Here is a 129,310-nt window from a genome sequence, read left to right as displayed (position 1 = left end):
CTGTAATGGAGGGTTCATTTACTTCAAAGTGACCTCAGCCGCTGTAAAAATATGATGTATTTTCCTGTCAGAGGTTGAGACTTTGGCACTGAGTTTAGTCTGTACTGTTCAAGAGAACGGTTTTTAAATTTCACAGCAGCCAAACTGATATTCATGCACAGAGACAAATACACGATGGGTGAAGATTCTGGGACAGAGGAAGTCTATGCCTTTGTGGGGGGTTGAGTGTGGACAGTCTTGTCTAAACCTCCAGACACTCCCTGTGCCATCAGTGGCACACAAACCACAACAGCTCTCCCTGACGGCATCATCCGCTCTCCCTCCCTTAAATGGCAAGCTTTTCCTGCCTGTCATGCAAACAGTATGGATGCAGTCTAGACGTTCTCTAGTTAGGGCATGTGTCAAATAAGGAAGCCTACGCCTGAGCTAAAATGAGGAGGACATTACTGAATTCTGCTCAAATGGAAGAAAAAGGAGAAACTCTCAGCCAGATGTTATGAAAAGTGCTTTGTGAGAGATGTGAATATGAAGGCTAACAACACACCGGTTTGAAGTCAAAGTCAGTGGAGGCTGTGTAATCTGTAAACTGTGATGAGACAGTGTGGGTGGGCTCTTCATGACTTATTCAAAGCTGTTTGATGTTAAGAACATTATCATAATTCAAACTTGAGGAGGTCTATAATACCTGGAGAGAGCAATAGCAATGACAGGCAAATGGTGCTAATTTCTGGGCATAATCACCTATAATAAAATATTTGCAATTTGTGCATTGCTTGCAATTTTTGTTATTGAATGACTGACTGACTGATTGATTGATTGATTGATTGATTGATATGCATTTACTTTTAAATAGCCATCAAAAGTGAAACTTTTTTGCATAATTGCCAAAAATATATATAAATGAATTTAAAAAGTAATAAAATAATTATAATTTTTTATTTAGTTAATATATAAATAATTATGCATAATAACTAAATAATAATTACAAAAACACAATACATTTAGTAAATAATTGTAAACTATACCATTCAAAAGTTTTTTTTAAAGACAATAATACTTTTATTCAGCAATGATGCATTTAGACTGCAAAGCCATTAAAGGGTTAGTTCCCCCGAAAATGAAAAATAGCCCATATTTTACTCACCCTTAAAGCATCCTAGGTGTATATGACTTTCTTCTTTCAGACGAATCCTTTTAGAGTTATATTAAAAATGATCCTTGCTCTTGCAAGCGTTGCTCCCGCCTGCTCCCATTCTAACGCTTGGAAGTGCAAGGATTATTTTTAAGAAAGAAGAAAGTCATATACACCTAGGAAGCTTTGAGGGTGAGTAAAACATGGGCTAATTTTCATTTTTGGGTGAACTAACCCTTTAAAGACATGAATAATGTTCTTTAAACTTTCTATTTATCATAGAACCCTGAAAAATGTATCAGAAAAAAATATAATAATGGTTTCCAAAAAAGTTTAAGCAGCACAATTGTTTTCAGCATTGATAACAATAATTTCTGAAGGCTCATGTGACACTGAAAACTGGAGTAACGGCTGCTGAAAATTCAGCTTTGCCATTACAAAAATAAATTACCTGTAAAATTACATAAAAAAGTAATCTTAAATTATTATATTCACAGTATTACTGTTTTTCTTTTTTAAATGCAAACTTTAAATGATCATTAGAGACTTTCAAAAACTTTACAGGTCCATGCTAACCAGCGAAGCCTTGACCGCCAGGCACTTACAGTCTTTGGAACTTCCAATGCTGTCCTCTTATGTCATATTCTCTTAAGACCATCCTGTCCATCCCACTGTATTTAGACATTCAGGAAACGTCTGTCCAAAGACCATGGCATTTCAAGTACATCATTTTATCAGACTGGTCTATTTCTAACTGCAAACTCTGCCCACATCATCAGATTCTGTCTCTCTCACACAGTTGCCTAGAAGTTATTTTTATGTATATTTTGACTGCTAGAATATACCCTTCCATCAGTGAGGCACTCAGCTGTGTAAAGTTACATGCTATTTTGTCCATGTGGTTCCTGGAATGTATTTCCATGTCTGCTCACTCAGTTACATGTCCACTTCAGTCCAGCTCAAGCTTTACTGCACAAACCACATGGAAACATTCTTCTAAACAAATTTAAAAAATGGCAGGAATGACATGAGGGGCCTCGTTTGTAAAAAACGTGTGTAGGCCTACGCACAGATTTGATCTTAGAGTGTGTGTTCGCTAAAATCCATGTCAGCTTCAAATGTATAAAAATGGTCTATGATGTGGAAAAGTATTTAGCGCCACGTCAGGGTCTAGGCAGACGTACAGTAAGCACTTTTTGATGTCGGAGTACTGCAGGTATTTAGATTATTTGGAAATCTTAGAAATTCTTGCCACTCGTCATTCTTAAATAAAGGATTTGGATGTTGAGTGGTTTTGTTAAATGTAGACTCTGTTAAATGTTAATGACATTAATTAGGTGACATTTACAAGTGGAGATCTGAAACCATTCAACTGCGCACAATTTCAAGATAAAATTACAATTTATACATTCACATCTGAAAGAGAGGCGTATGCAATTTTTACATTTTGTTCTCCGAATCACACATATGCACATTTGAGAAAAGATTGTAAGATCAAATGTTGGACAGTTTCTATGTAACATTTTATAAAAGTGGCTCCACATTTCTCAAGTGTGCAGTTTTAATATCAGCACTAATTCAATGCACTTATTCCTTTTGATCTTTGTAAAATGTTCCTAGACAGTTCCTCTTTGAGGCTTCAAAGAAAGCCTTTAAGGACAAAAGAAAAAAAGAAAGAGAGAGAGAGAAAAAAAGAGAAATTTTTGTCATGGTCCACATTTCCGTTTAACTTCTTGTCTAGATTGTCACATTTGCTAAAAATATAATTTCTACTTTTTTAAAAATGTATTAAATAAAACACCAAAAATGTATTTGTAGAAACAATTTTCACTCAGAAATTTCTAGTAAATTTAACAAATAAATACAGGGAATCTGCAAGCAAAATTAAATTAATTGTGATATTTTGAAGTATACAAACTGAAACAGTCAAACAGTAACCTAAATGCAAAATAGAAGAATTTTAACTAATCTCATTTTTGTACCCATTGTAGGTATTGGGTAAAACTGTGACAGTTGTTGGCTTAAATAGAGGACCTCTGTGTCAGCTTAAATGCTCTAATGGGAAGGTGAGAAGCAAAAGGATATTGTGATGAAAACTAAACATTTCAAAGGATGTAAAAAGCCAGTTAATTAGCCTTGACTGTCCTCTAGACTCCGCGAGGCGTTGAGGAGTGTGTGAGCAAGGACTTCGAGGGTGTAAGGGGACAAACGAGCCACTAAATGAGAACTGATGAAAGCAGTGTGAATTATTCAACATATTATGGGACAAAGTGCGAAATGATTGGCTCCAGTCTCTTCACACTCACGGCCAGCTGCTCACGCTGCACATCTACTCTTCAAACACATGGGCTCAAACTTCAGACTAAACTAAACAGAACACATGCAAACATAAACTTATGTAATAGTTCTCTCTCATTTGCATCTGTGTGATATCCAACTCGATGAAACAGGAGCTACAAGAATCTGTCTGTGAATCTGTTTTCTTTGGCAGACTAAAATAAGTGGAAGAAAGGAATATTTCAGTTTTAATGCAAGTTAAGCTCAATCGACAGCATTTGTAGCATAATGCTGATTAACGAAAAAATATTGATTTATTTTGACTTGCTCTTGTTTTCAAGGTTAAAATTAAAATAAAAAATTGAAAAAAAGCACTTCCAGATTTTTTTCTGTCAAAAACTTTCATATTATTTGATTTGCAATGCACAAAATGTATTAAATGTTTATTGTATTTAATATTTATTTATTTAGACTTCCATGGGAAGGGCCTTACTGTAACCTTGAAAATATAAAAATATTCTCTGAAAAACATAGCCACAATATGTAAACAAAAAATGTGTTAGCATTATTTTAGTGTGAAAATATTGGTTTAACCTTTTCTGTAATGATATACCTGGTAGCCATGAGAACTAAAATGACTGTAAAAATAATTTAATAATCAAATAATACATATTTTTACAGAAAAATAATACTTTATAATTTTTTTTACACAAATAAGCTTCACATTTCTGCTTTTAAATGCTCAAAATATACTCTATTGTACCATTGTATTAAGTGCCTCCCTTTAACCTCGAAAACAAGTTAAAATAATTATTTTTTGTAGTAACCAACGTTACATCTTCCAAACAAATGCCAAAAAAGCTACTGACTGAGCATAACAGCAATTTGGGATACAGAACCTAGGATATTCCTTTAAGTCAGGGTCAAACCTAGAGAGAAAAACAGCCGGGGTTATTAATTTCACATGTACCAGGAGATCACGTCATAACAGGGTCAACAGGTTTGGAAAATGTAATGTAGATGGGCAGTCTGGCCTTTCTGCGATGGTAATGAGAATTGTTATGTAATCCAGGAATGTACCAAACTCAAATAGTATATCATGTGATATGTAATCATGTGATTTGCATTAGTTTGTGCTGTTTACTGGTGTGCATATTATAAACAGAGATAACCAAGTCTACTTTTACAAAGCTTAAAGAATCAGCATAATGCACCACCAGTGCAAAAGGGTAAATAAGTGCACAATCTTGCTGCTTTTATTCCGCTGTTCTCTTTCTAAACTGTCATCAGCTCTAGTCATCAGACCCGTGTTGACAGGCGCTGCTCGTGAGTCTGCGTTCTGACCCTGGGAACTGTTTTCACAGTTGGGGAGTTTGGAGAACAGCACCGCTTTACAAGAGCTGGAAGAAGGACTGGGTCTCCTCCAAACTCTGATTCATGGCCAACCTCATACCTTACCAGCTGTGTCTGGCATCAGTCCACATCATCAACCCACCTCTGACCCAGTAAACAGATACTGGACCTATTGGAACAAGCACTCAATCATTGTAGATATTGTATATCAAAGCAAAAGTATCCTGTGATGCAATGTTGTAGAATATTGTTATTTTAGTATATATGGTATACTAAAGAGTCTTTGTTAATATTTTGAGCAGCTTTTTATATTTTCAGTTTTTATTTATTTATTTATATTTTTATAAAGCTATTATATAATTTTAGTATTTCTACTTGTTTCAGTTAGTTTCTGTGCACATTTCTAATTTTTATTTAAGCATGTTTTTATCTAATATGTAGCTGTATTTTATTTCACTTTTATTTCAGTTACCAAGAATTAATGTTAATCATTTGAGTTTTAACAATAACAATACAGGCAGAGGTTAAAATATGAGAAAAGTGTTCCATAATCTCTGTCTGACAACATTTTAGTGTGCATAGCAGTTATGCTCAATACAATGTTGTCAGATAGAGATTCTGGAACGCTTTTCTCATATTTTAACCTCTGTCCACATATTGTGGTTGAAATTGATTAAAGGGTACTTTTGAGAAATGTCTTTAATATGTTTTTGCTATTGTATCATGTCTAGACTTGGACAATTGAATTGAACATCTATTGTGATTTGTCTGTCATCTGAAGAATTTGTAAAACATTTGGTTTTAACATCCATTATGAATTACTTCATGTTTTCAGCAGCTGCATCTGAAAGAATTTAAAGTACCCCATTATGGATTTTTGAAAATTACCTTTCATGCAGTGTGTAACACAGCTCTAAGTGAACGAAAACATCCTGGAAACTTTTAAATCTGAAAGTGCACCGTGTATAAAGTTATTGTCTCTCAAAAGAAAGAGTCGACTCTGAATCATTGAAACGAGTAATTTTTAAAACAAATCCCAAGCCATTTCATGTTGAGGTCAAAGTGAAACCATAGCATATTGCTCGCACACTTGTTGCGTGCACAGGAAAACTTGAATTTCGCGTTGGTCTGAATGAAAATGCTAATTCATTCTTTGCCACTAGGTGCCACTTTTGGAGCGGTAAAAATAGAGGTTTCCCCGTAACGCTGTACACAAAGCAGCACTGCACTCACAAACACTGCTTTTTCAGGCATGATGTAATGAAAATGAAATCGACCAATCGGACCAATCAAAGCAGATTAGCATCATGCAAAGGAGGGGTTTGGAAAAATGAATCGTTAAGTGAATCGTTTGGGAGTCGTTGAACAAATAAGGTAAAAATAAATGCAAGACAATGAAAGTGTTTTTTGACCTTGCATGCATGTCAATCTGTTGTTGGGTACTGCCAAAACCAAAATATGAACATTTCATAACCCATAATAGGGGCACTTTAATTACTGAAATGAGGTTTTGAATTATGTAAGCTATATGTTGCCCTCTGCTGGTGTGGTGTGGAGAATCTACTTGCAAGTTAATTGATGAAACACATCAAGCTTTGTAAAAAAAAAAGTGAAAGTGACATACAGCCAAGTATGGTGACCCATACTCAGAATTCGTGCTCTGCATTTAACCCATCCAAAGTGCAAACACAAAGCAGTGAACACACACACACACCTGGAGCAGTGGGCAGCCATTTATGCTGTGGCACCCGGGGAGCAGTTGGGGGTTCGGTGCCTTGCTCAATGGTACCTCAGTCATGGTATTGCCGGCCCAAGACTCAAACCCACAACCTTAGGGTTAGGAGTCAAACTCTCTAACCATTAGGCTAGACTTCCCCATGGTTGTCATAACCACATACAGCCAGTTGACCACACAAAGCTCAATGGCATTGATGTATATCTCAACTCATTTAGCAATTTAAATAGAAAAGTAGACAGTCAGACAAACATGTTCAATGAAACATCACACTCAAGTTTATTCTCTTCAGATTTTCTGGGCAGTATGTACAAAACAACAGTATTTACAATGATGATTGCACAGGAAAAGGTCACAGAAGCAGCAGCTAAAATAAAAGCATAACAATGTCTAAAAATTCATACCCTGTCATCAGCATGGATTTTGCGCTGCATGTTTTATTCTCCAGACAAATTCGACTTCTAAACAGGAACAGCAATTACAGTTATGTACATGGACACTGCAAATAAATGGTGCTAGAATCATGATTCACCACAAGGGGGCACAAAATCCCTGCGCAGCGCAAAACAAAAGCAGACTAAAAATAATATTTCCTACATATTTGAGCATTTTTATTGGTACACAACTGATACCAGGACCTCTAGAGGTTGTAGTTATGGTGTTAGTAATTCTCTCTAGTTGTGATGATGTACAGCCTTGTACTCTGGTATAAAAAAAAAAAAAAAGCATTATATATATATATATATAGTTGGCTTTTTTAATGCAACATCTCACAATGGCTGTGTCCAAAACCTCAAGCAGCTGCCTAATCAGTCTAAAAATTCACACAGGCATAAAAAAAAAACAGACAGACACGATTATTTAATGTTTTTCAAATAAGTCTCTTAAGCTCCCCAAGGCTACATTTATTTGAAAACAATACAGCAAAAACAGTAATATTGTGAAAAATTATTGCAATTTTAAAGAACTGTTTTCTATTTTAATATTTTTTAAAACATAATTTATTACTGTGATGGCAAAGTTGAATTTTCAGCAGCCATTAGCTATTCCAGTCTACTGTACAGTGTCACATGATCCTGCAAAACATTTTTTTTTTAGGTTTCGGACACAGCCAGTGTCTGAGTGTGTAATCAGGACGGCTTCATTTATGGGAAATATATCAAGCAAACATGGATCATCTATGATAACTACATTACATTTTAATGGTGTAGGACAAGATGGTATAAAGGCAGTTTAATGGAAGCCAGTAAGGCCAATCATTTATCATAAATACATTGCAAAAAATTCTGCTAAGCTTTCCCCTTCATATATTTTGACACTTAAGAGTAAGGCAACCCAAACCACTCTGCCATATTTAAGCTCCATTCAATGCTTTTTGCCTTTAACAGAAAGAGCAAACATCACATTGACTGATTTTTGGCATTAATGATTGGTTTATAGATTAGCAACAGTACATTTGTTTTAACTCAAAAGTCCTGTCTAGACTGAGTGTTTTAAAGAGGACTGTAACGATCTGTATTTTCAAACACAATTTGAATTGTCAGCATCAAACACAAGCAAAGAAGAGCCAGTTTGAATTGTCAGCATAAGGAAAATATCTCCACTAGGGATTTTTATACAGTTTCCTTTATGAAAAACAAAGAGAAGTGTCATCATAAGGAATGAAACTCAAGATCCAAGACATTTATCAGGGGCTGCTTATGTGGCAAATAATCAACATGTCCAATTGGTGAAACAAAGCTGAGCATAAACCATGACTTGCAGTTAGTCCTGCTTGGTTAGCTGGTCAGGAAACTAAGCTGAATTAGTATGTTAACTCACTATTGTTGTAACACTGACATGGATGCACATATCATCTGTTTGAGGGTAAGGTAAGGCATCTGCAATCTCTAATCTAATATATTCAGAGGGCATCTGTCACACTTCATGAAACTGTCATGTTTCGATGCTAATCAAATATGAATATTTTCTTTGAGCTGCACTTATTAAAATGCCACATTTCTCCATGAACTAGTGATAATGGCAGATAAATACATTATTTAAGAGTAACGGCACCCTCTAGTTTCTGACAAATTCTCACCGATAAATATGAGCTACACTATTAGGGGTGTAAATGTACACGTATTTGTACCAAAAATTTTCAGTACGGGTGTTTCAGTTCGGTACACATACTGAACAAATACAGCATTGTTTTAACCACTGCACAAGTTGAATTTCATTGGGAAATTCCAGTTTTATATAATAAAGTCTCATCTTTTCAAGCAAACATTTTTTTACAAAAGCAACATTTTGACGCTCTTTGATGTGGCCTGATAGATCGCTGTATAAATGTTTCAGTTCAAACGGAGCACAAGTGAGCACGATCATCTCTTACTCTTTACTAATAGTTTTAACGTGAAATAAACATGAACGAACATCTAATGCAATCGCTCAATCGCACAAATTGTATAATTTAGAAGTTAATTTAAAAACTGCATTATGTGCAGTTTACATGCTTGCATGCAACTGCATACAAAGTTAAGTGCTGATTATATTTTAAAATAAATAGTAATTAAATTTAAGTTTGGGCTCTGTAGTTAATTGTAACCTTATAGTAATGCAAAAGTAGTTTAGAGCATAAGCTGAGGTAGATTTTTATTCCTATAAATTTTAGGGGTGCACGATAAATATCGGCCGATAATTAATGTGCATCTCCTCAGTAAAGCTGGTTCTCTAATCAGCTGTAAATTCCATCAGGTGCATGATTTCACATGATTTTCTCCCTGATAATGAACGTGGATTTGCACAGCTTGTCAGTTAAGAACGGCTCTGTGTAGTAACAGCTGCTCTATGTGAAATCATGCACCTGATGGAATTTACCGCTGATTAGAGAAACAGCTGACGAGAAGCGCATTGATTATCGGCCGATATTTAGCGTATAAAGAACAATTTGTTCAGTAAACCAATTTTATGTTTAGTTTATTCCTCCTGCTGTACCAAAACCATACTGAAATATGAAGTCAAAAACAAGGTACATACCGAACCATCATGTTTGTGTACCAGTACACCCCTAATATACACACTGTAGATAAAAAGAAGCTAGGGATGCACAGTATACAGTATCAATACCACATCAGTTATTGGCTGATATTAAAAATGTCTTAATGCATCAGTACTGGCTATTTTACTCTATTCATTAATTTAATTTAATTTCCTTTTGTCATCATCTAATGCTCAAAAACTTAAAAAAACACAAAAAATGTAACTCTTAAATGTAATATTTAACAAATTTCAAAATAAATATCCATTCTCATACTGTATTTTATAATGCTGTGATACCTTAATCTGTGGTGACTGTGTAAAAAAGTTCATTTATGTTTGTTATTTCTTTATAAAATAGTATTGAATGTTAATATTGGCCATATCACAAAATTATTAGCAGCTTATCGGTAATGCTATTTTTTTTTTAACTCTTGGAGTGATGTTACTTTTAAAAATATCTGTCGTTGATAAACAAGATCTTTTTTTTACTTTGAACTCTTGGAGTGATGTTACTTTTAAATAATGTATTGCACAGCTACAATGAACATCAGATCAAGGGTTTTCACACCTGAATTCTGAACGACAGACATGACATGGTTTGGTCTCTATGGCCCTGTCCTAAATAGCGGATTGGATGTGTAATATATTTGCAGTGAAGTCCTTGAGACCGTAGCGCCTCCCATTTGTCATTTTAGGTTTCAGAAGAATGCACTATCCCTGTTGCAGAGTCCACCATTTGGGACAGGGCTAAAAAGTTTTCGTCACACAAGCAGATAAAATGTTCTTTAGGAGACAAACTTCACAGAATTGAATTTCAGCACAGTGTTGGGACCTCAAATAACCTGCTAGTTTAGCCACTCACCAGCACAGTGGCGTGTCAGTAGATGCTGCTACAGAGGAGGTTCTCATTCATTTACTGATGTACTCACAAGGGGACAGAGCCAATGCACAGTCTCTGGCTGCCTATAACCAACTCCTTCCTGTTTCTGGTCAAGTCTGCAAGGGAAGTGAGTGTCCTGATGGAGGTATGGTCACATGATTGTGGTTCTGGGGCATGTACATGTTGTCACTTCTGCAGCCAACTGTGGTCGTCATCCTCTTCTTCATCAAGTAACTGCATAAACTCCAGTTCGCCTTTTCTCTCTATGGTGTTTCTAACAGAAATGCTGTTTGGAAAATAAGGTTTGGAACAATAATCAGGTCACTGACACTGCATTAGCATGAAAAACAAATTAAAAATCTACAAGAGTTGTCACATACACTGTATTAACTAATTACATACATTATCAATGAAAATTAGCATTTTTGCTCATTTGTATGTATTTGATGCTCACCAAGGCTGCATTTATTTGGTCAAAATACTGTAATATTGTGAAATATTATTAGAATAAAAACAGTTTCTATTTGAATATATTTAAAAATGTAATTTAATCCTGTGCTGGCAAACTCCAGTCTTCAACTTCACACAATCTGTCAGAACTCCTTTTAATATGCTGATTGGGTGCTCAAGAAACGCTATCAATGTTGAATAATAATACTGCTTAATATTTTTGTGGAGAAGTTCAAATTGATAAATTTTTAATAGAACATCTAAGCATTAATTTTAAATAGAAATCTTTTGGAACACTATGAATGTCTTCACTATCACTTTTGATCAATTTACTGCATCATTGCTGAAAAAAAGTATTAATTTCTTAAAAAAAAAAAAAATCTGACTTACAAAAACATGGGCTGCCAAGCAAAACAAAATACATTTGAAATGTTCATATACTGAGACAAAGGTTGCATTTACCAAAAATGATTCCTTATTTCTGCCAAATTATGAAAACACTAACAATATCTCAAAATGCTTTCCATCACTTAAGCAAAATAAATAAATAAATAATAATATTTGGTCTATCTTTGTAAGTTTTCCTAAATGTATTCTTTCATTCAGCCTTAAAAATAGCATGCTTCATATAAAATTGATCTAAAATATGTACCACTTTAAAGTTTAATGCAGTGGTCATATACTTGTACAACTTTAAAAGAGTGTCTTAATATTTAATATAGGGCTATACAAAAGACTAGATTATGAGTTTACATCTTCAGTTGATGAAAGGAAATGAATTCAGTCATGATACAGTATATCTAACCTGTTGATGGACGTCCATGAGGCATTCAATCAGGAGGGGCTAGCAGTTCTGCACAGATGCACACACAGTTACAGAGTTACAACAGACATAAATAAAGGCCGGCAGAGTGCACACACACACACCAAATAACTGACTAATGAAGCTGACATCCTTTATGTGCAAACTGTAAAGGATGCTGTTCAAAAGTCTGGAATCGATAAGATTTTTTTCTATAAAAAAAAAGAGGCTATTAACAGTTGCTGTATCTTTACACTAAAGCAAATACTATTACATTCACTATGTTTAGACTAGGCTAGTAAGACTCACAGATGTGGACTTGTGGTCATGCGGTCGCTCAAGTTTGATGCGGATGTCTGCACGGTTCTGCTCCTGGTTCTTTCCACTATCTGTTTTCCCAGCTGGAAACATAAGAACATTTATTTAATAGATAAACACACAAACATAAGCTACACTACTACACAAAGATTCACCAAAGATGTTTAATTTTTTATAAATATGTTAAGGGTGTGTGAGTGAAACTATTTTGCACAGCTTGTTTCTCTCACCAGGAGAGCTCCCCCTGCTGGTTGTACTGGCAGTGCTCATGTTGTCCTCCAGCCATGTGCTGTACGTGAACGAGTCTCGTTTATGAGGAGTATCTGCTGACGACAGACTCTCCTGAATGGGACAAATACAACAAATTGTTCTAGCAGACATACTAACAAAATATATGAAGTCTGTATAAGAATTCTTTCTAAATGTTATTCTCTGCTGTAAACATTATTCTCCCAAATAAACATGCATTTTCCAAACACATGTTTGTGCCAAAGACAGTTTGCATGCAATGACTGTGTAGTTTCTAGAGATGTCAATACTTGAATGTGTTGATGATAAATGTGCTTTTCTCACCATGCCGGTGTCATAGTCCTCTGTGGCCTCGGTTTCATTGTCCTCTACCACACTAGCAAAGCTGCTGGCGTTAGAGGAGGAGCGGGACAGGTCATGAGCCTCAGGAATGGAGGGAGCCTGGCAGTACATGCTTGAGCTACACACATACAAAAACATGTTACATATAAAAACTCTCGTAGTTCTTGTTGTCAGATTGCTTGCATCCACCAAAACACACAGCCAGGGTTCAGTAGCAAACCCTATTAATCACCAAATATGAGCAAAAACTGACATTGTTCAGCAGTTTTTTTTTTTTTTCAGCAAATTTCATTTTCATTTTCACCACATCTCAAATTAAGGAAGTGATGGTAATTACATTTGTAGCAATTTTCTCCATGTTTTGTATAATTAAAAAACAGCCTTTTTGGACACAGCACACCATAAAAAATTCTACCTTTTTATTTAGCATCTCAAACTTGCTCTTCATTAACACAGGTGTCTCTTTAATAAGCAAGTAAGGAATTTTTAGATTATCTATTGAGATTTCACACACACACACACACACACACACACACACACACACTGCTTTGCATGATCACTCACTAAATGATAGATTTTTGGAACATATCCAGTCCATCAGTACTGGCAATTTCAATTTTCAAAAATAAATGACTATGTTTACATCATTTTCACACAACATTTGAAGTATTAAAATTACATAGAAAATGTTTATTAAAATGAAAGATGTTAATTTAACTGTTTAAATATATCAATATTATAATAATTTAAATTTTATCATGTTTTTTCGTAGATTAAGATAGAATATCTAGGTTAGGGACAAAAGAAAAACAATACAATCTAAACATTAAAATTACATTTGAAAATAAGTAAAAATAAATAAAGGCATAGTAGAAAGTTTCAAAAACTATTTAAACAAATTTTAACAAAACATTGAAATCAACCCTTGAGACATAAAAGCACAAGGTCTAAGGCTCACTAAAATATCGAATCAATCGTCACTCGGTTATGCTTTTCACTTTACCTGTTCTTGGTGATGAGGATCTCAGGAGAGCTCTGATTGGAGGAGTTTTCAGACTTGGGGTCCTGGGAGGCGTGGCCACTGTCAGGAGTCTTCTGTGTGCTGGGGGAGCACTCTCTACTGCCACACACACACACACACTTTCACCATCAGAGGGCAGCATAAGCATTGTGTTTGAAACTCTACACGTCAAAGGTGAGGTGAGGTGACAGAGTCCAAGCTCAACAGCAGTCTACTCAGAGTTAGGTTAGGTTAGATACAACAGTGCATGCCGATTCACATCACTATACTGAAACTGAATTCGGAGCAACACCATTCAAAGGGCCTGTAAGTACTACAGCACATATGACAAAGGTCAGCTTATGCAAAATCAGTAAAACAGACATTGATTGGCTGAAAAATTAGCAGACCACCAATCAGTTAGCATGCTGATTTTGCATGTGTGACCAGTTTAATAATGTGCCAAATGCCATAATTCATAGCATTTCAGATGCATTGCTATGGCCAGGTAAGGAAAGCAGCTACTCTGTGGTTATAGAGGTGTCATTCTAAGGTGCCGTTTATACTTGGAGGAATCCACGATGAGCCTCCCATTCTTGAGAGTGACGCTGGGTAGAGAGAGACAGAGCACTGTCCTGTCCTCTGACAACAGAGCGGCAATCTTCACCAAACACATAAACACACAAAAGGAGTGTAAAGTTCAGTGTAATATTACACTTTATGTTCTGCGTATAACTCATTTTTGCATGTACAGTGCATGATCAATAAATGTAAGATTTTTGGGATATAACCATTCCCTCAGAACTAACACTGTCAATAATCTCTCTCAAACTGGCTTTGTTGATTGCTATTGTTGAGCCCTGCTCTTTCTCAAACACGCTCGCACACTCAAAAGTTTGGATTTATTTTTATTTTATTTTAAATGTTTTTAATGATTCATATACTCACTAAGACTGCATTTATTTGATAAAACAGTGATAAAAAACAGTGATATATTCAAACTTAACTTTTATATAGAAATATTACTATACAAAAACAACAAAAAAAAGATTATTGTAAAATATTATTACAATTCAAAATAACTCTATTTTAATATATTTTGAAATATAAATTATTTCTGTGACGGCAAAGATGTATTTGAGCAGCCATCACTCCAGGCTTATGATTTGATTTGCTACTCAAGAAACATTTCTTATTATCAATGTTGAAAAGCAGTTGAGCTGTTTAATATTTTTTAACTGTGATAATAAAATAACTAAATAAAATAATAAAAAATTATAATAAATAATAATAGATGATAATAAAAAAAAAATGAAATAAATAAATTAAAGAAAAAAATTCCAAGCCAAACTTCTGAATTGTAGTGCATTCTGAAAGCAGGTTTGAGCACAAGAGTGCCTGAATCTGATACATTGAAAATGTCATGCTTCACAATTGCAGTTTCTGAAGTTTCCTCCTCCTCTTACCTCTTCTCCCGGACCTCCTGGATGTTCTCAATGCCAATAGCACTGCTACGTCGAGAGCTGAAAGGTCCTGACTTTTTCCTAGTTGGGCTTTTTCCAGGAATGATCAAAGACTGTAGGAGAGAACAAGAAGATCAGTGAGCCAAGGATTCATAAAGAAACACCTTCACACTGTGATGGACACCATGTGAAAACTTCTCAAAGGAAACTTTAAGGATAATACATCCTCTATTGGTCAGGTTTATGTTATACCCTTGCAATTGTAGTCTATTATTTCGAATATCTGTGGCGTGCTCCAGTCTTTTTGAGAAAAAAAGACACTGTTTCGTAGCTTGACTGGCAGGGTGGATGTGAAGTGTGTGCTTGAGGGTTTCGGCCTGAACTGAGAGATGAAAGATGGGAGCAGGATCTCCTGAGCTTCACTGGGCGGCTGTGCTCTCGCTGGGGACACTTTGTTCTCTTCAAGCCTGAGCGCTGGGATTTTACAGCTACTGCTTTATGACTTCAAATGAAAGGCCTTCAGAAAGGCTTTTATCTAAAATGGCTTCAAAGGCTTTGGAAAGACTCTCTGTTGCCTTTGTCCTTTGTGTTTCTATGCTATTAGCTCGCAAAGAGTGTACAATTATCAGACGAGGGGATAGAAATGCACCGAATAGTACATACTCCACAACAAGAAATGACGTTGGACATTAAAAATGTAGCAGACCTATGCATTACATGCAGGAAGTGATGTTGGAAGGGGAGCTATGATGAAATCTGTGACTTTTCACCATGAACATTAAACACAGAAACAATGCTGCTGAACGTAGATGAATCCACATAGATGTACATGGGTCATTTAAAAGAACTGTGGCAGAGGATATAAAAGTGTGCAATATGACTCTAACTGAACAATGATTACTGTCAAAGTGGCTTATATTCAAAAAGAATATGGCCTGTTTAGTAAAACTGGATAGTATGGCATGAATAAAATGATGGATGCACAATATATATGTTTCATATCAGTTATCGGCCAATATTAAAGATATTTTATTGTTATTGACTGATATTGGTTATTTAATTGTGCATGCCTATTTCCTTTGCTTTTACAGTTGAACTTCACCATCATGTAAAGCTCATTTAAAGTACATCTTTGCAAAATACTAATAATTTATGAATTAATGAAAACTTAACACTTTAAATGTAATACTTGGCTAAATGAATCTCAAAATGAATTTCCATTTTTCATACAGAACATTATAATGTGGTGCCTAAATTCACTTATAGCTTTTAAAATTATTGATTTTAGTTTAGTTTTATTTTTATTAGTTGTATTTATTTAGGCAAAATAATTTATTGGTTATCGGCCACACTTGCATTATTGCAAAAAAAAGAAAAAAAAAAAAAAAAAAAAAAAAAAAGGAAAAAAAAATTAAATACAGTGTAAAAATTCAAATAAAAACAGAAATTGGGATGTTAGATGTAGTCTTGTAGATGTATCCAGGGTAAAATGCCATATTTAATTGAAAACAATTAAAAACATTGCTGTGAAGAACAGACCAATGCTAATTTTATTTTTGTTTTTATATTTCATGTTTTAGTAACTTTATTGTTTTGGCTTTTTTATTAGCTTTTGTTTTAAATGTGTATATAGTTTTAATTAATTTTTAGTTTAGTTTTAGTTATTTTAGTATATCAGTTGTTAATTGAAATTTGAAACTAAATGATTTTTTTTTTTTTTTTTTTTAATGAATGAAAGCCATTTTATGCATTTAGTTGTAGTTAACCATAATAACCCTGGAATAAACATAGTTTGTTAAGTGGGTGTATTATTATACACTGGTGGCAATCATTCTGTTAACAAAACATTAAAAATATGTGTATTTCCAAACAATTTCCAGTGGACAAACCACATTTCTAAAAAAATTTAGCAAAACTTAAAGAAAGTCAAAAAAATTAAACTGGATGCACATCCATTTCTTAGCCTCGTTTTTATTTGTGTAAAATAAAATATGGCATCAACCCTTACTATGAATTTCAATAATCTAATATTATATTATGATCAGTGCATTGAAAAAAGTACTATAGTTGACTGTAACTGCAGCTGTATGTTGTAAAAGTCATGCGATGAGAACAAATGATGCATATGAGAGAGGAGTGAGAGTTATACATGAACCTCTTCTATGGTTCCTATTCCTATGGCACTGCCACGCCGTCCATATTTACTGGGACTTTTGCCTGGGACAAGCAATGACTGCACAGATCCCACAGGAGAAAGAGAGAGAGAACGAGAGAAATCATGAGTCCATGCAGCAGGTTATGTGTTATACAAACAAAATAGCCTACAAACATCTGCTGGAGAGACAGTTATCAAAGCATAAACAGCAAGAAAAAAGCTGTCATGAACACAACAGAGTAGCCACACAAGGAAAGGGCCAGAGGAAGCTCAGCAGGTACGGGGACCTGTGAAGGACAAGAAAGCTGAAGTAGGAGCACATAGCACACAAGTGGTGACATTGGGACAGTTGACATTTGAACACAGTTTAACATTTAGTCAGGTTAGTCATACAAGGAAGTTCATATATATCATGCCTTTAAATAAACATTTATGCATTATTTTGGAAAATGGGCTCCGTTTAATTGTGCCAGGTGTTATGTTAAACTTGCAAAAATGCAAACTATGCATACTCATAGTTATAACATAGATCAGTGGCTCACAACTGGTGGGTTGTTATTCAAAAAAGGATCTGACATAGAAGAAAAATGCTCACATAATAAAATAAATTAAAAAAACTTAAAATTTTACTATCCAGTTAAAAAAAAAAAAAAAAAAAAAAAAAAAAAAAACTTAAAATTTTACTATCTAGTAAGTTTTTTTGCATATTGTTGGTCCTAAGCACTTAACAGTTTTAATCTGACTTTATGGATGTTTTTATTTACATTAAAATAAAATTGTACAAAAAAACTAAAACTAAAATAAAATACAACAAAAATGTAAATATTAAAAAACTGAATTTACAAAACTGTTAATTTTACAATCTAGTTTATTTTACTAATTTTGTATATTGCTGGACCTATGCAAGGTTCAGTTTGATTTTAAAGAATTTTTTATTTACTTATGATAAATAATTTTGGTAAGTGTTGAGTTGTCACTTGACATGCAATGTACTGGGTCCTGCAGCAAAACCAGTTGATAACCACTATCACAAAGGACCTTAGTGTTGACCCCCCCTATCACTGTCAATGGCCCTTGTTGTTCTGACTTAATCACCATAAGGGGATGAATCAATACACCGTTTCTAATTCTCGCCAGTAACCTTTGGGATTAAATTCCAAATACCAATATATTAGTTGTACTAAAATTTAGGTCTTTATTCTCCATTGCATAACCTGTGTGAAGGCCATCTGACTGACATGGCATATGATAGCACTATAAATAACAGAAACATTAACTGTGACAGAGGCATGGCTCAGTAACTCTGAAGTCTGTTCCAGTGCGAGTCCCTGTGGGGAAAGTGGGATTTCACTCGACTCATATGAGCTGTGCTCACGAGGGGCGCTGGCATGACTTAGCATGGCTCTCAGTGTGTGACGGTCCCCAGGGCAAGAAGCAGCACCACAAGAGCCGCTGCGCTTGATGGAGCAAGAGCTAGCTGGCCAGAGGATGCTGTCTCTGCACTTAAGCTGTGCAAGCATTATACTTACCAACAGGACACCTGCATATTAAAATCCATTCAACATGCACACACATAAATATGGAATTCTCCCAGCAGGTTCTTATGCAGTGCTGATGCATGTCTGATCCTGTGGGGGATGTGGTAAGGTCAAAACATTCACAACCCTCTTTATACGAACACTGCTGCAGGTTGCCTTATCCTACTTCAAAATCAGATAGTATTCATTCCTGAGAGACACCGCAAGGAAAATAACAAAATAATGTCTCACATGACGCCTTGTAGATCTGACAGCATTTCATTCCCTCATGAGCAACATGCAACACATTCCAGAATACTTTTTGTCATGCACCCCTCAGAGGACCTCATCTTTACCATAACCAAGACACGCAGTTCCTGTGATTATAACGGGGGTTAAAGGAACAGTCTTCTCTGGGGAAAGCGTAAATTCATATAACATGCATTTGGGTCAATGACATATTTATACACTAAAATTGTCTGCAAAAAAGAAAAAGAAAACCGTTAAAAAAAAATCAAGTTCAAAACATACATGTCAAGTTCTGATGGGTGGAAAGTTTAATATTATTTTCAAAATAAAATTGCCTGAAAAAATATATTTTTCAAGGTAGTACTACTTTTAAAAGAATATTACAAATTATATAATCAAATGTGTGTGTGTGTGTGTGTGTGTTATATATATATATATATATATATATAGATATATATAGATGTCTCAGTACATCAAACTGTAAAAAGAAAACCTATATTAAAATATATTATATACGCATGCCAAATTACCTAAGGTTTTCCCTTAATTTCTATTTTTTAATTCTAAACAATATCAAAATATATTTTAATACAGAAATTATAAACAGGCTTATCATAGAAGAGATGTATTGAAGTCAATGAATCTATTAATCACATTTCTAACATACTTTAGAATAAATGAATAGATAGGAACTTCATGTCATTGACCCTTTTAACTCAAGAAATCCTGACTGTAGAGCAGCAAACAGGAGTGCATGACCAGTGCATTTAAGTGACCCTTTCAAGAAACGTTCCTGAGGTAAACTGTAAAAGTTCCATTGAATAAGATCAGTGGCTGCAGAGATGACACACAAAAAGCATGATGAGAATGAGGGAAAAGGGACTGGTGCATGAGGGAAATTATTAATTAAATCGAAGTTGGTTGAATAATCATGAATTATTTAATCTTCGTTGTGTTGTTTTGTTCTCAGTTTGGCAACTCAGAGGATCTGTGCGTGTGCTTAGATTTCAGTGTAGTCAGGAATTAGTGAAGTATGTGTAACCAGGACTGGCTTTTTGCCTCATAGTGGAGTGAATTGAGGGGACTAGCATTGTTTGGCCCATTGGAAAGCCAATAGGGCAGGGGGTTACTTACTATCCCATGGGGTTTAGGGGTCTCTGGTGAGTGGTGGTTGTTGTTGTTGTGGGTGATACTGCCACTGTGACTATTGGAGACTGTGTACTTCCTGATATTGAGGCCCATGGTGTCCAGAGACTGGCTCCTGCTGCGGATCACCCGCTATAGCACAGGGAGAGATGAGGAGGAGACACGGTGAGCAGCGGCAGGTCAGCGAGGGCCAGTGGAGTGGGTCTGAAGCCAATGAATCAAGTAGCTAAAACAACCCTAGCAACACCTGAGCGAAGAGTGCAGCTTTGTTCGTAAAAGAAAAAAGCAAGTGGGCAGAGGGAGGACAGATGAAGCTAGCAGAGAGCTTGGCTGCTCATGATTGAAGCATGCAACCAATAGAGGGCAGAACTGCCTGAGAGTGTTAATGGATATTGATTAAACATCACCCACTAAAGTGCTGCCCGATTTCATGGGAAAATCCCAGAATGCCACAATCCCAGATGAGCTGTGTCTATGCTAATGAGTTCGGCTATTGACAGCTGCTGCTGAAAACTGTGTGAATAAGTGGTTGCGGAAGCAAATATATTAGGTTAAAAGACAGATAATGAAAATGATTTATGAGAAGTCTGATTGATTTTTCATGTTTGGATGACCACAATCAATGCGTGAACACCACTGAACACCTTCAATTATGCACATATAAACGTTCCCTGTCTGTAGTAAATTATTGCTATGGAAAATTCAGTCTACTTGAAAAATAACCTCTATATACTCATCAGGCATAATGCTGCACATTACAGAGAAATATTTGTGTCGTGTATGATTAATCATGTACTACTGATTAATTTGCAAAGTATTTCAGGAAGCAAAACACTGTAGAGCATAAGATAAATCTCATGAGTGGATCTATGCTCGACAATGTGCTAATAGGATTTAATTAGCTTTAATTATGGTAATAAGTAATTAAATTTCGGTAGCATTGGTTAGATCACTTGGCAGCTGGAGTCATAAAGACACTGCTATCTAAATCCCAAGAGAGAAAAATATGCTAGTTATTATCACTAACGAAAACCATAAAACTGTTAACTAACATGAAGTACAAAAAAACTTATTTTACTTCAGCTAGTTTATAAAGGCTGAATTTAGTTTTTGTTTAAGCTGAAGTACTAAAACAACTAAACTTAAACTAAATAAAAACTATTGAATAACTAATACTTAATAGACATATTAAAAACGGAAATTAATAAAAAAGACAAACACATCAACAGAATTACTAAAACTTTAACTAAAATGAAAACATAAAACATAAATTATAATCAAAAAATATTCTATTATTATACAAAAATGATAGTATATAAAGACAGTAAAATAACACTGCTCTGAATGAATGACTCATCTCATGTCAGGAAAAGATTTATGACCACAAACCAAATCCACCCCGTCCAGCATTCACACACAAGCCACAGCAATGCTTCACAAACATCCCCATCCCCCTCTATTCTGGATGTAAGTGCCCTCACAGAGACCCCAGAGCTCTGGGTCCTTGTGGATTACCTTGAAAGACTCAAAGAAGCCCCCTCCCCCTCCTCCTCCATTCTCCAGTTTGTCCTCCTCTCCTCCCAGCCCCATCATAGCCTGACTGTTGATGTGCAGCTCCTCATACAGCGTCTCCAGCAGAGCAGACCGGGTACGCTCCTGGTAATATAGCGCACTTGTACTTAGACATAGAATACATTTGAATATAATAAATTAATGCTAGATGAGGCTTGTGACATTTACATTACATGTATGCATTTGTTAGTCACATATATCATAAAATACATTTTATTAATACATTGCATTTAAAACCATAACCTTGGTATTGCATATGAGCACTGATTTCTGAAAACTGAATGACACTCACCTCTAATTTGGCAAATTTTTCAGCTTTGTAACAAGCATATTCAGCATTGATCAGCTTGGTAAGCAAAAATTCATGAAACTCTGGGCCCTGAGAGAGGGAAGAAGTGCAAAAGGAGAACAAATGAAAGAGATATACAGTAGATAGATGGAGAGATTTTTTTTACTTTACATATACTACCATTTAAAAGATTAAAAAAAATGAATAATTTTATTTAGCAGGGATCCATTAAATGCATAGGAGAATTTTAAAAATGTTTTAATAAAATCTTACTTACCCAAAACCTTTGAAATGAAAATAATTGTATTAAGCAGATGCTTTTTTCCCCCTGAAATGCCACTTAAAGAGCATTTACTGTATATCTTTCATCAGTGCATTCCTTAGGACCTGAACCCATGATGACCCTGATGTTGCTAGTGCAATGCATTTAGATTCATCAACTCACTTTCTTAAAAATGGCTGGGTTTGGGAGGGGTGGTCCGAAGAAGGGGACGTCATCTCTCGCTGTTACTGAAACCTGGACAATGACAAATGCATGTATCACTTACTGACTCACAGAGAGGTGGTACAGAAGCGCTAGATTGCAGTAATACTGTGATGATGTACCTTGTACAGGGCGTTGTCAGAACAGGCATTTTCAACTTGCACCACTACATAGGCATGCAGGAAGTTGGAGGCAATCATGTCTGGCACAAATGGAGTGTTCTCGTCTTGAAACACGATGGCCACAATGTCATTTCCTATATGCCTCTTCCTTTGTAGCTGTGATAACAAAACAAGAGAGTTCACTTTGATAATTCCTCATTTAAATGTAACAGTTGCACTTTCATCAAACTTAAATACCATAAAGCTGTTAAAGTGAGATTTCTTTGACATAATTTAAAATGTATTAGTAGCTTTCAAGCCAAAGAATAATAAAAAAAAGTGGGTCCTGGATGCTAATTGGTCAAAACAGTGTTGCAGTCTATTAAAATAGAAACTATAGTAATGTATGACGCAAACACTTGTTCACCATAGTTTCATACAAAGCTAACTATTAATATTTAATTAACCTACATACAGTAAAAATGTTTGGGGGCTATAAGGATATTTAAATGTTTTTGAAACAATTCTCTTATGACCAAAGCTGCATTTATTTGATCAAAAATATTTAATATTTTAATATATTATTAATATATATATAATTCATATTTTTTCAGGATCCTTTAATAAATAGAGAGTTAAAAATAACAGTGTTGATTTGAAATATAAATCTGTGCAACATTATAAATGTCGTTACTGTCAGTTTTGGTCAATTTAACTTTTGAACAGCAGTGTATACTGCTAAAGAATAACAGGACATAATACATTAGCTTTAAAAAATGCTGTTTTAATGAAAATTCACATCTTTAATATTTCTATCATGCCATTATATAAAATCACTAGAATATGTGCTATATTCTGAATATCCATTGCATATTATGCCTTTTATACATGGATATAAACAAATCATAGCACAACATCTTGCACTTTATTGCTTAGGAATGAAATGAGCCAGTCCAAACATATTTGGTGAAATATACAACCCCACAGTTGCGATGAGTGTCGTTAAACACTCTTCTGGCAGACATCTGATGATAAATTCCATATACTTTTGAGGTTTAATTTATGTGTCAATGATGCCGTGTGTTGAAGTTGTTTTTCACAACATGTCTCAACAGGTGGCTGGCAAGGGCAAACACAGAGGTTGCAGCCGCTCATTTAAACATGGACATCAGTTCACCAACTCGATCTGCTGTCAGCCTCCAATCACTGCAGAGTGTGAGTGTACGCACATGACAGTGAGAGAGAGAGGAGCGCGCTTCATGTGTTCTAAATGTAGAAGATTCCCTGAGGAGTGAGCTCTAAAAACACTCTTCCTCAGAGGACACAGCGCTGCCAGTGAAGGTGAAGAATAAAGATCACTTTGTGAGTCAACAATCATCTGCCAGCACATCAGCAGTGTGTGGCTGCAGAAAACAGCATTTGCCCCTGTGCTAAAGAATGGATTTCTCCCCTCCTGTCAATCCAGATGGCTCATACCTATGTGGCTTGTTATATTATTTTGCATCTGAACAGTATTTACAAACACGGATAATCAGGGACAACTTACCACAGTTGAATTGATTATAAGATCTAGAAGTAGGGAAAACACATGTGCTGTGAGTGACCCTCTCACTGTCTGAACCCCCAGCATTGTGAGTACCTGCTGTGTATCGCCCTCTGTGTAAGGCAGCTTAGTTGACACGTGGAACATGATCTCCTTGTTGTGGAAATTGTGGTACACAGATTCAGAGCCTGTCTGTCCATGGGTCACGTCCAATCCTCCACGAAACCTAGTAGAAGAAAGCATATTCAAGTCAAACATAAAGGATATCATTAGCATTAACCTTCACAAAGATAATGAATGTTAGTTTTGTAGCAAAACTTTATCATATGGATATCTTTGTAAAGGTTACATAAAAAATTGCTAAATGGTTTGCAGTGGTATTTCTGCACAAAACGTGTGTTCTGTTATTCAGTAATCACTCACAATCTATGGAGGACTAGGAGAGCCACATAATAATAAAAAGTAATGAATAAATTATTGATTTAATTAAAAAAAGGCAAAAAGGATAAGAAATTCTATTGTTTTTAAACATGTCTACAGTATTTATCTGTCAATTTAAAAGAGAATTTATTATTTATTGTTAGATTTCACTATATAAACATTAATTACACATATATTTATTTTAGGACCATTTAAAAGTGATTCATTTACATCTTTATTTTTAATTATTTTGTAAAGAATTATTAATAAATTAATTAAATGAATAACAAATTAAATTAAATTCCTTTATTTTTTAAGTGGCTTACCTTGTTCTGTGCTGTTTTATTTTATGATGTATTTATTAATTTTTATATGATTAGTATATAATATTAGTATTTTACTAATTATTTTTTTGTTTTCATTTTAATTGTATAAGTTTTAGTAATTTTGTTAAATGCTTTTGTCATTTTTATTAATTTTTGTTTTTTCATTAAATATGTCTATTTAGCATTAATTACCTTCTTTAACATTTACTTTATACTTGAACTTAAACATTTTATTTGAGTTTATTTTAGTAATATTTATAATATTTATTAATATATTAATATTAATAATAGTAACATTTATATTTTTTCCATCTTATTTCAAATAACAAAATAATTTGTAATAGTTTTAATAATTATAACACTGGCTTGATAATAATAACATTTTAATAATAACACTTCTTGCGTGATTTGGAGGAGCTATAACAGAGCTATAAGAAAGTGCAGTTCATTCCTAGTGAAATCTCTCCTCAGAAGTGCAAAAATACAAAGACCACCACCCAAAGCTTCTATTTTAATTAATTCATGCTTTTAAACATTTCATCTAGCATGTCTACATCTCACTTGTGCCGTACTGAGAGAGAGTAAGAGAGAGAGTGTTACCCTCTGAAGTCATAAAGCTCGATTTTCTGTCCCAGAAACTCTAAAAACTCCACCAAAGCAGGACTCTCCTCGTTATTCCCAAACAACTCCTCCTCTGAGGTCTACACAGATAAAAACACATAAAATGCTTAAAAGTAAAAAAAAAAAAAAAAAAAAAAAAAAACTTTTGTATTGTCCCCTTGGCAGCAGACACAGTAACCCTTCAGGTATAACAGAAGGTCAACACAACACAGAAGCTTCATGCATTATCATTACTTCAATTACTGAACAAAATAACAAAGTAGTTCAGTCATTCATACATCACAAGAAAACATAATGACAATGCTTTATGTTATAGCACAAAGCCCGACATTCAACAAACCCCATATGAAACGAACCCACACACAAAAACAAGAATATCTTGATGAGAACAAAAGCAAACTCTAAAATTAGCAAACCTAAATGGCTCATCACGAGTCAATTAGCTTGATGAAAATGCAAATTGTTCCTCTGAATAAACATTGTCTCCGATTTAGAGTCAAGGAGGGCAAGCGGAAGTTTTAAGGGCTGATCCATAAGGTGCGTTTTTTAGACATGAGAACATCCCATTAAGGGCCTCTGTGTTCTTGCTAACCACATTGGAAAGGTTGAGTGTGTAAACACACCGATCCGTGAGATGAGAGGCTGTTCAAGCGCATCTCGCAGCCTCCGCTGTCATGCTAATATGCTAAGGGCGTTGCTGGCAAGCATCCTCGAAGAACCTCTCAGGCACCTCTCAATCTCTGCAGCCTTAAAGGTCAAGGATCTGCCTTAATGCAATCAAAGCTCTCCTCTGGGAACAATAGCCTCATGATTTTAATAAAAGACAAATGAAGACAACGGCTTGATTGTTGTCTAAGCAGAAGAGCCATTGTAGGGTTGAGAGAAGGAAGGACTACTTTGTTCAAAAGAATGGTGTTGTTCTAAATAAAGATGAATTATGATGGTGAGTTACAGCACCAATTCATCTCTGTGCATCGGCTAAATGAGAGGAAATCGGTTGTGAAGAAGCTAACGGAGATAAGGCTTCCCATGTGACTCACCTGTCCAAACTTCTGATAAATGACTCCAAACTTGAAGTTGTTGCTTATGACGTGTTCGTCGAAAGTGACGATGAGCCTGGAGGCCTGCGGCAGAGTAGACGTTTTCAATAGCATGATGAATGTCCTTTAGGTACTGCTTTGTCAACATTGCAAACCCAAAGAGACGACGAGCAATACTTTTGCAGAAACTAGCATATTTCCCAGTGCCACACTTTAATTAACCAGGACAAATGATTTAGGATTACGTGTTAGTGAGTTAAGGGTATCACTTTGGTGCAGGTGGGTCATACAAAAAGATTGAATGTAATTGTTGTGTACCTTTGGGTAAAGCACCGGGAAAAATCGGTCCACGTTCACCTCTTCACAGACGAGCTGATGATAATGAAAAAAGAAAACACATATTGATTCGTTCCTCATTCTCATCTGATCTTGCAAAAGTGATGCAACTCTACGGTCATCTGTCCAGGCAGGACAGAACAGGCTCATGGGAGAGTGAGACAATCAGTCATGTCACTCGGAGAGAAGTGTGATGAATTGGAGGGCCTGAAAACAATAGTGCTGACCCCTTCACCCCTCCGCACTTGATTCACTCTCACCTTGGCCATCTGGACAATGTTGGGGAATTCGGTCAGACAAGATATTGGAATCACGTCATGATATGTTTTCATTTTTGTTCTGTAAAAAAAAGGAAAGACATTTGTAGAAATACAATGATTTTATATATAAATTTTATGTTGTATTGTTGGCTATATGTCGCGTTGATTTCATGCCGCATTTTTATTGGCTGGTCAGTAAACGTGAATCGTACCACCAAACACACTGTGTGATGATCATGCTGTATTGTTGGCTATATTTGTTAGCAAGACTGTGACAATGGCCATCTTTTGAGCCTCTCTCACTATACGACACAGAGCCACGATATAGGAAAATGCCACGATTGTTTCACGATGCCAATTTTTCGAAAATCGTGCAGTGTGTCTCGGGCTTTACCCCACGCAGAAGCGTGACATATATATGTATGTAATATAAAATAAATTTTGTCCTTAGGGTAGGAAAAATGTATGCATATAGATTTCCTACCCCAGTGATAAAATGTATTTTATATTACAAAAATAGCTAACATACATTTCAATATTGGATATACATACATGATATATATATAATATATATTATATGTAATATATAATATACTGTATATGCAATACATGTAAATATGAGCAAAGGTGGCTGTAAAAATAAATCTGCATAGTTTATCTTTTATGATCTTTCATTCAAAAGTTCACAAAATTCGAACCTTTCCCTGAAGTAAAAAAAAAAAAGGAAAGTCGGGGGGATCATCATTATGAAATAAATGTTTTCTCTAGTTCACGTTCCCCACGATTATTGGCACCCAAACATTGCAATGTCATTTTCCCAAGATAACATCTGAGTTTTCTCCTATAATGCCTTTCTATTTTGTGAAGCTCAACAATCTTTTTCTACACATCAGAACTATATTCTTTGGTTTTACACTGGGAACTAAGGGAATGACTAAGGGAACTTGGCCTTTGTGTTCCTCATATTTCTAATCCCAAGAAAAATTAAAAAAATGAATGGGGAGTATCCTTCTGAGATATTCCACTTATGATAACTTTCTTTAAAAATATGAATGGCAATATACTTCAGAGATATGTTACTCATAAGAATTTATAGGGGTGCCAATAATTGTGGCCAACATGCATTGGAAAAAACGAAAACAAAATTATATATATATATATATATATATATATATATATATATATATAGAGAGAGAGAGAGAGAGAGAGAGAGAGAGAGAGAGAGATAGTTTAAACTTAGTTTCACATATATTCTCTGAAAACAAGATTTATTATCGTTCTCAGTTTTGCTTCGCTTCAGTAATGCATTAAAATACACATATATCCTCATCCCTGGCAGCTCAAAAACAACAACAAAAAGTTTCTAGTGGAATTAAAGCACAACATGGCCCAGACCTACAACAGTAACACTTCAGTTCAGTGTCATTGTGGCATCATTAAATGTGTCACATGGATTTGATAACAGGAACATCCTGCTGTCTTTCCTCCACCCACACACATTGCCCTATATTGTCCATCTGGTGCCTAATGCGGAAACGATGGTGGCATGTACACTTGGCCTGTTTCATGTGAGAAAAGGGGTTTTATTGTGGGTCCCAGGAAACATTCACAGTTGTCAAGTAACATATATCAGTGTGCTCTGTTTAATGCCCACAATAAAAGCCAAATCTCAAAACAAAGTAATGAAACTGTGCCAGACACTAAGCCCTTCATTAGCCGCCCTCATCTAGAGACGCTTGGCAAGACATAAGGCCAGGAAACAAGTAAGGTATTTGAGAAAAGTAAATAAAACATGACAGCGGGGGAAGCAATCTAGAATGGATGGAGAATAAAAAACAGTATTAGAAGAGAGAAGGTCACACCTGAGCATGAGACGAAGATGCTCTTGGTCCCCGATAACATCATATTTCATGGAGAACACCAGGTGGCCCAGGGCACTGTCCACTGTATAGTAATTAAAGTGTTCCTAATGAAGGAGCAGAAGGCGAAGCTGTGAGTGCACATTCATCTTCACACTTTCAGGTTTTCAGTACCAACACTCCCCCACAGATCTAAGGGCTAACCGACCGCTTCTTTATGCACATTAGTCTAATTTATAATGGATATTAGATGTGAATACATTAAGCCCATTGAAGCTAAAGCCTAATAAATCTTCATTATGTCTGCCTGCTGCAGTGTCACATTGGCCTTTGTAATTATGTTACATTTGTTAACAATTACATTTTTGAAACTTATTCAAATGGATGGGCTGAAGGTGATTTCAATCTGAATGTTCAGCTTTTCTATGCATTTTCAACTTGTGGGGGCTCATGTTATATTTTTTAAGTCTTCCGCAGAAATATTGTTCACTGATAATCTTTACCTCCAGTGGACTGTTGTGCTACAAACCAACTACTTCAATCCAACAAAAAAAAATACCTAAAAACTGATAGTAACTTAAATATAACATTGTTAACATATCAAACCTAATGAATCAAAAGAATAGCTTAACCGCAATGACGTACCAAGGAGCAGCTTTGCAGTTAATAATGACTTGAATTTTGGACTGTTCATCTCACAAAGCTATTATATGACTTTAAAATTCAATTAGGGCTTTTTAGACTCCTGTCGGTTATTGCCGTTCTAAACCCTGCTGTTAAATGTGAAGCAAGATAATCCCGGATTCCTTTTACCCAGGGCTTAGAGTGACCCAGGGTTCACTATTTCAAGTGTGAAAAGCCCTTAATAATGCTTGACTTCAGTGCACAAAACATATAGTGCATAGAGCAATATAGTGCATGAGCTGAATTGACCACTTTTATAACAATTTTACTTTGATTTTATTTCTTCAAGAAATTCACATTTTGTGTTTCACAGAACAAAGTCAGTCATACAGGTTCGGTATGAAATGACGGTGAGAAAATAATGACACAATCATTTTTGGTGAACTATTACTTTAAAGCAAATCCTTACTTTGCCCAGATAATGCTTCCTGTAGATCTTAGCGGTGGTGTTGCACTCCAGTTTGAAGCGTGAGTTGGGAGACAGGAGCTGGTCCAGGTCGATCCCATTGCTCAGCTCGTGATTGGTCCCTTCAATCCAATAACCCCCGAACTGGGGCAGCAGAATCAAGGGAAATGGACTCTTTCTGCCGAGAACCTGACAGAGACGGTGAATAAAAACATTTACTGTGACGTTCAGTTGTGCAAGCACACAATAAATTCCCCTGAGATGTTGACAGCAAAATGTTTTCTGTCAGCTCTTTTTTCTGAACTGGTTTACCTCGTGGACGCTGGGGTAAGGGATGTAGTCTTCCTCGGTCTGTAAGGAGATGACATTCAAAACATTAATAATGCAGTAGATTTATTTGGCTGCAACAGATCCTTTTTAAACTCCAATGACCCAAGAAGCAAAAAACTCACCATCTGTACTGCGATCAGTTTGATTCTATACAGGAGAGAAGGACAGCAGTTTGTAAGTGTTTTTGCCTCGTTTTCTCATTAGAGTACTGCGTGATTATCGTTGCTAGGGAAACTTTGCTTTAATCACTGTGTGTCTTACCCTGGTAAATACGTGTGAATTGTGGCGTTTGGTTTTGCGTTTGCCTATCGCGGGACTGGACAGTTTCGGTCTGTTAAATAGAGAGGCGTGACAATAGCCAGTAAGCCGGTAAAAAGTACTTAAAGAGCTGTTTTGTAAGCGCCTGTCAGAAGAAACAGTCGAGCGACAGAGAAGGACAGCAGTTTGTAAGTGTTTTTGCCTCGTTTTCTCATTAGAGTACTGCGTGATCATCGTTGCTAGGGAAACTTTGCTTTAATTACTGTGTGTCTTACCCTGGTAAATACGTGTGAATTGTGGCGTTTGGTTTTGCGTTTGCCTATCGCGGGACTGGACAGTTTCGGTCTGATAAATAGAGAGGCGTGATTAGCTGACTTCAATCACAGTTAATCAGGCAAATATATAAGTGGTAGGTGACACCGCGGCAGCGGTCGCGGCAGCCCTCGTGTGAAGCCTCCTCGTGGGAAGACCGACGAGTGTAAAGACCATCGACTCTACCTGTGCGACTCCACCCGAGCAAGGACACCGACAGGGCGCTTGAGTATTGCTTTTCTCCCCTTCAATTTTTCTACAGCTCATCCTCAAATACTTATTTTGGTCACTTGTAGTCATTATGTGCTTTCAGATCTCTACTATCACTACTAACACTCGGAGAGCACGCTATGTACGTCGAAGGAAGGCCTGCCTGACAAATCTAAGGCCTGTCCCTCTGACCTCTACTCCAACGCTCTCTATTCCACTTGGTCTCTGGAACTGCCAGTCTGCTGTTAACAAAGCAGACTTCATTTCTTCTACTGCTACTCATTCTGGTCTCAACCTCATGGCACTGACTGAGACCTGGATCAAACCTGAGGACACTGCCACTCCCGCAGCCCTCTCCACTCATTTCACTTGTTCCCACACCCCTCGTACGACTGGGAGGGGTGGAGGTACTGGTCTCCTTATATCGAAAGATTGGAAATTTGATCTTCAACCACCACCTACAGGTCACGGTTCATTTGAATCACATGCTGTTACTGTAACCCACCCTGTTCAAATCCACTTTGTGGTCATTTATCGTCCCCCAGGTCAATTGGGAAACTTCTTGGAGGAGTTGGACTGTGCTGCTATCAAATTATCCTGAAGATGGTACTCCTCTGGTACTGCTTGGTGACTTCAACAGCCACCTAGATAAACCCCAGGCTGCTGACTTCAACACTCTGCTCGCCTCATTTGATCTCAAGCGAGTCTCTACTACAGCGACTCACAAAATCGGGCAACCAACTGGACCTCATCTACACGCGCTGTTGCTCAGTGGACAACACTTTAGTTACTCCACTGCACACCTCAGACCACTTCCTCATTACTGCTAATCTAGCACTTACTCCTGAAACGGCACACGCTCCAACGCGGGTCACCTTTCGACGGAACCTACGCTCACTCTCTCCATCTCGCCTATCCTCTGTGGTTACATCCTCGCTTCCTTCACTCTCGCAGTTTTCAGCTCTGGACACGAACAGTGCTACGGACACTTTTTGTTCCACTCTGACCTCTTGCTTGGACAACTTTTGCCCACTGTCGTCTAGACCAGCACGCACCACCCCATCTGCCCCCTGGCTGTCCGATGTACTCCGTGAACATCGCTCTAAACTCAGGGCTGCAGAGAGGAAATGGCTTAAATCAAGAAACTCTACCGACCTCAGTGTGTATCAGTCTCTCCTCTCCTCCTTCTCTGCAAACGTCTTCACTGCTAAAACATCATATTACCACGACAAGATTAACAACTGTTGTGACGCTCGGACACTCTTCAAAACCTTCTCTTCTCTTCTTAATCCGCCTCCACCTCCTCCTCAATCGACTCTTACAACTGATGACTTTGCAGTTTTCTTCACAAATAAGACAAGAACCATCAGTGACCAATTCTCCACACCGCACACTGAGGATAACTTCACAACGACTAATGCTCACTCGTTCTCCTCCTTCTCTCCACTCTCAGAGACGGACGTTTCCAAACTTATCCTGTCCAGTCATCCTACTACTTGCCTACTGGATCCGATCCCCACTCACCTCCTTCAAGCGATTTCTTCTTCAGTCATACCTTCACTTACTCACATTATCAACTCCTCTCTTCACTCTGGAACATTTCCCTCAGCATTTAAGCAGGCTCGGGTAAGCCCACTGCTGAAGAAACCATCTCTAAATCCAGCACTTCTAGAAAACTACAGACCGGTATCCCTTCTTCCATTCATTGCAAAGACACTCGAACGAGCTGTGTTCAACCAGCTCTCTATGTTTCTTGTACAGAACAACCTCCTGGACAGCAATCAATCTGGCTTCAAAATTGGCCACTCAACTTAGACTGCCCTGCTCTCGGTTACTGAAGCCCTGCGACTGGCAAGAGCAGCTTCAAAATCCTCAGTACTCATTTTGCTCGACCTGTCTGCTGCTTTTGACACTGTTAATCACCAGATTCTCCTATCCACCCTCAGAAAGATGGGCATCTCTGGAACCGCACTCCAGTGGCTTAACTCCTACCTGTCTGATAGATCCTTCATGGTGTCTTGGAGGGGTGAAGTTTCTAAGTCACAACAACTTGCTACTGGGGTTCCTCAAGGCTCAGTACTTGGACCGCTTCTCTTCTCCATCTACATGACGTCATTAGGATCTGTCATTCAGAAGCATGGCTTTTCCTATCACTGCTACGCTGATGACACTCAACTCTACTTCTCATTCCAACCAGATGACCCGACGGTAGTTGCTCGCATTTCAGCCTGTCTGAGGGACATTTCTAGCTGGATGAATGACCATCACCTTCAGCTCAACCTTACTAAGACTGAACTGCTGGTGGTTCCAGCTAACCCATCGTTTCATCACAACTTCTCTATACAGCTGGGTTCGTCAACCATAACTCCTTCCAGGACAGCCAGAAACCTAGGAGTTGTGATGGATCATCAGTTAAACTTCACAGACCATATTGCTACAACGACCCGCTCCTGTAGATTTGCCTTATTCAACATTAGGAAGATTAGACCCTTCCTGTCAGAGCAAGCCACCCAACTTCTTGTCCAAGCTCTTGTTCTCTCCAGACTGGACTATTGCAACGCTCTCCTGGCGGGCCTTCCTGCATGTACTATCAAGCCTCTACAACTGATCCAGAATGCAGCAGCGAGGGTTGTCTTCAATGAGCCGAAAAACAGCCCATGTTACTCCTCTCCTCATCAGGTTACACTGGCTACCAGTAGCCGCTCGCATCAAATTCAAGGTACTGATGCTTGCCTACAAAACGACCACTGGCACGGCGCCAACTTACCTAAACTCACTAGTTCAATCTTATGCACCCTCCAGAAGTTTGCGCTCTGCAAGTGAACGACGCCTTGTGTTGCCATCCCAAAGAGGTTCAAAATCACTCTCACGGACTTTTTCCTGGACTGCCCCCAGCTGGTGGAATGACCTCCCGATCTCAATTCGAACAGCTGAGTCTTTACTCATTTTCAAAAAAACATCTAAAGACTCATCTTTTTCGCCTGCACTTAACCAACTAATACTAGTACTTACCTTTTTTCTTTTCTATCATATTCCCAAAAAAAAAAAAAAAAAAATAAAAAAAAAAAAACCCTGGCTACGTGTTCTGTACTAGACTAACTGAGACTTGTCATATAACTTTTAAAACCTTATTCATCCCTTTAAACCTATAAAACCTAATTACCTCAATTAAAAGTATATTAGGATAAACAGTTTTAGTCAATAAATAAATGATAAGTTCAGGGAGAACTAACTCACCATCTGTACTGCGATCAGTTTGATTCTATACAGGCAGTATGGCTTTAGGCCAGAGAATATTGCTCAGCACCAGCTAATCTTATTTGATTGCAGTTCCATTAGTGCAAGGGAAAGTGTGCTTTGAAAACTAGATGCACCAGCATGACTGATAACTAGCCCTTCTATTTGAAGCAACACAATACGTGTTTTGTATTTTTGTGAAGGTTCGTGTGTACAGGGACAAAAGGGAGCTGGTGAGGTGAACGTACTTTGAGAGGAGGAGGAAAAGTGCATCGTTGCTCGTCCATTCTGTTGCTCTGAAAGATAAAAAGAGTGAATCTGTCAGCCCTACAGCAGCCCTGTTAGCCACCCACTTAGGTTAGAGAGGAAGAGGAATCTACTGTAATTATATTTTCACACGTTTAAAAATGAATAGTATGTGAAACGCATATGCAAGAAAATCTCAAGTTATAAACTATAGGAATTCTGGAAATTTCTCTAAAATTACATATCTTGAGGGAGACACATGATGGATAATATTAGAAATATAATTTACGCATCTTAATTCAGGGGCTACCGTAAATGTTCAAAAACAATGCTGGACAGTGTTTAAATGAATACAATAATTATGATTTATTTCTATAAAAATGAAGATTGTATTGCCCACAGTGAGCAAAACAACTCAATCTTAACAAATATAAAAATATACTAATTAATGTAATTCATTTGTTTTTAAAGATGGTGTATTCTAAAAAAAAGCAATGCATTTTAACAAATTATTTCAGTAGAATTTACAACAAAATATTATGTAATTCATAAAAAAGGTCAGTGCAAGGAAAACAGAGAATAGCCAGGGGGGAAAAGTTAAACAGCATAATGGGACATTCATAAAATGATTATGAAAGACCATAACATCTTATTAAAGAAAGTTCACATGCATTTAAACAATATTAGAAAAGAGCATATTTTTTTACGAAGACAAGCTGAGAGACAGAAAAAGCCTTTAGATTAGTCTTAGACAATGAATTTTTTTTTATTCTCTTTAATCAGGTTTTAAGAATATGGCAGACAGTGGAACACAAGATCAAAGTGTGATTTTGAGCATGCAGGAAGAATTGAGCATCTCAGTGACTCAAAAGAGTGAAGCCCTATACAGTTCAGTACAGCTGAATATGAAAATATTGTATGAGCTAGTCTCATCAGATTCTACTGATAGCAGCTGTAGATTTGAAATGCTGCACTGAGATGCAGTGGGGATTGAATGTCTGATCTATCTGATGACGCATTCCATCAAGGGATCTTTATGGCAGACCAACTGTGATATACATACCAACACGTTTGTTATTTAAAACATTCTGTACATCTAGCTAAGCTTCTCATTTACTGTACAATGTCCCCCAGCTGCAACCCAACAATAAATCAGATCCAATTTCAATGTCATGCTGTTCTCTGAAGCATTATGGTGCATTTAGTGCACTTATTATAGTTTCTGCATAGACATCTGTCCATTCTAAGTTACAGATAACAGCAGTAATATCAACTGACTGAGATCAATACGTCTCTGTGTACCCAACAACAGGAACATCTTGTATTTCAGCACCAGAGATAACAGAGAATTTGTTCTCTTTATAGTTCAATCATGTACTCATTATAGATTTGGTAATTGCAGAACTATGATAATCAGGGCACAAGAATAAATATGTAAATTTTTTGCTATAACTGTAATAACATAATTACATTATAAGACTATAAAAAATTAAGTTTAATTTGCAATAACTTCTACAGAAATGCAACTATTAAAAATATTTTTCATATTCATATAAACAATTAATTCAATAAACTGTTTGCAACTAAATTCTACATCACAAAAAAAAAAAAATACGTTTTTACATGTACATTAAAGTAAAATACAGTATAGTGTGCAGCAGTGGTTGGGTAAGTGACTGACCTTGGGGTCATTTTTGTGGTTTCTAATGAATAAATGTCCTCATTATTTACAGTGATGATCTTCAACAAAAAACATGCAAAGGCAACTATGTAGCCAGTTAGGACAGCTGATTCAGAGTTAATGCTACTTCAAAGATGAAAGGCAGAGGGAAGGAAAAAGAGAAAAGTAAAAGAAACACATTACCTGCATTTTCTCAATCATTTCAAATAAATCAGTAGTCTGGAAGAAAGGAGAGGAGATGAGATGGAATGAGATGAGATGAGTTTAGAGTTGACCCCTGATTACATTCCCATGATATGAGAGGGGTGTGGCCAACAATACAGGCGACACGCTGCAGTGCAGGATACATCTGACTGCAGCTGCATACTGAAAATATCACATGTATCACTCAGACTTCATCAGGAATTAGACCACATTCACAGACTGCTTCTTTAATGCTGCTCAGGAGTGGCACAAGTGCATTTACACAGCAATTATACCTTAATACTAGGGCCTGGGAAATTTTTGACTAGCTTTTATGCAGCATTGAGTCTTTACACAGAATTTTAAGCAGGCATAGAGCAGCCTTAACTCGGGTAACACTTTACAATAATGTTCCATTTGTTAACATTGTCAAATTTACAGTGCAAATGTGACAGTGTGTCCACAGATTGTTTAATGTGGCTCAGAGGTGGCATAACTGCATTTACACAGCAATTACAACTGTTTATCTTCATACTAGGCGCTGAGGTGAGACAAAGCAGGCATAATTTACCTTGGCTTTTATCCAGCATTGCATCTTCACACTGATTTTTAAACAGGCATAGACCAGCCTTAAGTTTAAAGACACCTCAACTAGTTAACTTGAACTTACAATGAAAAATATTTCTAAAGCATTTATTAATCTTAAGGTGTCAAGTTAAAGCTGTTCTGTGCCTGCTTAAAATCCAGTGTAAAGACACGTACATGCTATTCAGAAGTGCTTCTATGCCACCTTTGGAGTGTAAATTTCAACATTTATAGTACTAATACATTATTAAAATTAAACGTATAGTATCTGTTAATATTAGCTATTTTATGGACCTGAACAAACATGAACTACTGTAACACTGATCAGTTGTATTTTTATTGAATGAATGAATGAATGATGCATTTATATTGCCATCAAATATATTTAGATTATATTTATATCTCCTCATTTATAAGCATTTATTATTAACTAACATTAAAAAAGATTAATAAATATTGTAACAAATTGCTTATTTTTAGTTATTGTTGGTTAATGCATTACCTAACATTCGCTAAAATGGCCTTACTGTTACAAGTTTTCCCACATAAAATTGATTTTAACATCAACACAACTTTAGGGGCATGATAGTGTTTTTGGATCCAGCCATGAGTTAATAATGCCAAGTACACTCAATATTGGCTGATGGCAAAGTTAGTTTTGGCCCAACGTGCAGGATACGGTGGAACTGGCATTTCCTCTCTAGTCCGATGGCAGCATCTCATTTTTAGATGATGCAGAAAAAGTACAGAGATAACTTAATCAACGGCATTCATATTTGAATAAAATGCTTGTAGCTGACTGTCTTTGTAGCCATGAAGTTGGTTACAATCGGCTAAAATTATAATTGGATATAATTGTTATAATTGGCTACTGAAGTACTTTGCAATCAATGTCAATTAGCAATATGACACAGCCTTCACAACACGAGGCAAATCTTTTGATCGAGTGTAATATTTAACTTCTACTTCCTAAATACATTTGTTTTGTTTCTTAAATCTTTTGATTATTATTCACTTGATTTATTCCCACACACATTACCATATTCTTATCTAGTGACAGATTATGTGATTCCAGTTTACTATAGTGAGCTTATTCTAGTCTGGAGAACCTCCAAGACACAGACAGCCTTTGGGATGGACCCAAAGACAACGTGAACGAGAGTGGAAACAATTATGGGACGGACCCAACGACAACGTGAACCAGACTGGAAACAATTATCTTCGATGTGTGGAGAATGAAGACTGGATGAATTTCTCACAGACTTGAACAAAAACTGTAGCACATTGTTTAAACGCATTGTGCGAGTCCTCCACCATCGGCAAACATAACTTACACTGCTGCCTGGAAAACAAACTTCAAGGAAACTGAATCACCTCAGATAAAAAACACTGACACAAGGTCAGACAAGTTAGACTGATAGTCCTCTTAGACAAAAACACATTATCAAAAACCTATTCATGCCAAATGAATTACCAAAACAACAGATCATAAAATAATTTAATAATACTACTAAACTCCAAACCAAATGCACTTTATGGTTCAAAGCAACCAGTATCCTCCCTAAACAAACATGCACAGATGAACACCTATTGAAATACAGAAATATTTTACAGTAACCTGTACTGCAAAAAAAATAAAAAATAAATAAATAAAAAAATTCTTTTGATTTGTATGAGCTTCCTTTATTTGCCTCTCAAATAGCGGATGTATGGATGTAAGAACCATTTTGAAGGCAAGATCCATTTGATCTTGAGATAAAACTAAAGATAATTGAACATGACGGACTGTGATTAGCTTGAAAAGATGAATCTGCAGCAAAATTATAGTGCATGTCAGTCTGTACTGACAGCAGCTCTGTCAGTGATGGGAGAAAATCCATATTCTCTTTTCTTGCTTGCATTAAAAATTGCTGTGCAAGGAAAAGGAAAGCCTTTGATATTTTGCTGTAAGAACATGACAATGTATCAGGTAAGCATGAAATACATTCTTTGATGCCAGAACTTGCTAAAATCAAATTTATCCTGCTCTCTTCAAACCCATGATAATCTTTTATTATAAGTAGATTTGCTTTTTTTATATAAATATAAATTCATTGCTGTTGGTTTAAGCATGTTTTGCAACACAGAATTAACTATTAAAAAATCTATTTTTACATGTACTCAACTTAAATACTGCTACAAAATCAGATATTTACCTCCCAGAATTTATCCAATATTAAGACTGCAGATTTGACATACTTACTGTATCAGGTCTTTTCCAGTGAGCAACTGTCACTTGCTGCGGGCTGAGCTGTGCATACAGACTTTTAGCCATTTTTTCAAAAAGTAAAACCAAACCTTCAAAAGTCAAAAAGCCAAATATTGTCTGAAGGCTGCAAATCTACAAAGTCCTCTGTCCTCAGAAGTGAGAGGAAACATCTAGACCGGAGTGCTGCAGCAGGTTCCATGTCAGTAAAGTGAGAAACTCCAGCAGGGCAGCACTAGACTGCTGTGTGTACTCTGGGAGGTGCGTGCATGTCTGTAACCTGAAGTCTAATTGTGTATTTAAGCATTAAGATCCTTAAACTCCATGTGCTCTGGAGTCTTTCCTCTCTCGGGGAACAGAGTGAATTGTGGAAGAGATGTTGCATTCCTACAGAATTAACTTTCTCTCCGTCTTGCACTTTTTCTTTCTCTCCCTGGCAGAAGTTCAGGATAAAACGGAGCTGATCTAAGTCTGGATCTGCTCTCTTTCAGTCAGACAAGCCTGAGCAGAGTCTTTCTTACTTGTCAACTCTGTTTCAAAAGTTAGTGCAACATCACAATCAGGGTTTGAAATTAACATCCGACAACCTGCCAAATGTGGATGAAAATTAAATGTTAACCCCGCTGACAATTTGGCAAGTTATGATTCATAAATTGGTGTCCTACGTGTGAGCAGAGCATTGTTATAATCAATTATCAACAATTGATAATGCAATACTGTTTATATGTAGAACATAACAGAGCCAGAACGGAGTCTGGGATTGTTTTGCACACAATTTTAAATGTTCAGGAACTTCGCCAAACACACATCTTAACCACACCATTTGGGTAAAACTACACCCAATTTAATTAATTATTTAATAATTAATTAAATAATAATAATTTATTTGATAAAAAAATAATTAATCAACTAAACAATTACACTTTCAACAATTACATTTGCAGAATACATACCCTGTGCTCAAAATGAGCCTGAAATGTTAAATAATTAGCCTAATTAAGGAATGTAAAGATACGTTTCCAAAAGCACAAACATAAAATAACATTTTAATTGTTAAAAAGTTAAAATTATTATTATTATACAGTACATTCACAGAAAAATATTAAATACAATTAAAAAAATAAAAATATTTCTTAAATATTTATTAAAATATAATATAAAATATAATATCTATTTTAATTTTAGTAGAATGGTTTTGTAAAGTCAAATTTGTTTGCTTTTTGCAATGTTTACTATTTGTTTATTTACTATTTTTCATACTGTGATTTTTGGTGAATAAATTGTGTTTGTAAGCATTTTTTGGTACTGAATGAAATATCAGTTATTTTTTATGTATATTTATTACATATGTATTAGCCATTTATACAGTTGTCTTGGCTAGTCCACATTTTGAATTTTCATTGAACTTATTGGAGTGCATTTTGGGATTGTGTTCTTTGTAAAGCATACAGTACATGTTGCCTTCGGATCTGGCCAAAATTAGCATCTTGGAAACACAATTTGAGTTCAGAGTGCACCTATGATGCCTTACAATGCTGCTTATGTTGGCAGCTTATTAGGCTTGAAAAAAATAGCATCTCTTTGTGCACACTATTGTGCCACTTTAACCTAACAAATAATTCAGAATAGTGCATATACAGTTGAGGTCAGGTGAGACATGACTTTAGCCAAAGTGAAGTAACACCTACTGTAGGTGATTAGCATGCAGAGGCCATTCTTTAGTTTGATTCCTGAGTCTAAATCTTAATTAAACATGCTGTCACATACATGTGCGATCAATACTGTCAGAAATGCATGGGTGATAGACAGATTTGTGGTGCAAGACAGACTTCTTATTATGTCAGCTTAAACAGATCTGTTGTTAGTTTGACTGGCGTTATTATTAGAGTGATACGTCCAGTTTAAACCAGCCGTGTCAACTCGGCCTTCAACACTTCAACTGTATTTAGAGATTCAAGCAGAGCCTGCTCAGCCTCCCCACTGATCTTTCATTACTTCCTTCTGAGAAGCAATTCACACTTCACACAAATTACAGGAATCACTGATACAAATACACACTAAAATATCTATTTAAATTGTAGCAACCTTGTTTGATCAGTCATCTGACTGCCTTATGTACTTTGGAACAACGTTCTAAAAAAAGACTAAGCTCATGAATATTAATTAGTTCACATTGACAGTGTAAGCTAATCTTCCTAAACCATCCAGTCAACTCTACTTACTCTAATAGCCTTCTAATAGTCATTGACACATACAGTAATCAATGCCAAATCTGCAATCAAATGTCAATAAATAAATAAATAGCTTAGCCTCACTGTATAATAGGTGAACAAGCAACAGAAATTATCTTTTTCTGCATATAAAATTGACTGAAATGAATAACTTAAATATACCTAGAAATAAATCAATAGCAAAAGTTTAGAGCTATGCACACAGATGAAACAGCAGATTTGGGCTCGAACGTGACTGTGCTTAGAGAGCCTTGAGAAAAGTGAATAGAAGAATATTATATATATATATATATATATATATATATATATATATATATATATATATAGTTATCTCTGATTCATGCCAACCTGCCAGACGGACAGGCAGTCTATTCTATATTAGCTTTAAGCCAGCGACCGGATTTGGAAATGGAAATGTCTCCAGGGCTCAGCAGAAATGAGCAAATCTATTTAACTGGTCTAAAAAGACATTGTGAATACATTTTATAAGAAATGATAAAGAGCTTGTATGGTTATCTCTGTTTCAGCCTTAACCAAACAACAACAAAAAAATATCTTTTTTTTTTCTTAATATAACGACAAATAATCAGACAAAAGTGTCCCAATTTGGATACTTCATACACAAACTGTATATGTTTAAGCAAATATCACTGCAAGTACTGTATAACAAAATATCAAAACAATGGCATTAATTCTTAGAAAATGACAGCACAAACAAACTTCAGGCAAAACAGGTTTTAGGTCACATTTCAAAAGAAAAAAATAATAGGAGGTTAAGTATTGAAAATGAAGATGAAAAATCACTGGAAACTTTCTAGTTATAAAACACTGTTCACTTGAGGGGAAATGACTTCATACATCCACTAACAATCATACTGGGACCATTTAGTAAAAAAAACAATGGCAAAAATGGCTCAGAAAAGTAAAGTTAGCTTGCAAGTAATGACATTTAGGCATTTTTAAAAGTGCCTAAAGTGTAGTAGTGTGTAATCAAAATGGACATCATAAAAACTTTGTTAGAAAAAGGTGGAGAAAAATTGCCTGTTTTTTAATGAAGCTCAGAGAAAGAAAGAAAAACTAATGGGCTTACTGGACTGATACACAGATAGTCAGAGGCATTATCTCCACTGTGAAATCAGGCCAATCCTTAATTAATGATCCCCTTCATGTGATTCTCTAGTCACTCTCTCTCTGTCCTATCCATGATCACCCTCAGCTCAGCACAAATTAAATCAAATCTAACTTTAGAAGATGCTGCTATTAGAGTAGCAAAAGGCAGTACATCTCTCTTCTCATGGACACGAGGCCCAGAGCAAAAACAAAGCTTCACTGGTGTCACAGGTCAGTATGAATAGGAATCATGTTTCATACAGTATATATATTTTGTGGCTTTTCAACATTTTTATGAGATCAGATAGAGGACAGCAACAGGAAATTATTGGGGAGAGCGAGGGAATTGTGACACAGCCCAGAGCCTCACGAGCACTGGAACACTTACATATCATGAGTTTGTAACAATGCATTTTTTATATTATTAATTCAGATCTTTGCAGATGCTGCTCATCCTCTCAGTTATAAGTTGCTAGTGCGCATTCTCTCCAGATGAGTGTCATGTGGAGGCAAGCAGCAACATATGCTCATGTTTTACAGTTGATCTAACACATGCTAACACTGCAGGCAATTGTTGCTACTGTGCGTAACTTTGGATATTTTTTTTGTGCTTTCGAAACAATGAAAAAAGAATGGTGAGACATTCCCATTAGCCTTGTTACAACAGCAGCTCACAGAAGGGCGTCTCAGGCCTGCAGCATGTACGTCAGAGGGGAAAAAATACTTGCATCTCACACAGAATTAGACAGCGTGTAAAACTAAAATCCTCTTTGACTTGGCAGCCTCTAATGTAAATGACATCAAACTGCTCAAAGCACAATCCAGCAGAGAACTGCTCTGGCAATGCAACTATAAAATTGAACAGACAGGTCTGTTGGTGGATATATGTTTAGCTTGTACAGCAAAATTATCGACATATTATTTATGCGTAGAGTCACTTTTTTAGGGTTACTTTTTAAAAACTAATTGTGAAAAATGAACAGAATAAGTACAAACAACAAGTGACAAATAATGTCATACGAAACCCATAGAGTGACAAACCATCACAAATGAAACCCATAACCAACAGAATAAGGAAAAATTAGATCTCTGTATAATTTCAAATCTTCTCCTAGAAAGCAATGAAATACAATGGAGTGCAATTGAGAAAATAGATTTTTGCGTAAATCTCCTGAGAAAAGACTAAGAAAGGATTTTGCAGAAGATACAAAAGTCTACAATTTTCAGAGCCAAATATGCAATTATCTGACCATCACCCACATAATAATTGTTTTTTTTTAAACCTTCACTCTGTCAACAGCTGTACTGTATCTAATTTAATTTCTCAAATTTCAGGAGAAACATCAGGCAAAGTTGATACTTAAAGAGACAGTTCACCCAAAAATGAAAATTCACACACCTTCATGTTGGTCCAAACTATTTTGAAGAATGTTGGTAACCAAACATTTCTGGTTACGGACACAAAAAAGGCATTCCTCAAAGTACCTTCCTTTTATGTTTCACAGAGGAAAGTCATAAAAGTTTAGATCAACAGAATGTGTAAATGATGAAAGAAGTGTCATTTTTGGGTGAAGTAGTCATTTAATTAAACATAAACAAGAACCAAGCAATAACTGTCTATGGGAATACATTAAATATACACTGAAGGATGCTTCCTTTCCAAAAACCCTTCCTTTTACCATAGGATAGACTCAAAATTAATGTCATGACCTCCAAAGACATCTTCTCTTTTCTTTTTCCATTAATTTTCTTTCTCCCATTTCATACATGTGAGATTACCCTCCATTATGCTGTAGATAAGCTACGCTGCAGACTTGTGGATGCCATTAAAGCTCTCTGACATCACCCAAACTTTATCCTCTTAATCGCAGGCTCAGCGCACCGAGTTTAAAAGCACTAAAATCTCCTACACACACAGAGAGATCACTCAAACTACTTACACACACTACACACAATACACAAAGGATCTTATTCTTTAGCCCTGCGCTTTGAGAACCTGACCCTCAAATCTAACTTTGTCAGACACAATCGGCAAGATCGCCAAACAATTCCAAACAAAATATGGCTAAACAATGAAACTAATAACATTTGACTTTAAGTGGGGTTTATTCACTCTCTTAGGACTGTTGAGATTGTTAGATATAGCAAATATTAAAATGCAATAAATTGGATTTGTGCAGCTCAGTATGAGAAGAAAAAAAAAACTAAAAAGAGATTTTAGCTTTCCATCAGCCAAAGTTCAACCATGCAGTTAAAATTCATGCATGAGTTTGGCTACATAATTCATCAGCACAAGCACTGATGCTTCAACACTCGAAGGTGCATTTTAGAAGCTGATTACAAGCTCTGTCTGTGTAATAAAAGAAGTTGGGTGTGATGCATCTCAGGAAAGGCATTTGGATATTAAAGTTACTCAAAAATTCACTCAAAAATGAAAATAATGTAATTATTTACTGGTCCTTATGTCGTTCCAAACCTTTATGAATTTCTTTAAACAAAGGTGAATTTTTGTTAAATACACTTTTTTTTGTTTTTCATTACAAAATTACAAATTTTTAAAGACAATGATATAAATATATATATATATATATATATATAACAAAACAAGTCCAAATGATTCAAACTCACAAAACTCCAATAGCTTAACACACCACTTACAACACTAAATCCCATCCTATCAAAACTTGGACTACTGCTTTATGGACCACTTTGTAATACTTTTATAGTGTTTTGCATTTTTTTCAAGACTGAAAGCCCCCCAATCATTGTAACTGCATGAAAAATAGTACATTCTTTAAAATCTCTCCTTTGTGTTCAATGACATTCAGGTTGGAAACAACATAAGGGTGAGTAAAAAATTTCATTTTGTTAGAACTTGTTAGCACTGTTCCTTTAAGGGTCACAAGAGCAGTTTGCTAAATCCCCGGAGCAATAAGCCACTGTCAGTGGATAATTGACCTTTCCTAATCAATGCTATTTTGACAGTCATTAGTTTGTCTCATGGAATAAGGGGTGTGACTGAGAAACCGGCCTGACATTTGTTAATTAATAGCATCTGGCATTTAATTACATCACTCTCATTTAACTGCATGGCATGTCAATCATTTGTATTAATAATAAACAGAAAAGTCCTTGATCATCATGTCTCCAAACAATGGCCTCATGCAAATCAGTATTAGTTCTATACAGGCTCACAGTAATGGAGCAGATGGGTCAGAAGAGGTGAGACAGACTCAGCAAGCAGAAGTCAAGCACTGGCAGGATGGAAGGATGCTCAGCATGCAGGCACGCAGGAGTTTTGTGATACTGTACCTTGAGGAACACAGGGCCGGTGTGAGGCAGTGAAGGCCGGAACAGTGAAGGATCTAGTGTGTTAGAGATACAGGGCTCTCCCCCATCCTGTTTCCTGAAATGAGAGACAAACTTTAGTCTAGCAGTACATGTGCACATACATAAATTCACACCCGTCATTTTTCTAAATAGGGTCACAGCAGGGAAAACAGCGCAAAATGCTAATTCTTTGAGGCCTGTCAGTCAGTGACTAATTCTCTTTATTTTTACCTTGGTAGCTATAATTAAATCACATTAAATTAAAGTTACTTATTCAGGCCTAAAGAACAACAACAACAAAAAAAAAAAACAGGCTTATTAACTTTTTACAGGGAGGAAGATGCTTCCTGTATAGCCAAATGTAATATAATGTAATGTAATATAGGGAAGAAAATGCTTTATATTTTTTCTATGATCAAATTAATAATAAAAAAAAAAAAAAAAAAAAAAAAAAAAAAAAAAAAGAATATAACAAAATAAAATATAATATAACAAAAAATAGAATAATATACATGTAATAATATACAATATACATGTAATAATGTATTTTTGAGTTTAAGGACATTTTGTTACTACTTGATGTATAATGTGTCCAGAAGTAGTTGACAACCACTGCTCTAAATGGTCAAAGGCCATGGGGTCACAGCAGGGGAAGCTTTAGCATTGTGATAGCATGAGTAATGACAATTGTATCACCCCCCCCACAAGGCTGTACGGCAGCACCTCCGAGTAGGCTTTGCATTTAGATTAGCAGGTTTCTCGGTCTGTGCAAAGCTCCATGGAGTTAAAGAGGTGATGTGCAATACGCAGGGGCTGGTATAATAAAAAAAAATTTAAGACTCCTTTTGTTTTGACATGAGGCCATGATTAGATTTCCCATTATACTTTAGCTGAGGAGAAACCGATTGTATTACATTGCAGGCTAAATATGGTTCAGGGCAATGTAAGTGAGCTAAAGAATGACCCTGGATGCTCCATAATCAGACAACTGGTGAATTTGTTCTTCCTAAATGTTTTCGTAAAAATGTATCCTGTCAGTAACTCCTACAAGATAATGGTGATTGCTGCGACACAAATCCTCCATGGTAATTTAGGAAATGGATATGGATATAAAATAATGAATACAATTAAAGGAAACTGTATGCTAACACACTAACAAAACAGATGCTACACTTGCACCAAAAAATTACTTAAAAGATTAAAGGGGGATTTGAATAAGAATAAGGGTACCTAGAGCACCACTAAGGGATTTTATGCAAATCAGGTAATAGAGCAAATGTGCACATAAAATTAGCGCTGAATTCAATTTGCACAGTGCAATTCACAATCTTTGTGGTCAATAAAATGTGTTAAAATAAAATTACAATTAAAAACTAAATAAAAAAATACAATTAAATGTAACAAGCAAATAGTTTTTCTATTTTAACACAGTGCAGCAGTGTTTCATTGCATTTAGTATCTGGTAAAAAGGTGGTGTAACTTTTGACTGAATTTGCCCTTCAGGACCTGTTAGGTGCTTGTATTGCTTTTGGCTAAAAGACTTGTCTGAAGATCCATATCTGGGAAAATCCTTCTTTCTGACACCAAGGAGGGGTTATTAATGTTGAGAACTATTACAAATGTGCACTGCTGAAATCTCTGTAGTTTGTAAGAGAAGGTCAAAAGGAGACCTGTGATGAATCTCTCAAACAAAGAGGCAACTTTCCAGTTTGTACATAATAGTTCTCATGTCAGTTTCATTGATGCCTATTACAGGTTGTTGTGGGAAATAAACCCAGAGTTTGAGCTTTACAGCAGCTGCCCCTTTGCTTGCATATTCTAACACCATCCATCAAATCTAGACAGCTACTTTAAAGGCAAATGAGATTTTGAAGACATGGCCATTTGGCTTTTAGCGTTCACATTAATGCATTACCGCAAACCATCTTTTAAAGCTTGTTTTAAATTAACCTCCAGATTGCCCTATAACCCATATGTGGGTGTTCATGTGAACTTTTGCCTATAACTGATCAAGAGATGTCTTGTGGTGTAGATTTCTGCTGTGGATAATGGATGTGATGTAATGCGGGAGTGTTCAGCAGTGCTGGAACACAGACCTTATATGAACCGCAGCTCAGCTCCAAAACAAATTATAACAGAAAAGCTTTATAAACAACGAACATCCTCAAAAAGCTCTACTGGGCTGATATCCTTAATTAAACCATCCTCCATTAATTGAGCATCCTTTAAATTAACTTCAATGAAAGGATCTTGGAAGTGCATATCCCACTTTAGCTATAAAAATTGAATATTGTAGGCTCAGCATTTGGTCGTGAATTACTGCAATGTAGTGGTAACTTAATCTACCGTTAAACTGACACATAGATCTGGTTGGTTTATTACAGTGTGATTAGAATTCCTATGTACTAATTCTCTTCCCACACAGGCAAGAAATTCCCACCGGACTGCTGAGGGAATCATTATTTCACTCCCTACAGCTGAGCAGCCCAGAAACCAATTCCATGCACAAAACAGACAAAATTAATTAATGCACACCCTGTTTTGAAATTCAAAAGTCTTGATAAACATAACATCACGGAGAAATGGTTCCTATTATATTAGTGCCAAAGATTAAATTTCTTATTGATGCAGTTCAGTGTAAGAATGTTTACTTGGTTATTGACAAACAGAAGAAGTGTTTATAAGTGTTATAATATATATATATATATATATAATCAATTATATATAATAATTAAAACACACCTTTTCCATTAATAACACTCACTTAAAATTAATCTTTTAAAACAATAATCATTTTAAAATGTTAAATATATTTTTTGCCAATTTTAAAATAAATATCCATTTTATACTATACATAATTGATGCGTAAATTTTTTTATTTAAAATGAAGTTTTTAGAATTTTTTGTTGTTCTATTTAGACAAAACAGTATCACATTTAAATACAGACCATGAAAATGACATCAATTTTTAATAATTATTTTAATTAAGAATCATAATTGTATATAATTATGTTTAATGGTATGACCACAGATTTTAATAGTGGTGCATCAGTCTTAGACAAAAGCATCAAGTTAAGTTAACATTAATGAAAAAAAAAAAAAAACCTCCAGGCAGATGAATTAATAATACACATCAATCTATAATTTGTATCTTATTAAACATCTGAATTATTAAACATCTGAATTGTCGATTGAAGACATGAAATCATTTTCCTTTCGGCTGCTAATATCTAAAGACTCAAATGAAACCCCAGCCTCTCCTCTGATTTCCTCTTGAGCCAAGTTCGATTGAGAGTAAATCAGATATTTAAAGTCTGTGATTGAGAGGAGTGCAGTTCCATGTGAATTTACGTAAACCATTCACTCCTGGGGTTCTGCCACGCAGCAATGTTTCATTAGCATCCCACCTCTGTCTTCAGCGAGTTTGAGTAACCACAGCAGATGCAGGATGAAATGCACAAACAAGGAGGAGAGACTAATGAAATATGAACTACAGTCTCAAATGTGGTGCTGGGGAAAAGTACAATGCACTAAAAGCTCACAAGTCAATTCCAGAGCGCTGAAGCTCGGAGCACGACTAAAGAGGTTGGTAGGTCATCCGTTAAGAAGTTAATTGTAAACGATGAGCCGTGAACAAACATCACTTATGCTCGCAAACACACTCATTGCTGTCTTTCCCAGCATCCCTCTAAATGTGTTAATGAAGACTCTGCCAATCTGCTCATCTCTAAAAGCATATTCTACATGTCACCGTTCATGCGCCACACACCTGCCAGATGCTCTGGCCATCTCACCAAATCTCACGCCGTATGCCAGACACACCAAACCCCGTACAACTGTGACACTTCATATTCCTGTACACATATACAGTGCTTTTACTCACTGCGTGTGGAAGGATGTAGGATCTCCTCTATCGTCTTGCAGCGGTGAGCCTCTCAAGTCAGTCGCACACCTGCTAGAAGCATTGATCCTCCCACTATCACTTCATTTGTTGCCTGGCTGTATCGCTCGCTTGCTCTTACTCTACTGCTCTTTTCCCCTCTCTTCTTTCTACGTGTCTCTTACCCTCCCCGTTTGCGCTCTTACGCACCCGTCCCGTCCCCTCCCCCGCTCGCTCAAACACTGAGGGCTGTCCATCTGAGCTGTCTGATGGGGCTGTAATTTGCATTCATCGTGCTTTCCCTTAATTAAAAGCACACCTCTCCATCACAGACTGTTGCTCAGGCCAACAATTCACTAACAAATGATGTCCTATGTCCCATTTAAAAACTGTAATCCTATACCTTTACATGCTTTTTTAAACAAATTTCTCTTTGTCTGTTCCTGACATCCGCTCTTGAGCCTCCAGGGGGTTTATTCAAGAGCTTGTTTCTCTTAAGTTAAGGATCTATTAAAAGCACTTAATGTATAGGAAGTGGATTAGATGAATGAATGGGAAACCACGGAAACAGTGGTAGTTTACTTATAAATACAATATGGAAGTTAAATACAGGAAGTTTCTTGACAGAGCATTCCGGCTTGTCACATCAGAGGGTGACGGCACACATGGTCCACAGATAGAACAATTAAAGGGAAATTCTTAATCATTTATTAATTTCAATCCTATATGACGTCCTTTCTTCCATGCAACACACTAAAAAAGATAATGCACATATGTGTAATGTAATGTGTGAACCTAAAATAGGCTATGAAATCATTGATATTTTAATTTATATTTTTTAAAGAAGACTCTTATGCTCACCAAGGCTGCTTTTGAAAAATACAATAAAAACATCAATCTAAAGAACTGTTTCCTATTTTAATATATTTAAAAATGTAATTTGCTCCTATGATGGCTAAGCTGAATTTTAGTCCTGAGTGTCACATGATCCTTCAGATATCAGTTGAATATCCTAATTTGGTAGCCTACTCAGCAAATTATAGGCCTGCATAAATTTTGAATTAGACTGATATAATAAATTATAAATAATGCCATAGGTGTATATCATAGAAATTGTCCGATAATGTGCTATATTCCAATTATGAGCTAGATGAGCTGATCCATTGAAAAGATCTAGTCATACAGGCTTAGAACAACATAAGGCTGAACTGAATACCCATTTTTAGTGAACTGTTTCTTTAAGATGCTCCTACAAAATATCAGATATGCTCAGCTAAACACACAGATAGCAACTCACTGCATCAGACGTCTGCAAACACAACACATGTGTACCATATGACAGCAAAATACTGCTGTCCACAGCATAATTCAAAGAGATAATGCAGGATTAGAAGGAAATCTTCTACCCCTCTGAGAGACATGTTTTGTAGTAATCAGTGAGCATAATCTGCTGGCCTCGGAAAGCTGAAAACACACAGCTCATGTACAACTTCCCATTCAGAGAATAAAGAAGATCACGTTAAACTGGAAGAGATGTTATTAGAATATGAATAAGATGTTGAAGATAGCAGATAAAAAGACAACATATAAATCAAAAACAGTCTTTCTATCAATTTTTTTTACATGATTATTCAAGTTATTTTATTGTAAGTCATCTAATATCAAAGATATATTTAATTAATATTTTTACTAAAAAATTAAAAACGAAAGCATGTAAATGATATTCCTTACCTAATGTAATTTTCTGTCAGAGTATTGCTCTTTGGGACATTCCACATCCTATATAACGTCCAGTGCTTTTTATTGAAGGGCATCTTACTTTACGAGACCTAATCTGACTGCTCTGTGTATTTCTCAAAGAATTTCAAAAAAAAAAAAAAAAAAAAGTCTAAATCTATTGCATTTTTTCCTCCTAATCCACACCCAGGTTAAATGTGTCATCCCACACTTGGTGTTGCCTTTCAAACTGCCCAGAAGCTGTCATGCTCATATCTGATCTCTAACTCTCCCTGATAACTTAAACCTCTTCTAATGATGGCCGTTGAGCCTCGCAGGTGTTCTGCATCTCCATCTGCCCTCAGAGAGGTGGAGAACAGCACAAAAAATTATCTTAAAACAGAGGTCAGTTAGAAAGTCTAGACAACAGCCTCAGAGAAAAAGTTGTTTTTCTGCTATAAAATAGATCCTGTTCCTGTCTCAGTATCTGTCTTTAGGGAAACAAAGACAAAACCACAAAAGCAGAGTGACTCAGACTAAAGACATATTTGGCACATTAAAATTGTCAACTGAATCACATACACCACAAGATCTCAAAACGATACTTGGTTTGGTGTGTAGGTGAGCTTTTAGGTGCATCTGAATGTGGCTAACACTTACATGCACAGCACATTACTAATACATTGTGCTGTTCTGACTTATAAAGGCATACTAAAAACTCTTCCTCCTGAAATGCATGCCTGAATACTCCAAGAATATTAATCTATTCAAATGATAATCCAAAATGACTTAGACTATATGAATAATAATGTGACAACCCTAACTTAAGCACAGGGAAGGAGGAAAATCTTGAAGGAATTCATTCTGTTCCTCTCTTTCTCTCATTTGAAATAATAAAAAAAAAAGTTTCAGGAAAGTAATTTTGGCTTTAATGTCACTACATTGTACAATGTACATCAATGATTACAGTCTAGATTTCTATGCTTTGCAAACGTTGTTTTAAATTTTGCCGATACAATACCAACAGAATGTTACTCATGTTCCTGACATAGATTTTGTCATAGTTTTGTCCAAACTTCACAAACTACTTGTGATCTTTGAAGCATCAGTTAGACAAAACCAAACTAAACTAAACTAAACTAAACTAAACTAAACTTATAACAACAAAATAAAGCTCTGAACAACTAAACTTTGTCAAAATTACAAGAACTACTTGTAATAATCTTAAGTATCAGATATAATGGATTGAACATTAAAAGCGAATCAGTTTTGCACTGTCTTTATTTATAAGCCGATGCCTGTTTATACTGAACTGTTTTATCTGAACTGTCATAGGCTTAAAGCTTAAATTAATAAAACAGAAATGAAACTAAAGCTTTGAACAAAACAAACCATCCTGAACTACAAAGCAAAAGCAAAAGGGAAACAAAACAATATTCAAAAAATTAAAAATTAAGCTCTGAACAACTGAATTTTGTCGAAATTGCAAAGAACTACCAATCTCAGATATGAACATTTAAAAACAAATCAGTTTTGCACATCGTGTCCTTATTTTCAAGCCAATGTCTGTTTATACTGAACTGTTTTAGCTGTTCAGTATAAACTAAACTAAATGCCCTGAACAAAACTAAAGCCCCGAACAAAACAAAACAAAACAAAACAAAACAAAACAAAACAAAACAAAACAAAACAAAACAAAACAAAACAAAACAAAACAAAACCCTGAGCTACAAAACAAAAGCAAACAAAACAATAAACAAAACAAAAATAAAGCCCAGAACAAATATCACATCACCTTTGCCACAAAACTCATCTGCATATATTTTAGGACAAATTCATGCAGCATAACCTCAGTAGACCCCCTGCTCTCTATCCCTTCCCCCTCCCCAGTTCCCATATGCATTTGTGAAGAAAACATTACTCAGATTAGCACTAGCTCCACCGAAGCCAAACTGAGTCATGTTCAAAACATTTACACAACAGGATCACAACTGCTGCCACTGACCTCATCTCTTGTGTGGGTGGTTAGCTTTAAAAAAAAAACATTCCCATTCCCCACAGAGGCAACACATCTCACCTCTAAACAATTTGCATGATCTGGCTGTTGGATAAGTCAGATGATGGCTTTTCATTTTTAGCCATAATATAAACTGTGGTCTAGTAATGTGTGGTCGTAGAGGGGCCGGATGACAAGTGCATCACATGATGCAGTGACATGTTTTCATCCTCTCAGGGGCAGAATGATGTAACTCATGAAGGCCTGGTGCTGTGTGACCAGGAAACAAATTCTAGAAACACACAGGATTTAAAGATCCCATTGACATGGAAACACCCTTTGGGAAGACGACACCTATTTATGTTGGACTCCACCCACCAAATTAGCAGGTGCAGCCAGCCCTTGCACTTCATTATCTATAAACATTGATTTTCCTTTAACAAAGTGGCTAGTATATATAAGCCTACTGTATGTTCTTAATCCCCCCAAAGCAACATGGAGACATCAATCACATTTATTCACTTCCAATCCACTGAGGAACCTCCACAGCAAGACATGCTTAGGATTTACGATAAAAGAATACAAAGGCAGTATGTCCTTCACCTATTCTATTTGATCTCCTGTACTAACACAGCATAATTTATACAAATTAAGTTAAATGATTTTCAAGACCATGAAATTATATGGACAGCAAGTGGAAAACACAGCAATATTATTACAATTTAAAATTACTGCTTTCTATTTTAATATATTTAATTATTTTAAATAAATAAGTTTATATACAGTTTATATGTATACACACACATTTTTAAATTACATACATATGTTCTGTTTTTAAATGTCTGCTGAATTGCAAGTTTCATGATTCCCCAATAATTCACAGAACAAAACAAACCATCTACATGTTCATCCTTGCTGCATGTGATTTAAATGTAGTCTGACTTATAATTTCTTTGTGTAGTTCGGTTTATGGTTTTTGAGGATGAGGGCATTTCATACAATCTATACATGGCATCTATCTAATTAATCTAGGTCCATCATGTGACACATGAACTCGCTCTAAAATACTGATAAAGTTTTGCAAATATCCTAACTGTGCATAATTATATTGCATTTTCTGGTTTATATTCATCGTTTTCCCTGATGAACCACCAGTTGAGAGCCACTGGGTTAAACCATTCACATAATTACTAAACAGACCACTGTCACTACTGAGCAGTTATTAATATCTTTGTTTTTGCAAAAAGAGAATGTGAATTCCAGAGCATGTACCATGACTCAGAGCTTCTCTCAGCTGGGGAGAGAGAGAGAGCGAATGAGGTGTCTGATGAACCCATGAACCCAAAACACCATTTACAGCAATTAAAGTCTCCCCTTCTCTCCCTGGCTCAGTGTATGAAAACCCTAATGACCCACCCCAGGAGGACACAGATGGAGAACAGCTATATATCACCTGCCCCCAGCTGGCCCTGCTAAAATCTCAAGCAGCAGCATCTGAGATTTCCTCCTACTTCCTTCATGTTGACAACAACTATTTAAAATATTGTTATGAAACTTATTCAGAGATTTAAATTCTGAATTCTGCAAACATCTCTTTTGATGCAAACTGTCTGGAGTAAATCTACTCTAAGAGGGCCTATTCAAAAGAAAACTAGAAAAAGTACAAACCTATCAGGTTACTGCAGACGGTTCCTGTAACAGCAGAAAATTTAAGAAAGACCCCAGAGGATGACAGTAAGAAGGGTGTCTGAGGCGAGCACAGGTTGCTGCTCTGATATTAAGCTGGCTACTATTGACACTGACATTCCTCAACCTACCAAGGCCAGAAGCAGCAACAGCATCCTGAGGATCTGAGCAGTTTTGTGGGATCTTTATCCATGTCCCACAAATATCATATATATATATATATATATATATATATATATATATATATATATATATATATATAGTAGAAAATTGTTTATATTTTTCTGCATAATTGTTATACATTTAAATATTTTTTATCATTATTTTATTATATATATTTCTGCATAATTGTTATATATATATATATATATATATATATATATATATATATATATATATAAAATATATATTAATTATAACCAATGTTATTAAATTCTTTTAAGAAACCCCAGAACTCACTATAGAATATTTTTTTTACAAAAAAATAGAAAAATAGACTTGTATTTCAGAAAAATATAATCATAATGCTATATATATATATATATATATATATATATATATATATATATATATATATATATATATATATAAATAAATCATACATTCTTTTAAGAAATTCCAGCACTCACTATAATATAATCTTTTACTTCTTTTTTGCATTTACAAACAATTAACTATGACTTTTGCATTTATATTTCATTTATATTTTTATAATAAAAAAATATTTAAAATGTTATATGCGAGTGACTGTGTGTAAAAGTATATACATTACATGTATTTAAAATAAATAAATAAATAAATAATGCTTTATATATTACCATAAGTTATTTTAAGAAACCCCAGTACTCATTATAGCATATTTACATAAAAAAAATCAGAAATTCAAATTATTATTTTTATATAAAATTTAATTCAATTTTTTTTCTCATCTTAGTGTTCCAAACGTGACCACCACAACTGTCTTTTTCTGTGGGTACAGCTAATGCCCTCCACTAGCTGCCTGCCTACTGAGTCTGTAATGGGTCAGATGAGTGTCTGCCTGCCAGAACCTCCAGAAGTGAGCTTGGACTGAGCTTTGATGCATGGCACATCAATCTGACATGCCTCTCATCTCCCCATGTCTCTGCCATCAGAACACCCCATGGTGCCTCTGGCCCTGAAGGTATTTTGATGGAATAAACCCAAATGGGCAGCTTCAGTTTGAGGAGGAGGAACTTGTACATCACAGCATGCTCGGGTCTAATATTTTTATGAGTGCTGATATCCACACTGATAAACTAGCTGCTTTCCCCGAGGCCCAGGCCATCATCATTTCACTTTAACTATCCCTCTATAGAGATCTCAGCGTGAGCTGAAAAAGCAAAAAAGAGTGGTGTGGATATATCTCTGTCTTTTCTAGAATTTTAGCAAATTTGCTGAATCTTTTTACAAAACAGCTTCTGGGAAAATATGATACCTTATCCAATGGAAATAGAGCAAAAGGCTTAAATGGGTATTAGAGTTATTGCCTGTACAAATGTTGAAGAAGCTTGGAGAAATGCTGACTAGGTCTGCTCATAAATTTAAATGCCATTCCTTTTTAAAAACAAAATACTTGTGACTCAAAACTCTGTGTCAATGAATCTTCTGCCTTAAACTGTGACAATATTGCATAATCACAATTTTATGACCCATGGGAGCGTATTCATGCATCCCTTGACTATTGCTGCTCTCCATTAACCATACAAATGCACAAGCTTCAGTTAATGCTACTATGCTTTAAAAAGGGCACTCATCCTTCACACTGAAGTTCATGCTGTTTCCTATACTCTGTTACTACAGTATATAGCGACTGTATAGAAAACTGTCACTATGCCACAAAAGTCATGTGTGTGTATGAACAATGATGACCTATCTTCTCATTGTTAAAGGCTTTCTCTGACAATCTGATAACAGTCATTATACCCAGATTATTATTGTGACAGAGATATGGATTAAACATGCAGACAAGCATCTTTACAAAACAAATTAATCACCCAACGGTGATGTTGTATGTGATTAATAGAAACAGTAAGACTTCACCAAAGTGTTTTCATCATAAAAGAGCTTTTTCATACACCATAAGGGTTTCTAAATATGCATATTTCTGCAAATGCTGTTTTTAATACGCATTTCGTGTGCCGTTTGATTTTGATGGGTTTCCATTTATAAATGTTGTCTTAGAGAATCAGTGACTAGCTTGTCACATTGCTGCTATATTTAGTCAGGCAGTTGCATGTAAGAGACATACAGAGACACTTTGGGCTGATTGAGTTTGACAGCTCTCTCCTCCCTTCTCCTTGAAACTCTAGCCGATAGGTTCCCATAAACACACACAGATACAGTAGTGTGAAAGATCAAGCAAACTCACCTGTATGGAGTTCTTGTGCATGCATACTGTGAAAAACTAAACAAATATAGCCCTAAACTAGAACGGAGCCTAATTCTTTGCTCTACAACTTTGAACTGTGGTGGAGCACAGAGTCTGGCAGAAAGCAGATCACTCAGGAAGTTCTCAAACATCTCAGGAGCATCATTATGCAGACAAAAGAGAGGACTGAAGAACATTCTGCTTCTCTGAGACTCATTTAGAGGAAGTGAAGCTATAGTTCTGAAAGTTTTGTCTACTCACACTTATGTCACTGCAAACTTGTATGATTTTGGTTCTATGGACACAAAAGGAGATTTATAAGAATGTTCAAGCAGCTCTATTCCATAAATGAATGTATACAGGAACTTAACTTGTTGAATATAAAAAAAATGTACTGCTATTTTCAGTAGGTACTAAGTAACAACTTTGACATGAGTAATATTAAGATTAGAAGATACACAAATCTTGGAGAAATCTATACCACCAACAATGGGCAGATTACAATCGCACCCTAATTTTAAATTATAAATCAATAACATCAGTACTGATGCCTTTATTAAATATAAAGTGCAAATGTTTTGTGATTTTTTTTATTTTATTTTTAGATAAAATGGGTAATTTGAAATATTAATATTAAATACACACCAACTGGAGTCAGAAGTAGCAGCCATTGTTCCTGTCTTACACAACCAATAGTGCATTCATGTCCAAATTATCGTATTTATGAGTAGAACACACATGAACACAAATTTGTAATTAAGACTGGGAAACTTAATGTTTCTGATTTGGGGAGGCGTCAGTGAAAATACATGGGGGACGCAATAGTTGTAGAGGATATATTCAGTTTACAGCACCTGCACTTTTCATCATTCTAGGAGTAAAAAAAAAAATTTTTTTTAGTAGAAAAGGTATATCGGCATCTTCTGCAAGTGATTTAAATGCACCTGATGACATGCAGGGATTCTGATGACACAAACTTGTAAATACAAACATCTCAGGGGGACTTGAATATACCATAATTGCCAAAACAGGGCTTAAAAAAAAAAACAACAGCCTATGGTAAAAACAATCCACCAATGTCTATGTATGACTGTGTGCGGGTGCTTGCACCGGTGGACATCGCTCTGCTCTATCGATCTCATCAGATACAACCTGTTTCCCAGCAGGCTGTCTGGGACAGAAGGACATTGTGTGCTCTTAATGGCTCATTGTATTATTTTAAACCAGCCTCCGTATATCTCTGTCTCATTTAATAACACCAGACAGAACTCGGCTCAACATCGGTTAGACAAACGTGCTCAATTATATAAAGCAAAATAGGACACTATGGCAGCATACTCCCAGAAGAAAAGATGGACTTTGACTTAAAAGCAGAAAGTCTGAGGAAACCATGTCTTTCCTCACTGTGACACCTGCACTTTGTGATGAAAGAAGAGTAAAATGAACTGTTGTCACTCCGTACTGACATGACATATTTCTGCACTTTTTTCAGAGATACTTTATCAAAGCCAGGGATGTCTCTTTGATGTTAGGGAAGTAAAAAGGGCAACAGGAAAGACACTTGATTGCTTTCAAACCTCTCCTCAGAATGTCAGCAGCCTTCTCATAGCCGCAGGTCATTCGGAGATTAATGAAAGCAAGTAGCTAAAGTCCACTGAGTTAATGGGAAAAATATACAGCATGTGTATTATTTCCACTACAGGAAGAGAGGTGAGTCTCTCTGGACCTTGAATGGGTTTAGCTGACCTGAGATGGGGTTAGATATAGTGTGGGACCAGCAGCCTGTAATCTGAGTGGCGTATTGTGCGTTAAGTGCTTCTGGATTTAGCGCTGGCCTGGTATTAGGGATGCTGTCGTGTAGAGGAGGACTATATGCATCAGAGCTGCAAAACATGCAGCTGGCACATTCATTTACCTGAGGGAGAAAGAGAAGGTTTGGAGTTTGATATTGCATCAAACCAAAAGGGAAAGTTCACCCAAAAAAATGAAATCAAATGATCGATCTATCTATCTATCTATCTATCTATCTATCTATCTATCTATCTATCTATCTATCTATCTATCTATCTATTCTCTTAAAAATAAAAGGTTCTTTACTGGCATCAGTAGCTCTGTGAAGAACCTTCCATGGAACCTTTCAAATGCAGAAAAGGTTCTTTATAGTCGAAAAAGGATCTTTAGATTTTTAATTTTTTCTTCATAATGGTTCTTTTAGGAACTGTTCACTGAAAGGTTCTTTTGGGAACCAAAAATGGTTCTTCCAGGGCATCACTGCAAAAACACCCTTTAGGAACCTTTATTTTTGGACCATCTACTAAAAAAAAGCAAAGTTCATGGCTCAAATACATCAACACAGGAACAAAAACTATGCTAGTCAGGCAATTTCATGCCATCTTTATCCCAAGACCTAAACCTGATGCTGCTATATGCACATACTGTATTAGGGCCTTTTGCACCGCAGGAACCTTTTCATAGTACCAGAACTAATTGTGGAACTACTCACTTTTGGGCATTTTCGCACCGCAGGAACTGGGTGCGATTTTAGTACAGGACTGCCTTTTTCGAGAACCAAATTAACCAAATTAGTACCAGCAAAAGTGGTACTACCCGTGACGTACTGTAAGTAGACATTGATTGGTCAGACGTGTACGAAAACACCCTCACCCGCCATGATTTAAAACGCTGTGTAACATACTGTAAACATTGTGTCAACTTATTTCGCAAGTATGACGAACAACAATAAATATACGGACGCTGAAGTGCAGGCACTTGTAGCAATTGTAGCACTGCCAGTTGTCGTTGGAGATTCTTAGTCCTCCTTTCCATACTTTCAATCACTTTATGTATACGTACATAACACACTCTCTGTGCAAATGTAACCCTTTAAATGGTACTGGGAAACAGTTCGTGCAAAATCGTCCCAATACTTTAATACTGTACATTTAGTTCTGGAACTAAAGTGGTGCGAAAGGCCCTAATGACAGAGACCTAGACTGCCCATATGTACCAAAGAAAGAGAAATAGTCTGAATAAAAGAGATAGAGAAAGTGTGAGTGAAAGAGACAGGGAGATAAAGATTCCTTATCAACAGATAAAAGTGTCTTGATTCACACTCAGTAAGCAGTTCCATTCCTCTAATGCAGCATCATTGCTGAATATGGAAGCATTCCTGCTTGATCTGTGCATAGATTGCTTTGTGACGCTAAGCAAGGTGCCTTCATTAAGCAAACCAATCTAAATCCATTCATGCTAATGTATGCCACGTCCAAGACTACAGTCCGCATATAATGACCACTAAACAAACACTCGCTGCGCCGCTTGCAAAATATTTACATTGTTTTCTTTTCATATTCAGATCTGCCACTGAAAGACCTTCCTGAATGCAAACTCACCAGAACTTCTTCGGCCTCCTGATTCGAAAGGGAGAGCAAGGCATTGTGGATGTGCCAGGCTAATTGAGATCTGTCTTCCTTCCTGAAGGTCTCAGGCCTACAGATGGGATTATGGCCTAATTCTGGATCACAGTAGTCAAATCCTGTCTCGCTCTGACAAGCTAATGAATCCTCTTCCTCTCAGTCTCTTTCAAAGACTCAAAATAAGTCTCATACATAAATTTGCATGTCTTTTTGATGAATTATCACCACTATATATACACTATTAGAATTAAAAAAAGATACATTTTCATTACAAGTTCCAAAATATATAAACAAACTGCAACTCCAGCAAATGGACTACCTGACAAAGTCCCATCACAAAGCCACTGAAGCGTGATGTTAAAGGCTGCGATTGCCGTAAATATGAAGAAATCCTCAAGTTGTCCTCTACTGCTCTGTGCCTTCAGAAGAATACAGTGAGGAAGGATAGACGTGGTAGGGCTCTTGTCCTGCAGGCTGTTTTCTACAGAGGCGGAGACTGATGCAGGCCGGGTCCTGAGGTTACACGTAGAGGGACGGATGCCGGAGTCGGGAATCTGGTTTATCCCGTAGGTTCGTTAGGACCGACCTTCAGCCTGCTGTCCATCTGCGCCTGGCATCCTGATCAGGCCTGTACACACAGCCTGCCAGCACACATACACTCTCACTCACACAGACAGGGGTGTGAGAGTGTCGCATGTGTGCCTCAGCCAGTTTGTCCTGCCAACACTGCAGTGCTGTCTCCCGTCGCTGTGGCAACAAGGCAGCAGGGCTGCAGTGTGTCCTCTGCACTCCGGACCATTCTCATCCAGAAACCACTGCCTGAATCGAAAACATTTAATTTGTCTGTCCTCGCTCTGTATGGCTTTGTGACACTCTCTGAGCAGAGTCAAACAATCCCACATGTCTTGACTCTTGACATTTTAGATACAGAGTTAAAACTAACAGTATACAACTTAGAATTTAAAAATTATCTGCCTAACTTATTTTCCTATCAACTATCTGTCTATACACCTGTCTATTGGTCTATCTGTCTGTCTATCCATCATCCATTTGTCTATCTATCTTAGTTAAAATATATACTAAAATATATTTGAAATACCCTGCAATTGTTCTTATTTATTTTGTGCTAGGTGCGCTACAAAATTCATTCACATATGTATGTGCTTAATAAAAAACCCCTGCAATTGTTCTTTGGTATAACACAAAATAAACATACAAAAAACAAATCAAATTACATTCAGGCCATACAATATAAATTTTTTTTTTTTTTTTTTTACCAGTATGTGTGTTCCTTGGGAATTGAACCCACAACCTTTTGCACTGCTAATGCAATGCTCTACTACTGAGCCACAGGAAAATACTTAAAGTTTGCTAAATTGGAACAACTAATTTTGTGTTTAATGCACTTTAATTTTGTGGAAGTAGTGCTGAGGTCCAACTAAAGATAATTGTGCTAATGTGGAATTATTGCAAGCATACCTCCGGTACACATTAAATCTCTTACATTTAAAGACTGATATTATATGGAGATCATACAATCTTTATTAATAGTGATATTAAAACACATTTTAGGTATAATGTTAAGAAATGTGCTTTGTGTAATAAAGACTCAAAATAAAGTTTAATTATAATTTTATATCAGTAAGTCTTAAGTGATATGTCAATAATAGATTTGAAGTATACTTAGTATACTTATAAAATTACGGCATTTTTTTAAACTAGGGTACCTATCTACCCACCCACCCACTCAACCATAAATCTTCAAAATTCAGTGTGTAAATTGTCAAACTTTCAAAGACAATACTGTATCAATTCTGTATCCTCTTTGATTTCTTTAATTTAATTCAAACTAAATTAAAATTTCAATCTAAATGTAATTCTCAATGGTGCACATTAGGTTTTTTAAACCAGCATCCGTATATTGGCAATAAGCTAAATATGAAATCTAAATGGTATTACGAAGGGAAAAGCAGCTGCAACACCAAAGGGCCTTTGAATGGTTTCCTTCCAAGTCACTTAAAGCAGAGAGAAAATTGTCTTTCCTCTGTAACTGTGTCCAGGCTGATACCCTTGAGCAAAACAGCATAAAAGCTTGTGGTTTCTGGAATGGCTGTTTCAGGCTATGACATTGCTAAATGAAAAAGACTGTACTTACCACAAACTCCTGGCTCTGGAAAATGTCTTGTCAACTCTGAAATGACAAAAAAAAAAAAAAAAAAAAAAACACATTTTAGTTAAAGGCAATTCCTTGCACCTGTTTTCTCTCTAAATAAAACAACCGATTGCGCAAATAACTAAACTACAGCCCATACTCACAGACGTTCGTGTGGTAATTTCTTTTTTTTTTTTTTTACTTTTTAGGAGCTATCCTAAAAAGCCAATTTAACATATTCCAACATTGTGTGCAAAAATAAATAAATAAATAATCATTACTCCACAGAAACCCAAATGTTTTTGATTACGTCCCTTTCAGAAATACCCTATTTAGAGTCATATTCATTGCTTATGATTTAGTCTTTATTCAAAAAATAATTTTCCAGTAATAGAGGAAGTAATACTGTTTTTCTTATTGTTTTTAAAGACCTTTTCGCATGTAGAATTAAATAGCATTTATTTTATTTTTCAAATGAAATAAAATGATTTGAATAATTTGTTTCTATCCATTTATTTCAAAGCAATCAAATAAACAAAAAAAACAACAATCAAATACATAAACAAATTAATATTAAAATATATATATATAAACTATATAATATACACTCCTATGCCAAGCACACATTACTCTGTGGGGAAAATGTTGACTTAGGGGTGATCCTGCCACCAGCAGATGGTGTTGTGATACAACACTGGCTTGTCAGCTAAAGAATTACAGTGCAAAATCTGCACTTCTTACATGCATCACAGCAACACAGAAGATTAAAACTGCTTACCATCTTATACTGCACATTGTGCACAACACATGGGACGTACATTTAAATAGTAAACTAAACTAAGCAATATGCTCTGCCACTGTTAAATAAAAAGATATACAGTACATACAAAATATTTACCAGACATATCAGTTGTTCTGTATGTGTTTCCCCTGCTGCTGTTTAGATATTCTCATATTTCCAGTGTGTTTTACTTAAAGTGCACATTCAACCCGTTCAGTCAGACAGGCGGTAGTGTCCACAGATTTACAGCAATCCATCTTTCCAGGAACCTGTCTGTCATGGATTAGGCTGCATACTATCAGGATTCATAGAGCTAGAAATAGATGCAGGGTTGTTGCTCTTAGACAAAAGCACTAACAGAATGTAAATGGACTGAAAGCATCACTGCTGTGTGTGTGTTTTGTTGACAGCTGCTATACAGTGGTCTTTGAATTCACTATCCAGCCTCACCTCCTCATAATAGACAAGGGGACAATCGATGTCACGGATGTTGATTTTCCTCTGACAGCCTCTCGTTTCAAATAAGACAGCTGATGTTCAACGCTGACCCCTTTAGTGGCACTCAGAGTCAAGTACATCAACTGATGTTTCCATAAAGGTACAGTGCTAAAAGAAAACTACATTACCTGTTATTTTTAGTATATTGTCACCTCAAGTCCATACATGTTTGATGGTACTGAGAAAGCAGAGGCAGTGTGAGATTTCAAAACGAAAGTTGATTGTTTCCTTTTTTTAATGCACCTTCTCTGTTGCCAATAATTTGTTGACTAGCCTTGCTAGCAATGCTAATGTGTCACAAATCGTTATCTGTTGACACTTGTGATTTAATATTCAAAATGAATAACAGTCAATCACAAGATCGAAGTCAGCTTTCATGAGTTCTCAAGGCGAAAACCAGCACAGTGTTTTGTTTAGGAGAAAGAGTCTCACACCAATCTTGCCACAGAGCTTCATTTCATTCACAGCTTCACTCATGGCTTGACTCACGGCTTGTTTTTTGTCTGGAATTGTTTGTGTATTACAAAAGGAGACAAAAGATGGCTTCCTTAATACAAGTCAGAGTTTCATTACTGGAACAAAAGCAAACACTGATAACAGTTCAGTAGGTTCAGTAATTAACCCTCAGCCAAACTGAAACACATTAGGCTGTCTACATTTTTCCATTCAGTGCAGGTGACCTAAAGTACAGAGAAGACCTTGACTCAAATCTCTGTTGCCTTTGGGCATCAAGCCTAAAGTATGCGCTTTCGGTTCACACTTCACTACCTAGTTAAAAGATCATTTACTCACCCTCATGAACTGATTCAACAGCTTTGCACAATAAACAAATCTATTTTACAAATAAATCCAATTTTGCAGTTATATATATACACTTGTGTTTTGTAATACATATATGTGTGTGTGTGTGTGTGTGTGTGTGTGTGTGTGACACACACACACACACACACACACACACACACACATACATATATACATACATATACATACATACATATACATATATACATATACATACATACATACATACATATATATATATATACACACACATATACATATGTATATATGTGTGTGTGTGTGTGTGTGTATATATATAAACAGTATTGCCGTGATATATTACAATTACTAATAATATTAAAATAACTGCTTTCCATTTATATATAATTTAAAATGTAATTTATTCCTTTGGCAAAGCAGCCATTACTCCAGTCTTCAGAGTCACATGATCCTTCAGAAATCATTCAAATATGCTCAAGAAACATTTCATATTATTATTAATGTTGAAAACAGTTCTGCTTAATTTTTTTTAATTGAAACTGGAATACAATTTTCACACACACACACACACACACACACACACACACACACACACACACACACACACACACACACACACACACACACACAAATAAATATAGCTGCTGAATAAGTTGCTTAAGGTCACTTGTGTGTGTGTGTGTGTGTGTATGCTGGTAGGTTTTTATTTTATAATTTTATCCATTTATAAAAACAGTCCACAATCCTCAAACAATCCACACACTCTGTTTGACAAAAGGAGACAGACTTCCTTTGTGTAGATTACAAAACACAATTGCTGTCAGTTCTGACGTTTGTGTTGTGGGGACGCTCATAGTCTCTCCAGTTTAATTAGCCTAGCCTCATATCCGCAAACAAACAGTAAAATCCCCAGCTGCTCAAACACATAAACAGCACATCACTCAAACGCACCCAAAAGACCACGACAGATTCAAACTACTGAAGCCTGCAGGGAACATTGGTGCCGTCAACCTGTACGTAAATAATGCCTTGACAGATTAATACATTTTATTATTTGCAATATTCACGCGCTTTAAGATTTATGATGTTTATGAACTGTTCAATGGTCACAAATCTGAGCTGCCAACAAAAGGATGAGGACTATATCAGAACTCCAGTCATGTGTTAGCTGCCTACAGAAGAATCATAAAACTTTTTTTTTCTTTTTCACGTTCACCTCCTCTCGTGTTGCACAGAATCCTCATAAAGGGGAAATTGAGTCTGGGTGTGGTAAAACTCTGAAACAAAGCTTCGACTGAGCCAAAATATCCACAGGGGATTACAGTTCAACGGCATGCGCGATAGACTTAAGTAATTAGCTGGCTAAAATTAACAGACGTATTAAACGCACACTAAGTCAAATATTTGCCTGAATATATGAATGACCTTTTGACATCACAATTCTTTCACAAATATTCAAATGAAATATCTGCACCTATAAATTAATAAAAAATGTGACTTGGTGGTTCAACGTTGAACTTTATCTTGCCAACGTCTGACAGTTTCCTTCTTTATGGATGTTAAGCTTCATGCAGAAATAAATGTTATGCAGGGTAACTGAATGCACTGCTATTTAACTGAAAGTACATCATAGATAATACATTATTATTTCAGACATATCAGTTCATGGAAGTCTGTGTTTCCTTATACTGTGGAACTACAGTAAGGATGTATAATTCATCACTAGGGTTCTGAGCATAAACTAGAGTGTTTCCTGAGCCCTGTGGAGAGCCTGGGGCCCTTTCTGTCAGGATCTTCTGAATTAATGTAATAATGTACCACTGCTGCCCTCAAACCTCTGCGGGCACACACAATATATTAAATGAGCAGGTTGTGTTAGCTCAGATTTATAACATTGCAATAAAGGTTTCGGAGTGAGTGAGTGGTACAGTACGAGATACAGAGGAAACTGTCAATATTGAGGCCGGAGAGGATATTTACACAGGAGCTACACAGGATACAGTGACTTACTGAATCAAATGTTAAAGCTGACTTGGCTCTAACAATAGTTGGTTGACCATCACACACAGCCTATGATGCCTCTGGTAAGGTAACATGGTGCAGATGCATCATAAATCATGTCTCGAACACTTCAGGGCTACTGAAGAAAAGCACAATTCACAAGCATCATCCACTGATGGTTCAGTTCAACTCCAAAGGAACGAGAATCGTTAAAAATAAATAAAGTACTGTAATTGAGAATAAAATAAATAATTGAAATAAATAAATAAAATGTGTTTATGAATATGTGTTAGCCTTTTGATGGCCTGGCCATCTGTCCGGGGTGTTTCCTCCGCCCGCGGCCCGAGATGCTGGAATAGGCTCCAGCATCTCCACGACCCTACAGATGTTATGAGAATTAAATAAATTACTTCATCAATGTAATGTGTTAATTAAAACAAAAATGAATTAAATAATGAAGGAAGTCGAACTGCACATTACATAAAACAACTAATTTAATAAAATTTTTAATTACAATTAAAAATAGCTGTTTTCTATTTTATTATATTTTGAAATGTAATTTAATCCATGGCAAAAGCTGATTTTTATTAATTTTTTCATCATCATTCTAATATGCTGATTTGGTGCTTTATTTCTATTATCAATGTTGAAAACAGTTCTGCTGCTTAATATTTTTATATAAAACTGTACCTTTTTTTATTTTATTTTTCTAGGAATTTTAGATTTTTATGTTTATTTGAAATGGAAATCTTTTCTAAAATTATGAATGTCTTTACTAACAATATTGAATACACAGTACAGCAAGCATATTGTACAATACAGTGAAAATAAGACATATATCAGATTATAAAGAATCAAAAAAACGTGAAACACAGAGGAACAATACAGGAACAACGTGTGTATAAACATCACGCATATACATTTACATCTCCATCTTAAATAAAAAAAAAAAATAAAGTGTTAAACATTTAGGCATCATATGCAAACCACAAAGTGTGAAAGCAGGCCTCGATATCAACATTCAACATCTGAAAGCTGCCACTGAAAGAAAGTAAAGAGTAACAGTCCAGTGGATGTACTGTACTGAGACACAGTGGTACCAGTCACAAGTCTACAATGTGACAGCCAGATGAATGTATGCGGGTGCCTTAACACATGCAGACCGTCTCACAGCTCTTCAGGTTTCATCAGAAGTGTGTCTCCAAGCTGTAATGTCCACATTTGCTGTTACAAAACTGCACAGGTGCAGAGACCCATCAAAACAGCAGCAGCACCTGTCATGTGACACACAGGGCTGGAATGTATCAAACGCATGACAGCATTTGGAAATTTGACCTGCTGTTTAAAGGTAAATTCACTAAATAAATGTATATTAGGCCCAGCATTTACTAAAAAATCGGCAAAATTAAAATCCTTAAAATACAGGTAAGCTGAAAGTTATTTTTATTAACCATTAACCGTTAAACTGACAATATTAAAACTCTATACTATTTTCTCAAACTACTGTTCAGTTTGGGATCGTTTCAGTTTGTTTTAATGTATTAAGTCTTTAATGCACCCCAAGGTTGCGTTTATTTGATGAAAAACTCAATTAAAAACATTAATATTGTGATATATTATTGCAATTTAAATTAACTGTTTTATATTTTAAAAATATGTTATTTATTCCTGTGATGGAAAAGGTGAATTGGTATAGGCCTATACCCTCATAAAAAATTATAAATGTCTTCACTGTCACTTGTGATTAATTAAGTGCATCCTTAATAAATAAACATACATTTATTTTAAAAATATTTTAAATAAAAAAGTAAAATCAGGCATTTTACATACTACACGTAAATTTAGGCATCACAAATTTAATGTACAATATGCAATTGATAAGATATTACGGATACATTTCTAAATTCACAAAAACACTATATCATAAAAAATTTTGTGTATATTTTCTATATACAAATATGAGTAATAGCAATTGATCAAATTATGATAATGTGATGTTAAAGTGGTCATATGATGCGAATTCAAATTTTCCTTTCTCTTTGGAGTGTTACAAGCTCTTGGTGAATAAAGAAGATCTGTAAAGTTGCAAAGACTGAAGTCTCAAATCCAAAGAGATATTCTTTATAAAAGTTGAGACTAGGCCACGCCCTCCTAAAATGGCTCATTCTAACACGCCCCCACATATCTACGTCAGTATGTGGGAAGATTTGCATAATGCCGCCCAAATGTTCACGCAAAGAAAGAATGACATATAGACGCTTTGTGTTTCACTGTGAAAGCGAAACTACTTTGTTTGGCCTTCCAAAAGAGGACGACATCCGCTTCGTCATGCCTGGGGCTGATCCGTGCTGGTCGCTGAGGAAATACATCAACTTCGCACTGTGGATCGCAGAATGGGCTTTCACTGTGGATGAAGCGGAGTCCAGCCCGGAGTCATCACATGTGGTTGCTGCAAGCCTAATGGATGCTCCTTCGTAGAATCCACCTCAAGCCGCCCGCCTCTGCTCACTCAACCAGCCGTGGCACACTCTAGGCATTCAGCCTCTGCTCACTCAAGGCTGCGGTGTGTGACGCTGTTTCGTTGAGAAAGCGAAACTACTTTGTTTGGCCTTCCAAAAAGAAGACACGACAAGAAATCACGTTTTATAATGGTTTTTATGTTTATGTCTCGTCGCTCCGGCCGGACAGGGCAATCACAGTATGTTAAGAGGCGTAACATTTCCATCACACACTTGAGGCATTCGGACAATCACAATGAGCTTCCAAAAACAACACACCACACTTATCAAAACCAAATAACCATTTTTCAGAAGGCGGGGCATAGAGGAGAAACAATAATGTACAGTATGTAGAAAATAATGTTTTTTTTTAACCTTAAACCACAAAAACAAATTACACCAAACAAAAAAAAAATGTTCTTTTTAGCAGCATCATATGACCCCTTTAAATGGCATAAACCAGATACCTTTTAACTTTAGTAAATCGGGTGCTAAAACAAGACATGCATGTTCAAAAAAAAACAGTGCTATTATTGGTGCGAATCATTCTTAGCAAATTCCCCCCTGCTGAAAATGAGTTATGTATGAGCCATCTATGTGACTAGAAGTGTCTAACAGGTGCCCTTCAGAACTAATCAACAGACTTTGTCTCCTCAAATAACACTAAAATTAATCCAGCCATCTTCAGTCACGTCTTCAATACAGCCACTGAATGTGAACGTGACTGTAAATTCAGATAAAGATCAGATGAAGGACAGAGGGGTTGAGAGAGGTGGATGAGTGGTCGAAGACCCCCGAGAGCTGCACACATGGTCTTTGTAATGCAAAGCAAAACCCTAATGAAAACAGTTCTGCCTCTTTAAAATGCCACACAGTAAACAAACAGTGGATTAGAAAAACAAATGCTGACAAGCACCTTTAATCTTTGTCATTTAACAAATCTGTGTTAATTAAAAAAAATATGTACAAACCAACATTGTAGAATCAAAGGAAAATGGCATGAAATGGTCAATTACCAATTAGACTATAAAAATATTTTTTCGAAGAAAATAAAGATTATTGTATGTTTACAAAAAAAAAAAAAAAAAAAAAATACTATCTACTTCAGTGGTTCACTTTTAATTCAATGTGTTACCTGCCAATTCTTTGTAATTATTTGTGAAATTTAATTATTTGTTTCAATTTCTGAATGTGATTTATTTTTATTTTTTTCCAGTGTTCTCAATTTTTTTCGGTTCACTCCATGTACCATTCTTTGCCACACTGGACCATTGAAATTGGGCATAAAGAATCTGCTGACCTCCAAAAACCAGTGATCAGCAACACTGCTTGCAAAACAAGTAGCTTTTCCACATGGTTGTTTCTGAACAGGGACCACTCAGAGTCTTTTTGAGACGTCTAGAGTCAAGTCCTATGACTCAACCCAGGTGCCAAACTAAGGGAAAGAGAGAAAGACAAAAAGGAAAAGCATTTCATGATCTGGGACAAAGCCTGGGCCTGCTGTTTATTTCATTAGACTCCATTAAGAGTTCATGAGGCCAGAGAGATGGGCCAACATAGCATCACCAGGCTTCATTTAGAAAATGACTCCATATTTTAGTCTGAGGTCACCTGAGGGGACCGTCCACATGCAGATCCACATGCTGAACCTGCATAATGAGATCATTATTCGAACAGAGGATAAATCTTTGTTTCTTTTAGATGGCTGTGGCTTCAAGATCTCAGCTGGAAACTGAAGCCATCATGAATTATGCCCTTGATCATTGTTTAGGAGGACTGTCCTTGTAGTGTAGGTTATTGGATAAAACCATCTGCCAAATGAGTAATTGTAAATGGGATTGTCATCAAAGGCAAATACATAAAGATCTCAATGAGCTACATCATACTGAGTTATACAGTGTTTATCTAGGTTCTGTAAACAGGTGCATGTTCACGAGGCCATGAAAACACCAATCACCTGCAAAGCAAATCTGTTCACTTGTTATCTACACCCGGAGCAATTTCCAGAGATGGCTTTTAGATGTCACAATCTTTAGGACCAAGCAAATGTCAAAACACAACAAAAGACAATTTACCAAGCAAAATGAGAAAAAGGATCAATAAAGATAATTTCCTTCCATCAACAAAGTCAGTGAAGCAAACCTGTAAAAGTACAAGCTGCCCTTCAAAGTGTTGAATGCACTACCAGCCAAACTCCTTTAATTTTTATAATCAAAAACATATAATATGGTCAACGATTAATCGTGTTTAATCGCATCCAAAATAAAAGGTTTTGTTTTGTATTGTTTAGTCATTGTATGCGTGTGGGTGTGTGGGTGTGAGTATGTATATATGTATGTATATAGTACACACACATATATTATATAAACAAAAACTTATTTTGGATGTGATTAATCACGATTAATCATTCCCCAGCACTAAATATTACACAAATAGGAATTATGCTGTGACCAAAGATCAATTAAACAATAGTTAATATATAAAAATATAGTTTTTAGTCACAACACAATTTTTATTAGAGATTAATAAACAAATACAATTAAGAAATTTATATTAACTAGTGTATTACTTCAAAAATATAAAAATGAAAATTAATCACTTTTCAAATTGACAGACTTTATTTGACACTTGTATTTAAATGTAACAATAAAAATTTAATTGACAAATCACTTAAACCATTTAAATTGGATTTTAAAAAGTTAATGTATTGTTTTGTTGCAATTACTTCATGTTTTTATTTATTTATTTTTTTTTTTAATTTTACTATTACATCTATTTTACATATAATATTATGTCACTGCTACATAAATTAAGGACTAAAAATGCCTACTTGTCAGTTTAAAAAGTAATTTATTCAGTCATAATTGAATTATTAATTCCTTCCAGGGACTGGTCATAAGTATAATGTTTTTAAACAGTATTCAGTCTACAGTTTGTATATAGGATTTTAGTATTGTAAATAATTGATGTGTATTTATATTGGTCTGCTAAACAATTTTCGAGCATTTGAGCATAAGCTTTTAGATGAAATGTGCAATGTGTCCTGGTAACACATCTATTTAAGGACAGTTCTGGTGGGACAGGTTAAATGTGTTTTCTTCAGCATTCCTGTGATCAGATCAGCCACACGGACACAGATAACACTTGTCCTTGACAACACAGAACTGAAATATGGCAGCCTTGCACCTGTTGAGCGGACAGGATCCCTTAACAGGCAGAGGAATCTCACTGGAGTCTGTGGGTATTCAGTCAAACGAAATCTCAGGTTTGAATTCCTCCCTACTGAATCAACAGATCACTTAAAGCGGGCTTAATCAAATGCTTAAGGCTGGATTGATAGGGTAAACAGCCTGTGATTTCATTAACCACCCTAGCTGCTTCTCAGACACAAGGTTTCTGCCTGGATGTGTGTCTGCTTCAGTCAACCGCAGTGTCTAATTCAATCCAAACTCAATTATCCTCTCCACTATAATGGCCTTTAATAACAGGGTTTACTTGCAGGAGAGCAGTTCACGAGAGCATTGCGCTCCGAGAGAGCAGTCCTGTCATTCAAATATATAGCAGTGATAAAATCAAGTCTGCTTGTAGCGATAACACTCCGCTTTTACAATGCATTAGCATTCAAACACACTGATATTGTATCTCTCTACTGAGACAGTAACCACAGTTGCTGATATCCCGACAGATCATTTATAATCACACTTAACAGCACAGAGTAAGAAAAGTGAATGTGAGATGTTTCGGTAAACAGCGTTTGCTCTTACCCGCCATACGCTCCAAAAGTGAAACTCCTCTTTCTCTGCGGCATCTTGGCTAATGGATACAGCGGAGTGAAAAACAGAGAGACAGAACTCTACAGAGACACCAGCACTGCCTCTGTCTCCCTGGACTGACTGGGTATGTGTGTGAAAGTGTGTGTTTTTGTGTGTAACTGTACACATGCAGCATGCTGTCCTTCCTTTCCACTCCCCTGGCTCGCTCTCTCTCATGTCTCCTTGGCAAATAAGGGACTGAGAGGCTGGCTCTGTACACTTTTAGTCACCCCGGTAACCGCTCCCCACTTCTCATTCATATCAGTGCTATTGTAAACAGACAGAAATGGAGCAGGACCTAATGTCTTCATAATGTCCTTTAAAATACACTCATTACATCTCAATGAGATTTTTAGGTCTGCTAAAGTAATAATAAAAAAAAAAAAAAAAAAAAAAAAAAAAAAAAAAAAAAAAAAACTGGACTGGACTGGACTGGAGGAAAAAAAACCTCAAATCTTGACATGGACCAATAGCTCATCAATTATAAAAAGAACAAACGATCACTTCACAAACACTGGAAGAAAGAAAGAAAGAAAGAAAGAAAGAAAGAAAGAAAGAAAGAAAGAAAGAAAGAAAGACATGGATCATGTATACATCATATACAGTAACTTTTAAAAATACAAATTAAATGTTGCCATCTAAAAAAAATGTATATCAGTGTATTAAAAAAAAATTAAATCACTTTTCAAACTGACATACTGTACAAACCTTGATTAATGCTAAAATTGTAATTAAATGAACTGTTTTAAATGTCTATTCGTTTGTCAGTATGAAAAGTGATTTATTATTTTACCATTATGTCTAACTACATTTTAAACATGAATTGATCGAACCATTGGCCAATGGCCATTTATTAATTAACTATGACTTTTGTCTCAAATTCCTAATTTGCTGCTTATTAATAGTTAGTAAGGTAGTTGTTAAGTTTAGGTATTGGGTAGGATTAGGGATGTAGAATATGGTCATGCTGAATATGTGCTTTATAATAACTAATAAACAGGCAATTTAATAGTATCTCTCTCCCATTTCACTTCCTGTCAGCTCTGATCTGTCCTATCATAATAAAGAAAATGGCAAAAATAAATCTTAAAAAAAAAAAAAAATAATAATAATAATGTACTAAAATTAATGAAAAAAAGAAACACATCAATAAATAAATTTAAAATAAATAGTCTCTAAACACGTTAAAATCTCTAATATCAGCTGATATGGTACCAATATATCATGCACCCTAAAATCAATATTGTTGACACTACTGGGGGAAAAAAACACTAGGGATTGTGTTGTTTATAAAAACAGCTGCTAAAACAAAAAGCATTGTGTCAACTGTTGACACAGACTTGTGTTCTTTTTCAAAGTCACTTAACTATTTACCTAACGCACATACCTACTCCTCTGTCATGAGCATGTATAATAAATGAGCCTTGGACACAGTCAAAGAAGTGTATCTGTAGGTCAGTCGTTAAGAGACTTGCTTTGCACAGAAGGACTTGTGAAACAGTAAAGTCTGAGTCTGGCAGTAATGTCTTTCTGATTACCGAGCAAAACACAGCTGCTCTGCGCCAGGGTTGAGTTTGAGGATTTATCTGGTTTTAAGCATTTTCGAGTCTTCTTCGACTCTCGCTGGTACATGTTTTTGTCCTTTATCAGGAGTGGATGGCACACAGACTTCCAAAAGAACGCAAAAGCTGAGATCTCCTCAGAGATAATCCTTATCGACCCTGACGTGCTGCTCTCAAACTCAGACGGTCCAACACATCTAGCCAGCGGCTGAAACCACACTGACAAGAGAGTGGAAAACTGCTGACTCATGGGTGAAATCCAGGTTTACAACAGCGAATTCAATCAAATGACTACTTGGCACTTTTCCACTGACTCAAAGATCTGTAAGACGAAACTCATGCACACAAAGACATCCAGTAAATGGCCTGTTTCACGCCGCACACATAACACAATTTTATGTCTATGTGGCATCCATATCAACGAGTACAACAGGTTTACACTGTTTACATAAACACTGAAGTGCTAGAATTGTAGCACCTATCATGTTTCTTTTGTTTGTTTGTTTAGTATTTTGGTTGTACATAGTGTGCTACAATCAGCAGAAAATTGTACTATAAACCTTTTTAGCAAAACAGAATTGAAAAGCTATTTTAACCCACTGTTTAAAAAACAGAGCATATACTGTTATATAAATAAATAAATATATAATAAAAATTTATTATATTATTATATAAACCTTTTTAGCAAAACAGAATTGAAAAGCTATTTTAACCCACTGTTTAAAAAACAGAGCATATACTGTTATATAAATAAATAAATATATAATTTATATTTATAAAAGTGTATTATATTATTATACATATATAATGTATATATGTATAATTTTTTTTAAATTATCTTAACATTTTTATAAAATATTTTTGAATATTTTTAAAATATTTATTAATTATCTTATTATATATATATATATATATATTATACAAAAAAATAGTTCTGTCAAACGATTATTCATGATTAATTGCATCCAAAATAAGTTTTTGTTTACATAATGTGTGTGTGTACTGTGTATATTTATTATGTATATATAAATATACACACACATATACAGTTACCAGTTACAGTATATATTTACAAAATATTTACATTCATATAATTTAATTTATATATAAATATATTTAATGCATAAACAACATTTTTCTTAACTATATACATGCATGTGTGTCTATTTATATATACGTAATAAATATACACAGTACACATATTATATATTACATATATTATGTAAACAAATACTTGTATTTTGGATGTGATTTTTTTTTTTTTTATTGTTTTATGTGCATCAATATAACATTACATACATAAATATAATTTTTTTTTTTTTTATTGTTTTATGTGCATCAATATAACATTACATATGTATATATCACACACATATATACATACTTGCAGCTGCTTATACGTGCATTGTGAAACAGGGCAAAGTCCTCAATTCAAATCCAACTTTCTAGTAACTGACTGGCCAACCAAATGAAATGGATTTATCTACCTACAGAAAGTCCCGCTACATGAAAGCCCTGACATGTGCCATGATATATTGTCAATCCGTCTGCAGAGTGGACAGGCTGTCCTCATTGACTCAGATGGCTGCTCTCAACTGAAAGACATTTGCTCTTAGGGAATAAACTGCTAGGTAGACATTGATCAAACCAGAATACTGTTTACGCAGCTCTTATTTTTTTGCTTCGGACCACCACTGTTCATCATTTCAAGGCTTGAGACAGACCCAGATGCTCCACAGAGAATGCTTATTGTTTGAGGGGCAGACTGAGGACATATCAGTCACATCTCAAACAAATGAACGTGGCAGGTCCCATTCACAAGCCAATAAACCCTCACGTCCCTTTACAGCACCTGAGCAAATGGGATTTTCAACAGTAAGACCAAGGAACTAATATGAGCTTTGAACTTATAACATGTTGGTGAAGACAAAAGTCAAAGTCAAGGCGAAAATTTGTAGGCTGTAGTCCGAAAACTCCTGTAATAACACAGAGGCTCTGAAAAATACAGCTCCATCAAAGATCTGCTTTCAGCTGAAATGGAAAAAATGTAGACAGTGGTGTAGTTGTTTATGAGCTGTTTATCCTGTGGCGTGAAAAGGTTCAGCCTGCTTCCTTTCAGACGGGAGGGTTAATTACACAATAACATTTACTCTGTCTCATGATAAACACCTTGCTTATGGCCACAGCATATGAAAGTGGTATGACCGAGGCTAAAACTATTTCAAATGGAGAAGAGTTGATTTAATGGGGGCTGGTATTTAAAAGGTAATTGTGCTGGAAATAAACTACAGCTTATCTTCGCCTGCATTTCATTTTTATCAGACTTTCACTCTGCACTTCAGCCATGCTAAAGCAAGATTACTTTCTGTAAATCTTTACTCATAAAACTCTTTTATGGGTGTCTGGAGCTTGTTTCAGATGGAAAAAAAATCAAACAGAACTACTTTTCACAGGCAGTCATGGGCTTGTGATGTTTAAAGAGGCTGTAGATGTACTAGGAGACGTTTAGAAGTGTCCACATGACTCTACGTCCCAGCATGGGAAGCAGACATGGCCTCCTGCACACTGCACCCTTTCACTGGAGCTCAGTGCACCACTGCAGACACACTAAGAGACGGTTGTTCAAGTACGCCATAAACTTACATAGAAAAACTGGACTCATGTGGAAATAAGTTATTAAAAAAACAAGAAACTTAAAGGGGTCACAAACTACCTTTGTTTTTTTTATTTTGTACTGTTCTCTGAGCTCCACTTATCAAGTTATCAAGATTTTTACATAAACAAAAAATAAAAAACAGCACAATTGCACAAAGTTAAGGTCAGACTCTTCTGTTTTTGCCTTAGAACTTGAAATTATACAATCTAATTTAAATCAAAAACTGCTTATGCAGCTGTTGCCTTACATTTTTTATATGAAGAGATTTATTTAATTTGTGTTACTTATCTGATTTGGAATTTGTCTTAAAAACTCAATTTATCTTTTTTATTTATATGCAGAATTTTGTCTGAGAAATAATTAAAGGACACATAACGATTTCAATATCTACAACAAAATTGAGAGTTCTGTTCAGGGGCCTCGCTAGGAGTTCTGTTGCACAGTACACTGAAATATCAAAGCCACCAAAGGACCCCCTCAGAATCACGTTCAGTTGCACAGGATTTTGGGATATCAAAGGCAGCAAAGGATATATTATTTAAAAAATTTATCAGGTGGAGGTATCTCAGTAGACATGATGTGAAACTATCATTGAATTTAGACATTCCCTGTTGCCCTCCTACCTCCGTATGCTGTCTGTGGAAGTAGCATTTTTCAGCTTTTGGACATAGCATATAAAACTGCTTTTGATAATGAGGTGCAGCTGGACTAGACAAAAACAGGTCTGGTTACTGCCAACCCTTTTCAGTTAAATTAACACTTAAAAAGAATCTAGTAACAGCATGAAGTTGGTTAAAAGGTCTTACCCAGTAATGTTGGCACACTATGCCAAACATGAAGGAAATTCCAGAAATGATGAGGAAGATGATTGAAATACACCAGTCTGAAAAGGGTTACAAAGTTATTTCAAAGGCTTTTGGACTTAAAAAACACAGCAAGAGCCATTATATCCAAATGGAAAAAACTATAATGGGAAAGCACAATAGCGAACCTTTCCAGAAGTGGCCGACCTTCCAAAATTCCTCCAAGAGCACAGCGACAACTCATCCAAGAAGTCACAAAGGACCGAAGGACAGCATCGAAGGAACTCTCCTCCATGATTAAAGGTCACTGTTCAGGACTCCACTACCCGAAAGCCAAAAATGGCATCCATGAAAGAGTGGTGAAGCGAAAACCACAGCAAACAAAGAAGAACATTAAAGGGTTCAATTTTTTATTGTTTTGTACTGTTCTCTGAAGTCCACTTATAATGTTTTCAAGATTTCAAGCATCAAAAAACTTCATAATTTAGAAGTAATAGGCTATTTTCTGTCCCGTTTTTGACCCCTTCATCAGAACGCTCCATTTGAATAGGCGTGGTGGATTGCAGACTCAGAAGTAAACGCCCACTGCTATGATTGGCTAACAGTTGTGTATGTTTGACAGCGACATTCCTCATAGATGGATGCTGCTGTGATTTAGGTCAAAACGCATAAATACTCATTATATCAGACGATATGTAATACAGACAATGCAATAGTGACCACATAATAAAAACAGTTACTCAGATTTGTGTGGTGCAACATTACTTTTGGATCCAATATAGTCAACACAGCATTGTTTTTTAGTTTCAGCTTTTTTGAAAATCCTTTGTCAAATTTTGCCTTAAAGTGAACAAAATACAAAGTAAAATAAAGACAACAAATGAAAAACTACAAAACTACACGGTCTGGAAAAACAAAAAACTCCACTGCACACTATTACGTCATAAAGTGGCACATTCCTCAACCTTCCATTTTGGCAGATTGGCTTCAATAAGTTCTTTTTAGACTAACGAAAATGTTTTGAGTTCTGAAACTTACAGGATGTTTTTATAGTACAATGACTTCATAAATGTCAAAAGATCAAGGGAACTTTGATTCTTCAGTTCATGACCCCTTTAAGGTTCATCTGAATTTTGCCACCTTGATGATCCTCTCATAAATACACTACACACAGACATTACAGACTCACATTACACACTTTCTGTCAAGTTTACTGTTAGAATGCTAAGAAGAGGCATTCTCTTAAACAGATTCCGAATTCATCATAGTGCATTAACAGAAGACCATCAAATTCACTTTCTCAGCAGAAACTAGATCTCTCTCCTCCTAGGAAACTCAGCTGGATCAATGACCTGACTAAGTGACTGTTTATGGGCATCTTCCAAGCCCATCAATTTCAGTGCCATGAAGAGAAGATCTATTATAGTAATAATGGATGCCTGGTGCCATGATACTCCTGTGCCAGCTAGACCAGACCTACAGCCAAAGGCTGACGCACAACCAGAGGTCATTTCTCTCTTCTGAACCTGAAAGCTCAATCCTTCTCTTTCACACAGATATATGCCTTCGTTTGAAAACACATTTGAAGAAGTGTCAGTGGCTCAATCTGTTCAGGGCAACAGTGGCACCTACTGTCAGACCATGAAACTGCAAGGAAAAGTGATATGTGTGTGTGTGTGTGTGTGTGTGTGTGTGTGTGTGTAAATTATGCTCTCTGACTCAGCTTTAACATGTCCATGAACTACCCACAGTCCATTCCCTGGCCATCTGATGTATTTTACACAAAACTGGAAAGCACTTTCTCAATCTGGCAACCTGTAAAACTAACAAACTGTAATCTGACTGGCTGGCTTCCAACAAGCACTTATGAGGATGAATATCCTTATACAGGACAAAATAATAATAAAAAAATTCCAATATTATTACATAAAAGTAGTGTATGAAAGCAACTCTCTTTTCTAATATGTATGTCATGAGACAGCATGACTCAGCATGTGTTAAGTCTCTCTAGGCTACACTCTCACTAACAAGACTGCACAAAATGAGAGAGAAATAAAAAGGAGGACAGAAAGATGGGAGAAGATAGGTTCTTGCAGGTTGTTAAGCATGTGTTCTACAGTCTGGATGGATAGAGTACTGAGGCACAAATATTCTTTTACTGAAGGACATTTTTGATATCATTGGAATTTTTTAGTAGTATTTCACCATAATCTTGTGATTCATGTTAAAGCTTTGCAAGTTCACAACATGCAATGAAGCATTAACCAAATATCTAGTGACTGATATAGGATTAATGTCTTGTCATTTCCTCAATGTATTAATTATGCTGTTGGAGCTGCTGATAATTGTTTTCTACTGATGAATTATTTTTTTTAAATGAGGCTCTTTTTTTGCAAGATGGTATTTTCTTTAGATAGCAGTTCATTTAAACCCATATATGAAAATGAAAATGGTTTTTAACAAATTAAATTGTAAAAGTGTAAGTAGTTTAATGGATTAACTGCACTAACAGTTTCAAATGACCCAAACAAAGTATTGCTGAATTCAATTAATACAACTGCTTAAAAATTCAAATCTTCACACATTTAATTTATAAATTTGTTTCATGTATTTATAACATGCTGTCTTTGATATTATCATGATGCACACTGCAGGATATCAAGTAAACAGCAAAAATAGCATCTTTCATGTCAGTGAGACTACTCAGAAAGTCATACTTGTAGTATCTCGCAAGGTGTCCAGCAGAGAGAGAGCTGTACTTATGTATCACAGCAGAGCTAAAAGACTTTCTTATCTGTGTGATGCAGCAATACACCTGGAGCTTCCAGGGATACCCTATATAACTCGTAGCATATCGGTGCAGATTCATTCAGAGCACACTGTACAGACTCGCACTGCCATAACTGCCAAGCGCTACTCTGTCTGTGCATGACCACAGAGTACAGTATGTAGATGGATTCTCTGAGATACATGAATGCAAGATTCAGAAGAACAGAAGAACATTCAGCTCTGAGAGCATGTGGAAAATAAATGCAACCTTAATAATAAATGACAATAATACTGTACTCCGATAATGAATAACTGACTGATTTCAGTCAGCTTATTTTTTCTTCTTAGCTCATTATTTACAGAAAAAATCTGTCTGGTTTTAAAGGACTTGAAATACAGCACATATGTAAGTTGTATGGACCACTTTTGTCTGTGTGTGTGTGTGTTAAGGGTATTCCAATTCTGTTAAAATATTATATATGACAAAAGCACATAAAAATGAAAGCTAATTTAAATATTAATAAATATTTTAATGGCATATAATAATGCTAAAATAACAGTGGTATGAATGTAAAATTTAGGAAAGCGCAGTTAAATATAAAGTATCTAAGTCTGTTTGCCTGTTTCCAAAAAAAGAAGCACTACATCTGACTGCATTAGGTCTGATCAAAAATAAGACATTTCAATGTCATGTTGAAAGATGAAAAAATAAAAAAAAAAACTGAGGAGAATCTTGTCTGAAAAATTACAGATTTACCAACAACTTTCAAAACTTAAAACAACTTGCTCTTATAACAGTCTAGAAGTGTGTCCCAACTTGCCCTCTTTAAATTCAGTAATCTCTCTGCTCTATTTTGAAGGACATAAAACAATCAAATTCTAAGGAAGAGCGACAGTTAATAAGTTTGTGGGGGTTCAGGAGAGTCTAAGATAAGATACAGGCAAGTGTAAAAAGCCAAGCGAATATGCAGGGAAGACACATCATGCTGGACTGTCCATCACAGAAGCCCGCCAGTAGGTTTTGGCTCTCGTGTAAGTGTCATCTTAATGAATCATTCAGTAAAAGCAGGCTCTTCAGCTCAGCAAGAGAACAGGGCATTAAGTAGAGGCTATCTGTCAGCCGCAGACACTGTCTGTCTATCCTATTTTCAGTTAGCCCGTCACTCTCTGAAGGCCATCCAGTTTTCTCCTCACCTACTGTCACTTTTCTCCCTGGGAAGCCTTCCAAAACAAAATGACAACATTTCTTTCAGAGCTCTAAAGACTTGCAGCACTGTTTTTCTAGCGTTCTGATAACTTCATGAAGATGAAAACACACATACTTGTACACCAACTGTTCATCTTATGAATTTAAGAGACACATACATTTGTCCCTTATGAAAGCTTGTTTCTGCCACAGGGAGAGAAAGGTAATTGTGACTCTATATCTCACAAATTTGATTTTTTTTTCTTTTAATTCTGACAAAAATAGTCATAATTGTGAGATATGAAGTGAGAATTATGAGAGATAAGCTCAAATTACCTTATTCATTTATTTATTTAGATTATTCCATGGCGGAAACAATAAAACATAATTGTGAGATATAAACTCTTTAGTGGAAACAACCATCTAGTCCCTTCTGCAATCTGTCCCTAATTTTTTATATATAGACTCAAATGCCAGTAAATGCTAATAAATATTCAAAAAGTGCACAAATTTACTGTAGGTACCCACCATGAATATGACCCATATCTTTAAAGTTATTAATTTTAGCATATGTTTTAGGTCTTACTGTGAATTATTCATTGGTACACAATATTTCAAGTTCTTTTCATCTCCTCCAAAAACTTGTTCCATTTGGAAAAACATTAAATAATGCAAGTAAAATGAGTTGCAATGCTGTTTAGTGTTGAGTTTAAAATATAACAGATGACAGCAGCTGTGGAAAACAAAGCATGCAAATATCTCACATTTGGGATATGTCATGTTCCCTGCGACTCAAATTATATATGAAATGCAAGTAAATGCTAATTAATCTCAAATGTTAATCTTCAAAAAGTTCACAAATTTATGATGCATATATTTAAAGGTATTACATTTTACATAGCATCTTTTTTAGGTCTTACCGTGAATGGTTCATTGGTGCACAATATTTCAAAAGAACATCAAGTTCTTTTCATCCGTAAAACATCAAATAATGCTAGCAAAATCCATTCAAACACAACAGAATATAAAACAGATAAATTATTCAAAAAAAATAACGCATAACAGCAGCAAAGCAGTGAAAACAAAACTCCTCCATGCAATCACAACAGAATGTCAGATTGTTTTATTTTTCAAAAGAGTGAAGGTGACATCAGGGCTGAATAAGTGGCACCAATGGTCACTCCAGCAAATAAACAGAATAAGCTTCTGCACTGAGCATATGTCAACAGACATTCTGCGGCCAACAAACCCATTCAATTAATGAAGCATTTGCCATTTTTTACCAAGAAAACAGCACATCTCAAACAACAAAGTGCTTTGCTGGAAATTAGATGGGCAATTTAATTTCTTAAAAGGCCAATGCTACATAAACCAGTTAGTTTGCCAGCCTGCAGAGTAAAAACTAAATCTTCCACTTAAAGTGAACTGAACATCTCTCAGGGTGAAGGAGAAAGGGACGAGACCTTTGCTCCTGCAAACCTCCTTAGCTCTTTATTAAAGACTTTTGGCTTATTTAAAATCACAACAGCTAAGCAGTCAAATCTAAGCCACTGGATGAAATCTGTCTTAAAACAGAATGTGATCTGCAAACTAAATGTTGAAAATTAAATACTAGCAACAATAATAGACTCCAATCCCGTCTGCTCACTCTACTAATGCCGCAGACAGAGACGACATGAATGCTGACTTAATTTTTCTCTGCAATTGCAAAGAGCTGAAGAAATGAAGTGCAAATGGCATAGCTTACGCTAATGACATTACGGTGGGGATCCGCAATGAGCCAAGCTGCTAACTGAGATTGGCAGCACATCACTGCTAGAATCCATGAATACAGATGAAGAAGCTTCTGAACCGCACACTTCATAATCAAGAACATAATAAACATGCTCTAATAGATTGTGTCGGTATGCAAATTAAAACAGTAAATGACTTTGGTTGATTTTTAAGGACTTCTCAACCAAATTTATAAACTGGGGTAGTTCTTAGAGAAATATATAAAAATGAAAATATATTACTTTTATCTGAGGAAAAATGGGCATTTCAAAATATACACTTTTTATGGGGCTGGAAATAGTGATGCAAACTACAGTAGATAAAAAATAGAAAAAAACAGAAACTGGTGAATGAAATGAGTTCATATTCAAAAAGTCTGGGGTCAGTAAGAGTTTTTAAAGTTTTTAAAGAAAGACCTCTTATGCTCACAAAAGATAAAAATAAAATAAAAATACAGTAAAACAGTGATATTATGAAACATACAAATTAAATAACTGTTTTCTATTATAACATATTTTAAATGTAACTACTTCAGTCTTCAGTGTTACATGATATCATCAATTCTAATACGTAAAGTTGTATGGTATGTATTATATATATATATATATATATATATATATATATATATATTTTTTATTTTTTTTTATTTTTTTTTTTCTTACTGACCCAAAACTTTTCAATGGCAGTGTATGTATAAAGATATATGATATATCCTATACAGGGCCATAGCTGGGGTTTGCGGGGCCCCAGTGGAGGTTGTACCTGTGGGCCCTGTTTGAAATGTTTCATTTGTATGTTCGTTCTTTTTATTTATTTGGGCTATTTATACAATGTATAAGTTTTTTCAGGTTGTCCAAGTACAGAAACCGAACAATCAAATGTAAAACAGCACTGCATAGTCTTCACTGTAAAAAATTAATATACAGTCAAACCAAAATTTTTTCAGATACCTTCAACATTTCTCACATTATCACAGTTTATTTGCTGTAGTTTAGAAAATGGTAATAAAATATGACAAGAACAAATTCATCTTTATCATGTCAGATAACTTTGATAGAAAGGTATGTAATGGATTACAATCAATAAAAAAAAAATCAGACAACTGTTAGTATGACAATATTTACACAACTATCTATACTTTGTTGACCAATTACCAAACAATGCTTAATCTGTTCAGTCTGAGGTGTAAAAAGTTAGCAATTAGCAATTAAAGAAAAAAACACTTAAGCAAAACATGGTCAGGTCAAAGTGTCTGAATAATTTTTGGTCCCAACGTTTTTATCAGTTTTACTGGTAGTCCACTGTACGAAGAATTTTTGGGTATAATATGTCACAGTTTACTTTATTTTGCTGTACTCACTTACATAAATTAACTATAGTGTCCAGCACCCACTACTAAAAAAACCCATTTTGGTTTGACAGTGGATTAAAGGGGTCATATGATGTTGCTAAAAAGAATATTATTTTTGTATTTGGTGTAATGAAATGTGTTTATGCGGTTTAAGGTAAAAAAAACAAAAAAAACATGTTATTCTCCACATACTGTACACTATTGTTTCTGAAACGCGTTGTTTTTTACAAAGCTCATCGCTCTGAAAAGCGAGGTGTGCTCTGATTGGCCAGCTATCCAGCGCGTTGTGATTAGCCAAAAGTTTCAAGCAATGTTACCCCCCTCAACATATACTGTTATGGCGTATCCCAGTCAGAACACCGGCATGACAGAACAAAACCAATAAAACCCATTACAAACGAGGCAGTTGTTGCATCCAGTGGGAACATAATTACTGATTATAATGACCTATACTGTCTCTTACTGTCTTTCATTCACCAAAGTCTCAAATCCAAAGAGATATTCTTTATAAAAGTTAAGACTTGTCCATACCCCGCTAAAACGTCTCTTTCTAACAAGCCCCCACATCTCTACATCAGTATGTGGGAAGATTTGCATAATGCTGGCCAAATGTTCACGCAAACAAAGAAGGTGTACCTTTTATTCTCGCTGTTGCCGCCGGCGCCATTTCATGGAGAAGCTGTGTGTTTCAATGTGAAAGTGAAACTACTTTATTTGGCCTTCCAAAAGAGCCAATATCTGCTTCGTCATGCCTAGAGCAGATCTGTGCTGGTCGCTGAGGAAATAAATCAACTTCACGCTCACCGTGGACGAAGCGGAGTCCAGCCCGGGGTCGTCACATGTGGTCACAATCTGCCAGCCGTTCCTTGTTATAGCCGATGGCTGCCGCTCACTCAAGCCGCTGGCCATTCCTCACTCTTTGCAAGGACAGTCTGGCGCTTTTGAGTCATGGTATATAAGTAGGTTTAAATATGTAAAGGATTTGCCACTGATGATTCAAACGCGAATTTTGAGCAGTGTAGAGTAGCGCTTGTTGTTTGTCAAATTGCATCATATGTTTAATTCTTGTTAAAACTGTAAAGTAATTCAGTCAAGAGCAGTGAGTGATTTTCTTTCTCTCATTTACTTGGATTAACATTAAGGACACCGACAGCAGCTAGTAAATTACACGCGGTCATTTTAAGAGACAATGCATCCATTATAATTATATACATCCAATTTCTTTCTCCAGTTTACTTTCACTTAAGACACAACTGACAGTTTTTTCGTGGATACTCTCCAAGACGGGTATTTTGACATTATTTTGTATGTATTTGTCTGTACAAGAGTAAGAAGAGGTTGCTTCAGTATTTTTTATTTTTTATTTTCGGCGTTCAAGCACTTTAAGACGTGTCTCTCTGCATACGACCTGTGTGCACAGAACATCGCGGGTGCTGAATTGGGCTCTTTCACATCTTTTTCTGTTTGCATGTTTAAACTGTGATTTGTATTTGTTCGTTTAGATGCAGGGGGATGCGAAGGAGAGCTCGGTTTGTTGTTGCTGTCCGTGAGATGCAGCTCTCTGTTTGAATGCTTTAAACTCTTCTGAATGTTTAAATTGGCAATGCTTAAAGGGATACTCCATCACAAAATGAAAATTTTGTCATTATTCATTTACCCCCATGTTGTTCCAAACCCGTAAAAGCTTCATTCATCTTCAGAACACAATTTAAGATATTTTGGATGAAAACAGGGAGGCTTGAAACTGTCCCACAGACTGCCAAATAAGTAACAGTGTCAAGGTCTAGAAAAGTATTAAAAGCATCGTCAGAATAGTCCATCTGCCATCAGTGATTCAACCATAACTTTATGAAGCGATGAGAATACTTTTTGTGCACAAAGAAAACAAAAATAACGACTTTATTCAACAATTCCTCTCCTCTGTGTCTCTCCAAATCTGAGCTGTACGCAGGGGCCGTACGCTCTAGAAAGTATGCTCTAGAAAGTATGCTCTAGAATACTTTCTAAGAGCAGTGAGTGATTTTCTTTCTCTCAGTTACTTGGATAAACAATAACGAGTGTCTTTTTAGGCTGGCCTTAGCCAGAGATCACAGAGATATAGGCTAACACGGATCAAAACGTATGGAAAAAAAGCAAAGGTTGCAGTATTTCATCCAAAGCTTGAATGACCCAGTGTGCTTTAAAACATCTATTACAAACACAAAACAACAAAATCAATTTTCCATCAACAAACAGCCAGTTAATCTTGCCGTTAAGCCAATTCCTGTTCAATCTAGAGGCTCAGATCTGCTAAAAGTAATGTTTATAGCTCAGAGGCATTCTCCACATTTGATTTTTTCATTTGTGTTATCCCTGCTATAGTTTATTCTCTATACAGAGAAAATATCAGCAACCATCAACCAACAAATCAAAGTGTTAGTTCCTGAAATTAATGTTAGGTTTTCTTTAGAAAATGACATTTTAACTAAATAAATGACCTATTATGCCACATAAGTTTTTCAGAGATTGTAAAAGGTTAAAAAAATGTTAGAGTTAGAAGAGTTAAAAAAAAAAAGAAAGAAAAAAAAGACTTCCAATTATTCCAATTAAAAGCCAATTATGGTATGCTGAAAATCTGAATAAGCAATTAGGAATTAACTGTGAATTTGTTTAAATCCCCTTTTATAACAAACAGCTACAATATTTCAACTAGCAACCTCTACAGCAGTTTTCTTATCAGACACTGATTTATAGAGCTCATTCCAGATGTTAAGCATCTAGCAGAAACTGGCAAGCTGCCATACAACATTTATCAAAGGAAGAGCAAGTGTTCTCAGAAAGCACCATAAATACTGCAATACAGAGAAACCGATGTATGGCCTGAAAAGAACGATAACCACGTTAACCATAAGCCTGCTGGACACTTACATAGTGTACAGTACATCCATTTTTCAAACTTAAAGTGTTAATGGCTGGGATTTATAAACTGCATAATCTCAAGAATCATTTAAGGCTACAGTATGTGTGTGCCGTTCTTTCATTCAAAAGCGTTCCTACCAGGTTCCAGCCTACCACTTCAGGTCCATGTGGAGAGATCCAGCAGCCAATTAGCAGAAGCCCTGAGGCAGCTTGATGCATCTCAGGCAGGATCCAGGGTGACAGATCTGTTCCTGCTTAAAGCTCAACTCTGATGAAGAGCAAGCTACTGCAAACTCATACACCACCAAAAGCAGCAATATTTAGGGATGGGCGTTATATCGCATGTGATTGTCACACGCATTTCATCAGTAAAGCCGGTTCCCTGATTACCGCTAAATCGCCATCACCTGCTTTCAAATGGTGCGGCATTTAATAGACAGAGCCGTAGTTCACTGACAATATCGCGTTCATTATCGAAGGTGATTCATCTGCTATAATGAACGCAATATTGCGTAGCTTGTCAGTGATCTACGGCTCTGTATATTAAATGCCACTCCATTTGAAAGCAGGTGATGGCGATTTAGCGCTAATCAGGGAACCGTCTTTACTGACGAAATGTGCGTGACAATCGCATGCGATATATCACCCATCACTAGCAATATTCATCCAGCTGTCCAAACAGAGCCTGCGAATCTGAGAAATCTGAGGTCTTGTCTCTTAGATCAGCGTACAAACATGGCAGAGTGCTGAGTGGCAGACAAGCCTTTTATCTGATGACATGTTGAGCAGTCAAAAGGGACATGGCAAGGTCTCTTCTCATGGAAATATGCCAGTATATATATATATATACACACACACACACACACACACACACACACACACACATTTTTTTTATTTTTTTTATTTTTTACGGCCAGGGTCTTGGTAGCTAGCGGTAAAGCGATTACTTGCTAATTGCCAACACTGGAGACCTCCTATTGATTTATGTCATTGGAAATATGACTCTCTGTTGACCAGATTTGCCATTATGAATAGATACTATAAGAACACCTTAAGTCTACTGTGCATGCATATTTCTTGAACACAACATGAATACAAGGACCCCATCTGTGGAGGTCAAACTCAGAAAATGGGCAAATGCTCTTGCTTGTTCTGTTTTGACACATCATTCCCACAAGATTAGGGAACATTTACATTTGATGCGAAAGATCTCAATCTCTCAAAGGCAGACACAGCTCTGTGTTCATTTATTTTAACCTTGTAAGGAGATTTTTAAATTAGGCTTTCTGGGATCATAGCTCACTCAAAAAAGGCTCAACAGCTATGTGTGAAGCAAGCTTTGGCCTTTCACTTAAAGGTGTCACATAACTTTGTCTGTCATAATCATTATAATAATTTTTAGCAACCAATACTAATCAACCTGACCCCTATTCAGAATGATAATTAAATTCTTATAAAAGGCATATTGTCTGCACCTTGATCCACTGAACATACTGTATTAACGTCAGCATGAATACTAGCACAGTGTGAAAATTGGGGAAGAAAAGACTACATAAAATTGTTTTCCAACTTTCAATTAAATCCATCGCCAACATGTCTTTTAAGTCCATAATCCATATCAGAAACCCCACTGCTGGTGAAAATAACAGCAATGATCCTTTACTTTGAGGTTCACCAGGCTGCAAACCAGCAGATCTAACACAACCAGCCCCCCGGTGTTATCTTTTCCCTCTGGAGCCATATGAAATGGGGATAAAAATGGTGTAAAGTACAATCAGAACACAACAGATCACACTATGTGTCCTTATTATACACCATACACGTATTTCCACATTTATTGTCAGTCTCAGACAGCACATCCACAGTCTATTCTCTGGCCATCTGATACCTACTTCATACAAAACAGCAAGAGCTACGGTTTTCACAAAATGTTTTTCACAACTGTTCAATATTGATAATGATTCTTGAGCACCAAATCAACACATTAGAATCATTCCTGAAGAATCATGCAACAAAGAATACTGCAATAACTCCTCAAAAAAAAACTTTTTTTCTTTTTTTGCAATTTATTTTTTTTCCATCACAGGAATAGCCTAAATTGTATTTTAAATAGTGCTGTCAAGCGATAAATCATGATTAATCACATCCAAAATAAATGTTTTGTTTACATAATATATGTTTGTGCACTTTGTATATTTGTTATGTATATATAAATACACACACATGCATGTGCATATTTAAAAAAATATATATGTTTATATATTAAATATATATTTATATAATATAAATTATATGAATATAAATATCCGAATGTAAATACATGTAAATATTTTCAAAATATATACTGTATGTGTGTGCATTTATATATATATATATATATATATATATATATATATATATATATATATATATATATATATATATATATATATATATATATATAATATACACAGTACACTACACACACATATATTAAGTAAACAAAAACTTTTATTTTGAATGCGACTAATCACAATTAATTGATTGACAGCACTAATTTTCAAATATATTCAAATAGAAAATAAAGTTATTTTAAATTGTAATAATATTACACAATAATTTTTTGTGTGTTTGTGTGTTTTTGATCAAATAAATGCAGTTTTGGTAAGACTTCTTTTAAAACTTTTGTACAGTTGTGCATATTTTGCTTTTTTTCCATAGTTTTGGATGCAACAATATTGAAATTCTAGTCGAAACTGCTAGGAATTTTATGTTGCAGCAATAATATTTTTAATCAAAAAAGAAAATAATAACCAACATACAATACACAGCATTTCACTCCAACATGCGCTTAAATGGAAAGTGCTCTTCAGCAATAAATAAATTAATTAATTAATTAAACATAAATTGTGGAGAATACTGCACCATTATTTCAAAAAGCATATTTCACTCCAATCTAATATTGTGCTGCCATTTTTGATTTCTTTCTAAACAAATAAACAATGATTTCAGTAACTGGACCATATATATATATATATATATATATATATATATATATATATATATATATATATATATATATATATATATATACTTGAAAAAACTGCAGTTCACATAAGAAATACAATATATATATGTAACTGGACCACACTTCTGCTACTCCAGAAACTCTGCAAAACTACATTTCAAATGCTCATCTTTATACTTGAAAGAACTGCAGTTCACATAAGATATAGCATCAGACTATCTGCTGATGAGCCACGCTGTTCAAGATGCTGTGCTGCTGTTGAGGCCGGATCAGAATCACAGCTGAGCGCAACAGGCGGAGAAGCAGATGTGCAACACCATGTGATATCCACTTTCACCACAGAAATAGTAACAAAAAATTAATCCAAAATATTACTTACAAACAAAATCAAAAACTCAAATATTTAATGTCTTTTCCACTAAATCACAAAGTTACTTCTTTAGTTGTCCAAATTTATCCATTTTTACAACACAGGGTGTTGTAACACACTATAACACACTAAAGACAGGGTCGTTACAACACACTATCGATTCTGCTACATTCTGCAGCCTATGAATATCCAAGGGACAAGCATTATGCGGAATATGCCAGAGATTAATTTCTAAATGTTAAGCAAACAGAAGAGCAGAGGGACGTAATCTACACTGACCCTTAGTGAAACTGAATTCTGTCACTGCTGAACTCATGAATGTTTTGAATAAAAAGAGCTAATTAGGGAGTTTACAAAAGTTTTTAATTAAATAGATGATTATTTCTAGACTGTGAAACATACAGTACCAAGGGGGAAAAAGAGAAGAGTCTATTGAAGTCATGCTTAGTACGTCAAATAATGCCTTAGATGATTAACCATGGGCAATTTCATGGAAATCTTATTCCTTCAAATATATAATAATAATAATAATAATAAACATTTTATAAATATTTGTAGAAATATACAATATTTTCAATAGACATTTTAGATTTTTAAATGATTTTTTAGATATTATATATGTAAAATATTATCTTTGACAATTAAGTTATTGCACAAGCATCAGACAATAAACCTTCTTTGCACAAAATTTATTTAAGAGTAATTATAATCATTATTATTATTAAGAATCTTAATTTATATATAATTACATATTTTATAAATTTGATATACAATATTTTATTTATATATTTTGTTATTGTTTTAATGTTATTATTTTATTATTTTTTATTTTTAAATAACATGTTTTATATATAAAATTGTTTTTTGATAATGAAGACATTCATACAGTATACATATTACAAACCCTTTTAACCCTCAACTAAATCAATTAAATTACTAAATTTACACGGCAATCGAACGAAACTAAATCTTTTTTTTTTTTTTGCTTTACAGCAGCACTGATCTCTGAACCACATTTTTCCTGTTTATCCCTGCTTTAAAACACTCTCTTTTTTGTATAAATAAAGGTAACTTGTCTTGACTACTCAACCTTTTTCGTATGACTTCCAGCAAACCTCAAGTCTAAAGCTTGAGCATCAGAGCAAAAGAAAACAATACACTGACTTGGTCCACATGCAGTCTCCAATCAGTCTCACAATCCTCTGCTCCACACAACAGCTTTATGTGTGTATCTTTGTCTTAACAGTATTTGTATATAGATATAATGTACTGTAGATTCAGTATCCACAAAGCAACATCTCTCAAGGGAGTTCACTTGCCAATATTTAATTCTTGCAAGCTTTATTTAAAACAAAGAGAAAGTTTGTGTCCTTGCTATCACTGCTGCTGTTTATTTACTAGATTGATTTGAATAAATTCTAAATAGATTAGAAAAGGAACACTGTTCAACAACAACAACAAATACAGAACTACGGTACTGACATGCACCATATAGGCTACATTTTGATATTCAGGCAAATGGAAAGCAACCCACAGACACTCTAATTTTCCTTCATTCTTTCAGTTGAGATGGTTTTGGGAATGGAAAAAGACAGATATAAGTGTGTGCCTTCTTCCCTATGAAATACCGCTGACAGTGCAAGCAAAAGGGAGCTCTGTGAGTAGTGACATAGATGAGAGGAATATTACAGCATCAAACAGAATGGCTCAGAAAGGACCCACCATAAACTTAATCTCTCCATGAAAGCACAGAAATTCAGAAATCTTTAAAAAGATTAGTTAAAAAAAAACTTATTCAACAGAAGTAGTGTGTTTGTTGACTGACAGCTACAATAATCTCCTTTGCACTTACACTCAAAAAGTGTAAAAAAAAAAAAAAAAAAAAAAAGTGTAAAAAGCTATTACACTGCTACCTGATTTGAGTTTAAATAAATATTTTACTCAAAAATAGAAATATTCTGTCATCATTTGCTCACTTTTATTTCATTCCAAACCCTGGAGCTTACCACGTTTAAAAAAGGATGCCAAAAATAACTTCTTGTGAAGTCATATAGCCTAATAGTTTTATGTAAGAAACAGACCAGGTTTATATCACTATCCACTGAAAATATGAACATTTGCTGCTGTCGCGATCATAAGATTTATGCTCTTTTCAATGTTGGTCCAGTTCACAAAAACAGGCTGAATGATTCATTCCCCATTGTGACTAATAATTTTCTCGAGATGCTCCAGCCACAGCCGTTCTAAAGGAAACAGCTCACTGGAGAAGAAGATTATCAGTAACTGACTTACTTTTCAGCCTGTTCCTCATACAAAGTCTGTTGATCATTTAGGAGACTTGAAATATAGCACAGGTGTCATGTGAACTACTTGGTCTACATTGCTTTTTTTGTTATTTTGGAGAATGACAGCCCCAGTCCTCACTCTGTTTCAGCAACCAGGAGATTTATCAGAAAAATAACCTTTTGTATTCTGCATAAAAACACGTTTTCCATAGGACAAAGATGAGAAATAATGACAAACTTAAAAAAAATGGTGCAACCCAATAGTCAGGATGATTCATAGACTATATTAAATAATAATTTTAATGGTCCCACTTTATACAAGGTGTCTTTTCCTATTTAGTATACTTGCATTTATAATTCATTGTTCCCTTTCAGTCGGTCACTCTAGACGTCACGTTGGTAATGACCGACGAATTGGGATCTCACTTAGAGAGACCAATCCACTTTGAGTGTAATCTAAACGAGCCAATGCACATAGGCATGCAATGATTGCATCCTGCATGTCTGGGCATTAAGCACACTGAGGTGGTGTTCATGGATGAGTCATGTTCTCATTGCGGGAAGATGAAGATCTCGGAGTTGAGGTCCAAGTTCGTTACCTCAAAAGGAGTGGAGCGCCGTTGCCTCTGCCTCAATCTAGTTCTCGTCATGGCGGCAGTCAGGGTCCCAAGAGGGCATGGAGAGTCGCGTACGGACCAACACCAGAGCACACTAATCCTCCTCTCTCCCCAACAGGTAGAAACAGGTGGTTTGAGAGCATCATTAAAGGCGCTACTCATGCACCCTCTGCCAAACCGTGGAACCAGGTAACCTTTGCACTGCACACTCAGAACCTCTCTTCGGTCCGGGTCCCTGCGTTCCACCTTGCTGCCCCACTGTGTGTATGTCCAGCTTGTACGGTGTCTGGGCGCTACACATCTCACTGGATCTTGCGGACCATTAGACTTGGCTATGCAATTCAGCGATTCCCGGCGTCCCCCCAAGTTCAGCGACATCCGCTTCACATCAGTGAAGGCGGCCGATGCTCTTGTCTCACGTGTGGAGATCGCAGTCCTACTGGCGAAGGATGCGATAGAGCTGGTCCCTCCAGCCAATATGAAGACGGGGTTTTACAGCCCCTACTTCACTGTACCCAAGAAAGGCAGTAGGTTACGACCGATCTTGGACCTGAGTGTCTTGAACCAGGCCCTTCACCAGGTTACCTTTCAAGCTGTTGATGCAGAAATGCATCTTTAGGTGGATCCATTCCAGAGACTGGTTTGCAGCGATCGACCTAAAGGATGCATACCTTCATGTGTCAATCCTTCTGCACCATAGACCACTACTGCAGTTCGCATTTGAAGGATGAGCATATCAGTACAAGGTCCTGCACTTCGGGCTGTCCCTGTCACCCCGTGTCTTCACGGAAGTTGCGGAGGAAGCTCTTGTTCCCCTGAGAGAGCAGGGTGTTCGCATTCTCAACTACCTCGATGACTGGCTTATACTAGATCAGTCTCAGGATCAGTTGTGCGAACACAGTGACTTGGGGCTCTCGCACCTCAGCCGGTTGTCCCTTCCGGTAAACTGGGAAAAGAGCAAACTCCCCTCAATGCAGAGGATCTATTTGTCAGTATGGAGTTGGATTCGGTCGAACAGACAGCACACCTCATGCAGGAACGTGCAAAGTCGGTGTTGAACTACCTGAATATGTGTCATATGAATATGTTGAAGAGCAGAACGAAGGTCTTAATGAAACTCAAATGGATAGAAGCACTGAGAGGCCCCGGTTTAGTGTCGACTTGCTAAAACCTCCTCCATCCCCCTAGGCAGCCAGAACGTCCGGCACCAGGCCCTCACTTGATGAATCCGTGAGAACCAGTAGAGGGCTGGGTTCCATGAGTAGAGACCTAAGTGGTTCCCATATGTGTCAAGTCCACAGTATAACATCAAAGCCTGTGTTTACCCGGCAGACTTTCTGCCATTTTCCAAAAGAGTAACAATCACCTGTAATCTTCCATATGCACCTAAACAGTTGTTCATATCTGTAAGTGCTTCCGAAACCTCTTTCGGGAAGGATGGGGCTTCTGCAACATTCCTGTTTTAAGTGAACGAGTATGTTTTCCCAGTGTTATCCAAACTCACTGAGTGGGTAGTGCTATGACAACAGTGACTGGCCTATTTGTTGCGACCCCACCCCAGCCTACGCTGAAAAGGGGGTGCAGGAGGCTTGCACAGGAGACTGGAAGGGACAGCATCCATGGTGTTTTGGTAGGGGTCCCAATTTGTCAGTCATTACCGACGTAATCTCGAGAGTGAATAACTGAAAGGGAACGTCTCGGTTACGTATGTAACCCTTGGTCCCTGAAGGAGGAAACAGAGATGTATCCCCGCTGAGTGGCCAGGTCACTGGCTCCGCTTCTCAGAGAAAACCTGAGTATGCGTTGCACCTGCTGCCTAGTTATACTCGGGCTGCGATCAGTGGCAGCTGGATGCAATCATCGCATGCCAATGTGCATTGGTTCATTTAGTTTACACTCAAACTGGATTGGTCTCTCTAAGTGAGATCCCAATTCGTCGGTCATTACCGACGTGACGTCTCCGTTCCCTTCTTCAGGGAACAAGGGTTACATATGCAACCAAGACTTTGTTGAATTACTGAGTTCATACTGTATTGGAGATAAAACCTTAGCTAATATTGAGGTGGGATACAGTTATCGTTAGTTTTGTGGGAGGGTTAAGGTGTACGGTCAACAGTGTAATTATTAATTAGACGTATTACATAGACGTAGGCCATATTTTTAGATATAAGTACAACGTAAAAACATGCATGCACACAAAAAGTGCATTGTATCAGCTTATTTAAATATTAGTAGCATTAATACCATACTTAATTTATACATAAAGTTGGTCCTTTTGATTTTTTTTTTTAATTCATCCTAAATTAGGATAAATATTGTAGGTTGTTAGAGAAACACTGCACACTACTGCACGAGTCAAAAAACGGCACAAGCATCTGAAACTCATTGTTTATGTCATGCGTTCAAAATGAGACAATCACATTAAACCTACTGTAGCCTTAGGTATAGTCTACCCTCCTAACCCAAATTCATCTGCCATAGCCGTTCATACATCAGCAATAATCCTATAAAACAATCTACGCACTCGAATTTAGAATCTCTCAAAACTAAAACAGCATTTTGGGCGCGTTTCCAAATCAGTAAAAGCATCAGAAATCATTTCAAATATACACCGTCTATGTTAGCAGCTTATTATTTTAAAGTGTCATACGAACAAAACTATAGCGCGGATAGGCTACCAAACGGAAGAATTATTTATAAGGCTATGCATTTCATCTTATTACAGATAAGCGCAAAACAAATCCAGTGCTCTTGCGTAAGCTGTATTCCTCTGCCTTATTTTTTCCATATCTCACTTCACATTACAGTAAAGCATAAAAAGTATGTCGGCTTACCTTGTTCTGTTTTCTTTGGTTTACTTCTCTTGTTGTCACCAGTGTGAAGTCCGGTGATGTGGGCGAACTCAGTTAACTACAATGTGCGCTTAAACTGTAAGAACACAAGCAAAGGAAAGGTATGCCACACAGCGATGTACTGAATAATACAGAGCACTCCTTTTTCTCTCATACAACTGCAGGCTACTCCTCCTCAGATCGACGCCGAGCAGTCGAAGACATCAACACATGACAGCACTGATCCTATCTACTGAAACTGTGTTGAATATACTTAAACAGAGAGCAACCCTGGAGAAATCCAACTGCTTACTATACAATAAAAAAATGACAAAGTAATAATAAAACTAAAAAATAAATCAACTTTGTGTTTCAAAATAAATAAATATATATATACAAAAATAAATACAATAGATTCCTGGTGACAATTGCATCAGTTTGACCCATATGAACTTTGTGTTTCATAAGAAGGCTATATTGACTAAAAGAAAGGCTATAGATTCCTGGTGACAATTGCATCAGTTTGACTTGTAATTTTAACTCCATACAGTCCTCCATCTGACCATTTTGCATTATGAAAGCCCACATCCATTTTAACAACCCTTTTACAATTTTCCATAAAGGACCTGCATTCTGCAAAACAGCATAACGTGGACAAGGTCAGAAACCCGTTCAAAACCAATTATACTCACAGATCACATGTCTGATCTGCTGTGATGTGCAAGCGCTCTGCTTTTGGATGTTGGGATTCAACCTTAGAGACGACCTACTAAATGTGTTTTTATGAAGCCATTTGTTGTAAACATCAGGATGCATACAGGGTTTTGTTTTAGGGTGAATTTCAAGAAAAAAAAAAAAAAAAAAAAGCGGCGTCTCTGTCGTTGCGGGTTAAAATCACTGATGTCCGTATCAGCGGCGTCTCTGTCGTTGCGGGTTAAAATAAAAGAGTATGATCGAGCTTTTCTTTGACCAGAGCAACCACGAAAACGGATTTACAACCGTATAAATAGCTATGAATACAACTGCACGTGCCTGCAGAACACCTGAGCGTTCGTGAGTGTAGCCCAAATTAATGTCCTGTGGGGAACACGTAAGGTTGGGAACTAATAGGCTACAGCCTACACTACTGTACATCATAAGGCAACTGAAAAATATTATAGGCTACTATTGAATGTCGGATTGAATAATTGAAAAAAAAAAGATATAAATTGCAATGAGTAATGAGTTTACAAATAATTTAATGATTATGAAAAGGTTAAAGTTGCAAAATTCCAAAACTGAACATAAATGTAACCAAGTAGCCATAGATAAACATAGGCCATGTAAACTATTGACTTTCTTGAGACTTGTATTATCAACTGCCCTTGTGAAAAAGAAGTTTATTCAAGTGTGCTATTAGTATACTTCTTTTAAACTAAAAAATAGGAAAGTATACTTTCAGTCTGCTGTTTATGTACTTCTCAGAAATGTGCTGTATGTACTTCTTAGAAATATACTTAAAATGGCATTTAAGTATACTTGACTGACTTAGAAAAAAGTTTAAATATATTTGAGCTATACTTGTGCTCCGGTGTCCTGACATTTTATCCTACCCGTCAGATTGTCCTACCACAGGGTTTACTGCACATGCGCACATCAATATTGCATCCTTTTCTCATGCTGAACAACAAAATTTAATATATCTGCATTACTGTAAGGGTAGGTTTAGGTTTGTGGTAGGTGTAGACTTTAATAAAACACAATCTAATAGGTCCGTACCCCTTCTAGCTGCAACCGCGAATATAACACATAATTACTGTCAGGATAGCGCAAATCAACAGAACACCGGGAATTTGTATTACTCTAAGGCTAGGTTTAGGGTTGTGGTAGGTTTAGACATTTATAAACCATAATTTTACAGGTAGCATTTTTCGTTGTAGAATTTAACAAAAACCTAAAAGGTAACAAAAAACCAAAAAAAAACAGAATAACGAAAAAAAAAAAAAAACCAAGATTCCATGGTTTCATTGTTATACAGTAGGGGGAGCTATTACACATCTTCTGTACAGAATTTCCAAAACACAAGCGAAGAAGAAACCGAAACAACAGACGCTTCCACAGGTAATTTAACCTTTATACAGTCTATGAATTTAACACTACCATCAGACATAAAACAGCATCAAAACTGTGTAACATTATGGAATAAAATGTCGACCCATGAAATGACTGTCAAGCTTTGGGGTGTTGATCGACTACCATCTACAATCTAAATATCAATCATAATCCAAAATACAATCTATATTCTCATCTTTTTGTTCAAAATGTTTATTTATTTTTCGCTTTTGTTTATGAAACTTACCCACATTCAAGTGTTAATAAAAAAGAATACATGAAACTAGAATAAAATGTTTTTGTTTACAAGCAGATACCCTGTTCTTTCTTTTGATGTTTTGTATGTTCAGATAATCATATAATAAAATATATACAAATTGATATCTAAATAGTGACATAGTGGTATACATAAAGTATGATGTAAAGTTCACTTAAAGAAAACTTATAAGCATGCTTGCAGTATAAAACTACTAAACTAGTAGTTTACTATTACTGTTAGTTTACTATACTTCAAAGTGTACTAAAATGCTACAGGCATTTAATTAGTAAACTATAAGTATACCTATAAGTTCACTTTTAGTATAGTTGCAGTACAAAATAAAACATAGACGTAAACTAGTTGTGTAGGCTACCCAAAGTTTACTACTGTTACATTAATATACTTTTATATACTAGAAAGTGGGCCAATTTAGCCTACTTAATAAAATAAAAAAAAAGAATATCCCTGCACCATTCTCATAAGATCTGAAAAGTCTTGAAAACATATTTATGCCTGCAACTTGTAATGCCACGCCAGCAAAGGGAGCCCTCGCCCGAGTACTGACTGTGTGCCACTCCCTCTGCTTCACCTGTCATTTCTTGTTTGGTGGACATTTAATCAGGGCCTTAGCCACAGTTACTTTGTGAAGTATTGCCAGCCTGTCTGCCTTACCGAGCGTTATTCCCATTGCCATTCCCATTCCCATTCCCATTCCCATTCCCATTCCCATTGCCATTGTTTGCCTTCTTGTGTATGATCTTTGCCTGGTTATCCTGTTTTCTGCCTTTTGGATTGCCCACTGTTTTGTTGCCTGGATTGGACTGCCTATCTGTGTATGTACCCCTGCCTGCCTCAAGTTTCTGATTCACTGTCTGCTGTTTTGGATTTCTTTGCTGTGGATTTCATTAAAAACACTGCACATGGATTCTAACACCGCCTCAGCGTCCTTACTTCCTGCAAATGGAATATCCCTGCACCATTCTCATAAGATCTGAAAAGTCTTGAAAACATATTTATGCCTGCAACTGCACTGATCTCTATAAACAATATCTAGATAGATAGACAGATACACACTCACACATAAACCTGCATAAACCTGAATGCTTCAAAAATGCATGTTGTTTATTGAAACAGCTATTTTTCAGTTGTTTAAGTGTTGCATTTTTACTACAGTGGATATTTGAGGTTTAAGATGCCATGTAAAAATATACTTGCGCTACATGTGCTTTTGGCTCTGAATTTCAGATTTCTACATTTCTTTTGAATTTTTTTCCAGCCTGTCAAATGTAATCCATTTTTATCCATGAGTGTAAAACTGTGTCCTTGATTGCTCTTTTCATTTTAAAATCCTCACGTATGTTATTATAAAATTTCCAGACCCAAGCTGCAAACGTATGACATCACCACTGCCGCTGACATTTCAAATGTCAAGGGGTTGCATCTTTTGCAGTTTTGAGGTGACTGCTGAGCTGGAGAAATGACCCACTAAACCCCTAAGTAACTCTGGCATTTTGTTTAATTATCAGTGAGACCAACAAAAACAAGGTGAAGACTTAATTCTGAATGCTTTAAGACTTAAGGTAAGGATTGAGACATTAAACATTTCCTTGATATGATTTAGGCTACCTTTCCAGGAAAATGGCAGCATTCTGTGAAATGACAATAACTGTCTCCACAGTAGCCATATCTCTGACAATCCTTTGCTAATTCATTTATATGTTTCAGGGTTTTCAATAGTCTTGACAAGGGATTGAAAAGAAGTTATGTAACAAGCTTAAAAGATACATAAACTTCACCAAGGAAAAATTAATGTGTGCACTGCATAGTCAAAAGTGGGGAACAGAAGTCATTGGCTCGAGCAGTCACTTCATATTTTTGCAGAAAGATTTGTTTTCCTTTTACGGCCTTGTAATTTTGTCTTGCCATATTTGCAAAATCATGTCTTCATTCTTCCACACAGTCATGCCCACATATTTGGCCATCAAAGTTGTGGATGGTTTAGTTTATCACATAATTGTCCACGGCCGCCCCAGAGCTGAATCATGCAGCAGCCATTGAATGGTTGCTGTTGTTTTGAGCCTGTAAGTTGCTTTAAACAAAACTAATTTGCATAGCAAGATTTTCCTAAAACTATTGCTGTTCCATGGCAGTAGTTGACCTGAAAAAGAAAGCTATCGGCCTGCAATCGCATACTTTCTAGTAGATACTACAGTACATTTGGTTTGAAACCTACTTCACAACTGTTAAAAAAGTATGTTCTACATTACATAGTACGAATATGGATAGTATGAACATGCTACATCTTATACTATATACTACACTTTTTGAATACTATGACTTCAGACATACCACTTTTTTTGGTGTAGGCCTACTGTTTTTCACGTGTTAAAAAAAACCCGGATGTGCCCTAGTCGCAGGACTAAGAATGTGAACAAAGTAGAATGTCCAAATTCACAGTATTCATAAAACAGAAGGCAAAAAGTCCCCAGATGACCTACTATTTCCAGCAAGATTCAGAATCTGAAGACTTTTTGCACTTAAAAATGATCTTGTATAGCAAGATGTGACTGCGTTCAAGTTGTGTAGAGTATGTTTCCATCTTAAAGGGATAGTTCGCCAGCTCCTGCATCAGCAGAACCACAACCATGTGTCATGGTGCTCTCGTGAACGCACGTCAAAGACTGACACAGAAGAGAAGAAATGGTTGAATAAAGTCATTATTTATTTTTTCTTTGCGCACAAATATCATATCATTATGGTTAAACCACTGATGCCACATGGAATAATTGAACAATGTCCTTATACCTTTCTGGCCCTTGAATGCATCAGGTAAGAAAGCTCCCAGAGTTCACCAAAAATATCTGAATTTATGACACAATTATTAATTAATTTATTACGGTTAACTAACAACATCATATAATAATAAATAACATAAAATTATTAATAAATTAAAATTATTAACTATACTTTTTTTATTATTCTTATAAGAATATATATTTTTTAATTAGTTATATATTCAAAGTATTACCTTGAGTGTGTGCTTCCATAACTATTTTTTATTATGTTTTCATGGCCCATCTGCTTATGGACTCTAATGTCTTTTTAGCTGCTCACTAACATGATGTATTCGCTCTCCTGCCGCCAGCTGTAGATCACATGTACGATATGACTACACATGCATTCTTTATCATATGTTTTATTTTATTTTCTGTTATTTGAGCTGATAAGCAGTGCATTCTTTCCCCTGCGGCACTCTCAACTGTCCATTCACATGCAGCATATCACAAATGACAATAATAGGATGGTTGGTCTTTTGAAATGCACAACTGTATGCATAGACACACAGGCTCCTGTCAAATACATTGCACAGACCTTGCCCTGAGGCATGAGATCACGCTGGTTACAGTGCGATGCTGGACTGAGGTGAGTGTGGGAGCTTTCATAGTTTTCTGTGTTATGTTAAAATTCTGGGTATTATCATTGTTACAGGTTAAATTGACCATAATACAGTTCTCCAATAATCACACTATTGAAGTTTTTTTAAACCTTTAACATGAATACTTCTCACACATTACAATGAAAGCGTGGTATTTAAAAAAATGTAAATTATCATAACAGTATTTTAAATACATTTTCCCTTTTTATTGTTTTGTGTGTGCTTTCCTGAAGCTCAAAGAGCATGCAAAACCAATATCATAGGTTTGATCCCCAGAAAAATTCACATGCATAAACTCATAAAAACATAATCCATCAACAAATCATTCAAATAAAACCACCTCCAAAAAAACCAAAATCAAAACACAAAAAACACACAATCAAATCCCAAACAAAAACAGCTTAAATAAAAAACATTCTAGGTTAATAAATATTTATGACAATTCAAAAATGTGTTCATGTCAAATTGACCTGGAAAACAATATAAGGGTAATTTAACCCAAAATGAATATTCTGTTGTCATTTACTCACCCTTATGTCATTACAAACCTGAAAGACTTCTTCTGCAGCACAGATATTTTGAAGAATGTTTTTGTCAAAGTCAAAGAGGTTTAAAGCAACATTGTATGGACAAAAGACACCGAGACAAAATTTTATTTTGTGTTCCACAGAAGAAATAAAGTCATACAGTTGTAAAAAAAAAAAATGAGGGTGAATAAATGCATTTTTTCATTTTGTAATCATAAGATGCATCACTGAACTAAAATCCACTTGGCTCTGAAATCTGAGGGGACATGTGGGAGACACGCTTTTGCAGTGAACCAATATAACATTTCTACTCCACCCACAGCAGTAGATGGGCTTGTACAGTGAAAGTCATTGATTTTTTTCATGTGTTTATCTCAATGCTAATCCCTCCACATCAGCCCTGGCTGACTCTCTGACGTCCACAACACACATCAAAGACGGCCCCTCAGGAGAGCCCACAACAGAGAACAACCAAACCTTCTAAAACATGGGCCTCCTCCAGTTCCTTCAGCCCGGTCCTTCGGCTCAGTATTTGGAGAGAGAAAGTTAATCACACCTCTCATGCCCTGAACCGGTCTTATACATAGTCATTATCTTTGCCTTAATGAAATTCAGAGCTTCTTTCCTCGTTGGAGCCGAAGAGAAGCAGAGGAGTACCAGACAATAATGTCAAAGCTCTTTGTTGCATGGCAGGGACTGGAGGACGTGATACAAATTGCTCTCATAATTGTTGCCATCCAGAGAGTAGGAAAGTCACCTTGTTTTTCTTTTTTTTAACACTACCCTGTAATTATCAGGAAATAATAACAAGGCCACCAGTGTCAAGGCTGTGTTCCAGAACAATTGCATCTGTGCGAGGCAACAAATCTGACTTTATTTGGGTCTGTATGCATGAATAAAGAACTGAGGAGTTTTTCTGTATTTACTGCAGGCTGTTCAGATCTCCCTGGGAGGAAGCAATCCAAGACAGACTGGCCTATTTTAATGTATTTTTGATGGAAAAGGCACTTGCACTATGAATTGTTGATGCTAGAAGTGAAAGAGTGAGTTAATTTGCACCACAACTGGTGTAAAAAGTGCTTACAAGATCATTAGTCACTAAATAGCTCATGTAGCTGAAATATAATATATTTGGGAATAAGTATATTTTCCTGTTTTGTTTCTTTTCCTTACTCTTTTCGTCCTTTTATATTATTTCCATCCATTTTATAATTTTATAAATAAAATTATATATAAAAAAATTATATATATATAAATAATATATAAATCTCCTTTTCGTCTTCTGTGTTTCTCCACTATCTCTTTGTGTCATTTCAGTTATTTAAGCACATTTGGAATAATTTTGGATTCCTGCAATGTTCAATATGCTGTTTTGCAGAGCTTTTGTTGTTACAGGGTGAAATCATAGAGAATAAATTCACACAGTGAATGACATGAACAGCTGGATAGACAATGATTACAAAAACAAAATCAAATTAGCATGAATTCCTTGAGCTGAAATTCAGAGCGGGAAGCACACACTGTTCTTGCTGTTTCATAAATATTGAAAACAACATGAAATATTTAAATGCACATCCACATATGTGCATGCACACACACAAAAAATAAACATCTGGAATCTGACATTGGTCTCCATATAAAGAACAACCGAAAAGGCATCCAGTCAAGAGAAAGTGTGCCCCACCAGCTCTGTGAAGATGCAACTTCTCTTCATATGCTAATAAAGCTCTCAGAGTAAAATGATCAAAGTTATCTTCAGCAAAGATAGCTGTTTGTCATGGCTCCAGTTTGATTTTAACAACTTGGTGCTCTATCAGAATAAATTACACTTTCTGAGAGATTGAATAAAGAACCCACAATACTCCACTGATCTGTTTCAAGTCAGTCATCGTGCCTAAAACAAAGCAATTTTAATCTTATTTGACTCTCCAAACAATTTTGTATTTGTATTTCAGTTTTGTATTAAAATTCTAATGGTAGTATAAATAATACTACATAATACATAATACATCAATATACAGTCGTATAAATTCATCTGCATGGTTAATCCTTTTGGTCTTTTATTTTAAAAAATTCACAAAAATGTATCCTTTCATTGGATAATAAGAATTTAAAATGGGGGGAAATATCATTATGAAATAAATGTTTTTTCTCTAATACACATTGGCCACAATTAATGGCCCCTTTTTATTCAGTACTTTTTGAAACCTCTATTTGCCAGTTTAAACAGGTCTAAATTCTCCTATAATGCCTGATGAGGTTAGAGAGACACCTGACAAGAGATCAGAGACCATTCCTTCATCCAGAATCACTCCAGACCCTTAGAATTCCCCAGCTCCATGTTGGTGCTTCTCCTCTTCAGTTCACTCCTCTCATTTTTCCGTAGGGTGTAGGTCAGAGGACTAGAATGGCTATAGCAGAAGCTTGGTTTTGGCTCAGTGACCCATTTTTGTGTTGTTTTTGAGGTTTGTGTTTGGGTTATTGTACGGTTGGAAGATCCAAACATGGCCCATTATAAGAGTTTCTAACAGAGCCAGTCACTTACTGATTTTATATCTGTTGGTACTCCATGATGCCATGTATCTAAACAAGATGTCCAGGACCTCCAGCAGAAAATATAGGCCCACAACATAAAAAATACAGCAGTATATTTCATTGTACACATGGGGTACTTTTTTCTCTGTGTTCACCAAACCCATCTGAGTGTTTTGCTGCTAAAAAGCTCATTTTTTAGTTTCAGCTGATCATAGAAGCCATTCCCATTTAAAGTTCCAGTCTTGGCTGATACTGAATATGCTTTAGTTTGTTTTTGAAATGAGAATTTTTTTAAAGGTTTTATGAACCCAGAGACTCAAACTATTTTCTGCAATTCTCCAGCCGTGACTCTTGGAGAGTCTTTAGCTACTCAAACTCTCCTTCTCACCGCACATTAGGACAATATAGACACACGTCCTCTTCCAGGCAGTTTTGTAACATTTTCTGTTGGTTGGAAATTCTTAATTTTTGCCCTGATGGTAGAATGGAATTTTCACTGCTCTAGCTCTTTTTTCTTAAAGCCCACTTCACCAATTTTGTGAAGCTCAATTATCTTTTGCTGCCACATCAGAAATATATTCTTTGGTTTGTTCTCATTGTGATGGATGATTAGGGAATTTGGGCTTTGTTTTCCCTCCTCTTTATATTTCTGTGAAACAGGAAGCCAGAGCTGGATGATTTCATCTTTATAATCATTGCTGGAGTGCTCAAAATTGTGAATATGAACGGCAATATCTTCAGAGATATTTTACCTCATAAGAATTTATAGGGGTGCCAATAATGTGAATAATTGTGTAAAATATCCCAATGATATTTCCCCTCCGTTTTAAATTCTTATTATCCAATGAAGGATACATTTTTGTGAATTTTTTAAATAAAAAACCCAAAAGGATTAAACTGCAGATGAATTTTTTCGCAGCCTTTTTGGATCATAGTACCAAAGGGGGCCAATATTTTTTGGCCAGACTGTATCAAAACACTCCAATCTTCAGTCTAAAAATATTAAATTAAATACCCTATAAAAACATTTTTCATAATTCACTATCACTTTCAATAATTTCACCGGTGTTCTGTTATAATGACAGTCAGCTGCAATCTGTTGCTTCATGACAAAATCGCAAGACACCCGGTGTTCTGTTATAATGACACTCACCATTACCACAAAACTAAAACTATGTCCAAAATAACAAAAGTCACTATCTCTCTCCATCACTCCAATACGATAATACTATCAATCTACAGACTGGCCACTAAACTGAAACTAGGTCCAAATATGCACAAATGCACATATGGATCATCAATGAAAACATGCAGGATCAATGCTTTCATTAAATTAACAATTGTTCAACACAAAATGAAAAAAATTCACCAAAAAATTAAAATTTGCTGAAAATGTGCTTACAAATTTATATTGTGATGTTTTTATCAGCTGTTTGAACTCTCATTCTATCGGCACCCATTGACTGCAGAAGATCCATTGGTGCAGGCAGTAGCTAATGCTAAATTTCTCCAAATTAGTTCCAGTGAAGAAACAAACTCATCTACTGTACATTTTGGATGTCCCGTGGGTGATTAATTCCAATAAAATTTCTTTATTTGGGCGAACTTTTCCTTTAACACAACTAGTTTTAGAATATTAGGCTGTGCCAAATATTGCTCACATAATGTAAAGTGAGCTGATGTGAGTCACATTAGTGTCACTTTGTGGTAGGCCTATACTTTATTTATTACAGGTGTATCACAATGTGATTTTTATTTGTGAAGAACAAACCTAGAAAATTATTAAAAACAATAAGTACAATATTTTTTGTGTCAGTAAAAAGCTTCAAAAACCTGATATCCATACAAAATCATTTAATATCAGCGAACTTTGACTAATAATTCGCGGTAATTAATAAAACGTTTGAAAACGCTGATTTAACATGCATTCTTACGTAACGTAACACAGCTGGAGAGTAAACATACTTTTAATACCCCCCAAACTTTTTTTTTATTTCACCCCCCAAAAATTATGTAATCCTTTAGGGTACTCAACCCCATCCCCACCCCCCAAAAATTATGTAATCCTTTAGGGTACTCAACCCCATCCCGTAACAAACCTATGAAAATTAACTATGGTTTAATAAAACCAAAAAACATGGTAAAACCGTGGGAGCCATAAAATATACCGTGTTTTTTTTTTTTAGTTTTTTTTTTTTTAATAAATAAATGGTTACTATACTATACACTATAATAAAACCATTAATTTTCGTAAGGGTGTATGACTTTCGTTTTTCTGCTGAACATAAACTTTCAATTTTCGTAAGGGTGTATGACTTTCGTTTTTCTGCTGAACATAAACTTTTGAGAATATTTTCATAATATTTTGAGAAATTTCTTAATTTTTTGTCAATAATAGAAGTCAATGGTAACCAAAAATGTATCTCATTCACCCGACAGTGGATAGCCAGTACTATTGTAGAGAGAAATACTGCCATCTTTTGGTGTTGATATTAATTGTGGCTTTATGCATTTCAGTATTTTAAACACCTTTATGTGACATTTCTGCTGAGGAGTGATCCAGAAAAAAAAAAAAAAAAAAAAGACACATGTTCCTCTGTTGCAGTTTTGTTTATTTGATTTATTTGCTACTATAAATTGATTATTTAGAAAAAGTAGGATACCCAGCAAGGACATGTCTTGGCACATTTTTTCTTGGATTACTAATACAATTTCTGTGGTATACTGAACAAAACCACGGCTTTTAGAAAGTTTTAAAAAATTCAAAATACTAAGCACATCTAGTTAAAAAATATGCTTTAGTAAACCTGAACCTACTTACATCATCTGGCTGAATGGCTCTATGTAAGTCTATACAATGTTGAGTGAATATTATATATATATATATATATATATATATATATATAATATATATATATATATATATATATATATATATATATATTAGAAGCCTGTTTCATTCATAATGCCTAGCAATAATATGTGAAATAAATAAACAGCATGTGAACAATTATTGTACTTTTGTGAAATGAACAATATACTAAATTCTCATCATCACACAAACATCAAACATTATGCACAAATCTAAAATATAATTCTTTTTTATATTATAGTATAACAAATATATTAGTTGAGTTAATTTGCTGGAGGTCAAAATAAGATTGGTCCAATTTGGAAAGATATTAAACCTCATCGTATCGGAGACTCTAATTCACACTTCTGAAAAGCAGAAGGACTGCTGTATAATTGTAAATAATTGATTTGAGTTTGTATGCTTTTTGTTAATTAATCTTGCCACTCCTTGGTAAAGCTACAGTTCAAGTATTTATAAACATATATCATAACACCATAACAATTTCTCACATCATTATACTTGATTAAACACCAGGAGACATATTACTGTATATCAGAACTCATCATGTGTTAACTGGACACTAGCAAAAACTGTTAAAAGTTCTAGTCTAAAAAACAATATATTTAAGTTGAATTGTATGAATTGAATCTTTCAAATGACCTAATAGTACACAAATGTACAATAATCTTATTCATATGCATTTAAACATGCAGAAAATGTGATTATTATTTTTAGATACTATTCTCTATTTCAGAATGAGAAAACAAACAATTAAAAAAAAACAGTTGGTGTGAGGAAAAAAGCAAAACTTTCTGTGCTACTGTTCGTTTGCTGAAGTAAGACAGTGGGAACGTTCAGAATGGAATACTAAAATACTGCATGCTACACCATACTGTATAAATCATATTACTTTTACAATATAGTAATAATAGCACAGTATGTAATACGTAATGTATGTAAAAATAGTCTGCAGTATGCAATAAAAAAAGGGTTAAACTGCATGGTACACTGTAATCACAGTGTCGCATATTATTAGAGAGAGGTGTCTGGTTACGATTTCAGAAATAAATATAGCAGTTTTGCAATGTTTAATACAGTTTTGTATACAAATATTCACACTTTTGTCAGTCCAGTGAAATAATGAGTAATTATTGAGAAGCAGTGTACTGGTCAAATATTGCACAGTTTGGCAAATGTAGTAAGTCATAAGAGTATTAAATGCAATCAGAAAATCTGCATACTAGTGTTGTCAAAAATGTAATTTTTTTTAATACATAGCGATACTGAAATATCTGAAACAGTTTTGATCATATACGGTTTCAAAACTCTTTCTCCATAGTACTGATATACCAATACCAACTCTAAACTTGCTTCGTAACATCAGTCGAGTGTTTGAAATAACATCCTTTTGCGATCTGATTTGGCTTCTTATCACAGAACGAGGCAGAAAATATATTATTTTACAGTATTACATGCAAATCCATATATTGTATTGAATTCCATGTTGCATTACATGTGTTTATAGTGCTCATTATACTCAATAATGGTCACACCACCCTATTCTGGGTAATAAAATAGCAAAAATAATACAGTAAACATGCAAATCCATAAGCATTTTTCTCCAGTGTTTTCCCACCTCAAGAAGTTTTCATTATTGTAAAAAAAATCCTTATTGTCAAGTTCTAGCCTTGTCATATTTATTATTTAACAGAAATCAACAATGTTATGCCCTTAATGTTGTTCCAGTTTTTACCCTGTGGTATCGAAAATGGTATTGAATATAGTATCAAAGTTAGAAATTCCAGTATCGTGACAACACTAGTGCATAGTAAACCGTGCATAACCTACAGCATTCCTAGTAGGAGTAATATAATAGTTTGCCATTGTGAGCATACCCACTGTGCTATAGTCGAGGACACTCACTTGGGTTAGTCTACAGCATTACTGTATAAACCTGGCACAGAGCTCAGAGCTGGGAATCTGACCCCAACGTGTTCAGATCATCTCGGGTATATTTCTCGGACCCTGAGCGGAAGCTCGCAGAGATCTCTTCAAATGTCCGCCCTTTGGTCTCAGGAACTTTGAAATAGGTGAAGACAAAGAATATCAGCAGGAGGACAGTGAAGATGATGAAAACGTACGGCCCTGTCAGTTCCTGTCAACAGAAAAAACTGTGAGTATTTAAAGAGAAAATAATGACTATACCTGTGTTATGCCTTTGTTATGTAATTTCCACACACCAAAACACACTAAAATCACACCCACAAAAAAAATTTCAAAAAACCAGTAGAAAAAACCAAAAACAGCGATGGCAGAAGGCCGGGGACCTTGACTGAAGAGTTCTGCCACAATGAACCATGGGATTGGGCCTGGTCCGATCTCGAAAAATGCCACAAAACTGAAGATGGCGACGATGCTGATGTATGACATCCATTTCACTTGATCCTGCAAAGGACAGTTAGTGAATAAACACCAGTTTACACAACAGAAATATAGTACATCAGTGTAAGCAGATACATACGAGTAGCGCCATAGCTATGGTCATGAGAACAGAAGACACAGCCATTCCCATCAGCCCAATAAGATGTAGTGATCTTCGACCAGCTCGCTCCACTATGAACAGCTAAATTAGAGAGAGTGACAAGCATTTTCATCCAAAACACTGTCATGCACCTCAATAAAGGACGAAATCACAAAAAATATGTTCGCACTAACTTACCGACACAACTGTAAATGCTGTGTTCACAATTCCAGCACCAATGGTGGCATAGACCGGCTCAGACACTCCTGCTTTCTCAAATATACCAGTGGAGTAATAAAAAACCTGAAAAACACAATTACATGCACTTAACATGCACATTAACATTATGAACATTGCCGGTCAAAAGTTTGGAATAATTATGATTTTTAATGATGTTGAAAGAAGCCTCTTATGCTCACCAAGGTTATATTTATTTGATAAAAATTCAGTAAAACAATTATATTGTGACATATTTTTACAATTTAAAATAACTGTTTTCAATTAAAATATATATTAAAATGTAATTTATTCCTGAAAAATTTTGGAAAATCCTGAATTTTGGAAGTTGTTTTGGCACTGTGGGCAGGTGTTAAAGTCCTGCTGGAAAAGGAATTCATCATCTCCAAAAGATTTGTCAGCAGATGGAAGCAAAAAGTGCTCTGCCTTGGAGTTGATAAAACACAATGGACCAACACCAGAAAGACAACACGGCTCCCCAAATCATCACTGACTTTGGAAATTTCACAGTGGACTTCAAACAGCTTGGATTTTGTGCCTCTCCAGTCTTCCTCCAGACTCTAGACCTTGATTTCCAAATGAAATGAAAAATTTACTTTAAAAGAGGACTTTGAACCACTTAGCAACTTACTCTTGATGCACTGACTCCAGCTTCAGTCCACTCCTTGTGAAGCTCTCCCAAGTGTTTGAATCAGCTTTGCGTCACAGTATTCTCAAGCTTGTGGTCATCCCTGTTGCTTGTGCACCTTTTCCTACCCAATTTCTTCTTTCCAGTCAACTTTGCATTTAATATGCTTTGATACAGCACTCTGTGAACAGCCACCCCTTTCAGTAATGACCTTCTGTGACTTACCCTCTTTGTGGAGGGTATCAGTGATTGTCTTCTGGACCATTGCCAAGTCAGCAGTCTTTCCCTTTATTGTGGAGATACCCGGAATTTATACTATAGGGATTGTCATTTAATGAAACTCAAATGTATATATATAATATCAAATGATATTCTAACATTTTGAGATACTGGATTTTTAGACTTTCATGAGCTGTAAGCTCTAATCATCAAAAAAAGTTTTACATTACATGTAATGAATTTAGAATATATAAAAGTTTCACTTTTTGAAATGTTACAAAAAAATGAACCTTTTCACGATATTCTTATATATAAAACACAATTCTTTTTATTCATATTATATTTACATTTTTTAACATGGCATATTGGTAAACTTAAATTTATCATCTTTATAGCTGGTATTTCTAACACAACAAGCAATAGAATTTGATGGAAAAGTATACTGATGGATGGGCTGATAAATGCTAAATAAAGAAATTAAGAAAACGTACAGCATTTATGCCGGAGAACTGCTGGGAGAGCTGCAGCATGATAGCAATGAAGATGGGCTGGCGGTAAAGCGATGAGCGGAAGAGCTCAGGGATGGTGACCTTCTTCTCCCTCATCATCTGTCTGCTCTCTTCCCTCATCTCTTGCATGTCTGCATCCACATCTTCAGTACCACGGAGCTTCTTCAGCACTGTGGAAATGAGTTAGTTAGGCTGACTGGAGAAACCCTAGGCAACATCTTAAATTGGGTATTAAAACTCACCACTCTTAGCTTTGGCCTCTTCGTTCTGGTTGATGAGGAGGTAGCGCGGGCTCTCGGGGCAGAAGGGCAGCAGGGCACACTGGAGTATGGCTGGGATGAAAGTAAAGCCAAGTAGGAAGGGCCACATTGTAGGGGTCCCCATGATTTCTTTAATACCAAAGATCTACAGAACAAAGCAGGAGTGTTTCTAATGAAATCTATACATCTATCTATACAATGTAAAATTCTTAATTTTTACTAAAAGTGGTCTCATAATAAAGATAACATATTAATTGACCTGTGCTATGAGGATGCCAATGACAATGCCAAGCTGATGAAGTGTGCCCAGTGCCCCACGTAATGTAGTTGGGGCGATTTCTCCTACATACATTGGTACAAAGCCTGTGGACAGGCCAGAGTAAAGGCCTACAATGAAGCGTCCGATAATAAGCATCTCCCAGGATTCAGCCAGCTTGGAAAAGCCCATTAAAGCAGCAGCGATGAAGGCCAGAACATTAACAATGAGCATTGAGTTCCTCCTGTTAAAATATCAGAAAGAGAATGTTTAAAGACACATGAACTCAGGATAAAAATTTGTAAAGTTCTGAATTGGTTGGTTAAGTTACCTGCCAAAGCGGTTTACAAAGAGCCCAACTGAGAAGGAGCCGACAATGCCACCGACAGAGAAAATGGCCACTGATACGGACCAGAGTGTAGTTAGAGTGGTCGACGGTATGTATTCCGAGTTCCTCTTATACCACGTCTCATTGTAGAAAGCCTCGATGGTCTATGAGAGAAAAGAACATACTCTATGAAAATCATTAGGAAGGGGTATGTATAAGATATTTCATTTCAATTAAAAATTTTCTTTAAAAAAAAAATTATTAACACACTATTATTAAATAAATTATGATTTTATGATATTGTACAGTAAGTCAACAGTCATTTGCTGCAGCAGTTCTACATTACGTCAGCAGAGGGAGCAGTACTCCATGCTGACTACAGTGGCAGAACAGATTGCATAAGAATCTGCTTAATTAAGCTTGATTAAGTTAATCATCAAACATACAAAACTGCAAACATAGGCGTATTATCTAGATTAGGCCTCGGCTTATTGTTGTGATTTAACAGTTTCTTCCACAATAAATATGAAACCAGAAGGAAATAACATTAAAAGAATATTCAAAACTCTTCACTCAAACATTCCCTGCATGCTATTACACTGAATATGTGAACTACCATTCAAAAGTTTGGGGTCATATTTATTAAAAAAAAAGTAGCAATAAATTTTTTTCAAAAACAATTTAAAAAATCCAAAACATTTTAAATGTTTATAAAAAATGCTCACCAACAATTTACTAATAATCTTAATATCACAGTATTATTTCACAGTAATGATGTCCTTATGCGTCATTGACTTTTGACTTTCTCTCTTTATCCTATTAAAAGACTATCGCTAAACTATGGCATATGATTTGCACTCTATATATAGAGTTCTCTCAAGTATATGTGAGATTTATCCAGAACCCTTAGATGATGTGAAGTATTAAGAGGTCAAGGTCATTTATTCATTCATCATTTACTGTGAAAACTCATATTTGTTACAAGTCTAATACCTTATTTTATTACTTGATGCACATAACAGTAGCCTTGAAATAGAAATCTATGTATCAGACTTTGTACTTGCCCTTTTATGGACAGTAAGAAAGGCTGTTATAAGAATCTCTTCTGAAGAGTTTCAGTAGTGCTGGTCTATTATTAGAATGCTCTGCATGTGTAAATCAGCATATCTTAAAAGGCTACGCAAGAAGGAGGATTGATACAGCATAGTTTACACAGCTAATATAAAATGAGATGCATTACACAATAACATTAACATACAAACATCAACAATACCCATATATCAATTTGTCGATTAGCAATATGCTGATACTTAAGTGCTTATATGAAAAAAGCATGTCATGTCTGTTACATGTCTAAAAGTGTTCACCTTCTGAGGGGCATTGATGACTCCTGTGTTGTAGCCAAACTGCAAGGAGCCGATCACAGCAGTCCCAACAGCCATCATCAGCTGAAGCGTCAACTGCTGTAATGGTAGAAGAACAACATAATTATATATTTTAATATTTTAAAAAAATATATTTTAATGTGGTTCACGATTAACCATTTAGTCCTGATTTTTAAGGAACAATATAGAGAATATTCATGTGTATAGCAAAATCTGAAATGCGGGAGCATTTTGCTGATAATGACTGTATGATTTTAATAATATGACATGTGGAATATTATTAAAATATAGAAATCCCATTTCAGCCACAGAATGAAAAGAATTAAAACGGCATAAATATAATAGATGTAAACTTGCTATTCTGAAAAGAAAAGTCAGAATTGTGAGCTATAAACTCACAAAATTATGTGGCAGAAACAAAATAACTGAAATACTGAATTTTGAGATTCAAACAGAAATCAGAGAAAAAAAAATCTGAACTGTAAAATGTAAACTCAGAATTCGGAGAAAAGAAGACAGAATTGTGAAATTTAAAATTGGAATTTCTTTTTTTAAAGTCATTGTGAGATATAAATATAAAATTGAAATATGTTTTCAGAATTGTAAGAGAAAAAGTCAGAACTTGAAGTTTATATATTGCAATTCTGAGAAAAATGTCAGAATTACAAGAAAAAAAAAGTTAGAATTGTGAGATAAACCTTTCTTATTTTTTTTATACCATGGTGGAAACATGCTTACATACTAATAGAATAGTCAGTTCTATATGGCCTTTGCATTCCTTTTACAGCTTTGCTAAAGCCAAAAAAGACATGAGATAGCTTAAACTGTTCAAATTATTTTGATCTTTTTTTTTTCCTAACCACGATGTGAACAATGGTTCAGTTTATTACACAGAACTGTGAACCCAACATGTAAGATGCTAAATGAGGGAAACCCTGTTGATTATCAATGATCCTATTATAGATCTGGCAGCACCTGAACCAACTCACGCACACGTACCACGGCAACTCCAGCCTATTATTCCAATCCACTTCAATCCATTCCAACAACCACAGGCTTTTACATAACGGGCTCAACAGGCCTTCAAAGACAACGACTTTATCATGAGTGCTAGCACGTAGGCTCAGATTAACTAAAATACTGCTTACCCCGGCATGTGATTTTATACATGCTCCTAAGCATTCTTATGCTAAATAACATTTTAGTACATATTTATAGCTAATTTTGATCTCCACTGGAGTAAAACTCTACAACTGTGTACTAAAATGGCAAATCCCACAAACTGAATGTTTTGAGAATATAGGCCAGAATATTATTCTGGGAATCCTCTACTTGTCATACACTAGGTAGCAAACACTAGTTAGTCTCAAGCTTAAGAAGGTTACATCAGTAGCCTTTTAATAGTGTTTTAATCTGCCACCTGCCTACTGCAGAAAACGCTGTGTTTAACAAACATTCCCTGTAATAGAAACGAACTGTTTTGGCAGGTTTGCTGTGGGACAATTGCGCCTCCTGGCTGTCATGCTCTGTGCAGCTCTGACTTGACCACAGAACGTGTGCTTCATGAAACACTTAAACCTTGTTAAATATTATGTAACCACAGGTCAGAACATGCAGTTAATTGCAGTTGTAAAAAAATGCATGAATAAAAACATAAATTGATGTGCATTTAGCAATGTTCACTGAGTAACATTGGCCTCAAGTCCTTAGAAGCTTAACATTCCTTATGAAATGAAGATATAGAAAATTAATAAGCAATCCAAGGTCCATTGAGCCACTGAATCAATGGGGTTTAAACTTCAAAGGATTTACAGCAGCATTTTTTTTTTAATAATCTCAGTTTAAGAGCACTGATCTTATAGTGCACTCAAGCTCACGTTATAATAAACCAAATGTCATTGTTCTACAAAACTTCATTATAATGTGTTCTTTAAAAAACTTCATTATAAAGTTCATTATAATGCATATGCATATACATTAATCAAGTACAAAGCACTGATGGATCCAACAACAAAGTATTTTGGATCTAATCCAAATTAAAAGTTTTTGTTTAGTCTATACAATATGTGTATATACTATGTATATTTAGTATGTATGAAAAAAAAAAAAAAAAAACATAAATTTGTAAAATATTAAAATAAATACATCAAATTTTTTATAATTTATATTATATATAAATATATTTAACATATAAACATAAAATGTTTCTTAAATATATACATGGATGTGTGTGTATTTATATATACATAACAAATATACACAGTACACACACATATATTATGTAAACAAAAACTTTTATTTTGGATGAGATTAAATCGTGAATAATCATTTGACAGCACTAATATTGGAATATTTAAAATAATTTTAAATATGCCATGTAAACTTTAAATGTTACAAATTAATTTGACAATTTTGAAACAGACTTGGGTCTTAAAGTGTTTCAAAACTGATAAGTGTCTCAAAATAGGTTTTCTTTAATTCTGTAAAGATTCTGTAAATATTAATTATGCAGAGTATTGTGTCTATACTTCTTTGTGACCTTGACTAACCCTGCAGCTGTCCTGTTCTCCTATTCAGAAGAGGCTGTGATCGCTTTTTTGTTCAGCCACTATCTCTTTCTCTCTTTCATCACTTTCTTTTCCTGGCAAACAAGATAAATGAGACTTATGTCAATGACACAAAGGGTTGATGTGATTAATCTGTTTCTTCTCTAAACCCCCGAGTAAGGCTGTGGTCTGAGAGGTCTTATTAGAAGGTTTTACCACATATTTCCATTACTTAAGGGTTTAAACCAATGACACAAGACCTTTGTTGCTGGAGACAAAAATAAGTTTTGTTTGATGGATAAATGGGTAGACAGATCGATAGATAGACAGACAGACAGATAAAGTTTCACTATTTGTCTAGATACAGATGCATACAAACCTCAACTCAAAAATATAAATGAGAGTTAAAGAGTTTTCAGCTATGTCAGTCGAAATAAATACAGAAAATGACAGAATGAGACAAATCTAATTTTGCTTTCTTGGATGTTTTAACTTAAAACTCTCTCCTCTCTAGTTATATTCCTCAGGTACTACTGGCAAAATATCACTACACTAGAATTATAAGGCAAGCAATATGACATTACCTTTTTATCAGACTCCATAGTGGCAGGTTAAAAATGCTTCTTTTTTTAAAAAAAATTACAGAATAATTATTTTCTTCTTGTCGTTGTGTTGTAAAATTGCAGTCCTAAAATCCACTTAACAAAAAAGCACGAAAAATTACAATTTAAAATGTATCATCCAATTTGTCATGTTGAAAGAAGTCCTCATGTCTTCTGTGATTCGATCTTATATCGTCTTTGAGTCTGTCAGGTGCGCTCAGAGAACTGCCATCAGTGGAGTAAAGCGCTTAATATAAACTCTCTAAAACCGGCTCTGATTGGCTGTTGCTTTGTTACCTCTGTCCGAATGACGATTTGTACACAGGCTGCACGTATTCAACGGAGTGACGTAAATGCGTCGATTTTTAATCGTTGTAATCTGGACAATCCTGAGAGCGTTTCTAGATATCCATATACAATATAGATATATGTTTAAAAAACTAGTTTTCATTATTAACGGATAATTAATACGCATGCAAATGTTATGTATATTTTTAACTGAGAAACTACAAGGAATAAATGGTTTAAAATATTTAAATCTTGATGTTGACAAAAAGAAATAATCTTATTTTTATAATTTCTATAATTTCCCTTTTAGATTTTTTAAAATGTATAATTCTTTTTATAATTTCTATTACGCCAACAATGCTGATCAACTATGGCATAACTGACAAATTAATCAATGCTTCATAACTGAAAAGTACATAAACCTATGAAAATAACCACCGTTGTCAAAAAAAATCTGAAAAATTCAGCTGTCTATAATAAAATATAATAATAATAATAATAATAATAATAATAATAATAATAATAATAATAATAATAATATAAGTAAATACAGGAACAGGTTTGGTAATCTGGTAGCCCTGGTAGCTTTGTCATTGTTGTTTCATCCTGACACCATATCCTTAGCCTTTGTTTTTCACAGTAGGAAAGAGTCCGGTAAAATTGTATGCAAAAGAAAAAAAGCACTTCTCTTTCATTGTCTTCATATCATAAAAAAGGATTTTTCCTCAAAAAGAATGGAAAGTTTCTGTTGACGTTGGTTCCTCAGGACTAAATAAATGTTCTTTGATAGGCATTGTAAACAATAACAGACAAATGTTGGATCAAAGACAGGGTGGGTTTGGGGGATGTCTGTAGGTTGGTATTGTTCAGTAAATCAAAGATATGTCTATGCCATTGCTTATTTATTGCCTTGAATGTCATTTTGTCCAGACTGTAATAGGCCTAAGTGTTGAAAGTTGGAGAAACATGACTGAGCCGGTGAAAGTTCATGCTACAGGGCACTACACACTTATCTCTAGGCTATTTCTGAATGGGAGACTTATCAATGAAAGCATTATTGTTTGCATGGCTATGATTGCCAGCACCTCTTGCTTGACAGCAGTGAAACTGAGCATGATGAAATAAAAGCTCATTCATTCTACATAAATGCGAAATGCAGTTGTCAAATACTAAAATCTTCAAAATAGCACCAAAATAATAATTTTATAATAAAAAGAACAATGTTGTCATTTAACCTAAAATGGTAACATCTAAATTAACTGATTTATATAATCATTAGTTTTTTTTTTTTTTTTACCTAAGAATGAGTCACGTGGTACATCATCTAAATTAAATCTGGTTTAAAAAAAAAAAAAAAGTGACGTGACATACAGCCAAGTATGGTTGACCCATACTCAGAATTTGTGCTCTGCATTTAACCCATCCAAAGTGCACACAACACAGCAGTGAACACACACACACACACCCGGAGCAGCGGGCAGCCATTTATGCTGTGGCGCCCCCTGGGGAGCAGTTGGGGGTTCAGTGCCTTGCTCAAGGGCACCTCAGTCATGGTATTGAAGGGTGGAGAGAGCGCTGTACATTTCACTCCACCCACCTACAATTCCTGCCAGCCTGAGACTCGAACTCACAAACCCTTGGGTTGCAAGTCCAAACACTCGTGACCGTTAGGCCACGACTTCCCCAAAGCACTTTATATAATCATTAGTTGAGTGCTGTCAAAACCCCAATTAATCACGATTAATCGCATCCAAAATAAAAGTTTTTGTTTACATAATATATGTGTGTGCATTAATCATCAACATTTATATCTGAATTAAGTCAACAATACTATTGTTATGACTAAATCAACCTGACTAACCTGATAAACTATTATGACAAGATTACACCAAAAAAGTCATTTTTAGAAGGTCAGGTCAGGTAGTATTAACGTCTTAAGGTAACCATTACAGTTACAATTAGTGTAGTGTTAATGGTTGCCAAGACATTTTGCTGTGAAGGATGAGTTTAAGGACATGATACTGTAATCCTCAGGTCATGTGACCTCTTGAGCTTAAACATGGATGCATCACTCTCTCTGACTAACCTTTAAATGACTAGAAATTAAATTCTGTCTCAGCTTTATACGTGTTCATTTGCACGATTTTCTCATCTGAGCACAACAATCACAGTAGCGTTGTCTGATCACATGGCTGTTTCATGTTTGAGTGGCTTTGAAACACTACAAAACAGCAGGCTACATTGGATTTAAGGGACTTTGTAGTGTTTTTCATGCTATGCTTAAGCATAGATAATCAGTGTTTTTAAAACCTGTGTTCCATACTTGTGATTTTAACAGTGGGTTAGACTTGCGTATGGGCTTTCAGGTGTATTTTTGCATTTTTAGAAACGTTCATGCACTATATTCATAAAAGCACATGAACTAAATTCAAAACACAAACAGAATAAATTGTCAAACACTGACAGAATACCTGTTAATTGGAGTGACAAAGTAACCGTTATGGTTCAAATGTCTATTCAGCAACATTGTGATACCAGAACTTAAAATACTGTGTAGCAATGCAAGCCATTATTTAATCAGGCCACATGCTAAGTTCATCCAATCAATGATGCTGGCACGGCAAATATGCAAATAAGAGCATAAGCATCACAGCTTTTGAATGTACAGTGTGAAACCTCAAAACTTAATTTCTAACTGAAAGAAAATGTGTTAAACATCGTAAAAGATAACTTAGCATTCTGTAAACTCTGAGTTAAGAATGATCTGGAGACGTTGTGTTTTTTTTTCTTACGGTAAGTGTTTATTGAAATACAGATGATATTTCAGTTTCAAAGAGCCCTTTGAATCATCGTGAATCTGACATGGGTAGACACAAGCACTGGTTTTGGGTCAGCCAGTTCACAAAGTTCAAATGAAGACAGCAATTGTCTGAGCAAAGCTTGACCAATCTGATCAAGCGAGCATCCACATCACCATATCTCTTTGTCCTCATCTCGGTCATTTTCATTATCTGCTGTGACACTGTCATTGAAGCTCATGGCACTGAATGAAAGAGCACCTTCTTGTGGATTAAATGGAATCTTTTACACTAACAATGATGGAACAATGTGACTCAGACTAATGGAGAGGCACATTCCAACTGTATTGATGAGGAGCCTTGTGTTCCTCCATGAGTAGTGCTGGACCCTCTTTTTCATGTGGTCCAATTAGAGACATGTCCTGTCTGTCCTTAGAAATCTGTCAAACAGATAATGAGCTCTTTACAAAGAATTCATTTGGAGCCTAGGGGCAACAAAGCATCGAAAGCCCCTGTGCAATGGGCAGAAGTCCCATTTCTGCCACAACTGTGAATATCTATCTTGGTGGCCTGGATCAGCTGCAATGGCCCAGTAGTAAGTCTAAATGAAAGTGCTTCTTGTGTTGGGACTTTAAACTAAAGGATTTGGATTAGGGTCAAAATCGTTAATCCCTTTGAAAATAGGATTACAGTAAATATCATATTAGAGGAGTTAAAAATGTACTGCACCATGCACCCAAAGTGCAGATCTGCCAAACTATATAACTAACTATAACAAACTAGAACTAGAACTCACATATATGTATACGTCAATACACTGTATAAACCCAAGATCAGGGGTTCAGTTCCCAAGGAATGCATGAACTAATAAAATGTAACTTGAATGCAGTGCGAGTCATTCTGAGTAAAATAAAGTAAAATAATTAAATAATGTAAAAAAAAAAATTTTATTTTACAAACTAAAAATCCACTGGGAAGACTGGAAGAGTGATGCATAGCCTATCATCCCACAAAAGACAAAAATATGATTATTTCGATTTGAAGGAGTATGATTGTCTGGCACAATCTTACAGTAAGAGTGTAATTTACATCTTACACTTACAGTAAATGTATAAATTCAGTTTATAAAATAGCTATATCAGATTAAGGGGCAGGTTGCATAATAGCATGATACATTAAAGGAATAAGAGCATAATTAAAACATGTTAAGTAAATGTTCCCCCTACTGTTTTCTCTTTTTTCTTCTTCTTTTTTTCTTCTGGGTGGGACTGTTTGACGGAGCAAGTACGCAACAGCGGACAGATTCCGTCTCCCCATCTATTGTTACAGAGAGAGTCTCTCCGGTCTGGCCACTGAGCTTCAGTGTCTTATTCATGAGGAATAATATTTTGTATAAGAACCCTGCTGAGTGGAGGGAATAGAGAACAAAGCGACAACAAAAACCGGACTTAGAGATGTCAGGACTCCCCACGAGCCTGAGAGTGACAAGGCAATGTTGTTCTTCCTCTTGGTAAGCTCAAATGCAAAAAATAAACTCTGCCGTTCACATTGTAATAGACTAAACAAGTCTTCCTATGACTAACTCAGTCACAAAAAAGACAGCATGTTTCGATTTTTTTTATTTTTTTTTATGTAATGATAGGTGACTGTACTTACTTAACACTGTTAAATACTCAAAGCCCTACCGAACTAAAAATAAAATTGGTCTGGTAAAATAAAATTGCTGAATTAATAAACTAATCAAGTTTTTTACATAAAAAAAAAGAAGAACACTGTAACAGTACTATATTAATATATTAATTTTTAATATAATTTTCTAATTTCTAATTGGTAGTAAGTTTTTTACATTCTAGTTACATGTTTTCCTGAAATATTACAGTTCTTGTTGCTGTGCTCCCTGTTGGCTTTGTACGCAGAATACTCTGGTGGGTTGGCAAATTTTCTTTCCTTTTCACTAATTGCAAGTGTCCAGGTTACATTTATGATAAAATATGAAGCAATCAGTGGGAGATTATCATCATTAAAAATCATCAAAGCTTCGCATAAGTTCATAAGTACTGCAAAGTATTTATAAAATACCCAGTATATTCACAGTCACATGAGCAATGTATACTTTTTCCTTGTCTTTTTTTTCCTCAACAGGGCATCACAGTTTGATCATATATGTGATGCTCACTCCCAGACATCAATATTTACCTAAATACTCGTCATATGGCATGCTTGATGATTACAGAGTATTTACTTATTATGACAGCACCTCTGATGTATTTTCACATCCCTTCGGGCAACTGGAATCTCTGTCCACTGTCTGAAGAGATCTAAGGGATTGCACAAACTTTAAAACAGGCAATTTCAACCTGTTTTCAAGATATGCAAATTTAACCTTGGGGTTGAAAGGTAGGTTTGGAAATCTCTTTCTGCTTCTACAAATAGTTTAAAACTATAAACCAGAAGAAAATAAATAAATGATTACTTGTTATAATAAATAATATTAGTATAATATTACACACTTTTTAAATGACATGATTTTGTTTTCTAAAAATGTGCATTGTATGAGGTGGTTTATATATGTTTATATATATATATATATATATATAGGGCTGTCAAATGATTAATCACGATTAATCACATCCAAAATAAAAGTTTTGTTTACATAATATATGTATGTGTACAGGGTATATTTATTATGTATATAAAAATACACACACATAAATTATATATTTAGAAAATATTTACATGTATATACATTTATATATTTATATTCTTATATTTTATATCATATATAAATATATTTAATATATAAACATAACATATTTTTCTTAAATATATACATGCATGTGTGTGTATTTATACATGCATAATAAATATACACACTACACACACATATATTCTGTAAACAAAACTTTTATTTTGGATGTGATTAATCGTGATTAATCATTTGACAGCCCTAATTATATTATAATAAAATAACTGTTATAATAAAATAACTGTTAAAATAACTGTTTAGGCTCATATTATGGATGTCATACAAGAAAAGCTCAGTGTCATCTAATTTATCAGCTTCTGCACACAGAGATTTAATAACTGCAAATATTACATTAATCTGGGACTGTGTAATGGACACTACGCTCAGAATCACAATAGCTTTTGTTTGACTTTTTAATAGAGACCTGGTGTCAATATTCTAGAATGCTGCAGTGAATTAGTTCTCCATTGTACTATACAATACTACATTGCATAGTAGAAATGAAAAAGATTCCTAAAAATGGTTCCAGCAATAATTAAAGGATGATTTTGTATTTTCAGGTCCACTCCTAAAGTTAATGTATGTCTGTCAGCTGAGTGATAATGGAACGTCAAGTGGACTCTATCATTTTTCAGTCAATGGAGAGTATAGTCTTTTATGGATATGGACAGCCTTCAGTGGTACTCATACTTGCCACAAGATCTGGACATTAAAAATATTCCAGACAGGTTTGATCTCTGGAAATACAATAATCTCATATACATATTCATCGTGACTGTGTTCCCCGACTCAAGAAGTTCTATGAACACATTAGAACAATACTTGACCAGAAAGGCAAGTGTGTCTGTGCATGTTTAAATGTATCCAGTGTTGTTGTTTATAGATATTCATGCATCCAACCAGGTTACATACAGCTTACAACATGCAACATGTTGTACTCATCTTAATGCATTTTTGTAATCTTGTTGACTGTGTTTCATCTGCGTTTACCGTTCGCCCTGAAGCTGTGATCAGGCACAAGTGTGCTGGAGCTCTTAACTCTTATCTTTACCCTAAAGATATCACTGTGGAGTGGATAGTTAAGGGACAGCAAGCCTTAGATGGGACAGGCTCAACAGGCTTCCTGCCAAATCATGACCAAATAAAAAAAAAATAAAATCATAAATTAATATAAAATAATCCTACAAAGAATAGATCACAAACATTCTTTTGATAAAAAAATAAAAAATAAAATCATAATTTAATATAAAATAAGTGTGCAACTTATGACATGACTGACTTGATCTTTCTGTTGCGATCCCTCATGAACAGATGCTTCCTATATGACTGATGAAAAAACATCTCTGGACGTTGGTTTTATTGCAGGACTTATCGCAATGTTTACATTAATAGTAGTTCTTGTGTGTTTCATACTGAAGCGTGCAATTTGAAAAAAATAAAATTTTTACATATTATTTTATAGTATTTTCTAAATATTATTTTCCTTCACTGTCATCCTTAACTCCTATAAATAAATATGATATTTATATGATAAACACTATATTTATAAAAAAAATTCACATTTATTATATAGTTTTGCACTTTATTATTGTTTTATGTTAAGACGGTCTCTTCCTTAACATTTTTTTACTACTTTGATCTTGATATATGTACGTTAAAAATAAAATTAGTATTGAAAAGATTTTATGTTGAACTTAATTTTATACATATTTAGATTCACTTCTGTTCCTAAGATTTTATGTTGAACTTAATTTTATGTTTTGATACACATTATCCAATAAATGAAAATTAGGTTAAATTGTTGTTAAAATTAAGATTAAGATTTAATCTAATTTGTGTTCTATTAAAGTATCTTCTGTTCCTGATTGGATTACACAAAGCATGTCAAATTAGTTTGTTCCATTAACTGCAGTGGCACTACTCTTGCACATTAGAGAATATGCATGAAAGGGTTTGGATCATATGATTTGATATCATGTGGGATAGAAATGTGAACAACTGATGTGTGATGCCAAGCACTGATCATATTTCAACCAAAGACCATTCAGACTATAGCCAGAGAATTGAAAACTGCATGGAAATATTATGATAGCAGGCTGGGCAGGGAGTATCATTTGAGAGCTACAAAGCACATGCAGTCCCATCTAATAATCTGATTAAACCTCAAGCACCACTTCCGTCCAGACCACTTCAGCACACTCAAAACAGAGGAAAAGGGAAACCCTGCCCAAATCAGCTTCTCTGCTGAGTTAAAAACACTACAAATGTTCAATAGCCTATGTGGGAATATATATATATATATATATATATATATATATATATAGGTGCATCTCAATAAATTAGAATGTTGTGGAAAAGTTCATTTATTTCAGTAACTCAACTCAAATTGTGAAACTTTTGTATTAAATAAATTCAATGCACACAGACTGAAGTAGTTTAAGTATTTGGTTCTTTTAATTGTGATGATTTTGGCTCAAATTTAACAAAAACCCACCAATTCACTATACCAACAAATTAGAATACTTCAGAAGACCAATTAAAAAAAAAAAAAAACACGTGTATTTTAGTTTATTGTTGGCCTTCTGGAAAGTATGTTCATTGCAGTGCAGGCAGGTGCCAAATCCTGCTGGAAAATGAAATCAGCATCTTTAAAAAGCTTGTAAGCAGAAGGAAGCATGAAGTGCTCCAAAATTTCTTGGTAAACGGGTGCAGTGACTTTGGTTTTCAAAAAACACAATGGACCAACACCAGCAGATGACATTGCACCCCAAATCATCACAGACTGTGGAAACTTAACACTGGACTTCAAGCAACTTGGGCTATGAGCTTCTCCACCCATTTTAAACACTCAGGAAACCTTTGCAGGTGTTTTGAGTTGATTAGCTGATTGGCATGTCACCATATTCTAATTCAGGGTTATTCAAATCTTGCCCTGGAGGGCCAATGCGGTGCAGAGTTTGGATCAAACCCTGATTAAAGTCACCTGCTGTGTTTGATCAAATGATCCCAGAAACATGATTAGCATGCTCAGGTGTGTTTGATCAGGGTTGGAGCCAAACTCTGCACCGCATTGGCCCTCCAGGGCAAGATTTGAATAACCCTGTTCTAATTTGTTGAGGTAGTGAATTGGTGGGTTTTTGTTAAAAGTGAGCCAAAATCATCACAGTTAAAAGAACCAAAGACTTAAACTACTTCAGTCTGTGTGCATTGAATTTATTTAATACACGAGTTTCACAATTTGAGTTGAGTTACTGAAATAAGTGAACTTTTCCATGACATTCTAATTTATTGAGATATATATATTCAGTTTTTGCCTTAAAAAGTATATGTATTAATTTGAAAAATAAACACACTTTTTAAGGAAAATGTTTCAAAAAAACAAATAGTATAAAATAAATAAATATAATTTTTTTCTCAAAAGACAATTCTGAATAAAAAATTGCTCATAACAAAAACACAAATAGTATAAATTTTTTATGCAGACAATTCTGAATCAAAAATTGTTCATAATTAAATGAGCTTTTAATCACAATACTAAGATGCTGAAAATGAGACTTACCTGTTTGCTGTTATCACTCGGCCTAACCAGGCTGGTGGTCTCGTTAGGTTTGGTCTTGTCTGTAGTGGTCATGCTGATGAAAGAAAAAGAGAGAGACCAGAGCACAGAATGAGAAGCAGCTGTCTGCTCCTCCAGCATAAAGGAATACACAAGCCACAACCCACATCTCATTCATCACATACATGAAAACACCCCCATTGCATGCTTCTCATCACCTGACGACTCATTCAGCAACTGAGCAAATATCCATGTCATCAGCTTTTGACCACCATTTGAACAAATCACGCTGGAAAGGCTCACTCATTGTTCAGACTTATATTACAGATTATTACTATACACATAAAGTACTGACTAATTCAGTAAAGCTACTGGACGTTTCTGCACCTTGCCTATTCTGATCATAGGTTACCATGACAGCAATGAACACTACACTGTAAAAAAAAAAAAAAAAACCTAGTGCATTTTCCAGAGATTTCTTTCAACCCTAAAACACTACATAATGCAGTGCATAATTAAAAATACAATATCATTCAACAGTTTGGATATGATGAACATAATAATAATACTGAGTTTAAATACATTTTAAAATGTAATTCATTCATGTCATAGCAAAGTTACATTTTAGCAGCCAATAATCATGTTTTCAGTGTCACACGATTCATCAGAATCATTCGTTTATTAATATATATATAATTTTATTTATAACAGTTTTTATATGAACATACTGAGTTTTATCAAATTTTTTAGAAGCATCAATCTTGGAAAAACGAATCCTTTCGAGCTTGAGGGCGGCAACCATCTCCACCAACCATTTATGAAAACTGTGCGGTAAAGTGAACTTCCAATCCATCAAAATCACCCTTTTCGCTACCACCATACCAAACATAAGAGACAATTACTGAGAATGTGTTAATGCTAGTGTAGAGTCAGAACATCCAAGCAAAGCTAATTCAGAAATCATTCTAATAAGCTGATTTGATGCTCAAGAAATATTTCTTCTTATTATAAATCTTGGAAATGATTGT

At 35.5% G+C, this 129,310-nt stretch overlaps 1 protein-coding gene and 1 pseudogene across 17 annotated transcripts; both read right to left on the bottom strand.

The window, feature by feature from the left end:
- Positions 1-10,011: 10,011 nt before the first annotated feature.
- Positions 10,012-97,927, bottom strand: rap1gapa (RAP1 GTPase activating protein a). 17 transcript variants are annotated; one of them, XR_006158133.1, is made up of 27 exons: positions 73,546-73,843; positions 63,227-63,262; positions 45,971-46,064; positions 36,488-36,523; positions 34,626-34,673; positions 30,343-30,381; positions 30,034-30,219; positions 28,944-29,047; positions 27,082-27,160; positions 26,804-26,857; positions 26,486-26,569; positions 25,425-25,525; positions 24,175-24,304; positions 22,557-22,712; positions 22,396-22,467; positions 21,954-22,040; positions 21,605-21,745; positions 20,078-20,221; positions 17,178-17,255; positions 15,026-15,135; positions 14,126-14,220; positions 13,563-13,679; positions 12,542-12,677; positions 12,199-12,310; positions 11,960-12,051; positions 11,654-11,701; positions 10,012-10,684 (listed from the first exon to the last, which is right to left on the bottom strand). XR_006158133.1 is itself a non-coding variant. In XM_042750150.1 (26 exons), exons 4-25 carry the CDS (start codon positions 36,503-36,505, stop codon positions 11,693-11,695), a joined length of 2,097 nt encoding a protein of 698 aa, XP_042606084.1. In that variant the 5' UTR covers positions 36,506-36,523; positions 45,971-46,064; positions 63,227-63,262; positions 97,705-97,927; the 3' UTR covers positions 10,012-10,684; positions 11,654-11,692. The 17 variants fall into 17 exon arrangements, 13 of the variants coding, with proteins under 13 accessions (XP_042606084.1, XP_042606075.1, XP_042606074.1 ...); XR_006158134.1 differs by having other exon boundaries at positions 13,563-13,676; XR_006158135.1 differs by lacking the exon at positions 17,178-17,255.
- A 12,964-nt stretch (positions 97,928-110,891) lies between these two features.
- LOC109109437 lies at positions 110,892-119,129 on the bottom strand (annotated as a pseudogene).
- Positions 119,130-129,310: the final 10,181 nt, after the last annotated feature.

The sequence above is a fragment of the Cyprinus carpio genome, chromosome B23 (genome assembly GCF_018340385.1).
Source record: "Cyprinus carpio isolate SPL01 chromosome B23, ASM1834038v1, whole genome shotgun sequence".
Lineage (NCBI taxonomy): Eukaryota > Metazoa > Chordata > Actinopteri > Cypriniformes > Cyprinidae > Cyprinus > Cyprinus carpio.
Note: the sequence above shows the minus strand (reverse complement) of the source record. Positions and strands in the feature narration are given on the sequence as shown.

Coding starts and splice junctions, on each gene's coding strand:
- rap1gapa (XM_042750140.1), bottom strand. CDS start 73,589: ATGCCGCAGAGAAAGAGGAGTTTCACTTTTGGAGCGTATGGCGG. Junction 34,674..36,487: donor AAATGATTGAGAAAATGCAG/GTAATGTGTTTC, acceptor TTTATCTTTCAG/AGCAACAGAATGGACGAGCA. Junction 25,526..26,485: donor TTTATCAGAAGTTTGGACAG/GTGAGTCACATG, acceptor TTATCTGTGTAG/ACCTCAGAGGAGGAGTTGTT.